Genomic DNA, 121896 nt, shown 5'->3' with positions numbered 1-121896 from the left:
GGGCTTCCCTGGTGGCACAGTGGTTGAGAGTCCGTCTGCCGATGCAAGGCACACGGGTTCGTGCCCCGGTCCGGGAAGATCCCACATGCCGCGGAGCGGCTGGGCCCGTGAGCCTTGGCCGCTGAGCCTGCGCGTCCGGAGCCTCTGCTCCGCAACGGGAGAGGCCACAACAGTGAGAGGCCCGCGTACAGCAAAAAAACAAACAAAAAAAACACAGGGACCTGCCACTGTCAGTTGAAGAAGACAGTGACTATGGAAAAGTTGGAGAGCATTTGTCTTGTGGCTTTTTCTGCACAAACTGCAAAATAACCAAATGAGGCTTGTGGACCCCTATGAATAGGAACAGGAGGCAGGAAGCTGACCTGAGTATTTTTGTTTTATTCCATCGAATAAACATTTTATTTATATAAAAGACAAACAATGCATAGAATGAAAATAAGTGCTTGACACAGTTGATATAAAACGAGTATATAGCATTCACATTCCTATTTTAATAAATGAGTACTGGTGAAGTGTTCCATAAAAGAATAAAACTTTCCCTTTATGTAGAGTAGTGAAAAAAGTCAGTATTTTTAGGAACTACAGAATGATATTCCTTGGTCTTTTTCTTGAATAAGGGAAACAAACATAAAACAAGCCACAGTATCATCTGACACTACATTCCAGTTTATGCTGATGACCACCCAGAAGTGATAAAGCTCTTTTGACTCTTGGAAGATCCCATAATGGACTAGTATTCTAGAAATTCACCACTAGAGGTCAATGAGCAACAGCTATTGGGACGGCCTCACCAGCCCTAAAGTGCAGGGGATTTCTGGGCACTTCCGCAGCATTGCGGGTCAAACTACCTTAAGTCTCTCAGCCCACCCCCCCGAGCAGGGTTCCTAAAAGTTCCACCTAATCCCAAACTTCAGCATATCTGCTAAAACCCCAATGAGATGAGACCTTCCAAAACCCAAGTAGAGCTGGTCACTGCCAGTCCCTCTCCAATAATCCTATTTGGCTGAAAATAAGCTTCAAAAACATTTTTAAAAAATTGTTATTTGCAGCATTAACACTTGTTTGTGGATTAACGAGTTTCCTATGGAGTAGTAAAGCACATTCTTTGTTCTTGTCCATGTGGACACAGATTTCCTAACTGTACGTGGGACTCCTGTGTCCCACATTCAAATTCTGCAAAGGTTGGGAAGGCAGGTGTGACTGAGACGAGTAACAATGACAACAGTTTCTTGGAGTAAAGAGCACCCTCTGAAAGCAGAGGGGGAAGCTCTTAAAATACAAGCAAAATAGATTTGGGTTAACAGGGAACACCCAGAGGAGGTCCCCGTTAGTCCAAAAGAAGGCCAGCTTCAAATCTTAACCCCAGGAAGGGAATCAAAATCATACTCTATAGCCAGAGAAGGAGTGCGTGGACGCACATTTCTCACAGGGGCCCTTGGTTGGAAGCAGGTTTAATTCCCAGACTGGGGTGGGGGTGGGTGGAAAACACAAACGTTCATGGCCGAAGTGAGCAGCTTTCTAAGAGTGTCCACACCTGCGTCTGTGAATGATGTGGACCAGAGAGAACTGGAAACCATTTGCTCTCTAGTCTTACTTGAGGATCCAAATTTTTTTTTTTTTTTTTTTGCAAAATCTCCAAGTATTTAAAAAGTGCCTCGATTTTGTTAAACACCGTGCTGGCCAAGCAAGACACACGTTCAGAGTGCCTGAGGAGACTCCTGATGTGGCAGTGCTGTGCTGCTCAAATACTTTCCCCTTGGCCAAAATGTGCTCTAGTCCCCTGAAGCCCAGAGCATAGAACCTACTAGTGTTGCATAGAAAGCTGGAGACTGAAACCAAGAGTGATAAAAAAACTAAACATAAAGAACCTGGAAGGGAGACCTATTCCCTTTTAGGAAACAGGGAACAGTAACATAGGTATGGGGGGGGGAATTTTTTAAAAAATAACAATTTCTCATTAGTAGAACATGTGGCAATTTCACGGGTGGGGAAATGTGTCCTGATTTTTCTGTAGCCTGTGAAGGTAAAACATGGGGCTTAAAACATTTAAGCAATTAGAAATGGAGCAAAGTTTCTGAACTAGCTGAGGAAGGAGGTTCACAAACCAGAGGTGGGTTGTGAAGCTCCGGTGACAAGTCCAGGAGAGATGATGGCACACGGGGACCCCAGGGTCTGGTCCCCAAACAGTGCGACTCCAATCAGCTCCATGGCCAGAACAGGACCCAGTACAGGGAATTATTACTTTGCAAAAGCAAGTGCAACTTGGCCACAGCAGGCTCTGAGACCTGGAGTCTCTCTCTGAAGGCAAAGACCGCACCCCCCCCCCCACCCCCCCCCCAACCCCTGTGTGCTCAGAGGCCCAGCACACGAGTGACTGCCAAGTGCTGAGGCTGCCCCAGAGCCCTTCCTTCTGTGCTCAGTGCCAAGCTCGCCCATCCAACCCATTTCTTGGGCATATTTGATCTTTTTCCTCACCTCTTTCTAGAGTATGGCCGTATAGATAGATATAAACATATATAGATATATATAAAACATAGCTATTCCATATTTATATACAGGCATTAATAAAGTGCAAATGTTATTGGCTATTGTAAAAATCAATCTCATTTCCTGAGGAAGTGCTAACACAGCTTATCCTATGACAAAGTCAAAGACATAGGACGCTTCCTGTCACCCCCTCCCCAGCTCGGGGGGGAGGGAGCGGCCCCGGGGTTCCAGGAAGCATCGTTCAGGGGCAGCTTCCTGCTGCCTCTGTTCTTTGGCCACAGGGGCAGCCACACTTGGCCAGCCGCTGGAAGAGCTATTTGGTAGTGTTCAGGGAGCTGTCTTCGGGAATCTTCTCCTCTGAACTGCTCCTGCCCGAGAGTCTGTCCAGATGCTCCAGCTCACTGAAGCGCTCGGCCACACACTGTGCCGTGAGCCGGGCCTCGGGGTCGTGGTCCCAGCACTCGGCCAGCGTCTCACACACCATCTGGATGCCCTGCAGGGGGAGAGGGTCCACAGGCCTCTGAGAGGGGATGGCGGCTCCTGGAGGCAAGGCAGCCCCCGCCTTGTCTCTGCCGCCATCGCTCTGTCCCCGCCTGCAGGCCAGTCCCCAGCACCACCTAACTGCAGCTGCAGGCGGCCAGCGTTCCGGGGCCATCTGATCATAGGAAGTGGGGAAATGAAGACACAGCACAAGGCCCCCCAGTAGGCTCCTGGGGCACAGCAGCATCCCCAATCCTGAAAATTCCCGTGAAGTGGGCTTCTAATGCCATTTCACACCTTTCTGTTTGGGGGGGAGGGGCATAGCTTTAGGCTTTACTGTTGAGGGCAGTTTTAGGTTCATAGCAAAATCAAGTGGAAATTACAGAGTTTCCATATACGCCCTCCACCCTCGCGGACAACCTCCCCCGCCATCAACACCTTGCATCTGTGTGTGCATTTGTTAAAATCGGTGAACCAACACTGACACGTCACTATCAACCAAAGTCAACCAGAACACGGTTCACAGTAATGTACAGGACGTGGATTCTGGCAGATGTGTCCATCATCACAGTATCCACAGAAGGCCACTGCCCTAAACAGCCTCTGTGCTCCACCTGTCACCCCTCCTTCCTCCCCCCTCAGCCCTGACCACCACTGATCTGCTTATTGTCTTAATGGTTTTGCCTTCTCCAGAGAGTCTTAAGAGCTGGAATCATGTACACATTCCTATGTAAACAGGACTGAATATCTGAGTGAAGTCCAGGCATTGGTCTGGTTGCATTTTCTGGGTTCAAGTCCCATCTTCCAGCAGCTGCTGGGGAGACCCTCTGCTAGGCCCCTCCTCTCCTGCATCAGGCTGGGCCCTGTCTGTCTTTGTAGGTCCTGCAGACTGTTTCAGAGAGTTCAACCTAACCCCATAAAGGCCCCATTCAAAAGGCCCATCCAGAAAATGCTGCCCACAATGTGTGACAAGGGTCTTCTTTCATGGCTTTAATTTTTATTTTGCATTGCAAATATTTTTGTTATTTCAAGTCATTTTTTTGGAAATAAAGCAGGCACGGATTAACTAGATAGCCCAATAGGTGGAAACAGACTGTGCTCTTGCCAATCAGAGGCCCAACCCTATCACTGGTGTCCCCTCACACGAGTGGCCAGGTGGAATGGATCAATCCCAACTCTGCCCTGAGAATGGCACTCTCCTGTCTGCAGTCTAACCAGCAACTTTCCCCACACACCTAGGAACCTGACCCTCCCTTCCCGCCCTGTGAGTGAGTTCATGATGTTGAATTAATTGTGTAATTCACCTAATTGGCGGTATTGATTGATGGCCCTGTTAAGAGTGGAGTGTTATTGTTGGTACACAAGTAACATTTATTTTATTCTGGCACTGTAATTACAGGCAGTAAATTAAATTAAATATTAAGCATTAACTTGAAATAAATAGGGCAACAAATCTCATTAAGAGAAAAAATGTATTATGCAAATTCTTTCCAGAATTTTATCATCATGAATAATGGCTTCATTAGAAGAACTGTACAGCAGAGGAGGCAACAAGAGTTTGAAAGAAACAATACTAGTGCCTTCTGATTTCAGAGTCAACACAAAATAGTCGTGCATTTTCAAAGCCAAAGAGGCTTTCCTGAAACCCAGGGAGAAGCCCTAGGCCACGTCCTGGTCCACGCTCTCCCCCGGCTTTATCAGGGTCTGTCCGCTGAAGCGGCTCTTGGCGAGGGCTAGGCGGCCATAAATGGTTTACGTCAATGGAAAGGACAGTCTTGTCAGTGAGCTATGGGCACAAGGCCCCTCTCCCTCATTCACGGCTCTTCCCTGCTGTGACTGGCAGTCCCCAGCTCTCACAACCTATGCCTCCTTCTTTTCCTCTGATTGGGGGCATTTTGATGAGGGGAATTTGGATAGGTCTCCCTGTATGTCAGAACCACTGCCCTGCTATGGATGGATGGCCTTACCTACCATTGCTTAAAAAGAAAAAAAAAAAGAAGCCATTAGGAAGTTCTGGAAAGACAGATTTCCTATTTGTTCCCTTGCCCTTTGCTCTTCTGTGCTTTCCTTTATCCCAGCCTCCTTCTCGACACACCTGCCGCAGCCTGAGTGCACAGCAGCCCCTTGCAGGCCAGCTGGCTGCCAAACACCCCTTCTTTCTCACTAAGTATTTCCTGCCAGAGCTGAAGATTCCCAGAAGAAAACAGTTGGAACCCAGAAGGGAACAAAACATAAACTCCCTATAAGAGGTGAGTGGCACAGGCTGCAAACAAAACATTTTAACTCAGAAGCAAGACGGCTTGGACAATATGACAAATGCCCGTCAAATGATTCTGTGTGAGCCCTTTCTGAATGGTGGGTAGAACATGCAATAACAAGGTCATCCCACTTTACTGAAACTTCTTTATAAAGAAAAGTGAACAGGGTCATGGAAAACAAAGGGACCTGCCTCAGATTGATGCCCAATAGCCAGGAATTCTCTCCTACCTAAGATATTACTCCGGATGAACTTCACTTGCCGTTCGCAACAGTCACTCCTTACCTGGTGGTTGAGCCAGGAGCTTGGGATTTCGGGTCGTCCTCGATCTCTCAACACGTTGTCCTTCATGCTTTCGACACAGGGATGCTCCCGCACCTTGGAACCGAATGGAGGCTCATAATCCTTCACTTCTGTTGGAGAGAGCAGGCAAACACAGGGCCCTTGAGAAGGGTGTGCACAGCTAAGACACTGAGTGTGATGTACCTGTGATTACGCTAGGGGCAATTTTTAATTCTTGTGGGTTCAAATATAAGGAGAGGTTGTGGAAGGAGCTTGAGAAGTATTCAACACATGACTGTTGAGTGCCCACGATGTCCTAACAGCTGGGGACAGAGCAGAGAACAAGACCAACAAGGTCAGGGGATTCAGGTTTTAATGCAGACATCTCAATGGGGCAATCCTGGTCCTTGGGAGGTAGAAAAATCTTACATATTACAATGGTTTGTGGCCCTACAAAGGTCCACAGTACATAAATAGATTTAATATGTGGTATTAAATTTCTTGGGGAGATTCAGCCATAAAAAAAAGAAATGAAATTCTGATAGATGCTACAATACAGATTATGCTTAGTGAAATAAGCCAGACACGAAAGGACAAATATTGTATGATTCCCCTTATATGAGGTACCTGGGACAGGCTAATTCACAGAGACAGAGAGCAGAATAGTGGTTGCCAGGGGATGGGGGTAGAAGAGGTAGAGAGATATTGTTTAATAGGTACAGGGTTTCAGTTGGGGAGGATGAAAAAGTTCTGGAAATGGATAATGGTGATAATTACACAACACTGTGAATGTACTTAATGCTATCAAACTGTACCACTTAAGTTGTGAATTGTAACCACTTAAAAATGGCTAAACTGGTGAACTTTATATCATGTATAATTTTCCCACAGGGAGAAAAATCATGGGGAGTAGTGATTAAGAAAAAAATGTCTACAAAGGCTCCTTGCAATAGTAATAATGAAAAAGAAGTTCAGAAATGCTGTTTTAGATGACAGAGGAGAGCGACTGATAACACCAACAAACAAATTTAAAAAGGTAACTTTCCTTCAGTGATACTTGCTAAAAAGAAAATACAGAAGGATGATGTAAACACTTCATTAGGACTTCAGGTTTCAACTAAGGACAAAATCTTTTCTTCTTTTTTTAAGGGAAATTCAGGTTGCTGATTTTCTTCTAATTTCTCTTATTGAAGTATAGTTAGTTGACTTACCATGTTATATCAGTTTCAGGTATACAACATAGTAACTCAATATTTTTATGGATTATATTCCATGTAAAGTTATTATAAAAAACTGGCTATATTTCCTGTGCTGTACATTACATCCTTGTAATTTATCTATTTTATACCTAGTAGTTTGTACCTCTTAATCTCCCTCACCCCTAACCCTTTTGGCAAGAAACCATAGTTTGTTCTCTGTATCTGTGAGTCTGTTTGTTTTGCTTGTTTTATTTTGTAGATCCCACATGTAAGTGAAATCAAGCAGTATTTGTCTTTCTCTGTCTGTCTGACTTATTTTACTAAGCATAATACCCTCCAGGACCATCCATGTTGTTGCAAGTGGCAAAATGTCATTCTTTTTTATGGCTAATATTCCATTTTGCGTGTTGTGTATACACACGTATACATTTTACTTTTGTATGTAGTATCACATTTAACTGTCCAGTTTTCTCAGTACCACTTATTGAAGGGACTGTCTTTTCCCCATTGTATATTCTTGCCTTCTTTGTTGTAGATTAATTGACCAAAAGTGTGTGGGTTTATTTCTGGGCTCACTATTCTGTTCCACTGAGGTGTGTTATATGTCTGTTTTTGTGCCAGTACCATACTGTTTTGATTACTGCTGCTTTGTAGTATAATCTGAAGTCAGGGAGTGTGATCCCTCCAATTTTGTTCTTTTTTCTCAAGATTGCTTTGGCTATTCAGGGTCTTCTGTGGCTCCATACACATGTTAGGATTATTTGTTCTAGTTCTGTGAAAAATGTCATGGGTATTTTGATAGGGATTGCTTTAAACCTGTAGATTGCTTTAAAGAGTATGGACATTTTAACAATATTAATTCTTTTATTCCATGAATATGGGATATCTATTTATCTGTATCATCTTCAATTTCCTTCTTCAATGTCTTATAGTATTTAGAGTACAGGTCTTTTACCTCCTTGGTTAAATTTATCCCTAGGTATTTTAATCTTTTTGATTTGATTATAAATGGGATTGTTTTCTTAACTTCTCTTTCTGATAGTTCATCATTAGTGTACAGAAATGCAACAGATTTCTGTATATTAATCTTGTATCCTGCAACTTAACTGAATTCATTTATTACTCCCAATAGTTTTTTGATGGTGTCTTTAGGGTTTTCTACATATGGTTTCATGTCATCTGCAAACAGTGACAGTTTTACTTCTTCCCTTCTAATTTGGATGTCTTTTTGTATCTTTTTCTTGTTTGACTGCTCTAAGACTTCCAATAGTATGTTAAATAGAAGTGACAACCGTGGGCATACTTGTCTTGTTCCTAATCTTAGACAAAAACCTTTCAGCTTTTCACCATTAAGTATAATGTTATTTAGCTGTGGCTTTATCATAATGGTCTTTATTAAGTTGAAGTGTGTTTTCTCTATACCATCTTGTTGAGAGTTTTTATCATGAATGGATGTTGAATTTTGTCAAATGCTTTTTCTACATCGATTGAGATGATCATATGACTATTCTTTCATTTTGTTAATGTACTGTAAAACACCGATTGATTGGCAGATACTGAACATCCATAATCCCTGGAATAAATCCCACATGATCACGATGTATGAGACTTTTTATGTACTATTGAATTCAGTTTGCTGATATTTTGTTGAAGATCTATGTTCATCAGGGATAACGGCCTGTAATTTTCTTTTTTTTTTTATAATGCCTTTGTCTGGTTTTTGTGTCAGGGTAATGGTGACCTCTTAGAATTTGTAAATTGTAAATCTGACCTCGTAGTTTAGAAGTGTTCCCTCCACTTCAATTTTTTTGCAATAGTTTTTGAAATAAAGGCATTAACTCTTCTTTATATGTTTGGTAGAATTCACCTGTGAAGGCATCCAGCCCTGGACATCCAGACCTGTTTGCTGGGAGTTTTTTAATTACAAATTCAATTTCACTTCTAGTGATTGGTCTCTTCAAATTTTCTGTTTCTTCTTGATTTAATCTTGGTAGGTTGTATGTTTCTAGAAATTTGTCCATTTATTCCATGTAGTCCAATTTGTTGGCATAACTGTTAATAGTATTATCTTACGATTTTTTTCTATCTCTGTGATATCAGTTGTTACTTCTCCACCTTAATATCTTATTTTGTTTATTTGGGTCCTCTCTCTTTTCTTCTTGGTGAACCTGGCTAAAGGTTTATCCATTTTGTTTCTCTTTTCAAAAAGCCAGTTCTTGGTTTCATTAATCTTTTCTATTGTTTTCTTGATCTCTATTTTGTTTCCTCTCTGATCTTTATTATTTCCTTCCTTCTGCTGACTTTGGGCTTTGTTTGTTCTTTTTCTAACTCTTTTAGGTAGAAAGTTAGGTTGTTTGAGATTTTTGTTTCTTGAAGTAGGCCTGTATCACTATAAACTTTCCTCTTGGAACTGCTTTTGCTATGTCCCACAGATTTTTGAAAAGTTGTGGTTTTTTTTTTTTTTTTTTTTTTTTTGCGGTACGCGAGCCTCTCACTGCTGTGGCCTCTCCCCCTGCGGAGCACAGGCTCCGGACGCGCAGGCCCAGCGGCCATGGCTCACGGGCCCAGCCGCTCCGCGGCATGTGGGATCCTCCCAGACCGGGGCACGAACCCGTGTCCCCTGCACCGGCAGGCGGACTCCCAACCACTGCGCCACCAGGGAAGCCCTGAAAAGTTGTGTTTTTATTTTCATTTGTATCAAGGTATTTTTATTACTATTGCTTTGAATTCTTTATATCAGGTAAATTATTTATCTGTGTTTCAGTAGGGGTTTATCTTGTTTCTTCATTTGAAATAGAGTCCTCTGTCTTCTCACTTTGACTAGTTCTGTTTGTCTCTCTTAAATTAAGTGAAAAAGTTATCTATCCTGATCTTGAAGGCATATCCTTGTGTGCATCCCTATGCAGTCTGCATGTGCCCTTTGTGGCTTTGGTGGGAGAGCTGGATCTGAAGTGAGCACGGACCATGTCTTTTCCTGGGGTGCTGCCTCTGCTCTGGGGCAGGGAGCAAGCAAATTTGTCTGTGTGCTCTTCAAGAGTGGGGTCTTGGTTTCTTACAGTCCTCTGGTAAGCCCCACTGGTTTTCCAACCAGCCGAGGGGGCTCAACTTCCAGTGCCAGACCCCAGGGCTGGGGTGCTTAATATGGGGCTCGAACCTCCTGCTTCCCAGGGAGGATCCTGGAGCTTGTGATACTCCCTCCTCTTCTGGGTCATGCAGTAGGGGTGTGGGTCTGGACGAGATCACTTTTCCTTGCCTCCTACCTGACTTTGAGTGGTTCTTTCTTTATAGCCTTTGTTATAGAAGAGCTGATCTGCTAATCTTCAGGTCATTCTCAGAGAGATCTGCTTTATATGTAGTGGTACTTTGGCATGTTCATGGGGGGAGGTTAGCTCGGGGTCTTCCTACTCTGCCATCTTGATCCCCCTTCATGTTCTAGGGTCGATATCTTTATAGAAGCTTCCTTGAATATCCCCAGAGCGATTCTTTATTAGACGTCTGGGGCAGAGCTCTATTTTAGGGTGTACAGCCACTGCTCATCTGTCTCACTCGACCAGATGGTGAGCGTCTGCAGGCAGGTTCAGAGCCCCTTTCTCATGCTTGTATTCCTGGCACCCATGGCAGGGCCTCCCATACAACAGGCTCTCAATAAATGCTTTGTTGAGCGAATGAATGAATTACTCTTAGATCCTGTCCAAAGTGGCCAATGCGTAAACTCTGGGTGAATATTAGAACATCTATTAATTTAAGTGGGTGGGACAATACCCATGTCAGTGCATCACAGGACAATTTAGAAAATAAAATCACTCCAGTACTGAAACATGCCTGAGCCAAAAGGGAAGAGTGGGCTGGATTCGCCATTTTCCTCCAAAATAAATAGGACCTTTGGCCTTTACTTCAAAATAACCCTGTTTAATGAGTGAAACTTTCAATAATTTGCCCATCCAGGCTGAGAATTGAAGAAGCATTTAAGGCGAAATGACATTTTGGAAAGAGATGGCTTGTTCTCGTTTACTTGATTCTCCCCCTCTCCCAGAGCCTCACTTGCATATTTACCTTTTTCCGCCTCACCCAGCTAGAAGAGCTGCAGGGTATTTTCCTTTTCCTTAGTTGGGATGAAGCCCTCCCCTCCTCCACCACTTTGAGACAAGCACAAACCATCCTTCTGTGTGCCTGCATTTGCCTTCAAGTGCCCATAGCACTTCATCTGTACTGCTCTTGGGGTGAGATCTGAACTTCGATTTGCATGGTATTTATACACCTTATTTCTTTCTTCTAGTCCCTTATCTTTTACCGGACTGTAAACTCCTAAGGCCTGAGGCAGAGGCTGAGTTTTGTGTCTGCTGAAATTGTGCCTTATACACAGTAGGCTTTCAATAAATATGAGCTGGCTTGAATTCAAGCAAGAGATAAGTTCCCAGTAAGGGTTTACTCTGACCTAAATCTTCTTTTCTATAAAATGAATGGGCTGAACTAGATGACCTCCATGTCCCCCTCCAGAACTATCCTGTAATTCAATCTAATCAAATAATGATGCTCTCTTAGTGCCATGCCCTGAGGTTTGTATAATATAATATAATATAATATAATATAATATAATATAATATAATATAATATAATATAATATAATGTAATATGATTTGCATATGACATAAACTGCTCCTTAGACAATGTATCAGTCCACTGATTCTCCATTTCCAACTCTTTTGGCTGCCATGGCAGATGTGGTTGGCAGCCTGCCTAGACCCCCTTTACCAAGCCAAGAACACCACAGCCCCGAGGTGCTGCAAACGCTGAGTTGTAAGGGCTCACAATTTCTCCCTTCTATGGAGAATTACCCTTGGATGATGGGAGCTTCCTGGCCTGGAGGGCAGTCTGTAGCCAATGACGAAGTAACATGGGAGTTTTTTTTTTTTTAATTGGTATAATTGCTTTACAATGTTGTGTTAGTTTCTACTGTATAACAAAGTGAATCAGCTATACATATACATATACCCCCTCTTTTTTGGATTTTCTTCCCATTTAGGTCACCACAGAGCACTGAGTAGACTTCCCTGTGCTATACAGCAGGTTCTCATTAGTAATCTATTTTATACATAGTAGTGGATATATGTCAATCCCAATCTCCCAAATCATCCCCCCCACTTCCCCCTTGGTATCCATATATTTGTTCTCTACATCTGTGTCTCTATTTCTGCTTTGTAAATAAGATCGTATACACCAATTTGTTCAGATTCCACATATATGCGTTAATATACGGTATTTGTTTTTCTCTTTCTGACTTACTTCACTCTGTATGACAGTTTCTAGATCCATCCACGTCTCTACAAATGACCCAATTTTACTCTTTTTTATGGCTGAGTAGTATTCCATTGCATATAGGTACCACATCTTCTTTATCTGTTCCTCTGTTGATGGACATTTAGGTTGCTTCCATGTCCTGACTATTGTAAATAGTGCTGCAATGAATATTGGGGTGCATGTGTCCTTTTGAATTATGGTTTTCTCTGGGTATATGCCCGGTAATGGTATTGCTGGGTCAACACGGGAGTTCTAACAGTCTGTCTTGCCCCTAGAGGAGATGACTACTGTGCAATTCATGCTCCAGAGCTCCCCCTGGGATAAGGCTGATGGTGGTGCAGATGGAGAAAAATGAGACTGTTGCATTTTTCTTTTTGTGCCTTTGATCAAATAATGTGAAGAACTGCAGAGAAAGCAAGTCAAAAGGTGAGTGGGGTTAGCTCAGAGAGTGCCATCTTTTAAAATAAATACCATCAAAAAATTAAAAATAAAAATAAATAAAATAAAATAAATACCATCTTTTAAAAATTTTGGAAATGCCTCTAAGAAAAAAAGCAAACAGCTTAGAGAGTAAGATCGAGTTTAGCACTTTAAAAAAAAAGTGCTAACGGTATGCATCATAAGTAGGGGTATTATTCGTTGTGTTTACCCCAGACCCATCATAAACTAGAGATGAGGACTTGGAAAAGAGACATCAACTCTTTGTGCCTCAGCTTCTGTATCCACGAAACAAGAGAAAGCGCAAGTGCTGACCATCATTAACACAGTCCTCCCTCCGTACTCGTGGAGCGTTGGTTCCAGGACCAAAAGCAGATACCAGCATCTGCAGATGCACAAGCCCCATATCTGCCCCTCTGTATATGCGAGCTTTGCATCCACGATTCAAGCAACCGTGGACTGTAAACACAGTACAAGATCCGTGAGTGGCTGGATCCGCGGATGCCGAACCGTGGATGCCGGCCGAGGGCACGCTTACTACCCTAGGACGCTGGCCACAGCGCTCAGCACTCACCCTGTGCACCCACGCTGGCTCAAGTCCAAGAGGGTCAGGCCGGCGACTGGGGTCCACCCTCCCAACGTGCCCCAAGGGCAGCCCTCAATCAGCAGCAGATGGGGGTTGGAAGATAAACCGGGCTTCCTTGAGCCGGGGGTGTGATGCTGAGGTGCACGTGGGCTCTGTGCACTGCCAGGGTCCCCAGTGGGATCATGCTCTGGTTGTCCCCATGGTGACCTGCCTGCTAGCACAGGGCTCATCAGCTCCCTCCCCTTCCTGACTCACTGCCTGTTCCTTCTCTCCATGGCTTTTCCTGCCCTCTTTTTCCTACAGAATGTCAGCTCAGGCTCCTGTTCCAGGGCCCGAGGCACCCAACCCAAGGCAGATACCCTGCTCACCACGGCAGGACCACCTGCTGGGACCAGGCTCCCTCTCGCGCCTCAGCTGCCTGCCTCCCTATAGGCGCAATGGGGACCTTGGGATTTCCTTGAGGGCTTCACATAGCCTCTGTTCTAAGAAAGTTTTAGATCTCTCTGCTCTTCTTCCCACCCCCAACCCATCCTCCCCACCGCAGTCCTTTCACTGAGGGCCACCGCCCCACCCTGGCCCCACAGCATCTCTTTGTCTGGCTGGAGGCTCTCAGGAGAAAGTCTGCAGTCTCCGGCTCCAGAGCTCAGAGGGGACCCAGGCAGCGGAGATGCTCACTCCCTGAAAGTCAGCATCTGGTCTGCAGCTGCTGTTTTGATCGTGGTTCCAACTTCATAGAGCCGTGAAGTTGTTGGCAGTTCTTCCCTGAGCACAACCCTGACTTTTATATCTGCCTTCCTTCCAAATTATCCTGCCTAGAAATGCAGGAAGATGAAGGCTGCGATCCCAGGCTCTCTTCACTCCTCTCCCACCCCTCTTTTTTTTCTTCCCTCCTTTCCTTTTGATTCTTTTGCATGTTTTGTCTGCCTCACAGGCTGCAGCAAGCTGGGGTTGTGTTTCTCCTCTTGTGAAAATACTTGCTCAGCTGGCTGCTGTGTGTCAGCTGCTATTCAAAGGCCGACATGGCCAGGGATTTGGAAGTCAGCCAGCCTGGGGGCCCGGTTGGCTCGGGTGACGTGAATATTGTGCCTGCTGTGCTCCCAGAGGGGGCCCTGAAGGACCCACCTTCCTCCGCTTCCCACACACCACACACGGTGCAAACACTTGCATGGACACCAGACAAGCCGAAAGCCAGGACAGAGACTTCTTTGTAGAAGAGAACAACTCTCCTGATTTGTCCTGGAGGGATGGTGAGTTCATGGCTTTCCTCCTTCTTTATAAAACAGTAACACACTGGCCACCTCCTTCCATTTGTTCCCTCCTCAAGCAACTCTGAAAAACCTGTTTTCTTGGTTTCTCTTTTCTATACTTTCAGATGACCCAAGTGCCTGAACTCTGTTATTAGCTATCCCCTAACTCTATTTTGTTTTTCTTTCTGCAATCATCATACACACCCCCAGCCCTTAAGTTATGATTTTATATCTATTCATGCAGTACTTGTCTTTCTAGCATAGTAGCTCTTCATTAGACACCCAGTCCCTTGAGGACAGGGTCTCTTTTTTTTCCACTGCTGCATCCTTCGCATTTTCTTTTAATTTTTATTTTAAATTGGACTACAGTTGATTTACAATTTGTGTTAGTTGCAGGCATATAGCAAAGTGATTCAGTTATACATATACATATATCTATTCTTTTTCAGATTCTTTTCCTTTACAGGTTATTACAGAATACTAAGCAGAGTTCCCTGTGCTTAGTATTTTTTTTTCCTTTGAGGTCATACTGTACATTTCTCAGGTATTATTATTTTTTTTTAATTAATTAATTTATTTTTGGCTGCATTGGGTCTTTGTTGCTGCTGCACATGGGCTTTCTCTAGTTGCAGCAAGCAGGGGCTACACTTTGTTGTGGTGCACAGCCTTCTCATTGCTGTGGCTTCTCTTGTTGCGGAGCATGGGCTCTAGGTGTGTGGGCTTCAGTAGTTGTGGCACGCGAGCTCAGCAGTTGTGGCTCGCAGGCTCTAGAGCACAGGCTCAGTAGTTGTGGCGCATGGGCTTAGTTGCTCTGCAGCATGTAGGATCTTCCCGGACCAGGGCTCGAACCCGTGTCTCCTGCATTGGCAGATTCTTAACCATTGAGCCCCCAGCAGGTCCTTGTTGATTATCTATTTAAAATATAGTAGTGTGTATATGTCAATCCCAAACTCCCAATTTATCACCCCTTGCCGGCCAACCTTGCTCCTTTGGTAACTATAAGTGTGTTTTCTAAGTCTGTTTCTGTTTTGTAAATAAGTTCATTTGTATCATTTTTTTTTAGAATCCACATATAAGCAATATCATATGATATTTGTCTTTCTCTGTCTTACTTCATTTACTATGATAAGCTCCAGGTCCACCCATGTTGCTGCAAATGGCATTATTTCATTCTTTTTAATGGCTGAGTAATATTCCATTGTATATACATACCACATCTTCTTTACCCACTCATCTGTTGATGGACATTTAGGTTACTTCTGTGTCTTGACTATTATAAACAGCGCTACAATGAACATTGGGGTACACATATCCTTTTGACCCATGGTTTTCTCTGGATATATGCCCAGGAGTGGGATTGCTGGATCATATGATAGCTCTATTTTTAGTTTTGTAAGGAAACTCCATACTGGTCTCCATAGTGGCTGCACCAATTTACATTCCCACCAGCAGTGCAAGAGGGTTCCCTTTTCTCCACACCCTCTCCAACATTTATTGTTTGTAGACTTTTTGGTGATGGCCATTCTGACTGGTGTGAAGTGATATCTCATTGTAGTTTTGATTTGCATTTCTCTAATGATTCGTAATGCTCAATATCTTTTCATGTGCCTCTTCACCATCTGTATGTCTTCTTTGGAGAAATGTCTATTTAGGATCTTTTGCCCATTTTTTGATTGGGTTTTTTTGTGTGTGTGTGACATTGAGCTGCATTAGCTGCTTGTATATTTTGGAGATGACTCCCTTGTCGTTCGCATCGTTTGCAAATATTTTCTCCCATTCTGTGGGTTGTCTTTTCATTTTGTTTATGTTTTCCTCTGCTGTGCGAAAGCTTTTGAGTTTAATTAGGTCCCATTTGTTTATTTTTGTTTTTATTTCCATTACTCTAGGAGACGGATCAAAAAAGATATTGCTGCAATTTATGTCAGAGACTGTTCTTCCTATGTTTTCCTCTAAGAGTTTTATAGTGTACAGTCTTACATTTAAGTTTTTAATCCATTTTGAGTTTATTTTTGGTGTTAAAGAATGTTCTAATTTCATTCTTTTTTTTTTTTTTTTTGCACGGTACGCGGGCCTCTCACTGTTGTGGCCTCTCCCGTTGCAGAGCACAGGCTCCAGACGCGCAGGATCAGCGGCCATGGCTCACGGGGCCTAGTCACTCTGTGGCATGTGGGATCCTCCCGGACCAGGGCACGAACCCGTGTCCCCTGCATCGGCAGGCGGACTCTCAACCACTGTGCCACCAGGGAAGCCCTAATTTCATTCTTTTACATGTAGTGTTCCAGTTTACCCAGCACCACTTATTGAAGAGACTCACTTTTCTCCATAGTGTAGTCTTGCCTCGTTTGTTGTACATTAATTGACCACAGGTGCGTGGTTTCATTTCTGGGCTTTCTATCCTGTTCCATTGACCTGTATTTCTGGTTTTGTGCTAGTACCATACTGTTTTGATGACTGTAGCTTTATAGTATAGTCTGAAGTCAGGGAGCCTGATTCCTCTGCTCTGTTTTTCTTTTCCAAGATTGCTTTGGCTATTCAGGGCCTTTTGTGTCTCCATACAAATTTTAAGATTTTTTGTTCCAGTTCTGTGAAAAATGCCATTGGTAATTTGATAGGGACTGCATTGAATCTGTAGATTGCCTTGGGTAGTACAGTCATTTTGACAATATTGATTCTTCCAATCCAAGAACACAGTATATCTTTCCATCTGTATGTGTCATCTTTGATTTATTTCATCACCATCTTATAGTTACTTGAGTACAGGTCTTTTGCCTCCTTAGGTAAGTTTATTCCTAGGTATTTTATTATTTTTGATGCGATGGTAAATGGGATTGTTTCCTTAATTTCTCTTTCTGATCTTTTGTTGTTAGTGTATGCAACAGATTTCTGTGTATTAATTTTGTATCCTGCAACTTTACCAAATATATTGATGAGCTCTAGTAGTCTTTTGGTAACATCTTTAGGATTTTCTATGTATAGTATCATGTTATTTGCAAACAGTGATAGTTTTCCTTCTTTTCTAATGTGAATTCTTTTTATTTCTTTTTCAGCTCTGATTGCCATGGCTAGAACTTCCAAACTATGGTGAATAAAAGTGGTGAGTGGACATCCTTGTCTTTTTCCTTATCTTAACAGTGAAAAGCTGAAAGCATTTCATCAGAGCATGATATTAGCTGTAGGTTTGTCATATACAGCCTTTAATTATGCTGACGTGTGTTTCCTCTATGCCCACCTTCTGGAGAGTTTTCATCATAAATTGGTGTTGAATTTTGTCAAAAACTTTTCTACATCTACTGAGATGATCATATGGTTTTTATTCTTTAAATTATTATTGTGGTGTACCATACTGATTGATTTGCAGATACTGAAAAATCCTTGCATCCCTGAGATAAATCGCACTTGACTGTGGTGTATGAAAATTCTTTTTCGGGTAGATTGCTTATCTTCACTTCACTTAGTTGTTCTCCTGGGGCATCTCGTTCCTTCATCTGGGACATATTCATCTTCCATCTCTTTGTGTAACTTTCTGTGATTGTGGTTTCTGTTCCACAGGCTGCAGGGTTTTATTTCTTCTTGCTTCTGCTGTCTGCCCCCTGGTGGATAAGGCTGGCTCAATGGGCTTGTGCCAGTTTCCTGGTGGGAGGGACTGGTACCTGCCCACTGGTGGCTGGAGCTGGTTCTTGTCCCTCTGGTGGGCAGGGCTGTGTCAAGGGGTGTGTTTAGCAGGAAGCTATGGGCTCAGGAAGATTTTAGACAGCTTTTCTGCTGATGGGTGGGGCTGTGTCCCCACCCTGTTGTTTGTTTGTCCTGAGGCGTCCCAGCATTGGAGCCTACAGGCTGTTGGGTGGGGCCAGGTCTTGGTGAGAAAATGGTGGCCTCCAGGAGGGCTCACGCCAATGAGTACTCACCAGAACTACCGCCACCAGTGTCTTTGTCCCCGCAGTGAGCCAGAGCCACACCCTACCTGCACAGGAGACCCTCTAATAAACAGCAGGTAGGTCAGGCCCAGGCTCTTAAGAGGTCACTTCTTTTTCCCCTGGGTCCTGGTGTGCACGAAACCTTGTGTGCACCCTCCAAGACTGGAGTTTCTGTTTTCCCCAGTCCTGTGGAATTCCTGCAATCAAACCCCACTGGCCTTCAGAGCAGATGCTCTGGGGGCTCCTGATGCCAGACCCCCAGGCTGGGGAGCCTGATGTGGTGCTCAGAACTTTCACTCGTGTGGGAGAACTTCTGCCATATAGTTATTTTCTAGTTTGTGTGTTGCCCACCCGATGGGTATGGGATTTGATTTTATCACGATTGCATCCCTCCTACCATCTTGTTGTAGCTTCTTCTTTGTCTTTGGATGTAGTATATCTTTTTTGATAGCTTCCAGCATTTTTTTATCGATAGTTGTTCAGCAGTTAGTTGTGATTTTGGTGTTTTTGTGAGAGGGATGAGCTCACATCCTTCTACTCTGCCATCTCCTGAGAGTCTCTGTACCCTGAGCACTTTGAGTAATGCCTTCCATGCAGTAGGTACTCAATAAATATTGGTTTAGTGAATGAAAGAATGAATAGGTATATCTTCAGAGAAATAAGGATAAGGAAGTTATCTCAGACTTTAAGGCACTGAGGCTGTAACACACTACAGCATTTAATAGCTTTGGGATTCTTTTAACAGAGACTCACCCAGAGATGAGACGAAAGTCAAGTCAACCACTGGAAACGTTCAGAAGTGAGGCCATCACTGAATGTTCCCCAAGTGTGTGACTGTCTTGCCAGATGCTTCCAGAAAGGCTTCAAGTCAAAGGTCACAATACACAGAGTAGCACTGACTACCCAGTTCTGTAAAAATAATAATGGTAGTTCTAGCTGCCATGGGCTATACATGCTCTCCATGGGTCAGGCCAACACTGTACTAGGAAGGTTAGGGCCTGTGGGCCAGAGCCAGACAACAGGGCTCTGATGCTTGTCTCCACAACTTTCCCACCTCCTAAAACCTCAGTTTTCCCATCTGTAAAATGGTAACAGCACACCCTTCAAAGAGTCCTTGGTAGATGGAATGAGTTGTTCCATGAAGCAATTGCTTATGTAATGGTAGTTATTGTTTCTCCGTGGCCTTCTTCATCTGGACCAAACCTACTTCTACCAGAAAGTCTTTCCCTTTTGACGACTCTCTTCAATTATGACAACCCATCTCTTGAGCTCCTAGGTGGAATCTTGTGGTAAGGGAGCTGGACCAGCTGGCTTCCAAAGAGTGCTATTACCACCTCTGCATTTTCTCACCTGAGAAGAGTGCGGCTTCTCCAGTGTTGTGTTGTCTCTTGTTCGTGTTTCCTCTGTACTTCTTGCACAGAGAGGACACTTCTGAGCCTCATTGTTCCTTTGAGAGCTGACCTAACCCTCCTTGCCTGACCCTACTGTTGAACTCCCTTTAGCCAATCTGGGCACTCAGTTCCTTGTCCCCTGCCTCGCCTGTAAATAAGTCTCCTTCGGTGTTCTATGCCCAGTAAATAGTACGAGACAAAGCCTAGCACTAAGACCTGTGATAAATGCAGAGAGAAGCAGGCGAGGCCTGCTGGGCATCCATGCCAAGAGTTTGGGCTCAGCCCTGAGAACAGAACAGAGTCACTCGAGTCAGGAAAGCTGGGATTTCCCCTTCTCCTGCAAGGCCATCCTTTGATGCCTAGTCTCCTGCTTCATTCAGTTAGACATCCTGCTACTCAGAATAAACGGGAGAGAATATCAGTGGATCTATATTGTGAAATAAAATATCAATCTATAACTCATCACACTGAGGTAAGCATTTTCCACATTTCCTTTTCTGAAATGAGACTGTCCATGAAAAATAGTAATTACATATGCTGTATTTTCAAGTCACAGAAAGAAGTTTAAGCTTCAGGAAAGCCCTTTTATATCCTGCCCTCTCTCTGTATAAATTAAGGCGTAATATCAACTAGAGGAATATTATCTCTTTTATGTGTAAGGTAAGAAATGTGTCTGAATGTGCAAAGTTTTTAAAAGTAAAGGAGAAAAAAAAAGTCTGTTTCATCAGTAGACAGCAAGCTTCTTCATGGAAATACTTGTCCTTCCATCTGTGTTTGTACAACAGGTTAGAGGGAACACACCCTAACTTCCCTTAGAAGGTACTAACTTTAATGTACCCTCTAAGGGGCTCTTTAAATATAAAAGAAAAGTCTCTGTAATTAAGACTAGGCTGAAAATCTGCCTTCACGGTTTTTGAAGCACAGACACAAAAAAACAGAAAACAAAAAAAACCCAGAAAAAAACAGTACTTTTAAAAGAAGGCAAAAGAAAGGGTTTAATACATGAGTTCACGCACTTAATCAAGTGAAGGGCTGTCTGCTGGACAAAAGTGAGGATAGACAAAGAACTTTGATTTTTGCAGCCTGAGCGGAGATGGGAGGAACAGTACTGTGGGCTTAAGATCAAACAAAATGAAAACCGGGATGGCCTCTTTCCGGTTCCCTAAAGCTGTCTGTTCTTATCCTAAAGGTTATGAAAGGTTTTTTGAGGCTTGCTAAACAAATGGGACCCTGTTCCTTCCTTGGGAAAACTTATTTATACTGTATCCGTTTTTAGACCTTGTAAAAGCTGGTGAACTCGGTTCTTCCCCATTAGCCTGAATTCTTCCACACTCAGCAAATATCAACAGGAAAGGGTGTCAGTCATTGATAACCGAGGAAGCAGGGAGCTCACATCAGGCCTTAAGCTGGCGGCACTGCCAGAGGGGAAGACAGGGACACAGTCTCCAGCTCACGTTTATAGAATGACGGGCTTGAAAGGATAAGAGAGATACCAAAAACGAGGTAAATTTATTCTGAGACGATGACAACAGCATCATCATCTCTTCTGACACAACTCACACTGGTCTGGTCTAAGGATTCATTTTCAAGCTGTCAAAGCTTTCAAGTAGAAAATGATTCTCAGTGGCTAAAACTTGATTAAACAAATTTCACTGTGCAAGAAAAAACTGTTACTTTTGGAAGTGCTATGGGGGAAGACATCTCAGGCAGGAAACCAGAAAATAACAGGGTCAACCAGACAGGAAGTGCCATCCCCATGCAGGCACCCAGGGAAACAGGTGATGGGACAGCAAGGCTCCCAGCAGGACCCATCCTAGAGAGTCAGCTAAGAAAGTTCTCAAAAGGAGGAATTATCAGAGCAGGAAATGGTGCCAACCAGATCCACCCGGAGCAAAATGCTAGGTAGTTTGGCCCAGTGACCAAAGCTGTTATGATCTAAGCGACAAAATAAATATTGATAATATTAAATACCCATAAAATAAGATAAATATCCACAACTTCATACTCATATAAATACATAGTAAAACGAATAAATAAAAGAGGCTGGTGAGAGAAAGGACAGATATTTCGTAAGCAGAATATCTATGAATAAATGTAGAAGGGATAAGAAAAACAGAAAATCACCATTAGGCAAACATTACAGTAATAACTGTAGCTGGCAAGAACTACTGATGGACCCTAGAATTAGCAGGTAAAATAATGGTAAAAAACAGGTCTAGTCTCCTTACTAAACAGGTGTTTAGTAGAAACAGGTCAAAGTGCCTTACCACAAGATTTGTATTAATTACAAGTGGAAAAGGTAGTATCTTTACAGGGAGAAATGTGGAGACACCTTCAGCACATGATGAGATTGGACAGCACACTGGCATCTCCACCCGCATGTGACACCCTGAGTAGGGCTCAACATCATTTCTGTGGTATTCTTGCCTAAAAATGCACAACCTCAATCTAATCATGAGAAAACATTAGAGAAACCCAAAGTGAGAGACAGTCTATAAAATACCTGGTCTGAATTATTCCCTAGTGTCAAGGTCACGAAAGAAACAGACTGAGCAACCATCACACATCAAAGGAGACTGAGGTGGCCTGGACGCTAAGGTAACGTGGAATCCTGGAGTGGATCCTGTGCCCCATTACTAGGGGCTTGGAAATACAAGCTAGTCCTATAGATTAATTAAAGACATGGTACCAATGTCAATGTCCAATCTTCTGCAGCTGTGCTTGGTTTAGGTAAGGTGTTAGCACAAGGGGAAGCTGGGTGAAGAGCATATGGGAACTCCCTGTGCTACTCACGCAGTGATTCTGTGTGTCTAACATTATTACAAAACAAAGGGTTAAAATTGGTGTTAGCTTGGCTTGACTTAGCATCTAGCCAGGACCACGTTGGGATACATCAATTTTCTAAGGTGAGACCTAAGACCCTGACGGAAACCACTGAGAGAAGGGTCAGAAAAGGATAAAGTGATGTAGACATTAGCCAATCCCATCTCCAAGAAGATCAGGGGACAATGCTCTCTAAAACGATGACATCCCCCTGTACCCCTGAAGAATACTGCATTCCTCAATAACCTCTCTTCATTAGATTTTTCAAAACCTAAACAAATATGTCAAACCATTTTGCTTGTTTTGTTCAACAAAGGAAAGTTATGTCCATAAAAGTAAATTTTGAGTCAAATCCAGTTCCTGTACCATATAATTCTGAAAAACCTTAAAATACAAAAAGAAACAAAAGTCAGATACTTTTCTGAATCATGGTACCCATTTGATAAGAAATAATTCTTATATTACTAGTGTTCATCTCTTGCCAGATATGTAAATATCTGTGGCGCGATGCGTCAAGAGAAAAGTAATTATAAACTTCAGGAAAGGAGATAAAATGCTTTGTGCTCCAAACCTGGCTTTCAGCTATAAAACCTAGGCTTTTTAGCACCATTCCGGATCGTTCTGGAATAGCTGTGTCCTACCAGATCTCAATGAGCGCTCTGTATCCCTGGAACCATGTTGAAGCAAAGAGCACAACATCGCGCTCGAAGGCGCGTGAGGCACCACTGCACCGCGACGGTGTCCATGCCTACCTCCCACTGCGCTGCAGCGAGACGTCATCTCCCAGAGCACCAGGGCCATGGAGTAGACATCTGTCTGCTTGAAGGACTCGACATTCTCCAGGTTCATCCTGGACTCTAGGACCTCTGGAGCCATGTATCTCGCCGTTCCCACCTAAAGCAGAAAAAGACATTGAGGTCCGTCACTGAATTGCAGCTGCGTACCGTACCTATTTTCAAAATATAGCTGATGTTTGTCCCTACACGGGTAGTGGACCTTTAAAAAGCACAATGCTTTTTAAAGTAACGAGACCTGCACAGAAATGTACAGCTTATGTAATTATTTTTTTGAATAAATGAATAAATAAATGAATTAAAAAAAAATTTTTTAATGAATATAAAGAAAAAAATGCCACAATAAGGAAATGCCAAACCCCAGAGCTGCTTTGTTTAGCCCCGTGACATATGTCATCATATCATGTATACAATAACATCCTTGCAGAGAACCTGAGCGACCACATCAGTGATACTTTTGATGTTGATTTTTGTTTTTGCAAATTAAATATTTTTTCACCCTTGTAACTCCAAGATTTGTGGTGAAATAATAATTGCCATTAATTTTTTGTCACTTGAGAATTGTCTTAATCTTCTTTGTTTACCCCATGGCACATTCTAGTGTGCCGAGCATGTCATATAATTACATAAAATCTCTGCTAAATTGAATTGTATGAAAGTATTTCCATTAAGAGCCCAAACCTGGTCATTTTATAATTTTAATTTTTTCTTTTTTTTTTTTTTTGCGGTACGCGGGCCTCTCACTGTTGTGGCCTCTCCCATCGCAGAGCACAGGCTCCGGACACACAGGCTCAGCGGCCATGGCTCACGGGCCTAGCCGCTCCACGGCATGTGGGATCTTCCCGGACCGGGGCACGAACCCGTGTCCCCTGCATCGGCAGGCGGGCTCTCAACCACTGCGCCACCAGGGAAGCCCTCATTTTATAATTTTGATGGGCATGCTATGCAGTTTTATTTGAACGATGACTGGTAGTATGAAAACACTGCGATACATAGGAACATATAAGAAATGCTTCTGGGGGAAAAAAATCACTTGAATGTTTGATAATGCAGCTTGTATAGACTGACTAAATAACAATGAAATCCTACCTTCCCAAGGATCCAGGGAATGTCAAGTGAGTTGATAATATCACCCCAAATAACGCTTCTTACTGGCATGCATTAGAAGAAATTTTTCTTTTTAATAGGTCATTGCATGACTTGTTACCCTGGCACAGTAATCTGTCCGTGTTTCAACATGTTTATCTCTACACTTGATGTGTGGCCATGGACCCGGAGAGCTGCCTGAGCAAGTGACTAGATGCTTCAAAAGCACTCCCCTCAGCCTGGTGAGAGGAAACAGTGGTGCTCTCAACACTTCACTCTAACCCACAGCCAAGCTTCCGGTGTGTGAAACATAAAGAATGATGGTAATGTTAGTATCTAATAGCTCCTTAACCAAAAAGGTTTCAATTTTAATCAGTGAGGTGCTTCAAAAGAGGAACTCTTCCTTCACCCAGTCCGTCACTCACTCTACAAATACTTATTGGTCACTTTCCCTGTTCAAGGCCTTGTGATGGATGTGACCAAATAGATGTGGATTTGGACTTCAAGGAGACTGCCTTCTAAAATGGTAAAAAAAAAAAAAAAACCCAAAAAAACCAAAACCAAAATAAAAACAATATAAGGACCAAGAATACAGAGTAGCAAGGACTGAGTACAACCCCAAGACAGGGAAAAGATAGAAATACAGTACTAGCAGTGTTCGAAGCAAAGGAAAATAATGTCCAAATGGAAGAGAAATGAGAACTGACTCAGGGAGAAATGCCTGTCCTAGGCTGGTAAGGATCTGGAGAACCAGGGAGAGAAATGCTGCTGGTTGGCAGAGGTACCCCGGCACGAGAGCGGGGTGCAGTCAGGATTAACTGGATTCCCTGGACCAGTGTCAGAGTGCAGGGCTGATGGAAATGAGAGGGAGGGGTGCCAGTAGCAAGGGGAGGGGCCCAAGGGGGCCGGGGCTGCCCTACCTGCCCGCTGTTGGCCAGGTCATCCACAGACAGAGTGGGGTCCAGCCGCAGGGAGAGGCCGAAGTCACAGAGGCAGCAGGTGAGGTCTCCCTTGACCAGGATGTTGGAGCTCTTGAGGTCCCTGTGCACGATGGGCATCTTGGGTCGGCCGCACAGCGTGTGGTCGCTGTGTAGGTGTGCAATGCCACGGGCCAGCGAGCCGCCCAGCCTGCGCAGGTCCTCCCAGCTGATGACGTGGCGCGTCAGGTACTCCTGCAGGTTGCCCTTGGCGTGGAAGGCGGTGATCAACCAGTACTGCTTGCCCAGCTCCGTCTTGCGCTCCTCAGCTGTCAGGAACTGCAGGATGTTCTCGTGCTTGAGGTTGATGTCCGAGAAGATGTCCTTCTCCGTCTTCCAGGAGGCATATTCTTCATAGGGGAAGATCTTGACGGCCACGGTCTCAAACTGCTCAGACGTGTTCTGCCTCAGCTTGGCCTTGTAGACCTCGGCGAAGCGCCCTTTGCCCACCAGGGTGTCCAGCTCAATGGGCAGCAACTCCGTGTTGTGATTGATGTTGTTGGCGCAGGTGGAGCTGATGTCAGAGCGGTCATCCTCCAGGATGATGGCCAGGTGCTCACTGAACTCCATCAGCTTGCGCGGCTTGCCCGAGTCCCAGGCCGGGCTCAGCTTCTGCTGCCGGTGGACGCGGTAGCAGTAGAAGGTGACAATGACAGCAATGGCGATGCCCAGCGGCGGCAGGAGGCTGACACCTGTCACTTGGAAGATGACCAACAGCAAGTCGGGGTTGTTGGTGGCGTATTCTAAGGTGGAAACAAAGGAGAGAAGGAGCTGGGTCAGCAGGTGTGCACTGGAAGGAAGTGGTCCACACCCCAAGCATCGTAGGTTTTACCTTCAGCATAGTTTCTGTGGACAGCATATGGTGAGTTTTTATTACAGGCATGGATGCTAGTGTGCATTTGTCCAGTCTTGCCTGCCTCTGGCCATCTAGTCAATATCTCCTACTCTTCCCTCAAAACTCATCTTAGAAATCAAAACTCAACATTGACCAATCAGAGAATTGTGCATGAGCTAATCACATACCCTGGGATGCCCCTCCCACGCCTGGTCTTTAAAAATGGTTTGCTGGCATTATTCACAATAGCCAGGACATAAAAACAACCTAAATGTCCATCGACAGAGGAATGGATAAAGAAGATGTGGTACATATATACAATGGAATATTACTCAGCCATAAAAAAAGAATGAAATAATGCCATTTGCAGCAACATGGATGGACCTAGACATGATCATACTAAGTGAAGTAAATCAGAAAGATAAAGATAAGAACCATATGATATCATTTACATGTGGAATCTAAAATATGGCACAAATGAACTTACCTATAAAACAGAAACAGACTCACAGACACAGAGAACAGGCTTGTGGTTGCCAAGGGGTAGGGGAGGTGGGAGAGGGATGGATTGGGAGTTTGGGGTTGGCAGATGCAAACCATTACATATAAAATAAACAACAAGTTCCTACTGTATAGCACAGGGAACTACATGCAATCTCCTGGGATAAACCATAATGGAAAAGAATATTAAAAAAAGGATGTACCTATATATATAACTGAATCACTTTGCTGGACAGCAGAAATTAGCACAACATTGTAAGTCAACTATACTTCAATTTTAAAAATGCTTCACTGAAACCCTTCGGGAGATTTGGGGTTTTGGCGGGGGTGGTGGGCATGAGCTACCTGTTCTCCTTGCATGGCCCTGCAATAAATCTTTCTCTGCTAAAAAAAAAAAAAAAAAAAAAACACAAAAAACGCCCACAAAGCTCAGCTTAAACGTCACTCCCTAAAGGAAATTGAGGGAAACACTCTATTTTATATATTCTCATAGCATGCCACATTTTTCCTGTGCAAGAAGTGAGCACAATTTGAGTTAAATAACTATGACTCCATTTATTGGTTTCATATCTGCCTTTCCCTACTTTCCCCACCCCAGCAGACTGAGAGCTCTATGCTGCCAGGGACGATGCCTTTCTTCTCCATGACTGTAACCAGCACTTAGCACACATGAGGGCCTTAATAAGTGTTGAATAAATGGATGAAGCATTTACTGAGTATTCACTAAGCTCCAAGCACTGCAGGAGGTTTTGGGAATACAGAAAATGACAACTCCTGCCTCCAGAGTGCTCACGTATATGGTATCTGGTGAAAACAAAGAGACAGCCACAGTCCTGCCGCAGTCTGTGCTCTTTTGTAAACTCTAACTTGTCCTGTTCTGCTCAACACCCAGGCTACCGTGAAACATCAGCTTTGGGCCTACTGGTCTGTGGTAAGGGTCTCTTTGGAAGTCAGTTACCTTATATCCCCGTAATGTTTCTCTTTTCAGTGTCATGTGATTTATAGCTTCATAGAACAGGGATATTTAGTAGCAATAATGGAAACATTAGTGAGAGAAGTTATAGAAGGGAAGTGCAGGCCAGTTTCCTGACTGGGACCAGTGAGGCAGGCTCTGTGGGGGAATGGAGAAGAGCCCTTATCACCAGCTAAGTAACTACAATGTCTTGTTCCTCAAACTTTGATTCATGAGCTGGCCTTGGTTGGCTCTGGTTAAATAGTTTTCTTCTTGGGAAGAAGAACGCGGTTGGAGATGCTCAGTGGGCAAGAGTCAGGGAAACATAGTTATAGTTCAGGGAGAGCTTTGTGCTAGCCTGTCTCCACTGGAAACGGATGCCAGAATTCTATTACTTTATCAGTCATTCATTTTCTCTCAAAGGTGCCCACTAAGGAGCAGTCCTCATGTTCAGAAGCTAGATTCATTCATTAAACACAGAACTACTGAGGTCCTACCAGGGGATGGGACAGCCCTCAAAGTGGGGATGACCCAGCAGATAAGTTAGGATGTGTCTACACCTGCCCGGCAACATCCAGCAGTCTGGGATGGAAGCTAATGCATGCCCCCATCTATGCTGGAGTGTGGGAAAGACAGAAAGACAGGGATGGCACAGTGGTAAGGACTGTGAGCTGGCCAGTGAAGGATGGGAAGCAGTCAATGATGGCAGAAGGAATGTTATGTGGAGAAGTAAGAATACAGGATCTGCCTGAGGAAGAGCAGGAGTCCCAAACTGACAACTGTGCACAAAGGAATAGAGAGGAAAGTTTGGGTAGGTGGTTTGGGACCAGACATCATGTCCAAGGACGGATTCATAATTATATAACTGGCAGTATTCACCTACTGGCAGTGATTTTAAAAAGTGATGAGAATACAGTCCAGGTGGAACAGAGATAATCTCTCAAAGGGAACCCATTACCTAAATGGTATTTGATGCCTTCACTTAATGAAGCACAGAGAGAAATGAAACTAAGACAATGTCAAGTGGCACTATGATTAACTACCTATTCTTTTTTTGTTTGTTTTTGTTTTTGTTTTTGCGGTACACGGGCCTCTCACTGCTGGGCCTCTCACTGCTGTGGCCTCTCCCGTTGTGGAGCACAGGCTCCGGATGCACGGGCTCAGCGGCCATGGCTCACGAGCCTAGCCGCTCCGCGGCATGTGGGATCCTCCCAGACCGAGGCATGAACCCGTGTCCCCCGCATCGGCAGGCGGACTCTCAACCACTGCGCCACCAGGGAAGCCCACTACCTATTCTTAAGAGAAGTTCTAAGTGGAAATGCCAACTTCCACTGACTATTCTAGATGAAAGCCTTAGGTCTTACATCTATTTGATGCCACTAAAAACATGAAAAGTACCCCCAAACATCAGGATTTCAGCAACCAAAAGGGAAAAAAAAAAATCACTATTTTTGAGGAAGATACATGAATGTATTAAAAAGAATAGACAAATTCGACAAGGTAGCAGGATACAAGATTAACATACAGAAATTGGTTGCATTTCTTTATACTAACAGTGAAATATCAGAAGGTGAATGTAAATAAACAATCCTTTTAAAAAGCACATCAAAAAAAATAAATAAACTTCACCACAGAGGTGAAAGACTTAATATGCTGAGAACTACAAAACATTAATAAAAGAAATTAAAGATGATTCAAAGAAATGGAAGATATCTCATGCTCTTGGATTGGAAGAATTAATACTATTAAAATGGCAGTACTACCCAAAGCAATCTACAGATTTAATGTGATCCCCATCAAATTACCCCTGACATTTTCAAAGAACTAGAACAAAAAATCCTAAAATTTATATGGAACCATAAAAGACCAAGCCAAAGCAAACCTTAGGAAAACAAAGCAGGAGGCATAACCTTTCCAGACTTCAGACAATACTACAAAGCTACAGTAATCAAAACAGCATGGTATTGGCACAAAAAGAGACATACAGATCAATGGAACAGAATAGAGTGCCCAGAAGAAAACTCACACACCTACAGTCAATTAATCTTCAACAAAGGAGGCAAGAATATAAAACGGGAAAAAGATAGTCTCTTCAGCAAGTGGTGCTGAGAATGTTAGACAGCTGCATGTACATCAATGAAATTAGAACACACCCTCACACCATACACAGAAATAAACTCAAAGTGGCTTAAAGACTGAAACATAAGACATGACACCATAAAACTCCTAGAAGAGATCATAGGCAAAACATTCTTTGACATAAATTGTACCAATGTTTTCTTAGGTCAATCTCCCAAGGCAATAGAAATAAAAACAAAAATAAACAAATGGGACCTAATCAAACTTACAAGCTTTTGCACAACAAAGGAAACCATAAACAAAACAAAAAGAAAACCTATAGAATGGGAGAAAATATCTGCAAAGATGTGACTGACAAGAGCTTAATTTCCAAAATATACAAACAGCTCATACAACTCAACAACAACAACAAAAAAACCCAATCAAAAAATGGGCACAAGACCTAAATAGACATTTCTCCAGAGAAGACATACAGATGGCCAACTGGCACATGAAAAGATGCTCAACACTGCTAATTTTTAGAGAAATGCAAATTAAAACTACAGTGAGGTACCACCTCATACCAGTCAGAATGCCCATCATTAAAAAGTCTACAATTAACAAATGCTGGAGAGGGTGCAGAAAAAAGGGAACCCTGTTACACTGTTGGTGGGAATGTAAATTGGTGCAGCCACTATGGAAAACAGTATGGAGATTCCTCAAAAAACTAAAACTAGAGTCACCATATGATCCAACAATCCCACTCCTGGGAATATACTCTAACAAAAGTATAATTCAAAAAGATATATGCACCCCTATGTACATAGCATCACTATTTACAATAGCCAAGACATGGAAACAACCTAAATGTCCATCAACAGATGAATGGATAAAGATGATGTAGTGTGTGTCTCACACACAATGGAATATTAGCCATCAAAAAGAATAAAATAATGCCATTTTTCAGCAACATGGATGGACCTAGAGATTATCACACTAAGTGAAGTAAGTCAGACACAGAAAGACAAATACCATATGATATCACTTATATGTGGAATCTAAAATACGATACAAATCTACGAAACAAAAACAGACTCACAGATATAGACAACAGACTTGCCAAGGTGGGGAGGGGCAGGAAGGAATGGGAGTTTGGGATTAGCAGAGGCAAACTATTATATATAGGATGGATAAACAACAAGGTCCTACTATATAGCACAAGGAACTATATATTCAATATCCTGTGTCAAACTATAATGGAAAAGAATATATATGTCTGTATAACTGAGTCACTTTGCTGTACAGAAGAAATTAGCACAACATTGTAAATCAACTATACTTCAATAAAATTTTAAAGAATAGGAAGAAGGAAACAATTTGGTGATTGAATCTTGAAAACCTAAGTTCTTACACTGTCAGGCTTGAGTGGGACCCAAGGCAGGTGGGACTAGAGGCTTCAGTGTGGTGGGACAAAGTGATTACAAGAAAGATTGGAACTACAAGTGAAACAGAAGGTCTTGTGCAGAAGTATGGATGGTCTCTCTTGTCCAACAAAGAATGAACCTGGAGATCAAGATTGAGGGGACAGATGAAATGATATTGAGATGCAGCAGAAAGTAAGGTTCCCCTCCTATAACTCCACCTCTACTATCTGGACTATCCAATGGGCGTGTTTTCTTCAGGTGGACACTTGTCTTTAACAACATAAAATGTCTTATAAATAAATGGGTTTGATTCTCTGATTGCTTGTTCCTCCCATGAAAAAGTAAGCTCTACAAGGGTAAATCCACACGTATTGATCACCAGGCTCTACCCAGCAGCTGACTCAGGGCGGGGCACTTAGGTACTCAGCAAATGTTTCCTGTAGAAGCTGAATGAATGATTACTTATGTGGGACAATATCCCTCCCATTCTTGGATAAAGAAGATGTGGTACATATATACAATGATGGAATACTACTCAGCCATAAAAAGAATGAAATAATGCCATTTGCAGAAACATGGATGGACCTAGAGATGATCATACTAAGTGAAGTCAGAAAGAGATAGACAAATACCATGTGATATCACTTACATGTGGTATCCAAAATATGACACAAATGAACCTATCTGTGAAACAGAAACAGAATCACGGACATAGAGGACATTGCCAAGGGGGGAGGGATGGAGTGGGAGGCTGGGGTTAGCAGATGTAAGCTTTTATATATAGAATGGATAAACAACAGGGTCTCTACAGCACAGAGAACTATATTCAATATCCTGTGATAAACTATAATGGAAAAGAATATGAAAAAAAATGTGTGTGTGTGTGTGTATATATATATATATATATGTATAACAATCACTTTTCTGTATAGCAGAAATTAACACAACATTGTACATCAACTATACTTCAATTAAAAAAAAAATCCCTTCCTTTCTTTATGCTCTACAGCAGGGGTTGGCAAACTATGGCCCCAGGGCCCACAGGCTGCTCCTGTACAGCCTCAAGAGCTGTGAATTTTTCATTTTTAAAGGGTCGTTTAAATACAAAAAGAAACTAAGTAGGTCATACAACAGAGATCATATCTGGCCCAGAAAGCCTAAAATATTTACTACCTGGCCCTCTACAGAAAAAGTTTACTAGCCCCTCTTCTATTGGTGTTATTTTAACAACCTGCAATGCATTGGCAGAATTTGGAGAGGCTTCATTCTGGCCCAATGTGAATATTCTTTTACATATGAGAAAACAACACAACGAAAAAACTTTAAATATTAACTGCATAATTACTCAGCTATGTCTCCAATTCATTAAAGGGTGTAAAACATCCAAATGAACTGTTCATGTATCCCTGATAATTTTATTCTCTAATTCCTGTCCATATATGTAAAAGGGTCTTCCTTGCTGACTTCTAGTCTTCTTCAGGCTAAGGGAAACACAAAAACAGAAATCTCCTTTAATTTATTAATTGAAGAAGACTCTAGAAATCCCCCCTTCAATGTCAGAAACCAAAGTGTTACTTTCCCCTCAAATTCCCTTTGATTTCTTTTTGAAAACCTACAGGTAAAAATGTGGTGAGGCAGGAATTATCTATTATCATCTGTCAATCTTGAAACTTCAAAGCGGTGGTGAAAAACCCTAACAAGAGCAAATCGCGCTGAAAGGAAGCTTTGGGATGTGGCTTTATCTAAACCGAAGCCACCCACACGCTCTCAGAGTTAACCCTTGAGCTGCTCCTAGAAAAACCAACAGCTATAGCTACAGTAGGTACAAGCTAGCTTCTCCTTTACTCAGAGACCAGCAGGAAGTATTTCTTTTTGCCAGCCCCCAGTGACACAGAAACTCATAATTATCGAATACAAATTATGTACTTCTCTGTGTGCCAAGAGTTTTATATAATATTTATATTTAATTGAAAGAAAAACCCTATGAGGTAGATACTGCTATTATTATAAACCCAATTTTTCAGATAGGGAAGCTAAGGGTCAGACACTTTAAATAATTTCTCAAGCTCTGTTTGATTAGAGACCCCCGCTCTTAACCCCGTGCCATACTGTCTCTAAACTTCACATCAGTGGGAGCTGATTAAGAATGACTTCATACAAGCTCTCAATTTGATAAAGTGGTTTTCTTCACTGGGGGCTGGACTAAGTGATTTCACGGCCGTCCACTAAGGTTTAACGCTGAACTATGGGCAGTTCTCAGACAACGTGTCGGGTGTGCAGACTGTTCCCCTTGGCTCTTAACTAAGAACCAGAGTGGACTAGTGTTCTTGCAAATATGCATCTTTTCCCTGCCTGGGAAGGAAAAGTCTTACACAAGGAAGAACCCTAAAATCTTTCGCAGGACCTAGAATGTAGGGCACTCAAGATGTGGAACCCTCCATGAACTGTTTCTTGGGCACACAGGTAACCAGTGCCCAAAAGGTGATGTTCACATGGCACTCCCTTGTTATGTAACACTGAGCCACACAGAGTTCTGGGGGGCATTACAAACGAGGGGAACTTTTCCAGGGTTCATACACATGCAGCTCTCCACTGTTAACAGCAGACTTTCTTAGCCTGGGCTCCAGAGATAGACTTCTGCGAGTCTGTAAATTTAAACGGGCAAAATGGCATCTTTTTATTTTCTCTAACCTTTAACTAAAATTTCACATTTCCCAGCATTAGCGACACCTATGACTTTGTCACCAAGAGAAACCACTGATATTTTCATGCCGCTTTACATGTGTTGCAGAGGCCTTGGTGAATCCTTTATATTCATCACTTAGCCATTTCAATTTGTTCGATCTGATGCTAGATCTTGTTATTTAAACCATTACTATAGAAGTAAATATTACTATATCACAAATTTATATTTTTAAATATTTGATAATTGTATTACACTATGTGTGATCTTCTTTGAACTCCTGTGTATACTATTTTATGCATTTGAAGACATCACTGTGAAGAGATCCACAGGCTTCACCAAACGTCCCAGAAGTACAGGGCACACACATAAAACCAGAGAGCCCTGGGCAGAGTGAAGGCATCAAGCCCTAGCCTCTCTGCCAGGATTTCCTAGAGCAGAGATTTCCAGACTCATCTGTTTCTCTGGGAAGTTAGTAAGGAAGGATACGGGTGCCAATGACGGACCCTCCATCATTGGTGGACAGGGGTGGATTCTATCATGTGTGAGGTGAGCTCTGCAGTGGAAAAGGATGGGAAATTCTCCTCTGAACTCTCTTAAGGACACCAGAGATAACTCCCCTATCATGGGCTTCATCGAACTGGGGAAAGATCATTCACTGTATCAGCAGCATCTCACTTTATTTCTTCAACAGCCAAGTCAGGTTCTGTTCATTGCCCTGGTTTATAGAGGAGGCTACTGAGGAAGGAAGGGAGGGATGAAGGGAGGCGGGGAGGGAAGGAGAGGGGCGGGGAGGGAGGGAGAGAGGGAGGGAGGGAGGAAGGGAAAGGGAGAGAGAGAGAGAGGCGAAGTGGGGGGGGGGGGGATGAGAGGCAGAAGGGGGAGTGTGAGAGAGAGAGAGAGGGAAGGGAAGGGAAGAAAGAGGGGAAAAAAGAAAGAAAGAAACTGAGAGGAGCCTGTTTCCCACAGGTCTGAGTGGCTCCAGAGCCCTTGTTCCTTCCACGCCACCAAGGTGTCTCCCTAGCAATGAACCAAAGGCCCGTTTAATAATTCCAAAATTTTCCAACCAAATGTGTCCCACATAGAGGAGCCAAACTGACTTGCAAATAAGGAGCCATTTGCAAATGTCAGAATCTTGATAAATAAATAGTTTTTAAGGACAAATGTCAAAGAGAAATGTTAGTACACCATTAAAAAAAAACAAAACACAAACTGGCAGAAAACCTCAAGGGGAAATTCCTTGGTATAGGTTCCTCCAGAATGACTTAAAAGTAAATAAGGAAAAAAAAAAAAGTAAAGAAGTTGCCTAATCACACACACACAGGTGGGCACATACATGCAACACAATGGAAACATGCAGCTCCCAGGCTCTTTCAAGTCCTCTGTGAGGCCCAAATCCAACACTGATTACCAAAAGGAACTTAAAACTGAAACTCTATAATTCTTTTTTTTTTTTTTCAAAAAATCACATAGTAAAAAGGACATTAAATTAAGTCCAAGAGTAAAAATGCCTATGTGGGTTGGTTAATGCATCTTGATAAAAACCAAAGTAACAGAGCTGAATTTGACAGATGGGATCCTACTTTAATATTTGAATTAGTTCTGCAATTCCTCCACTCAATGAAGAGTTTGGGCAAAAATTTACGAAGATAGTAATTTATCCAAGACACAGAAAGGGATACAGATGCTCATTTTCTGTACACCTCAGTGCGTTGGTGAACACTGCAAGACAACCACAGAGATGCTTGAAGTTGGCAGTGACACACTAACCACAGAGATTTTCACACGCCAACATGTTCATCTAAAGCAACAGGCTGAGATCCAAAGAAGGAAACTGTGCTCAAGAGAGATACGCTGGTGGGAAAGGAGAATTTCCTGTCTCAAGTCATTAAGTCAAGTTAATTGTAATATTTAAAAGCACAGCATTCATTTATTGAGAACCTACTAAATGCCAAACACTGGGTTTCACGTGGATTATTCTGAACCCCTGCAGCCACACTGCTAGATCTGAATCAGGTCCCATTTCCTAGACGTGCAGATGGAAGCCTGTGTGTACAGCGAGCTGCGGTCCTTGCAGAGGAGGCTGGTGTGGCAGTTAGTGGCGAGTTGGAGGGGCAGTGTCATTCAAGAGGGATGCTGACGGCAGCTCCCAGGATCTTTGGCCAACAGAGGCTTCAATATGAGCATTTAGAAAACGGACAAGATTACACAACCAAAGAAAACAGAAGGAAAGAGAAAGTAAAGATAAAAGTTGAAATCAGTGGAATAGAAAACAAAGTTACAAGAGGGAGAATCAACAACACGCTGAATGGGTTGTATCATGATCAACACAACACGTAAACCTCGGTGAGACTGATATATAGCCAAGGGCAAAGGCCCGGAGGAGACAGAATCATGGGCACAGCCAAGACTCAAGGGATCTGAAAAACTTTTCCAGTAAGTTTGAAAACTTAAAACAATATTGGTCAAAGTCCTAAAAGTTTATATGTGTAACTTACTAAAACTGACCCAAGAAAAACCTGAATAATCTTACAAACATTAAAGAAATTGAGTAGTTAAAAATCTTCCACAGTATAACCCTAAGTTTTTTATCTTTAAGCCTTTTACTGTCAAATTTCTTAGTATCAGTGACTGAATACACGTGTCAAAATTTGATTTTTGTGGAACTGTCAACCCCCTAAAAAAACTTCCTACAGTAAAAATGCCAGTGGAAATCTTACAAAAATGTTTAATCATAGTCTAAACAAGTGGGAACCATCAGATAAATCCAGAATGTGCCGCTATAAAATTAATGGCCCACCTGTTTCAAGTCAGAGTCACACAAAAAAAGAAACACACTGAAGAGGCAAAATAACCAAATGCCATGCGTGGTCCTTGACTGGAACAGCAGAAACCCCACTGCTTTGGGGAAATTTGAATGTGGACTGTAATACACCCACCCCCAGTGCCTCCCCACACACACAGAAATGAGAAGGTGGTAAAATGTTAACACATGGTAAATAGATAGAAAGGAAAAGGGTATATAGGGGCTCACTGTTCCATTCTTTCAACTTTTCAGAAAGGTTAATTTTTTTCCAGTAAAAATTGAGGGAAAAAGTCTCCAAAAACATTTGAGCAACAGTGTTCCCCTCGAAGCCCCAAACACACACCTGTCCTAGATGAAGCTTAGAGCCACCGAACTTTCAAGAAGTAGGTTACTTCAATGTCACACAAACTCAGTGAATAGGAAAAGCGTTCTCTGAAAACAGGACAACCAAAAGCAGACAAAAAGAATATAAGAAAATTACAGAACAATCTCACTCATGTACCATGATTGAAAAAAACGAGGGCTTCCCTAGTGGCGCAGTGGTTGAGAGTCCGCCTGCCAATGCAGGGGACGCGGGTTCGTGCCCTGGCCCAGGAGGATCCCGCGTGCCGCGGAGCGGCTGGGCCCGTGAGCCACGGCCGCTGAGCCTGCGCGTCCGGAGCCTGTGCTCCGCAACGGGAGAGGCCACAACAGTGAGAGGCCCGCGTACCGCAAAAAAAAAAAAAAAAACGAATAATAAATAAAAATGGCAGCAACCCAAATCCAGTCAAGGATGTAAAATAAAAAGTATTATTTTAAATTAAAAACAAATATGCAAAGAAAACAACAATCGTTGACCACATTAATAATTTAAATGAGAAAAAACTGTATGATCAATTCAGTAGATATAGAGAAAGTATGTGACAAAGCTAAAGGCCTCCGTAAGGAATATATATACCAACGATCCTCAGCAAACCTTACTGTAATGGGGATATTTTAAATGCATTCCTTTGAAAAACAGTTCAGGCACTGAGGCCAACTATAGCTATTTCTAGTCAACATGAATTACAGATCCCAACCAAACAGCACAGTAAGGCAAAAGGGGGGAACCTGCCCTACCAGATAAAAAAGCTCTATACATCGACAGCCTCATCTTGCCTGGTCCTTTACACCTGTTCAGTGTTTCTTAGTCTCCAGATGCCACTGTGCTCGCTCATCTACTGTACAAACAGATCCACTGACAGGTGGCTGCTTTTCTGACGATATAATTTATACTTAAAGAATGATTTGATATTGGGAAGACAGGAAATTCACAATATTAAAAGCACTCTTACATTCAGTCCCAAAACCCTATTATTTCCAAAGAGACTACACAAAGTACATTTTTTAAAATAAATTTTATTTATTTATTTTTGGCTGCATTGGGTCTTTGTTGCTGCATGCAGGCTTTCTCTAGTTGTGGTGAGTGGGGGCTACTCTTCGCTGTGGTGCATGGGCTTCTCATTGCAATGGCTTCTCTTGTTGCGGAGCACGGGCTCTACGCATGTGGGCTTCAGTAGCTGTGGCACGCAGGCTCAGTAGTTGTGTCTCGTGGACTCTAGAGTGCAGGTTCAGTAGTTACGGCGCACGGGCTTAGTTGCTCCGCGGCATGTGGAATCTTCCCAGACCAGGGATCGAACCCGTGTCCCCTGCACTGGCAGGTGGATTCTTAACCACTACACCACCAGGGAAGCCCACAGAGTACATTTTGTTAAAAAAGCTTATTTGAGGATTTTCATCCCAAGTCTCCTGTATATCCCCAAATCATCTCTCTTTGCCACGCTGTGTTTGCTGCCGGGGGTTTAAAGTCACATTTTGTGCAGGATATTACACAACAGAGACTGCATTTCAAATCCTGAAGTCCCTGCAGCTCTTGGAAGAGGACTTCTCTTGAGCTTTCCAAGTCTATAATCTAACTGATATACTTTCACGTTACTTCTTTGCCTCTAAACCATGATATGTCCAGACACCACACTGAGCTAAGATTCGATTTCATGATTTTCTCAATGCACACAGAGAAGTTGCCTTTTTTGACAATTTGAAGAAAAAAAAATAGTTCTAGACTCAAACAAGTAATATTTTATCAGGCAATTTGGAAAGCCCTAAGAATAAAGCAGATTCTGCAATTCAAAAATTGACCAATACCGGGAATTCCCTGGTGGTCCAATGGTTAGGACTCCGTGCTTTTACTCCCGAGGGCCTGGGTTCCATCCCTGGTTAGGGAACTAAGATCCCACAAGCCATGCGGTGTGGCCGGAAAAAAAAAAAAAATTTACAGACACTATTCTGTATACTTAGAGGTAGTATAAGTTGGTTTTTAAGAACTTGGGACTCTGAAGCTTTTGCACAGCAAAGGAAACCATAAACAAAACGAAAAGACAACCCACAGAATGGGAGAAAACATCTGCAAACGAAGCAACTGACAAGGAATTAATCACCAAAACATGCAAACAGCTCATACAGCTCAATATCAAAAAAACAAACAACCCAATTAAAAAAGGGGTGGAAGATCTAAATAGACATTTCTCCAAAGAAGACATAAAGATGGCCAAAAAGCACATGGAAAGATGCTCGACACTGCTAGTTATCAGAGAAATGCAAATCAAAACTACAATAAGGTATCACCTCACACTGGTCAGAATGGCCATCATCAAAAAGTCTACAAACAATAAATGCTGGAGAGAGTGTGGAGAAAAGGGAACTCTCCTACACTGTTGGTGGGAATGTAAATTGGTACAACCATTATGGAGAACAGTATGAAGGTTCCTTACAAAACTAAAAATAGAGCTACCGTATGATCCAGCAATCCCACTCCTGGGCATATATCCAGAGAAAACCGTACTTTGAAAAGATGTATGCACCCCAATGTTCACTGCAGCAACTATTTACAATACCCAGGACATGGAAGCAAACTAAATGTCCATCGACAGAGGAATGGGTAAAGAAGATGTGGTACATTTATAACGGAATATTACTCAGCCATAAAAAAGAATGGAATAGGGCTTCCCTGGTGGTGCAGTGGTTGAGAGTCCACCTGCCGATGTAGGGGACACGGGTTCATGCCCCGGTCCGGGAAGATCCCACATGCCGCAGAGCGGCTGCGCCCGTGAGCCATGGCCGCTGAGTCTGCGCGTCCAGAGCCCGTGCTCCGCAACGGGGGAGGCCACAACAGTGAGAGGCCCGCGTACCGAAAAAAAAAAAAAGAAAAAAAAATAGAACGGAATAATGCCATTTGCAGCAACATGGATGGACCTGGAGATTATCATACTATGTGAAGTCAGTCAGGTAGAGAAAGACAAATATCGTATGACATCACTTACATGTAGAATCTAAAAAAATGATACAAATGAACTTATTTACAAAACAGAAACAGACTCGCAGACTTTGAAAAGAAACTTATGGTTACCAAAGGGGAAAGTGCGGGAGAGGGGATAAATTAGGAGTATGGGATTAACAGATGCAAACTACTGTATATAAATAGATAAACAATAAGGACCTACTGTAGAGCACAGGGAACTATATTCAGTATCTTCTGGTAACCTATAATGGAAAAGAATCTGAAAAAGAATATATATGTATATATGTATAACTGAATCACTTTGCTATACACCTTAAAGTAACACAACACTGTACATCAACCATACTTCAATTTTTTAAAAAAAGCAGGTAGAAGGCCTTGGAGGGAGTCAGTCTGGCTGCGCTGAGAGAAGGGAAGGCAGATGCTTTTTGGCTGTCTGGTTTGGATTCTGTTTTCCCAGAGACAAAATTCAGTTTTATCACGTCTAGTGAAGTGGGACCCAGTTATAATAAAGAAAATGATGAAAGTGAACAAAAGATACAGATATCCGCTAGACGTTTACTGGCTATGTTCCAAGTATGTTCATTTGACAGACAAAGGGAGCATTACTGAGTCACAGCCCTGGCCAGGCACAGACACATGGGGATCCCTAGAGGCAGAGATACAGGATTTCTTAAGGAGCAAAGCAAATTGCCTCCTTATTCTGTGACACTCCACATCCTATCAGCTTTCCTGTTACTGCCCCATCTCTCAGTCACACACACCCCCCAATCCATCACACTGTATACATACTTTCTAACTCAGGAGTTCCAATATTTTGCATATTTTCTGGTGGCACGGTACAAAAAGGATCTCTTGGTACCTCCAGGCCAGCAGTATCAGCAGGCAGCACCTGGGAACTTACTGGAAACGCAGAATCTCAGCCCTGTCTTACACTGCCGACTGCAGAATCTGCATTTTATAAGGTTTTCTAGGAGATTCCTTTACACAGTAAAGTTTGAGAAGCACTGCTTTAGCAAACATCCCTTGGGATTCTGCCACAGAGTTGTTTCCCTCTTACAGAGAAAATTGACAGTGGACTTGCTTGCAAAGCCCTAGGGCAATTGTATGCAGTGCTAGCCAATGAGAAAATGGTCCATGAGAATGTTCTAGTCAAATGAACTTCAAGAGGAGTGTAGAATGAGATGTAATTCCCCATCCATCATCTCAAGAAAAAGTAAACAATTAAATTCAGGCAAACAATAAAAAATCATTTTAATTAAACAACAGGACAGTAGCTCACTGGGCATGCAGGGCTTAATTTAACTTCCAGCATATGGACAGCACTGTTTGACATTCTAGACAAACTTTGAGAATACATTTTCCCCAAATGATGGAAGAATTCTTCTTTCCAGTCCATTTGATTGTTTTATTCCAATTGTACATATTTCAAAGCTAAGCTGTTGCCTCACCTCACATCCCATTGCAGAGTCTCCTTTAGGTTATTTCCTCCCTACCTCTCTCCCCAACAAAAGGGTCTTACATGTAGTCTAATCCAGTATGACAACCTCTTCCAGAATATTCCTGGAAGGTACAGAGGAAACCTCTGTCGTAAGTGTTACGACAGAGGGACTCCACTCCTCTATAAATCATCCCATAATCTAACCCCAATAGACCTATTAGGAGAAAGTCTCAACATTGGGATATTTTTAAATATATTCTTTATAATCAAACATGGCCTTCCCGTAAGTCCACTTACTGGCTTTCGTGCTATTCTCTAAAGCAAAAGGCAATGCAGTGACTCCTTCTTCTATGGGACGGCAGCTCTCAAACTGCTGTTAGGCATTTAACGCATTTCCCTAAATCATCTCATTTTCAAGCTGAACATCTCTGCCTCCTTCAATCACTCCTGAAAAGACCTATTTATCAGACCCTAAAGTCTGGCACGTTTATCAGACTCCCGCCTGCCAGCATGGAGCAGGCACCCCATACATGCCGGGTCTAAGTATAAAGTGATCTGGTCTCTGAAATCATTCTTGCTTCTCAAGATTCTCTGTGATGTTTCACCAGACCCAGCTCCAATACGTGGGACGTAATCCGTGTAGACAGGTAACAGTAGGACTCTCACCGTTCTTACCAATGAGCACAGACTACTGCTGGTTTGTGTGCTCTCGTTTCCTTTTGATTCTCTCCACCAGGTCACCCCAATTTCAGAATGACCTTAACTCCCCTCTAACCCCCTGGGTCTTTATCGCCTGAGCAGATGCCAAGCCAGCTTTCTGATAAGCTGCTCCTTTGCCATCAACTGTGTGGACAGACAGGCCTGGCTTGACGTGTATCTGTTCAGTTTCGTATCTCGGTCATTTCAAGCAGTTAGAACCCCGATCCTGTCCCTGCCGTTAGCATTCCTTCCCCTTTGCTGATCATCCTTCCTATGTGAAGAGAGAGCCTGAAACGTGCCAGGCTTTGCCCACAACACAATGACACGTTCTATGAATATCTATCCTCCACGGGCTGACCTGTGCTCTCTGCAGCAGGATTGTTTCATTTCCCTCTCTGCGTTAGAGTCCTCTGACCGCTAACTTAGCTTGGGCTTTGTTAAGATCCCCCAGCTGCCCCGATTCTCTCATTCTTTTCCTGGCTGCCTGTCTGGATCATATCTTCCACCCTGTCTAGGGGCCCTTCATGTTTTCAGGAAACCTGAAAACAGAGAAAGAGAGCTTGAGTTACCCCACTATCCTCTCCATCAGGGAGACCCCCCGGCTTTAGAAAAGCACATCAATTATGCACATGATCAATACCTGTCACGTCACCGAAACACCTCCTGCCTCCTCTCTGGCTTCACCTGAACCACAGTGTGGTTGGGTTTCGGCACCCAGAGCCTGCCATCCACACCTTCAGGTTGCAAATGTGCCTGCCCTGAATTTCACCAGTTCTAAAACCTCAGATGCCCACCCAGTGAGGCCCGCGGCCTCGTTCTGAGGTACTCGCTTGTAAAGTGTGGCAAGCACAGTGACATCCTGTATTAAGGAATCCTATTATTCCCCAGGGAGGGGGTGAACCAGGTGTGAGTTTGCTTGTTTTTCTTCTCCTCTAACCTGGAGGGCTGAATTTAGCTACTTCCTGTGGTGGTTACTGCTCTCTAATTGTTACCATCCTCTTTCAAGTTATATGTGGAACATGATGAAAAATACAAAAAGATGTGGCAGAACAAGCTGCCTTGAATTCAGTGGTTCCCAACACTGGCGGCATATTAGAATGTCTCGGTGGGTTGTTGTTTTTTTATTCCTGACACCAGGCCCCAGATCAATTAAATCTGAAACTGCAGAGCTAAGACCCAGTTAATGAGTCATTTTTAAAGCTTCTCAGGTGGTTCCAATGTGCAGCCAAGGCCGAGAACAACGACTTCGGCCTGACAGGAGACTGGGATGGAACCTGGGAAAAAAGAGAAGGCGTGGAAGGAATCTTAATCACTAAATTTAGGATCCATTGTTCCTGACACTGGAGACAGTGGCATGAGGTGTATGTATTTTTTTAAAGTAAAGAAGCAAATATGAATTGTTTCTTTAAAAGTTAATATTAGTTTTTATAAGGCATAATTATTGCTGGGAACACTGAGATTTTACATAATTAGCAACGTGTAAGAGTTATTTGAGGATCAGAAAAGGTTTTCCAAGAGCCAGTCGGCCGGATGTCCAGCTGGAGGTAAATACAGCCTCTGGAGTTCAGGACGGGCGGACATGAGGGTGAGTTTCCCAGTGGTTAGCGAGCTCCAGTGTTTTTCCACTGGTGGGACACTGAGGTACTTGGAAAGTAGCAAACAATCTCCCGGACCCTTTTTGCCATCACCCATCTGTGTGTTGTTTACAGAACACGAGAAGGCCACTGTGAGAGGAGAGACTGCAGACGTTTCACCACAGCTTCGCAGCAACGCCAGCCTTACTGGCTCAACTGCTCTATTGGTCACTCACATCTAGGGGATGGGGTTCGAGACAGACTGTGTCCTTAACGGATTCCACTCGGCTGTGATTCACGTCAGGATGAGGTTCCAGGGTAGAAATATTCACAGCTGGCAACCACATCTGGCCTCAGAGCATCTTTGTTTACTTTGCTGCTTAGGGGGAAAAAAAAAAAAACCCTACAGAAGCCAGTTGCTTTGCCTGAAGACACTTCAAATACATGCTAAGCCTCACTGGACTGAGTCACAGTGCCCTCTGGCATGTCCAATCTTTATAATTTCCTTGGCCAGACGTGGGGCTGGATTCAGGGATTCAGAGGATGCTTCTAACTCATTCACAACCCAAGTCTCCTTCAGCACTGAATCATCACCTCAAATAACTCATTTCTCTTCCCCAGAATGAGACGAGTGACTTGAATCCAGAATTTTCTTCCTCTTCTAACAACTTTTCTCCACCAAATTTCCACACTTAGGTTTCTTTTCCTTTTGCATTGAGACCAGAAAGTAAATCTGGTTTGTTTCTCTTGAAACAAAAAAGCACAGCTGGCGAGCCAGCTATTTTGAGTCGTGAGGGCGCAGTTCAAAGGCAGCAGCACACCCAGAGCCCAGAGCTGCCAGAGCACATATCATTCTGCTGGTTTCTTGCACGCAGGAACTCAGAGCTTCCCCCAAGAAGCCAGCTGCCGCATGCTGGAGCAGAACGAACACAAAATGAGGTCGGCAGCACGTCCAAGCCCTCCCCGACGCAGAACCCAAGATGAGTCCATACAGTACGCCAGGCACGTGATCCACACCCGGAGTGGGTCTGCTGGATGGCGGGAAGCAACGTTATTAAGGTCACAACAGGTCCAGGGGGACCCAGCTGGCTGAGATGATCTGCTAGCAAGTTAAACAGAGACAGGAAACCGCGTGTCTGATATTGTAAAAAAAAATCATTTGTCTTCCTGCCAGCTTTAGGCCTGCAAACCAAAGAGGCTGTTTTCATTTAAAAGAAACTCGACAACAATGAAAAAGGAAAGAAGGAGCGTTTGTGGCTACCAGGAGTCCCTGTCTCCTCGTCTCCTTGCTCTCTGCCTCTCCAGGTCCTGTGGGGCCTGCAGGCAGCTTGTGGGTCAGCCAGGAGCATTTTACCACAGCAGGTGAACTCTGAGTCAGAGTGGTTTCTAGAGTCCTGGTTCCTAAGTTAACTAGATATAACTGACGTATTTACTGATAGTTCCATCCTGTTAAAAAAAAAAAAAAAAAAAAACTCTCATGCAACCTAGAGATAGACACAGTAGTGGGGGGAAGACCAAAAAAAAGTAAACATGGGAGCTGGGATCAAGACAAATGGAAGGTAAATGTAGGAAGACAGGCAAGCAGGGGTGATGTCAGTATGCAAAGTACACGCCCACATATTTGCTAGAAGCATGACTGAAGCTTTTCTGGTAGTACTGTAGGGAGAAATACAACAAAACATGGTCATGTATATCAGGGGGTGGCCTGAAGCCTTGTTCTGTAAATAAAGTTTTACTGGAACATGGTCGCATCCATTTGTTTACATACTGTCTGTGGCTGCAACAGGGGCTCTCTGGCCTGCAAAGCCCAAAATATTCATGAACTGGTCCTTTACCAAAGAAGCTTGCTGATCCCTGCTCTACTTGAAGCTCTATATGCTTCAAAGTGTCCTTAAGGTCAGAAGCAAGTATGTCCTCATGAGGGGAATAATCTTTCCAAAGCAGAGAGCTGAGAGAAATTTCTCCTGGCTTCCTCAGCGAGGTGACAATACAATGCAGAGAACAGCTTCCTCAACAGCGTTCTTTACAGTGAACCTGTCCCTCTGATTCACAGGACTGTTGCTGAAGATAGATGTTACTTACAGACGAGTCAGCAGAAGGAATTTTCAGGAAGGAGAATGCAACACGACATTGGTACAAAGTGCCTCACTCATCTGGCTAAATCCAAAGACAAGACATTTGAATCTAGGGGAACAATGGTAACTCTTTACAGCCAAAATTTATTGCATAGGTGTTCTGTGCCAGGTACTATTCTAAGTTCCCTACATGAATAAAGACATTTATCCTCACAAAAATCCTATTCAAAGTGAGCACTATTTCCATCCCCATTTTTCAGAGGGGAAAACTGACGTAAATTGGTTCACCCAAGGACAAACAACTCATAAATGGCTTAGCTGAGATTTGAACCCAGAAAATCTCACTGGGGAGAGCACGATCTTCTCCTGCTGGGCGTCATTTATAAAGCTCGTTCCTAACAAGCCCGTGAATGGTATAGCCTCTGGTTGTGCTGCTTGCCCAGCACTGGCTGAATGGGGAGTCTGGGCACAGATTAGCAACCAGGCTTGTGTCCACATGGGGGTAAGACTGCTGTTAACAAGCACCCCACACACAGCTGAACGTGGAGGGTTGATGGTACTCCCTGAAAAAAAGAGACAAGATTCTCCAACTCTCCTGTGGACAAATGGTGGAGAGCCAACTGCGAAATCTTGGGAAATCAGATCACCAACTGCGAAATCTTGGGAAATCAGATCACCAAGGACACTGTTACAACACTGATACTGACCATTTCTTTGTCAGTAAAATGAAAAGTTTGGACGAGCTAACTGCATGGGCTTCATTTCAGCATAAAAAAAGTTACGACTCCAAAAAGACTAAGATGACAAGTCTTGGCAAGGATGTGGAGAAAAGGGAACCCCTTTGCACTGTTGGTGGGAATGTAAATTGATACAGCTTCTATGGAGAACAGTATGGAGATTCCTTAAAAAACTAAAAATAGAACTACCATATGACCCAGCAATCCCACTCCTGGGTATTTATCCAAAGAAATGAAAACAGGATCTCAAAGAGCCATCTGTACTCCCATGTTCACTGCAGCATCGTTCATAACTGGCAAGACATGGAAGCGACCTAAATGTCCACCAAGGGATGAATGGATAAAGAAGGTGTGGTGTATATTCAATAGAATAGTATTCAGCCATGAGGAAGAGGGAAATCCTTCCATTTGTAACATCATGGATAGACTTTGAGGACATTATGCTAAATGAAATAAGACAGAGACAGACAAATACCTCATGGTATAATTCATATGTGGAATCTAAAAACAAAAAGCAAACTCACAGAAACGGTAAAACGGTGGTTGCCGTGGGTTGGGGGGTGGGGGAAATAGGGAGAGGTTGGTAAAAAGGTATAAACTTTCAGCTCTAAGATGAATGAGTGATGAGAATCTAGTGTAAAACATGGTGACTATAGTTGATAACACTGTCTTGTACAGTTGAAATTTGCTAAGAGAGTAGAACTTAAATGTTCTCACACAAAAAGAAAAATATGTGAGGTGATGGATGTGTGAACTGCCTAGATGGAGGGAATCCTTTCACAAAGTATGTGTATATTAAGTCACCATGATGTACACTTTAAATATCTACAACTTTATTTCTTAATTATACCTCAGTAAATCTGAAAAAATGCTAGAACATGACGTCAAAAAAAAGTTATGACTCTAGGAAACAAGGCAACACACCTGAAAGCAGTTAGCACAGGTGGACCAACCACAGCAGGCTCTCACCCCAGGGCAGAGACCATCACTACTATTGTTCTAGGGATGTCCATAGTCTGGGCCTTGGGCATGGTGCCAGCTCCCCTGCACTTCAGCTAAGGAAGGGGGTGGGACTCTGGCCTTGAAACCAAACTTTTCAGAGTCCAGGCTTGAGTTTAATGCTAATTCCCTTTCCCTCATGGCCATGGAGACTTGCCATTTCCAGAAGAAGCAGTTCAGCTCTAAGTCAGGAGGAAAGGTGGGATGGCCAGGGATCCAGCCATCTGGGAGCTGGGAGCAGTCCAGAAGCACACCTCCTTCAATCTGCCAAATTACCATCCTAACCCAGCAGATGATGATAACAAACGACTGAAGAGCAAACTGATTCAGGCGAACTCCTTTTAATGCCTCCCTATTCCTTGTCCAGGGCTCCCCCAGGCTACCAAACAACTCCCTCGTATCAACAGATCCAGTTCAGAACAACATCTTGTGAAATGCTTCTTGAAGGTATTCCTACATGTCTTCTTGCTTTGGGAAATAGTAGAGTATGATCCCATAGATAAAGTATGTGAACATTATCACGGAAACCAAAGAAGTGTTCCTGAAAAGGCACCTCATCTTCTCCACGTGGAGCTCCATGCCAGCACAAAGTTTGTAACGCATACAAAAAGTGACTTCACTATCGCTATGGAAAAACACCCCCATTTCAGTGGGGAGTTCTGTTACATGAAAGGACAGAGTAAAGCATATTTAGCTCCTTTGCAAATGACCAGGTTTAAGACCAAATGTATTCCTCTTGGGCTGAATGATCAGCTGGGCAAGTTACCAGCAGGAAGCTAACAAGACCCATCTTTGGTTCTCTGGTTCCATTCCTAGCTGGGTGAGTTCACACCAGCATTTTCACACTTCAGTGTGAGAACAGATCACCAAGGACACTGTTACAACACTGATACTGATGCAGTGGGTCCAGGAGGGCCCTGAGGTTCTGTTCTTCTACCCAGCTGCCCGGCAATGCTGCAGCTGGTCTGTGGACACTTGGAGTAGCGAGGGTTCCCCATTCAGAGGAGGGGTTCTCCTCAGCAGAGAGTGCGCTCCTTATCTGGAGGAATGAGGGAGAACGGAGGCACCTGCTGTGTACCAGCTGCCACGCTGGCCCTCTCAAGCTTCACCTCCTTCAATCCCCCCAGCATCCTGAGGCCATAGGTATCACTATCAGCACTAAGTGGTCAACAGCGGCACAGCCATTCAATGAGGCGGCCACGTGGCCCAAAGCAGCGTTCTGCTGAGAAAAGGAAGACGGAGTGAAGCCCTTTGGCAAGAACAGAAGTGCGATCGCCCCAGCACTGACCTGCACGGCACAGTGAGCCCTCCCATTTGTATTTAGCCACCTGCTACTGTGATTCTGCGTCACAATAGGAACAACGCGCCTAATGTGTGATATTATCCGACGATGGAGGGATGTGGTTAGCTTTGATTACAAAGTGTGGACTCGGTATGCTTCCCCTACCTCTGTGAAGGCACGTGGAGAAGAAAGAAGCTGCTCGAGGCACGAGTTAAAGCAACCCAAACCCCTCCCAAACTCTTGCAGCGCCACACATAGGAGGTCTGAGTGGCCTGCTGCACACTGTGGTCAAGTCTCCACCACAGACCTCAGTGCTGGAACACACCAGAGGGCCGGACGGGCCTGGCTTCACATCTCAGGGTGAGCAAAAGTCCGCATCGGATATAAACCCCCAAATAATACCAGCAGCTAACAGATGGGGCGCTGTCGTAAGCACTGCATGTAACAATCTAGCCGCACCCCACCCACCCCCCGTTTTAGTTCCATTTTACAGACTAGGAGAGGTCAGGTAACTGGCCCAATGTGGCAAAGCGAACAAGTGGTAGAATGGGCCTTAAAATTCCAGAAACCCACCACAGACCCATCTTAACCATTACACTGGACTGTTTATTTCGTACCTAAAACAAGCAGAAATCATCTCCTTGCCTGGCACTCTGCAAATGAAGCATCTTTACTGCACTTGGAAACCATTTATGAAATGAATAAAACTGAGTGGTGTTTTGGATTCTTCAAGGCTTAATGAGCGATCCTACCCACATCATGATTTTGCAAAGTGGACATGTCATCTGCAAGTGAACAGGGAGCCGTTAGCTTGGGGTCCCCACCCCCATCCTGGGCTCACTTTGGTCCAGGAGCCTGACAGGGCTTGTTTGAGTGACAGCTGTCACCAGGACATCAATAAGGACCCAGACAAACGCCCTCTCTTCTAACCGGAATCATAGGGCTTGGTGAGCCCAGGGGGAGATAATGACTTCCTCAGAATTCTACACATCTTTCACCAAGCAGGAATCATCAGACAGGACAGGGAGACCTGACTTTCGGAGAGCAGATGGAAGAGCAGACCCCGGCCTCATTCTAATTGATCTACTTTAGGGAAGCAGGGAGCCACCGGGCATAGCACAAGGCCCCACTGGGGGGTTTTGGGGGAAAAGATAGGTACCTGGTTCAAAAAGAAAGACAGCAAGGTCTCTTTAATTCCTTTGTTTTGGAACACTGGTTTCAAACTCGTGAAAGCTGGCAACGCCCTTCTGTGATTCACATCTTCTGCTGAAGCTTGGTACACATGGCAGGTAAAGGAGAGCTGATTTACTCCCTTCTCCCTCAGTTCCTCAGAGCAGCCCCTGATGCCCCTCGGAATACAGACTTCAAACCCTGTACTAGAGACACAGACCTTGGTGAGAGTCTGCAGACCAAACCTGTAGCCCAGCTCTGCCACTAACTAGCTGAGTAACTACAGGCAAGTCACCTAACTTCTATGTTCCTGGCTCTCTGCCATCATCACCAGGGGACAGTAATCTAATCATCTTTCTGGGCCTTAAGACAATTATCTCAACGAATCTTCAATATCTTCAATACATTCTCTGCACATTTCTCAGGTATAGAACGTAAAGGTGCTTCGACAAGGTGAACAAGACCAGAGGCATACAAGCCGTCACTACACACCAACCTCTGGGAACCTGAAAGGAGTGAAGATGGGAGGACTGGTGGCTTGTGTAGAGGCCCATCCTCCCCCAAACCATCTGCCAGGCTTCAGGCTTTATGCCAGGCGTACAGACAAGCAACATGGAGCAGGAGAGAAAATCAGTGCTAAATAATACCTCCCCCTTTTTTTTTTTTTTGGTAGAATAGGCCTGGGTGCCTATAGAGGCAAAGGAACACAGTGGTATCTTGTTGTCTGAGGCTGGGCTGTCCCACCTGTCCATTCTTTGGAGGACTGAGGTCATGGCCTCGGTTAAGTAAACGGAAATCACCAAATACAGGAAGAAAGCAACCAAATTTCTAAAATGAGGATAAAAATCCCAATGATGATGGAAAAAGGGAATAAGGGAATTTACTGGGAGTCACAAAAATGTTCTGTATCTTGATTGTGGTAGTAGTTACACAGCTATATATATTAGTCACAATTCAGTGAAAATAGTATCTTCAAACGGTGGATTTTATTTTATGTAAATTATACATCAATGAATCTGACTTTTAAAAAAAATCTCAATGATATGATTTACCAAGTTTAGGATTTCCATGCAGAGTTCATGCAGAAAAATCTCTCTGGATGATCACAGACCAAGAGGAGGCTTTCTTTTCACTGTATCCAGTTTATCGAATTTGAATTTTTTAATATGTACATATGTTATCTGTTTAGAAAGACAGAGACAGAGAGAGTGCAAGAAAGAAGGACATAAAAAGAGAAGGAAGGGGGAAAAACCCTCACAGAAGTTGTATTTTATCCACAGCCCATTATGAATCCTAGCTATGCCACCACTAGTCATGGGATCCTGGACAAGGTGTTACAGTTCTCTGAGCTTGGTTTTCTCATCTATAAGATGGGGATACTAGCAGTGCCTACCTCATGGGGTGGCTATGAGATTAACTGAGGCCAGGCCATCACAGGGGCTTAGCAACAAACACAGCAACTACATTCCCTCTGAATGTCAGCTATCATTCATAGTAACATTGAAAATAAAGATCTACTTTAAAGAGTAAATCTTGTGGCTCAACTTTTTTTTCCCTCACATATTTAAGAAAAATGTAAGATGTAAGTAATCATTATCCATTGTTTGTAGATCAGAAAGCAACAGGAACAGAGTGCTATCCTAATAAAAATACTACACAGAACACTCCAGAGAGCTTTTGTGTTCCCCATCTTATTTGACTTGGAGTAGAAAAATAAAAATTGCTTCAAGAGTTTTCCCACCTTATAAACCTGATCAAGGAGGTGAAAGACTGAGAACTATACTGAGAACTGAGAACTATATGCTAAGAACTATAAAACATTAATAAATGAAACTGAAGATGATTCAAAGAAATGGAAAGATATGTGCTCACTTCGGCAGCACAAAAACTAAAATTGGAACAATACAGAAATGGAAAGATAACCCATGCTCTTGGATTGGAAAAATTAATATTGTTAAAATGGCAATACTACTCAAAGCAATCTACATATTTAATGTAATCCCTATCAAATTACCCATGACATTTTTCACAGAACTAAAACAAATAATCCTAAAATCCATATGGAACCATAAAAGACCCAGAATTGCCAAAGCAATCCTGAAGAAAAAGAACAAAGCAGGAGGCATAACCCTCCCAGACTTCAGACAATGCTACAAAGCTACAATAATCAAAACAGCATGGTACTGGCACAAAAAGAGACATACAGATCAATGGAACAGAATAGAGAGCCTAGGAAAAAAAACCCACACACCTACAGTCAATTAATCTTTGACAAAGAAGGCCAGAATATAAAATGGGAAAAAGTCTCTTCAGCAAGTGGTGCTGAGAGAGTTAGACAGTTGCATGTAAATCAATGAAGTTAGAACACACACTCTCACCATACACAAAAATAAAATCAAAATGGTTTAAAGACTGAAACATAAGACATGACACCATAAAACTAGAAGAGATCATAGGCAAAAAATTCTTTGACATAAATTGTCCCAGTGTTTTCTTAGGTCAGTCTCCCAAGGCAATAGAAATAAAAACAAAAATAAACAAATGGGACCTAATCAAACTTACAAGCTTTTGCACAGCAAAGGAAACCATAAACAAAACGAAAAGACAACCTACAGAATGGGAGAAAATATTTGCAAATGATGCGACTGACAAGGGCTTAATTTGCAAAATATACAAATAGCTCATACAACTCAACAACAAAAAAAACCACCCAATCGAAAAATGGGCAGAAGACCTAAATAGACATTTCTCCAAAGAAGACATACAGATGGCCAACAGGCACACGAAAAGATGCTCAACACTGCTAATTATTAGAGAACTGCAAGTCAAAACTACAATGAGGTACTACCTCACACCAGTCAGAATGCCCATCATTAAAAAGTCTACAAATAACAAATGCTGGAGAGAGTGTGGAGAAAAGGGAACCCTCCCACACCGTTGGTGGGAATGTAAATTGGTGCAGTGTAGAAAACAGTATGGAGCTTCCTCAGAAAACTAAAAATAGAATTACCATGTGATATAGCAATCCCACTCCTGGGCATATATCCAGATAAAACTATAATTCAAAAAAGATACATGCACCCTTATGTTCACAGCAGCACTATTCACAATAGCCAAGACATGGAAACAACCTAAATGTCCATCAACAGATGAATGGATAAAGAAGATGTGGTACGTATATACAATGGACTACTACTCAGCCAGAAAAAAGAATGAAATAACACCATTTGCAGCAACATGGATGGACCTAGAGATGATCATACTAAGCGAAGTAAGTCAGAAAAAGAAAGACAAATACCATATGATATCACTTATATGTGGAATCTAAAATATGACACAAATGAACCTATCTATGAAACAGAAACAGAATCACAGACATAGAGAACAGACTGGTGGTTGCCAAGAGGGAGGGAGTTGGGGGAGGGATCGACTGGGAGGTTGGAATTAGCAGATGTAAGCTTTTATATATAGAATGCATAAACAACAAAGTCCTACTATATAGCACAGAGAACTATATTCAATATCCTATGAGACCCAGCAATCTCACTACTGGGCATATACCCAGAGAAAACTATAACTCAAAAAGACATTTGCACTCCAATGTTCATTGCAGCACTATTTATAATAGCCAGGTCATAGAAGCAACCTAAATGCCCATCAACAGATGAATGGATAAAGAAGATGTGGTAGATATATACAATGGAATATTAGCCATAAAAAGGAATGAAATTGGGTCACTTGTAGAGATGTGGATGGACCTAGGGACTGTCATACAGAGTGAAGTAAGTCAGAAAGAGAAAAACAAATATCGTATATTAACACATATATGTGGAATCTAGAAAAATGGTACAGATGAACCTGTCTGCAAGGCAGAAATAGAGACACAGAAGTAGAGAAAAAACATATGGACACCAAGGGGGGAAAGTGGGGGTGGGATGAATTGGAAGATTGGGATTGACATATATTGACATATATATACTAACTAATATGTATAAAATAGATAAGTGATGAGAACCTGCTGTATAGCACAGGGAACTCCACTTCGCTGTACAGTAGAAACTAACACAACATTGTAAAAGAACTATACCCCAATTTTTTAAAAATCCCATGATAAACCACAATGGAAAAGAATATATTAAAAAATGTGTATGTATGTATATATATATATATATATATATATATATATATATATATACACACATACACACACACATATGTACATAACTGAGTCACTTTGTTGTACATCAGTAATTAACACAACATTGTAAGTCAATTATACTTCAATTAAAAAAAAAGTTTTCACTCCTTAATATAAAGAAGAGATGGTGGCAATAAGAGAAATGGACCCCAAAGTGTTCTTCCTAATACCTGATGTTGTAGGGGATGAAAATATCCCCCTACAACAAATAGAGAGAAGAGAGATGGTTATTTTTAAGCATACTCCCTGGAGCATTTTAGAAGACTCTGAAATCACTCAAATATCTGAGTCATCAGCTGTGCTGGATTTCTTGAGTTGTACAATGAGAAACCACCTTTATGCTGATTATCTCACCTCATAAAGAAACAAACAGTCTGATAATGAATAAGAGGGAAAACATGAATGTGGGCCCATGATTATCACATGAGTTGAAAATACGCTGAAAACTGAAGTCATAAATACCTTAAGAGCTTATAGTAATATACATATATATAAAATATATCCAACTTGCAAGCCATTTATCAACTTTTGTCCCCTTTGAATGAAATAAATTCTTCCATTGTGGATAAGCCAGTATGCAAAAGGAGAGAAAAGTTTCATAGATGGTAATAAACATGTCTGGATATTCCACTATTAGGGATTAATTCCTTTGGCTTAGCCTGGGCCTTGTTTTTAAAGGTGAAGTACTTGGGGAAGGTTAACACGGTAAACCAGGATATCAAGGTTACCATGTTTTAGTGTGATTTAATCTAGTTACAATGTCCCTCCTAACTCAAATTACATAAGGAAAATGAGAGACATGGAGTGCCTGTAGGACGAAAAAACAGGAGAGGGGAGTGATTTTGGAAAGTGTTGCGCTGACAAGATGTACATGCCTGCCTTTGTACACTGAGAAATTGGCACAGGTGGGGTGTAGAACAGGAAGGGAGGGAAACTGGCTGAAGGACACACGGAGAGCAAGAGGTGGGTCTGCAATGCCCATGAGCACCATACACAAAGCATGAGACTCATCACTTTCCATATTTGGGACACACACAGTAGCAGGGATAGTGTGTCGACCCAGCACTTGTGTTCCAAAAGGAGTTTTTATTGAATTGGACCTATTTGGGGCTAAAATAACCTTTCCCCATGCTGAATTTATATTCCTAAAATCAAGAGAATATTATTTGCATCATCAGCCTGGAAAAATTAAAAGGCTTATAATCTCCAGTGCTGGAGAAAGTAGATGGAATTCATATGCTTATATATCTTCTGGGGGAGGAGAACAATTTAATAGTGGCTATCCAAATTTAAAATGTGCATACCTCTGATCCAGAAATTTCATTTCTAGAAATCTATCTTGCAGAAATACTAGCACAAATGTATAAGATGTTTTTACAAAGATAGTCAATGTAGCATTAAGTGGAAAACTGGAGACACCTAAAATAAGCTACCAACTTATTTGGGAATAAGTTAAGAATGGTTAAGTCACTCATAGAAGATATGCCATATTATGCAATTCTGGACAACAATTAAAAGGTGTACAATATATCTACATATATTGTCTTGTTTAGAAGAGAAGTAAAAGTGGGTGGGTGAAAAAAAATATTGCCAGGTAATATTTATAGTATGATCAACTGTTTGCATGGAAAGATGGATGAGTGGGTACAATGAATGGTTGGACAGATGGACAGATAGATGGACAGACAGATGTACAGATGGATGGTGGATGGATGGACAGATGGATTGGTGTTTGAGTGGATGGACAGATGGACAGGTGTTTGGATGGATGGACAGATGGACAGATACATGGATAGATGAACAGAGAGATGGATGGACAGATGGACAGATAGATGAATGGATACATAGACAGATGGAGAGATGGATGGGCAGATGGAGAGATGGAAAAGTGGGTGGATGGATGGATGGGCAGATGGATGGATGGGCAGATGGAAGATGGGAGGGAAGGTAGGAGGGAGAGAGGGAGGGAGTAGAGAAAGAGGGGAGGGAAGGAGGGATAATATTGGGTTGGGCAAAAAGTTCATTTGGCTTTATGTGGAAGATGTTACAGAACCCAAACGAACTTTTTGGCCAACACAATATGCATGATGGATAGAGACAAGTGTGCATCCAACAGGCTGTCATTACTGAGGTTAATGTACTTTCCCCTTTAGACAAATCCTAGGAGTATGTACACACAACAACTTGAGTTAAAGTCTCCCTCCTGAATCATACAGCCTCCTCCCAACACTGGACCAGTCGTTCTCAAACTTGAGCTGCCTGAGAATCACCCTGGGCCCGCACCCAGAGTTTCTGGTTCCACAGTCAGGGGTGGCACCCTGGAATCTGCATTTCTAACAAGTTCTCAGGTGATGCCACTGCTGCTGTTCCAGGCACTGCGCTTTGAGAACCACTGCTCTGGGTGACACAAACTATTTCTCAGTGACAAATCATAATGTGGGCCCCGGGAGCCAGATTTGATACAGACCAGAGCCAACCCTGCTACCCCTTAAGCCCCTCTTTCCAACAGGTGAAGGGGGCCTGATCCCCAGTGTGAGCCTACCATCCAGCACCAGCCAGGAAGGGATGTGCCCTGAGCCTGCAGACCATCCCGAGAAGAACACTCACCTTCGGAGAAGATGATGTGGTCGTTGCACTCTTCGGAGCTGCAGGAACACATGAAGAAAGTCTCTCCAGACCCCTTTTTTTCCTTCATAATGCACTCTGAAGAAGCAGCGTCGTCAAGGACAAATCCATGGTAGGCGATCTTGGGGTCATGGCAGACCGTCTCCAGTGTGATGTTCTCATCATTCTTTCTCCTGGGGTACAGAGAAGGAGGGGGTGAGTATGGCCCCACAGGGAAGCAGTCTGGGCTGTATCTCCATCAGGACATTGTTTCCAACAGCAGCGCTGCCTCCTGTTCTCCATCACTTACAGGTTGTCCCGTCATGTCCTGTGCTTTTCCACGCACTTCAGTCTTTCCTTTGCTTATCTCAGAACCCACTTAGGATCATAACGTGAGGGCTTTCCTTGGAGACAAACCTGTCAGAGAACTTTACACGTTATGCCTTAATTAAATCATTAAAGGGAGGGCGTGGGGGAACAGGAGATCGCTAGGTCCTTGGGGTGACTCCAAACCTTCCATCCTGATCGCACTGTGAGGCTAGCATTGCATCTCTAGTTTGCTGGACAGAATCTAGCTAAATATTACTCAGTCATAAAAAGAACGAAATTTTGCCATTTGCAGCAACATGGATGGACTTGGGGGGCATTACGCTAAGTTAAATACGTCAGACAGAGAAAGACAAATACTATACGATATCACTTATATGTGGGATCTAAAAAGTACAACTAGTGAATGTAACGAAACAGAAACAGACTCACAGATACAGAGAACAAACTAGTGGTTACCAGTGGGGAGGTGGGGAGAGTGGGAGGGTATAAGACAGGCTCAAGGATGGGAATATAGCCAATATTTTGTAATAACTGCAAATGGAGCATAATCTTTAAAGACTGTATAAAAAATTAAAAAGTAATAAATTTTGAAAAAAAAACTAAAAAAAACCCCAAAACCCCTACCTATCCTTAACCCCCAAGCTACTGGAAAGTCTTGGCAAAAACAGTGGCCATGAAACAAAAGCACCTCCCTCCCTGCCCCCATAGTTGTGTGCCCACCTGTGTAGGTGGGGGTTTGTGTTTGGTTTTGGTAACAAGATGAAGCCGTGCTGAGTCCTCCGGGATCCCAGGGAAAAGCATGGTGTCCCTGCCTTGTGAAGCCTCCAGAGGCCCCGGGATGGGACAAGGAAGAAACTGTGAGCCACGAAGGAAAGCTGCTCTGCAGCCCTGGGCAGCTCATTCAGAGCCCCGACTTCCACCCCCCGCTGCCTATAGAACTAGAATCAAAGGGAGGAAACTCAGCCACAGCACTTGAGGCTCCATAAGGTCCTCAACTGCTTCCTCCACTCAGTGCTGTAACGGTGTCTCCTGGACAGGCAGGGCCCACTGTGCAAAACATCTGTGGGTACACTGGAGCACAGAAAAGGAGGATACAGTGAAATAAATACAGACTTCTTTGTCCTGCTACTGAAGAGGTTGTCAATATCTGCGACAAAAGAACCACAGTTATGAAATTAATTTTGGTTCTAAAATATGTCTATCCTTGAAAAGGACTTAAGCATTTCACATGGTAAGAGTGCACAACTGGCATTAGTTCAATAAATGAATGAGGGCTTCCCTGGTGGCTCAGTGGTTGAGCATCCACCTGCCGATGCAGGGGACAGGGGTTCGTGCCCCGGTCCGGGAAGGTCCCACGTGCCACGGAGCCGCTAGGCCCGTGAGCCATGGCCACTGAGCCTGCGCGTCCAGAGCCTGTGCTCCGCAACGGGAGAGGCCACAACAGTGAGAGGCCTGCGTACCACAAAAAATAAATAAATGAATGAATCAGCGAGTGAATGAAAAGAACACTAAAACTGATCGTGGGAGAGTACCACCACAGAGAGCAGAGTCTTTTATTCCCCCACTGGGCTATTCCTAAGATAGCCAATGTCCGAGTGTGTGTGCCCTGGACACAGACTCTGAGGCTGTGAGATCTCTGGATCTCTGTGCAGGAGCTCTAGGGAGATTCCCCTGCAGGGGCCAAAGGCAGCAATGCTGCACAGAGCAGGGAGGGGGGTCGCGATGAGGCCTCTGCTGACCTCTGGGCAGCTGGGGGCTGGGATGGCCCATCAGAGCTGTCCCAAGCTGAGGCAAAGTGGTCAGGCGTTTCGGCCACTGCACCAACCAGTCCTGGGATGCTGGCTGCTGGTACAGAGAGGCTGAACCTGCCGGACTCCAATGAAGCAGCTCAGGGAGCAGACAAGAGGAGCACCCCTGGAGGGCTTGGGGTGATCCCTCAGCCCAGGGTGAGCACCTCAGTGCTGCATGGGCGGGGGTGCAGGACAGCATCCCTGGCACCTCCCTCTCTCCACATCCAAATGTGTCTTTGCCCAGAAAGGTAAAAATAACGTTCAGTGTATTTAATCTTTAGGGCTGAGACACAGAGGGCACAGAGAGCTTCCCCACAGGCCCGCATCTTCTGAGACAGCAAAGCTTCAACGCCAGGGATGTGTGATTCACACTCCACCCCTTGGACTTGTACTGGGGTAGGGAAACTACCTTTAATGAAAAGAGCCTGTTTGGGTGCAGAAGTATGTTCTCACCTCCAGTGGATATTTAAGTAAAGACAGCAGAAAACAGGAATGAAGAGGAGCCTGGGGTCAGCTGGTCTGGGGTCTGAGGCTTCCTGCCCCAAACCTGACAAGTGGTCCTCCATCCTCTCGAACTTGGTCTGACCCTTCCAGAGAAGGAAGCCTGGCCCACTGGCAGGAAACCACGACTGAGAAAATGTTTCAACTGATCCTGAGTACAAGTCTGTCTGTCCCCTTGTAAATGCTGTGGGTCTCCTGTCCTGCAGAGTTCTGCACGACAAGCTGACTATATTTTCCACTTGAGAGCCCTTCAGATCTCAACAGAGCCCCGTCCTCTTTACTGGACCAGCCATGGCTAACTGCCCCCACCAGCCCTCAGATGGCATGCTTCTGAACCTCTGATCACACTCGTGCCTCTGCTCTGAACACCATCTCTGTCAAAATCCCTTTTTCAAAACCACCACTCAGAGCTGGACACAAGTGCAGCTGGCAGGTATGGCAAGCTGCCGTGACAGATCTTTGCTGTTAACATTCCTTTAGTTCTTAAGAACCTAATTCATGTCCTGGTACGTAGGGAAATGTGCCAGGGTTTCAGATTTATCATCAAGGCTGAGTATACACGGTCCAGAGAAAGTCTCAAAAGGCTCCTTCCAAAAGGAGCGGGCAAGATATCTGGGTTTACATGCTCATTTGCAAATGGCCAGGAGACACAGAGGTTACTTTAAAAAAATAGCTGATAAATTGAAACCATCAGAATAAGGCTTCAAAATGTTATATTTCATTAATGAATGTGTAGTTTTTTATAAAATAAGGACTCTCTTAATGATCTCTATTTTTTTTTAATCTCTGGCTTATACTCCCAATTCATAACTATGAGTTAATCAAATGATTCATGAGCACCCACTGTGTGTGTGTGTGTGTGTGTGTGTGCGCGCACGCACGCGCGCACGCATGCATGCCTGGCAAGACGGGAGGATGAGGGAGGGAGGGAGGGAGGGAGGGAGGGAGGGGAAAAGGGAGGGGGGAGGGGAGGGGAGGGGAGGGAGGGGTGGACAGAGCGAGGGAGAGAAGGGGATCTGCTCCAAGAGGAACATGTGGTCCTGCTCCCAGAGGAAGACACAGGGTTTGGCCCAGCAGTGGTGTGAGGCACTGGCCAAGGCTTCTGACTAAGGAATAGGTTGTCTCCTGATGCCAAGTCACTTCCCCCATTTTTGACAAGTGCGTCCCTCTTGCAACAGCCCACCTTTCATCTCCACGAAACAGGACTGAGTTTGTGTCAGAAGAACAAAGCTCCTGGCGTCACTACGGGCATCCCAAGGGGTCTCAATTAAATGACTAGTAAGTGGCAAATCCCTCTCCTTGACACAAGGAATGGTTTCCGGACTTATAAATAGTAAAGCTGCGTGTGTGTATTTGAAAATGTATAGAGTGTCTCTAGAAATTACACTGAACGACTGAAAAAGAGATGGTCTAAAGGGAAGGGAATGGGACAGATGTCGAAGTTTCGGGCATGGAGACACATGACTACATACCACGAACGCACACTGCTTATAAAAGGGGAAAGAAAGGTGTTACAGGTCAACCTTACCAGACAGCCACGCAGACCTCTTGCGGCTTCTCACAGATGGCCGTGATGCTGCAGTTGCTCCAGCAGGACTTCTGGCTGTCACAGGTGGACAATCTCACATCACAGAATTTACACAACTGCGGCAACTTGACGGCACCATTGTCGTCAGTGACCATCATGTCACTGTTAACTGGGAGGGAAAAGAGATGCATTACATGATTAACCAATGTAATCAGCTGCTAGTGGATTCCTGATACGATGCAATTTCAAATGGACCTGGTGTCAGAAGAATGAATGCGGAGAAAGGCCACATAAGGCCTCCACATCAGATGAGAGTTTGGTAATGAAAGCCAGGGCAGCATGGAGATGGTTGGGATGGAGGAGGTTTGGTAACTTCTTGCCTTTGTCAGTGAGCGTCATAAGGCACTCTTTCTACAAAACCCTCCTCATTCAATCCAGAGACAGAGCTTGCGTCGCCCCACTGCATGGTGCGGGGTGCTGGTGAGCGTACCCTTAAGGAAATTATAGTTTAGCTGGTGGATGGACACGAAAACAGACCAGGGCAGGGCAACCCAAAATAAAGAGAGGCACGGAAGACGTGGGAGCCAGACGAGAGTCCCCACCTCATGGGCAGAGAGGGGTCCCGAGGAGCAGAGCTGTGACGTGGGGAAAGGGGGTCGGCCAGCTCGGAGGAGACCCTGGGGGTGAGGTGGGACTTTGCCATCGCTTTCCTGACCTACACCCAACAGAGCTATCCGGGCCTTCTTTGCAAGAGCCTGGCTCTGCCTGCTTCCTGTTGCCTTGAGCCAACTCGGTTGATAAAGTGTGTCTCCTAGACACACACACACAAGTGAGGCCTGGAGTCCCACAGGTGAATGCCAGCAACCTCTCTGACCTCATCCCTCCCACCACCACCAGCCGCCCTCTTATTCTTCACTCGCTACCTTTTAAGACACACGGGCCTTTCCTGGAAGAAGCCAAGCTGCTGCCTTCCTCAGGCCCTTCCCTTGCTGTGCCCTTTGCCTGCCTTCTTGTCACCTTCCTGATCTCTGGTTAAATGTCACCTCTTCATCCTAAAGCAGCCCACAAGGAACCAACATAGGGTTTTGTTTGATCTTCTGCACAGTCTCCATCACTCACTGGCTTCTGCTCCATCCACCAAAATGCAAGCTCCATGAGGCCTTCTCTGTCTTGTTTCCACACTGCTTCTCCAGGGCCAAGAAGAGGGGCTGTCACATAGAAGACATCCGAACAAGCGTACCGAATCAATGGTGACTAGCTAATACACGGAGGAATGAACACAAGAAGTTCATATCTGGCCTTGGCGCCAGGTGGGAAGGGACAGAGAGCTTCCTCCCTCCCCTTGGGGGAGTGTGATGATACCCCCAATATTCACTCACATTCACCAGTAACACACTGAAGACAAACTGTCCTTGGCAACACATATCTGCATGCTGAGAGGTGCCAAAAAGGTATAACACCCGTTCCCTCTTTTTTCCCTCAATGAGACCCTTTTCCATTGGCAATGGTGGTAACTAAAGGCATGAGTTTGGAGAGTGAGACCAGGCTATTGTCAACAAACGTGAACTCAGACACCTCTTTGCTAGACTAGGAAAGATTAAGCACTCAGACAGCAGGGGGCACTAGACCAGACTCCATCAGGAAGCGGGAGGGTGCTTCTCCCAGGGTCACCATTGGAAAGGCCTGAGCAAATCCTCCTCGTCCTCTCCTGTGTTAAGGACACTCCAGCCTAAGTCCCAATGCACAGCTTCCAAGACCTCCCATGGCCGCTCCCTGCCCGTGAAATCTAGTTTCTGTCACCGACACTTTGCCACGCAGACGTCTTTGTTGCTTGGGCACAGCACCTGTTTCCTGGGTCTCTAAAAATATAAACCTATATAAATTTAAGATTTGCTTTCTTGTGGTACATTAAATATAGAAGCAAAAAAATAAACCCATTCATCCCTCTCAGGCCTCAAGTTCATTTCAGGAAGTGTATTTTTAGGTGACAATCTATTTTGAAATTCTCAATGTCTCCCAAACCAAGAGCTCTAACTAAGCTTAGCTAAAAATACAGGCCACAATGCTCTCTGAATCTTGTGTTCCGTTTGGGACTAAGACAACAATGAATATATATATATTTTCTACAATGGTTAGATTTGGATCCATTTGTGAAACAGCTAATTTAACACTTCAGGCTTCCCTACAAGACACAGGCAAGGCAAAACAAACAAACAAAAAGCTAGGCCATGTTCTGTTTATTTGATTTTTTAAATAGTTTCAGACAAGCATCTCTTTGCTGGTTAGAAAGTTGCTGTTTTTAAATATAAAATCAAGCCTCCAAGACTTGGAATTCAGCCTTCCAGCATTTTAGGATTTTAGCCTCTATTAGTGGTTATCAACTTTGGGGCCATGTTGGAATCCATCACTTAGAGCGCTTAAAAAACTCATGAAGCAGCCCCACCCCCTCGGACGTGCTGATTTAATTATTCTGGAGAGTGGCCTGGGCACCAGGTCTTTTAGAAGCTGCTCAGACAATTCTCGATTCTCGCGTGCAACCGAGGCTGAGACCCTGACCTGGAATTAGTTGGAAACGACATAACTGGCACAAAACAAACCAGCACAAAAATACCCTCCCTGCCCCCAACACACAAACACATATATAATGTATGTGACAGTGGTGGGGTAGCCCCTCAATAAAGCTGGAAGATGTTTCCTTGTGGAAAACACACCCCTAAAGCCACGTGATTAGCACTTTGACACACTGCTGATGGAAAGGAGTCCTTCCCTGGGCTGGCAGATCCTTTTCTAACAGAAGCTAAGAAGTGTGACAAAAGTGGCAGAGTCAGGAGTGATGGGAGAGAAAAAAGCCAGATGTGACTGGTGCTGGGAGCTGCAGTGGCAACCACAGATGTGTTGACGAGTGTAAGTGCTTTAGATCTGATGCCTGCAAAACACAAATCCACAGGGAAGAGACAAAAAAAGGTCATCAAAAAAAAGAAAGAAGAAAGAGGGGCCAGTAGGCTGCAGGGCTCAGGGGGCTGGGAGACAAGCAGATGCACAGCCCTGCTGCCAGATGGAGAGGCCAAAAAAGAGAAATCTCACGGCTGAATTCTGGGGAAAAGGCAAAAGGACAACTTGACGCACACTTGGAGGCACAGGCATGTGGAGGGAGGGGGAGGTATGCAACAGAACGTGTCCATATTAAGCACCTACTACGTGCTAGTCAAGGTGCTAAGTTATCACATAGAGCCTCCTGAGTACCAAAGAGGGGGCCCCATTTTTCCCTTTGTTACGGTAAAAGCTACCACTGCTAAGGTGAGCAGACTTTTTAGCTTGACCAGCTTTTCTTTTTTAATTGGAAAAGTTCGAAAGCCTTGACACAGGGCAGTCACTGCCATGCCCCCACCCCCACCAGGCACTCCATACTAGCGGACCCAGGAGGCTCCTGATCCGGATGATTCCACCAGCAAATAGAGTCCAGGCTCCACTTAAGGCCAGTGTTGTCCTTTGTGAACAGGTGCAGTGGTGGGATAGAGAGCATGGCTCCCTTCACCTTTACTGGGGGTCAGCTAATCTTGATAAAGGCTTTAAGTGCTCACTTTGGGGCGAGGGGACAGCGAGAAATGCATACAAGCTTTTGCTCATGGTTTCAGAGGCTGGTCCACAGATTCCTTGAAAGCCCATAGCCCCAGGTGAAGAATCTGAGGCCCACCCTGGAGTCCTCGCAGGTCACTGAGAACATGCTGGATAGTTCAAGGCTAGTCAGAGTGGGGGGCAGAGCCAGTGGGGCAGAACGTGGGAGGGATGGTGATTCACTCCACTTACAACTGCCTCTTGTGCATTCCAGTCCACAGAAAAAGCTACTGTCCTAGCAAACAACATCGTATGCTTAATATATAATTTTTGTGAAGCCAAAGAATGAAGAGTTAATGCATGCACCTAAGTAGCCAGGGACAAAGATATTTCTGTAAACAACAGCATAGCAAACACCACCTAATGAACCCTATAGCCAACCCCAAACAACTTCAAAATTCCTTCCAACACAGGTTGGAAAATTACTCTCTTAAGTGTCTTCAGTTAAGATGATCTCATATTAAGGTGTATTTTCCTGCCTAGGGACGCTCTGTGAGCAACTGACCATCCTCAGTGAATTTTCTACCTGTAACAGGCAAATGAGCTCTTCGTAACGTTCTCCAGAACGAGAAGATCTCTTACCTGGAAAGCCAGCCAGTAAAGGAAGTGAATGAGGACGGCCTCCTCCAGCATATGACAGTATCACATGGCCCATCACATGTCACTTCTCTTCAAACAGACCCATGAGTAACAGCAAGACCTTCAGTCTAGATCACACTGCCTTCCTCATTTTAGAGCACATTTTCCCCAAACTCACTACCTAGAGACAGAGGTTCCGAGTCTTGAGAATAAGAACGAAGTAAATGCTTAGCTACGTCTATTTCTGGAATAGTACTACTGTCTTTGAAGGTCATAGATGGGCAGCCTAATAAAGGTTAGATTATCCCAGATAAATATTAGGAATTTTGCATACAAATTGTTACTCCGTAACTTTGGAATGGTGTCTACTATTAGCTGAGCTATTAGGTGAAGTCTCAAAATTCCACATATAATCCCAAACACTTTGGCAGAAATGCATTCACGTATCTTTGAATTCCTGCATTTGAATTTCTACTGTTGTTTTATGGTATGTTTTGGGGGCATTTAGGAATTCATTTATTCCACAAACACCTGTGGATGTCTTGCTTTGTGCTATAAATTTCATAGCAGGATCATTAAAATTGATATAACCAAGTGCAGCATCTCAAAGAATAATCCACGGCAACTGGCAAACAAAACTCACTATGACTCAGAGCAGTGCTCCTCAGATATTAACAAGCACACAGATCCCTTGGGAATATGTTAAACCCACTGGGGTATGTGTATGGAGTGTACTGGCTCATGCAATGGTGGGGCTGGCAAGTCTGGAATCTCTAGTGCAGGCCGGCAAGCTGGAAACTCAGGCAGGAATCAGTGCTGCAGTTTCAAGGCAGCATTCCTTCTCCAGGAAACCTCAGTTCTTGCCTGTAAGACCTTCCAACTGACTGGAGGAGGCCCATTCACATTACTGAGGATAATCTACTTTCTAGAAAGCCAATTGATTGTAGCTGTCAATCATCTACCTTCACAGCAACCCCCAGATTCGTGTTTGATGAAAGAACAGGGCGCTGGAGCCTCTCCAGGCACTCGCAGGTACCATCCAGGGTAGGACAGCGACTCTGTCCTCAGCTGATGCCGATGCTGCCTGTCCATACTTTGGGCAGGAAGTTTGCGGAGAACCCAGTTTGTGGCTGCCCATGATGTCCCTTTCTCCACTCATTCTGGATCTAGCAAATCGAATACCGATTCCTCCTCACCATTTTTCTAGGCATGGTCTCCTCTTATAGTTCTTTCCATCTGCTCTTCTCTTGCTCCTGGCCTTGTAAACGATCGTGGACCCAGAGGCTCTGATCACCATAGGGGCCACAATGGAAACACTTGTTCTCAGCAAGAAGGTTTTTAAGTGCAGTTGGCATTTCAGAGTCAGACACAGAGGCAACCATCTGGCAGCCAGCCGCCATGGTCTGCGATGCTGGCAACAGACACCCATGGCCCCCGAGACCCGGTGGGACCAGTCTACTGGCCTGTCACCCGTGCCATCCCACCCAGAACAAAGCATCCAGTCAAACAACTCACAGGACCCTTCATGACTCGTCATGAAAGAAAGCCATTCCCCAGCGAGTCAAATAAATTGGCCAACTGCTAAATAAAAACAAACAAATAAAAAATAAAAAAACCCTCGTAATTAAGTCAAAGATAGTTTAGGAAGATTTCCCTTCTCTGAACTTCTATTGCATACTTGGAACTTCTAATACAAAGCAATACCTTATTAGTTTTTAAATTGTATTTTAACCCTCATCCCTTAATTATAAGTATATTGAAAGCAGGAAAGGAGGGGCTTTTCTCCAATGACAGTCCCCCAAAGTCTCTGGGAACCAGGATCAGTACTGGAGAAACCACCACTAAGGTAACTGGGAGGCCAGGGTCTGGTTTTGAGAGGCACAAGAGGACAGAAAGGCATTTGATTGGGAACAGAGCACAGACCAGGAGAGGTTGAGCAGAATGGGGGATCTAAACAATCTAGGGGCAGGATCTCTGAAGACAGCGAATTATTCAACAAACATGCATCCTCTGTTTTACAGATGGACAGAAGGTGAGGTACACGATGTCTGAGGTGTGTACGCAGGTCATAGCATGGCTTGGCCAAAGCTGGATTTAGAACAGGCAAGAAGATAGATGAGGCATAAAAAATGTCCCAGCAGGAGCACAACAGGCAAGAACAGAGTCCAATTTTGTCTATCTAATCTCATAATAGGACTATTCCCTTCTAAAAATGAACTGAAGAAACTCAATGTCTGGTTTAAAAACTTAAAAGTCAAGGGCTGGTGAATAAACCACTGAATCTGGACAGTTGTAGATCCTCTTAATAAAACTCCAGCCTAAATTCACTGTTATGTAGATAACTGTGAATGACCTGGAAAGGAGGCAGAGGTGTGTGTGTGAGTGTGAGCGTGTGTGTGTGCATTTATGCGTATAATTCCCCACCCTCTGTGACTTGTTCAACTGAGGGAACTTAGCTTTGAGGGTTTCTTTTTTTTAGCCTTTTTGGCTCATAAGTTTAACAGTTCACTATGGATGGTTTTAAGAAGAACTGTATAAACATAAATTTGTAGCAAATTAAGGAATTAAGGGATGTTTCAAAGGGATTAATTCAATACAGTACTTTAAATGGAAAACTTGATTGTTCCTTTTTTTAAATTTTATTTATTTATTTTTATTTTTGACCGTATTGGGTCTTCATTGCTGCACACAGGCTTTCTCTAGTTGCGGCGAGCGGGGGCTACTCTTCGTTGCAGTGTGCGGGCTTCTCATTGCAGCGGCTTCTCTTGTTGCAGAGCACGGGCTCTAGGCACGCGGGCTTCAGCAGTTGTGGCGTGTGGGCTCAGTAGTTGTGGCTTGCGGGCTCTTGAGTACAGGCTCAGTAGTTGTGGCACACGGGCTTAGTTGCTCTGCGGCATGTGGGATCTTCCCAGACCAGGGCTCGAACCCATGTTCCCTGCATTGGCAGGCAGATTCTTAAGCACTGCGCCACCAGGGAAGTCCCTTGATTGTGCCTTTGAACTAGGATTTTTAAATTTTGATTTACAAGGAAATGTTAAAGGAGTTATATATAGTATAAAACAAGCTGTAACTGAATGGAAAAATAATTGCTTTTTCCAGTGACAAACATAAAATAACTGAGCAGGAGTTTCACCTGCACCTTCCCTATTTAACACTCCCGGCCCCTCTAATTCCAAATAGCTCCCAAATAGGCATGCTCTGTTTTCTTACTTATCCCTGAATTCCTTGGATCACTAAGGAATGAAATGCAGTTTGAGTTCTCAAACAAGTTGTTGAATTTGCTTTTTTTTTTTTTTTTTGATATATGTCCCAGAATCAGGTCATATATCAGGTAACAAAACCCAAACATTTAAAATGATTCTTGCAGATGGAAATATCTACATTGTTGCCAGAGGCAGTATTTCAGAATACAGGCACTTCTGCCCTGTTCAAAGAGTTGAAACACTTTTAGCACTCTCAGCTTTAATAGAGATCCTTCATCTTTAACAGGGATCTCATGGATAAAACACCCTTCTGAGAGCTGGACAGAGGTGAGCAGTCTGCAACAAATACCACCACCCATACTTGCCAATTTTAGTTTATCACTGAGAAAGCTGATTTTAACAGTGCATTTACCTGGCAAATCCTAACTGTAGAGTTTCTGAAATGAGCCAAAACCCAAGAGCATGCAGGGCTGGGGCTGAGGAAAAGAGGAAACAAGTTGAAAAAATGAAGCCGTATCATTGCACATAGGATAGTTTAGCAAGTGAAGATTAGACTGTGGTGCTAATTCATAGTCTGTCAAAACCATAACTTTCCTGCTGGGAAGGGCTTTCAAATTGGCCCTTTACATTTAGTAATAGTAACTGAGAAAACAATTCTCCCTCAGTTGATATGACTTGGATGGTGGACGGCAGCAACAAGGAAAATAACCCAGAGATGATTGAAAATAAAAGATGATTAACTAACTCTCTTAGTGACAGTCAAAACAACATTGGTAAATAGTCCGATAGAGGCAAGGTAATGAGCACAAGATTTATGGAGCACTATCGCATTCCAATCCAGCTAAAATCATTTGTTACTTACCAAAAATATTAGCCAACATACACAAACATGCATCATTTATCTGCTCTGGAAGAGCCTTCAAATTAACCCTTTATGGAAAGGTTGGACAGAATAGGGCATGGTTCTTTTTTCAAGATGCTTATGATCCTACAGTAAATAAAAAAACTTGCACAAAAATGATTTTTAGCAAAAGAACTTTGGAAACGGTTTACCCAAAGATATGCTTTTCCATTAAGTTATTTATTTAGGAATTAAACAGTACTTTAACTCAAAATGCTGAGGCAGCTGAATGCAAAATGCCAGAACTAATACAAAATCCGATAAGAAGGGATTTTTTAAAAGGTAGCAACTGTTTGAGAATCAGAAAAATAGGCATCTGGGTTGAGCCGTTTGCTTCAACCGAGCAAGGAATTTGGTCGGAATATCAATCTCCTGTGAGATCCAGCTTTTACATTTCTAAATTTCTGTGGTGGTTTTTCCCTACCTCTCTTCCAAAATGGGCTGCAGTGTCCTGATGCAGGCCCGGTGCCGGAAAGGTTTTTCAATTACAGTTTTATGAAGTATGTGAAAATATCAGTCAAAGCAGATGATTCCCATATTTGTGATTTGGAAAAGGGCTGAAACACTACTGCACTTGGGAGAGATACTCCTTCAGATGGTGAGTCTCAGAGGCTTGGTTTCTGGCAACGAAGCAGCCTGGGGCTGGACCAGGCTGGGAGATGCTGCAGCCCAGCCAGGATCGCTATGCGGGGGTTGTGGGTGCGGACAGCTCCCAGATGTATTGTTTGGCTTAACTTCTCTTCTTTTTCAAATGTGAACCAAGTTTGAAAATGAGGCGATGTCACATGAAAAGCTGGATTTCCAACTCCACTTAAGAAAATAAAAAGACTGGGCAACAGTAGGCAACATCATCCCATGACAACCATATCTGGCGGGGAGGGGTGGTGGCCCCTCCTTAAGTCGGCCTCATCCCCGCCGCTCCTGTGTCTCCTACCCCCTGCCCCTTTGGCCACCTGAGCGTACCATTAATGAGTATTTAACATGTCCATTCAATTCTCTCTTCCCATATTAGAGGTTTCACAGGAATGTAAAAATTCATGATTAACTCTCTAATATGGATATTTTCCAATATGCATTTTATTCTCTAATGTGGATACTCACATTTCAGTTCAAGGAAAAGGAAAATTTTCTCCTTTAGAAATCAGATCTGTGTGGGATAAATGATAATAACAACAACATGATAATTTCTATTATCACCATTTATTGGATGCAAACCAAATGCTTAGTCCAGTGCTAAGTGCTGTAATGATTAGTTCATTTACTCATCACAAAGGCCATGTAATTTTGTCATCATCATTTTATAGATGATTAAGGGTCAAAGAGGTGAAATAACTTACGGAACGTCAATGAGAGACAGCCAAGGAGAGACAAAGCCACAGGTCATATGTAAGCCCTCATCCCTCCTGATATGAACAAGAAAATAGAGATTCCCCTAGAGGTTTAAGAGCAGAGCTGTACACTCATTCCAGCTGAAGGCAAAGACTGAGTGTGGCCAGCTGGAGCTGAGGGGAGCAGGTAAGGGTGGGGGAGCAGTATGTTTCTTAGAAGACAGCTTTGGTTCTCTGCAATTACTTCACTTATTTTATTTTAGGATACGTCTATAATAAGGGCAGGTTAGTAAAGTCCAAGAGTTCTCAAGTCAAAGACTTGAGTGTGAGTTCAGGTTTGGGGGCCAGCCACTTAACTTCTTGGAACCTCCGTTTCTCGATCTATGAAATGGTACTTTTTAGGGTCAAGACAAAGAGAAAACATGCTTGACGTACATGTGAAAACTGTCTAGACGGTAAAAAGTGCCACACAAGCACTCCCTGGAGAGAAAAGGAACAGGGCAGGCAATGCTCTCTCTCCCAAAAGAAAATTACAGGGAAGGCATGACAAGACAATTAAGAGTCTGGTAAATCTATTCCCACTTAGCAATAGAATGCAGCAGTTTGATGACTTCTAAGAAATCTTTCAGGACATTTGAGTAAACAGACAAACTGAAATATAATAACTTTTGTTACTGCGATGATCCAGAGCTTTCAAAGAGATAGAATGAAGTCAGTCATTGTTACTGTAAAGTTCCCAGGAGTGCTTAGGGTCTTTAAACAACCCTTCTAGAACCAAATAACCTGGTTTTACAATATTGTTCATAACCAGCTTAGGTCTCACAAATAGGCAGTAAGTTGAAGATCAAGTTCAGTTCTCCAATCCTCTGCTGACCCTTGCACAACATGCAACAGGCCAGAGCTGATCTGCTTTGGCTTTGCGACACCTAGTGTGTTACCTGACAACGTGCTGATAAAATTAGTGAGTTTTGACACTCAGAGACGGGGAGGCAAGGAGGCGCCTTAAGACTCTGGAATTCTAACATGTTGAAATAAGCTTATGATTGGCTTTCTTTGAGAAAGAAAGGAAACAAAACCCAGACACTTAGATTCACAGCTGACCAGAAAACTGGAGGACACTGGCAGCAACTTTACTATATTTTTAAGTGTCTAGTTAAGAAGGAATGCCATTCAGATGTATGGAAAGCAACAGTCCTTAATCTCTTCTCCTTGAGGCCATTTAGTCTCCTAAAAATTAATGAGGGGCTACTGCTCTCCGAGTCATACTGGAGAACTGTCCAGGCTGGGAGTGGAGAAAGCTCCAGATGACAGTCAGCTGGCTCCAGGCTCCAGGGCATTCAGCCCCTCCTCTGCCAGTCAAATACTGGGTCGAACACGATGATTTTTAAGGTCCTTTTCATTTTGGAAAGTATTCACAATTCCACCCCCAAAGTCATGAAAGCTGAGTAATTCAAACGTGTCCCAGCACTGACCTGGCACCCCTACTTAAATAGCATGAGATGCCATGATTCCGTTTATATAAGAAAAATGGCTTCAAGACTATCGTTGTTTTGTTTTCTCTGCTAATGAAGAAATCAACTGTGCCACTTCTCAGCACGCTGATGAAGGACCACATCCCCGCTTCATGTGCACAGACTTAAACCTGATCAGGGCAGCTGACCCGTCTTCCAAGAACAAAACTACAGTGTCATTCGTGCATCATAAGGTTGGAGGGAAGGAAAATGCTGTCAGGTGACAGAGAATCACTTTCCATTCAGCCCCTATAGGCATCTCCTCTACCTTTACAGGGGATGTGGAGGAAATTCTGATTTAGAACAGACACTTTAACTGTAAAGTTTCAAACAACAACCTTCAGCATTAGAAACATCTATGGTTACCCTGGATCCATTCTCTGGGATCAGCTTGAATGATAACCATTAATAACAGGTATGGTTATACAAAAACAGCCTTTTGCTTGCTCAATGCCTTGATTACGTGTGACAGTTAATGAAAGATTGGTATGACTGTTCCCATTTACAGAACAGGGAAGTGTTTAAATAACTAGCTGAGGCTGGCAGCTTCATGAGGGCAGGACTGTCACCTCTCTTGTTCCGGGACAGACAGCCTCAGCCCAGGTGGGCCACATACTGGGGGGTCCATAAATGTTGGCTGAGTTAAAAGGCCAAAATTCAAAATCAAGCTCCTGCCACGATGCCATCTATTTAAGGCTGATTCTCCCCAAAATGCAAATGAAGGAAAAGAAATACAGTCAATTTTAAGGAAATGAAAGTAAAAAGCACTCCTAGTCTCAGCATTATGTTAACAGGGACCCAATTCTAGAACTTGTGTGTAGGGGGTACTTTGAATGGATTAGCGCAGCCGAACGACCCTTGACTCGCTGGCATAAGAAGAGCAAAAAGCACGCGGAGATTCAGTTTGGTTTCTAAGATAACACGGCCCACTTTTAAACCTCCCCCTACATGTTGTTCAAGCAGAGGAAGTAAAACGAAAAAGAAACAAGTTTCAAGCATTGTTAAGCCTTCAAGAAAGGACAACAAAGTGTAGGAAATCTGAAACAAAATCTGAGAATCTGCCCTTAAACTGGGCAACTTGGCTTGTTTTCTCACAGTGCAGCTGGATGAGAAAAGTGAGGTGGTCTCTGCCCTTCCTGGGCATCACGTGTGGCTGTCATGACCTGCCTGTTATTTGCAGTAAACAGTGTGAAGGGCTCTGGGGAGGTAAGTAGCTGCGATCTGTACGATGCTATCTTCCAATGAGTGAGAAGTCAATAGCCCTCCCAGCCCTGACAGTCCCACTCAGGCTGTTGAGAAGAGAAAGCAGCATTTACATGATGATGTTTGATTGTCAATAGGCTGCAGGAGGGCCAAGATAGATCCCAGCACTCATTTTATTTTATTTCACTTTTTAAATTTATTTTAACCAAGTCTATTTGATTTACAATGTTGCATTCATTTCTGCTGTATGGCAAAGTGATTCAGTTATATATATATAAATTTTTTTAAATATTGTTTTCCATGATGGTTTACCACAGGACACTGAATATAGTTCCCTGTGCTATACAGTGGGACCTTGTTGTTTATCCATATTATATATAATAGTTTGCATCTGCTCATCCTCAACTCCCCCCCCCACCTTGGCAACCAAAGTCTGTTCTCTATGTCTATGAGTCTGTTTCTGTTTTGTACATAAGTTCATCTGTGCCGTATTTTAGATTCTACATATAAATGATATCATATGGTATTTGTCTTTCTCTTTCTGACTTACTTCACTTAGTATAATAATCTCTAGTTGCATCCTTGTTGCTGCAAATGGCATTATTTCATTCTGTTTATGGCTGAGTAGTATTCCACTGTATATATGTACCACATCTTCTTTATTCATCCAGCAGTCATTTTAATATGGAAAAATGAGAACCACAAAGCCCTGGAAGTGCATCTTCTCACTTGGTACTGGAATCCAATGGGCTGCTCCCAGCTATGGGCGATGGCCACCTTTACATACTGAAATACCATTCAGTACGAGGGCTAAGGGTGGAGTACACAACTTCAACTATGACATGTTGTAAATCACCTTTGATTAGGAAGTCAAACTAATACTTTCTCGTTCTTCAGAAGACTTTTTAAGCAAGCTCTTGTGTGCAGCTAACTTTGGCATCTTTGATTTGCAGTCAAATAATCTCATTCATTAAACCTACCCAGTGCTGGAGTGAAGGCCAAGATGTGTAAAGAGCTACATAGCTCCAGAGGTAACCGAGAAAGTACCTTCTGACTCCACTTCACAGTCTCTTACCCATCTTAGTCCTATCTTTTTACCAACACCAATGGAGCTGCAGTCTGGCTCCATTTCTTGTGGAGTCCACTATAAAAACGTGTGTCTATAAATGTAAAAAGAGAGAAGTAAAGATGAGAGATGGTGGGCGTGGGGAGGTGACAAGCGGCCTCTAGTTTTAGGGCATTTGAACTTGCTGTTCCCTCCAACCAGAACGTTCTTGCCCCAGACATCTGCCTTTTTCCGACAGGGGTGTGACAACCATCACTCTCTACTCACTTGTACACACAGACTTCATGCTCCAGAATCGTGAACACTGCCTGGCACGTGGTAGTTGGTCCTCCATAAACACTTACTGTTTCCAGTTTTCTGTTTCCCTTAGCCTTCTAAAGTCAAGTTTCATATCCCTTCCTTAGGTTCCAAGAGAAACCTTCTACCCTCCTGATAAATTCCTCTCATTTGTAAAAAATTAATACATATTTGCTGGAATAGGAATAAAAATATGCTCACAGAGGAAACAGGGGAAAAAGATGTATTGGACCCAGGCATGGAGGGTATAAATAGTCATGGCAGAGTTTAAAGAAAATGAAAACCACGAGGACTGGTTAGTCAACATTAGCTGTATAAAGAAGTCAGTTCAGAAGTCAAAGAGTGATAAACAACAAGGTCCTACTGTACAGAATGGGGAACTATATTCAACATCCTGTGATAAACCATAATGGAAAAGAATATGAAAAAATGTATATGTATAACTGAATCACTTTGCTGTACAGAAATAACACAACATTGTAAATCAACTATACTTGAATAAATTTTTTTTTAAATTATTTTTGGCTGCATTGGGTCTCCGTTGCTGTGCGTGGGCTTTCTCTAGTTGCGGCGAGCAGGGGCTACTCTTTGTTGCAATACATGGGCTTCTCATTGCGGTGGCTTCTCTTGTTGCAGAGCACGGGTTCTAGGTACGCGGGCTTCAGTAGCTGTGCCACGCAGGCTCAGTAGTTGTGGCGCACGGGCTCTAGAGCACAGGCTCAGTAGTTGTGGCACGTGGGTTTAGTTGCTCTGCAGCTCGTGGGATCTTCCCAGACCAGGGCTCGAACCTGTGTTCCCTACATTGGCAGGCAGATTCTTGACCATTGTGCCACAGGGAAGTCCCTTCAATAACATTTTTTAAAAAGAAGTCAAAGAGAGTTTCTTTCCCAGGAAGAGCTGGCTCACAAAGGTGGAGGACCAGGGGCAGCTATGAGAAGGTGCTTCTTTCCGACGCACTGTTCTGAAGTTCAAGGACATTATACGGGGCTGTACTGTGTAACCTGGTGCCAGGAGCACACACGGCTGCTGACATTTTGATTTAAATTAACTAAAGTTAAATAAAATCACACCTCCAGTTTCAAGCAGCACTAGCCATTTTCAAAGGCTTAGTAGTCGCATGTGGCCAGACTAGATTTAGAACATTTTTCATCACAGCAGCAAGGTCAACTGGACAACACTGATCTAAAGAAATCCAAAAAGACCTGGGTTCCTTGGAAAAGGAGCTCTGAAATCAAAGGCTCCAAGGGATATGGAAGGAGAAGCAGGGCAGAACCAGAAAAGAAGCCCCCCAGGAGAGATGTGCATACTGGCTAAGATGTCCTTGGAAATTAAAGCTCGATCCTGACTATCCTGATTTCATAAGGAATGTGTTTTATATTAAATGATTGGCCATCTGCAGTATTACAGCTGAGGAAGGGACAGAAGACAGTCAGGGATAGGGACTAGAGTTCCAGAGTAAACCCATAAGCTGTGAGTGGCAGTTGAGAAGGTTCCAGAAGTGAGAAAAAAATGGACCAAACTAGGTTTGCAACAAGCTGGCACCTGGGAGGGCTCAAGTCAGCTGGCGCCACCTCTCAAGATGCAAATCCCTCTACCCAAGACAATACACTGCTCACAAAATAAGGCCCATCTGACTCCTAAGTTCTTATTAAACCCCATTTCAATGGCTGGAACCAAATGCAGAGCGAGGCACACAGATCATGTTTCCATTCAAAGCCCACATAAGCCTACAGCAAGGAAATGAACATTTCAGGAAAAATACTGGTCTTTTTTTTTTCAAGGTTTTTGGGAGGGTGTAAGTCACAGCACGCCAAATAAGGGTGAGTTCCCAGAAGAACACAGCAGAGAGGTGACCAAGCGGGGAGAATTTATTCACAGGGGAAAAATCCCAGTGCCCTCTGGGAAGCCACTTCCACTGGACGCTTTTGAAGGAAGCTGAACCCAATGAAAAGCATTCCTTCAGAGCAAGTTTTCTCCCTGAGATTTCTACCTGCCTCTTTAACTTCTCTACCTCGTTTTCCAGCAGGAATGGTTTATAATCCCTACCTCTCCAGGGGCAGAGACCTTAAGCGTATTTTCCTCCTGCAAGACAACACTATTTGTCCAGCCCTTTAAAGATTAAAACTAAAAACACAGATAATAAAAGAGGGTATTATAATTAGAGTGTATTGAAAAGAGGGTATTATAATTAGAGTGTATTGCTATTGAGTATTTCCATAAACATTAGGATATCATGGATCCAGGACAGAGACAGTCTCTAATTCCAAAGGACAGGAATGGAAAGGTACAAATAATTCAATCTGTTCCCCTAAGAAATGACCTGATTATCCTCACTGGAAGACTTGAGGAGAATGGGAATTTCAAGGATATGACTGTCCTGTCCATTATGGTAGCCAACAGCCCCATGTGGCTATTTACATTTAAGTTAATTGAAATAAAATAACATAATTCAGTTCCTTAGTTGCACCTACCACATTTCAAGCCATATGTGGCTAATGGTACCCACGGTGGGCAGTGCAGATATAAGATACGGTCACCACTGCAGAAGGTTCTACCAAACAGTGCTGCTCACCAAGACAGCTAAATAATTCGTCCCAGTAACATCATGGAGATTATGAAGGAAAAAGCTCCCCGAATACGTTTCTGGGCTATTGGCATCCTTCTCTAGTGAATTCCTTGCAGAGGTTTATGTATATTGTACAATCAAACAAACCAACCTCCCCGGGCTCAGGCCCATTCAAATGGCATCAGATATGATAAAAGGATTCTGTTGAGGCTCTCCTCAATTGAAACTCTAAATTCTTTAGATTTCTAAAAGTATGAAGTGTATGTTTGAGTTACCCGTGGTGCGGACATGCCAGGAAAATATCTATGAGTGAGACTTGGTAAAAGAAAGTGCTCCCTTGGAATTAATGAATCTGTGCCCTTGTTTGTTTTTTCACACCATATTTCAGAGGAGTCAGCAGGCTGTGCGTGGAGTAAGGTCTAGATGGAACCTAAGGATATGTGGGGATACCAAAGGTTCTGGGACTTTTAAGAGCTTCCCTATATATCTTTTGAGGTGCAATGAAGGAACTATTGTTTTAAAAAATCATGAAGTGTTTGGGGAAGGGAAGGATTGGGAGTTTGGAGTTAGTAGAGGCAAACAATTACATATAGAATGGATAGACAACAACGTCCTACTGTATAGCACAGGGAACTATATTCAATACCCTGTGATAAACCATAATGAAAAAGAATATAAAAAATAATATGTACATGATAACTGAATCGCTCTGCTGTGTAGCAGAAATTACACAACACTGTATATCAACTATACTTCAATAAAATTTTTTAAAATATATATTTTTTAAAAATCATGAAATGCTACTGCTGGTGGAACCCTATCCCCACCATGGGGTCAGAAATAAGGGTCCAGGAGCTGACTTGATGCGTAGGGAGGTTGTGACGGGCTCCCCTGCCTTTTGCTTATTGCAGAAGCCTGATGGGAAAAGAAGAAAGGGGTCCACTGCCTGAACATCACACACTCCTGGCCTTGCAATGGTTTTAGGATGACATGCCCCTACTTATGATTTGCTAGTGACTGGAGAATTAAGCCTAAACAACATGGCCTGGCATTGAAGGCCCCCATAATCTGATTATCTTTCTGCTAAAAAACCCATTATCAGAAACCCTTTGATATGTTAACGCCTTCTGCCTTCCTCACCCCTGGCATTTCTACCTTCTCCCAAGATCTACTTGTGCAAGGCCAAGGGATCACCCCCAAGGTGCCTGCCCAGGCCCTGGAAAGAGTTCAGTGCCTCTGCCAGCAGCTGTGAGCTTGGCTGTGACCAGGAGAATGGCTTCTCCAAGGAGGCCTGGTGTCCACAACAGGCTGACGCCCACTTTGGCTGCCGTCGGGGAGCTGGAGGACGGCCTCTGTGTGTTCGGTGGGCACACATCACAGGCAGGCGTCTTCCCAGCTTCCCCTGTTTCCTTGCAGCAAACGCAGAAGCGTGACCCTGGTTAACAAATGGACAGTGGTGCCACTGAGTGGTACTCAGCCCTTCAGATGCAGCTCAACCATTTCCCCCTTTGGAAGGTCATCAATCTCCAACCCAACCCAGAGAGTTCTGCCTCCTTTGGCCTTGACTTTTAACCACCTTTATGGTGAGGTAGGCCTGTATTTACCACACTCTGCAGGTGAGTTTCCAGAAGTAAAGGGATTTTGATTCTCCTACAGCTCTATAACAAAACCTTGCTCCTGTTATACAGGATTTAAAGGCAGAAGACGTGAGCTTTTGAACCTAAAAAATGGTACTTCTTTGCTAGGAGACATCAAGTAAGTCTCTTGATCAAGTTCTCCATTTGTAACCTAGCTGAGTGGGTTCCACATGAGAATCATCTGGGGATCTTTTGAAACAATGCTGATGCCAGGGCCCGACCCCAGGGCAAATGAATTGGAACTTTTAGGGGTTTGGCTCAGGCATCTAAAAGCTCCTTAGATGATTCTAATGTGCAGCCAGAATTAAAAAAATAAATACCGTTCAGGGAGGATTTATTCTATATGGAGTGAAGAACTCACTGGGGACAAACTTAGGGCGTAGAGACGGAGGCATGGCAGTACCAGATAGAGGTGCCAGGCCTACCAGCCATGTTTCCCCACTTGGCCTGCTGTTAGGAAAATCACAGACTGCATTAATACTGGACCTTATTATAAATGTATACAGGTAGGGTCAAGTCCAACCCAAGCAATCTTATGTGACTCATAAAAAATCTTTTTGGGATGAGGCACGAATCATAAACACAATGGCCCCAAGGCATTCGTTTGCTATTGTACAAATTCCTTCCAGGAAGATCATTTTTAGATTAATTTTTAAGCACAGATTTTACAATTTACTATCATTTAAAGGGTGGAAATCCTCTGCCAATCACCAAGGGGACAATAAGCTTAAAGGAAGGTCTGTTTGAAAGATCTGAGGAGGAGGCTTCCTGAGAAAGCTGAATTTCTCAAGTGTTCTGACCCCAGGAGGCAAAATGAATAGCGAGTTCAAGGAGACGAACGTGAGAAAGTTTATCTCCCTTTAGAGAAACTAGCAAAGAAGTTAATAAGATACACAGTTCCTTAGATCAGAGTTAACAGTTGTAGATAAGCTTTTCCTTCAGAAAATCACAAAGCTAAGTAGATAAAACACACAAAAAAGATAAGTTTTAAGTCAACATGTTCCTGCAATGTAATTTCTCTTCCTGGTCTGTGATGTTTTTCTTTTTCATTCTATTTAAACAAACATATATTGAGAAGCATCTATATGATAGGTCTAAAGAAGGATCATTTCTGAAATGTTCAAAATGTGAGTATTTTCCTTAGTACAATTACATTTGCATTCACAGGAATCAGTATGTAAAAACAATAATTTTTAAAAAGGATTATATAAAAGATATTATTCCAGAGGATTTACTACAAAATCCCTTTAAAAAAGAAAGTGCATAAAAGGTAACACTGAAATATGTCTTATAGTTTGAAGACAATCTCTCCAATTTTAATATAAATTCATGAACCCAGTCATTATGTAAAGAAGCTCATCTGTTCTAGGAAACATTCACTGAGGAGGAAGGATCAGAATGATCTGTGGTCCTGAGTCCAGGAAGTCATCCTGATGGATCTGGTGGGGGAGAAAAAGAGGTCCACGTGACAGACGCGGCTGCTTTAATGCGTTTCCTTAACCGAAATTAATTAAAACAACAACACAACCCAACTTCTTTTTCTATGTTGTGGGGAAAATAACGTTTATATAGAGCACAGTGCAGGAAGCAGGAATCTAAATTAGCTTTGCGTGCTGGCAGCCTGAATAATGCTTCTGCCAAGAGGTCATTTTTTTTTTACCAAATCCTTTCAAAATGTCACAGTCACAGGCACAGTCTTCGCTACTCCTCAAGGTATAACTTCTTTAATATCAAAGCAATTTGACTAAACATTACATGTCTAATGTCACTCGTGTTCTGCCAGTCTACACAATCCTGTTGTCCCCTCCATCTTTTTCAGACATCCATCTTTAAGAAGATCTGTGAAGGAACCCCAGACAGTCCTTGACCTCTGGGCCTTCCTACGTAAAGACCCCCATATCCCTGACCATGTCATGCACCTCGAAGCTCTGGGGAAGAGCAAACCTACAGGACTGGGGCAATGGCCACAGGTTTTTATAAATGGCAACATCTGCCTCCTGACAATGGTGACATGACCCTCAGAAAGCAGACCGCATGGTGTTTAAAAGAGAAACTGTCCCCACAAGAAAAGGGGAAAAAGAAAATGACTCACGACACAGTCTGAACTCCAGTAAGACTGGTGGACAAAACCCTCAAAGAAATGTCTGGCAGAAGGTAATGCTCCAGTCCTAAATGCGGCTTCTCAGGTTCAAGGCAAAACAACGAGGCTTCTGATGCCAACCCTTCCATCCCCTCTTTTGCAATTCAGTTACGGAAACATAAAAACACAATGGGACCAGAGTTTTGATCTTATATTTACTTAGATATTAAGCGGCGAGGGAATACAATGACTAAAAACAGTAAAATGATGAAAAGACAAATGATACTTTATGATGCCTCGGGTGGTTTCACCTTTCTGGGCCTCCGTTTCCATGTATGTCAAATGGGATTACTAGACTCATCTCAGAGGGTTGTTTCCAAGGTTACAGGTGACAGGCAAGGGAAAGTGTTTTACAGGTAACAAAGCACTCTATGAACGTATGGGATTATTAAAAAACTATTATCATCAGACATGGTCAATATGTTTTCTTCAAAGTTATCTGACTAGATTTTTTCCACTGGTGTTCTTTCCCCCATCAGTCTCAATTATAGTAAAGTTATTCAAATCACTTCTCTTTTCTGGTTCCCTGGCACTAGTTTTCCATCTGCCTGGACAAGTAAGTAAATGACTAGTTTTACAACATTTGTTGTGCTTTTAATTTTCATTTAACGGCTATTTTAACAATGAAAGACACAGTATACATTCCCAAGAGATAAGCACCAGAGGGTGGTTGGCAGAAATGTTCGCAGAAATAGGGTCCTTCCACTGCAGCCCTGGTCACTGCTGATAAAAGGCACGCAAGCCCATAGTGTCCTGAGGTTTATGCGGCTGCTTTCAACCAGCACAGTCCTCAACTATCCACCCTCACTCATCTCTTGGTTTTCTTATAACTTCAAGACTCTTCAACTGAGAAAGCATGATGGCCATGTCTGCTTCCATGGGCTTCTTGTGTAACCTGGGAAGATGATTTAAGAGAAGTGCCAAGACTTTTCAGGGGCTTGCTCCAAAAACTCTCCTGAACATACATTATTTTAGAGTATGGGTCATCATCAAAACAGACCATTGTATCAGAGGTCAGGTATTGTCTGGGGCTTCATTTTCCAGAACCTAAAGCTAAATGTATAAATAAAGACATACAGAGAAGAACAAAACTGCTTTGACTGGCAGAACACAAGTAACACAGACACCTAACATTCAGTCCATTGCTTTTACACAAAAGAAAAGCAAAGCCAATAGGCTTAGAGCAGAGGGGGTTCAAGTTCGTTGGAGCTCCAACAGTTATTCAAGAAGTAACCACTGAACTGTTAAGAAACCAGATTCCCTCCTGGGCCCTGAAGACACAAGACACATTTCATTCACAAACTGGTAACAGGAAACACTCTGAGTTTGACAAACTGCTTTGCAAAGTGCTGAATAAATGTAAGTGATTCTATAATTGCCACAAACATCCCCACCAACACCACCATCAAAATCTTGGAAGATTCATGTTTTCAACAGTTTTGAGAGCTCACCAACAGTACATCAAATTAAAAGTATTGTCTGCCGACACAGATGTAGAGAACAAACGTATAGACACGAAGCGGGCAAAGTGGTAGGGTAGGGGTGGTGGTGGGATGAATTGGGAGATTGGGACTGACATGTATACACCGATGTGTGTAAAATAGATAACTAAAAAGAACCTGCTGCATAAAAAAATTAATAAAATAAAATTCAGAAACAACGTATTCTCTGCCTAGTCAGTGCCACAGAAATATTAAGACACAAATTTCTTATTTCGCCTCCTTTTCCCCCATGGATAAAGCAGAGAGGGCATTGCTAATGCATGTCTACATAATTTTATGAAGTCTGCCCCAGAATTTCCACGGAGGAGGGTTCAGGGGTGATGACTCAGCTGGAAAGGAGGGGAGACGTGTCTGGAAGCCGTGCTGACCCAGGAAGCACACTAGCGATGGAGTCTAGACAGCAGGGGGCTGTGGAGACCACAGGGATGGAGGTGCTGAGACCTTCCAGGCCTTCTTTGGAGACCCATCCGTATTAAGCGCCCATCTAAGGCAGCCTTCCTACCTAAGTCTCCTGAGCACGCGCTGTTTTACCAGGGCTTTCCCAAAAGTGCAACCAGGAGTCCCCCTGTATATGGGATGTTTTGCATCAGGCAGGTGGAAAGATGTCTTCAGCCGCTCTCCACTGCCCCAATACCCCTCTATTCAACGGCCCCTTCTCCAGCCATCCCAACACAGGAGATAACCTACGAGTCAGAAAATGAAAGGCAGGACTGGCAATAAAAACCCAAAAAACAAAACAAAACAAAAAAACCCGTCCCAAGTCAGGTGGTATGATTTGCTTTCTGACTTTTCCTGGCCTCTGTGGTCATAACACGTTGAGCCCTCTAAAAGATGCACACAAGAACATAAATGAATCAAAGGCAGGCTGTGATGGATGGAAAAACAGCAGCCCTCCACACCCCCAGACTGCAGCTCCCCTGAATTCACAGAAAATAAAGGCTGAACACACAGAAAACCTCCACTGTAAAGAACAACTTACACAAATCAGAACGTTCGAGATTTCCCACAAGCCCATGGTTCTCTCACACACCACCACACGTGGCTATAAATAACAAAGCCCTTGACGACACACTTGGGGGAAAGGCAGGCAGTCTAGTAAAAATAAAAAAAATAAAAAAAATCTTGTCACCGCCATGTTGGATTTATAAGCACTGTCCCTGGCCTTTAAAAGCAACGAATTCCAAACAGCAACAATCTTTTAGTGACAATGCATGCTGAGCGCCAGGGAAGAATCAGACAGACTGTTCTCCCTCAAAGAGCTTTCCTTCTAGGAAGGGAGTTAAAACACACACACGTCCAGCCACAGGGAGCTTCCCACCAGGGCCGCCCGAGAGGAAGCCAGGCCTGATGGAGAGGCTGTGAAGGGGAGAAATAGGACAAATCCAACTGCAGACCTGACAGAAGAAGTGGGGTTCGGCCAAGCGTTGGTTCAAAGGAACAAAGGTGCTGTAGGGCATGAAGAGAGAATGGGAAAATCGTGGGGAGCAGAAGGGTCACAGGTTAGAAAAGCTGAGTAAAACCAGGGCCTGAGGATGCACGAGGTCAGAAAGGGGGCTGGGGGAGAGGCTGGCACCATCCAGGCCTCCCGTGATCTAACTTATGCTGGGGTCCTTCTCTGTGTCCTAGGAGCCAGGGGTGCAGCCCTGACCTCAAAAAGGAAACAAGGGCCACGCAATCACCTAGGATCCATGGAGAGGATCCACAGAAGGCTTCCCGCAGGTCACCTATTCAACATGACACCTGAGGGGCAGAGTTAACTGATGGCGACGTATTGTGTATTGAAGAGATGAAGGGTGTCCGTGGGCAGAAACCAACGAGGAGATCCTTACAGATGACAGAAAACAGGAGTTCAGACTTGCACTGTGGTAGCATAATTTAAGAGCAAAAATGCATTTCCTGTAACTGTGTTCCTGTTGTAAATAATGTCTGATTAAGAGACTCTAGGTATTAAAATTTGAAAGTTATTCTGATAAATAAGTTGAGATCTGATGGAACAGGAAGCAACATGAGACCAGGTTGCAATGGGAAGTGTTTTCTGTCTTTGTTTTTTGCCAAGTAAGATGTCAAAAGAAAAAAAAAAGTCAGAAAATAAAATTATTTGGAAAAATCAGAAAGTAGTTGTGAGAACCGGTTGTTGCAACTGACAGGGACCCATAATTCTTGAAGACAAAAGTAACTGAGGGGCAAACATGGCCTTATGTTGAGTAAAATACAGAAGCTCATCAGTGAGAAAGCCAGCTGTGGGGCTCTCAGAACAGTCTAAAATTAATGTTGAAAGATTCAAGAAAAATTGAGTCCTCACTGAGCACTGACCAAATAACTTTCTCAAGACAAAAGAAGATTTTTTTTTTTAATGTTGAAAAGTAGAACCACTTCCTGAAAAACGTGACATTAATTCAGTAATTTATTGGAGACATCATTTGTATACGAGGGAGTGCGACATATTTTAAGCAATGCCGAGGTGTAATAGCTCCAAACGGATTTAAGGCCTACAGGTGTCAAGGTGGTCTGTGATTAAACACCTAAGGAGTAAACATGATGAATGGTGTGAGTTCAGCAGAGAAAAGGATTCCTGGGAGCTACACTTGGTGGTCAAGGCACAGTCAGTGGAGGAAGCAGCCAAGAAGGATGCTTTGGGAAGAGAGACGGGTTAAAACCCACTCATTAACTGACTTGCCCTCAGCAAATCTCTCTCCTGCTAGCCTTAAAGCATTACTTACCCCCAGTTAAAATGGGCCCTGTAGCTGAGGAGGAATCGAAGCACCTTCATAAAATGGGCAGCTATCCTCTTCCTCAGTGACAGAAACAAGTCTGATCTGACACACTGAAATCTCTGCACTTGACACCCCTGTGGAAAGGTTTTCATGCTGTTACAACAGTGCTTCTCAAACTTCAATGCACACACGAATCACTTGGGGGTCTTGTTAAAATGCAGATTCAGTGCAGTAGGTCTGGGGAGGGGCCCAACATTCTGCATTTCCCATAACCCTCAGTGATGCTGATCCTGCTGGCGGCTGGACCACCCTTTGAGTAGTAAAGTACTGGAGCATCTTTAGTTGCTGTTATCAGGGCATGGTAGAAAGGCATCATTTTTGAGCTCAAGATTCGGGCCTCAAGCCATACTATAAGTCATAAAAAGTAGATGTGAAAAGGAGAGTGAGGCTCCTGGAGAGTGAGAAAGTAGAGCCAGCAGGGCTGCAAGGGGAGGCGATGGAAAACAGAAGAGGGCAACAGAGGAAAAGGCTGGTTGGCCCGCTGCTGATTAGAATAAATAAGAGGTGACAAGAAAGAAATTATAAGAATGAAAGTAAGAGTGCCCAGGGTGTGTTGAGAGTGTTAGAAAGTATTTTACGAACAATGAACTTCAAGGGATTCCAGAATAGTGAATACAAAATGTTACTTTTGGGTGTTTTTGTCCCTTTTCACATATGGTCTTTCTCTTTTTTTTTTTTCTTTTTGCCTAATACTATGGGTTTTAGAGAATAAAACATAAACGTGAGCTGTAACAACAAGACCGTCATTCAAAGCAATAGTTAGAAGATTCCTCCACTGCTGACTATACAGAAATGCGACTATAGGACTCACAGCTACTCCCCTGCCTAAAACAGCAGTCTGAAAACTGCCAATCTGGAGCAAATTCTGTCTTTTCTGAAAATATTTTAAGAAAAGAGGTGGAGAAATATTTGAAAGGCAAGACAAGACTATACTCAGACAAGTTTCCTTTCTTTTCCCAAAAAAACATAGAAGCTCCTTTAGGGCTTTCTCTCTTTTCCTAGACATAGCAAAGCATTTCATAATTCTCTAACTTAGGAAAACGCTTCACAGACATTCTCACCAGCTCAAAGAAAGGAGAGGATGCAAACACTGCAATTAACCAGAGAGAAATGGTATTCCCACCCAAACCAAGACAGCCTTTCTTCAGCAAGGAGAAAGTGGGAGCTGCAGTAAACATGCTCTTTAGTGAGGATGTCTGCTCAGGCACCTGCACTAGGGACATTTCAAAATAAACGTGGCTTCTGTTTCTTTTTTAAACAGCAGTTGTCTCCAACAAACTCCAATTGGATGTTTGTGGTATTTGTTAGTTCCAACCTGTGATGACGTTCGATAGTTTTCTATTTTTGATTAGCTAAGGATTATGCTTTCTAAGCCAACAACAATGATTTGCTTTACTAACATCCAGAATGAAACATTTTGGAACATAAAAAGCTAAAAATCTCATCTAGTTCAGTGCTTGTCACTATACACAGAAGAAAAATGAGACCCAGGGAGACCAAAGGAGGTAACCAGGTCCCCCAGACACCTTGACTGCCAGTATGACAGGGTTTAATCTTCACCAGCTGTCTCCGAGGCAGATTCTTAATCTCAAACTAAGGGTCAGAGCTGGATTAGATCATTCAAGATCAAGGTTTTGCGATAATTACATAGCTGCAACTTCTCTTCTGTTTGGTATGGGGCCTCTAAACTAGGAAAATGATGAAGAGACTAGGAAAAAAAACGCTTTGGTTTGGTGATGTAACAATGCAGACTCCAGAGTATTTGGATGGGGTTGGGGGTGAGGAGGACTTTGAATTTATTTTCTAAGCCAACCAGCAAATCCCGCCATTAGGCATGTAGTCAGGTCTTGTGGAAGTCGAAGCTTATAAATTTCAGGGGCACTCATTAAGAAAAAGAATATAAAAATTAAGAATAGAAATTTAGGTATGAAAGAGAATATTTAGAGTGGCATCTTACACATTACAAATTTTAAGAAGCTGCAGATACCACAAATATAAAAGTTAAAAGAAAAATATTTTTATTAATTAACTGCCTGATACACCTCTGAAATACTATTGCTACATTTTTTGGTTACATTCTCTTTGATCACCTCTACCAATGATATTTCATGATATTCTCTTTAGAGAAAATTTAAAATAATTCAATCTTTCCTCTAGAACTGTTGATCAGAATTTGTAAATTTATTCTTGAGATAACTTGGAAGTTTTTTCCAGCTTCATAACTCACTATAAGTAATGTCATATAAATGTTTTGGGTTGCCTCTAAATTTGGGAAAACCCCTATGAAGTTGCTTTTACAGGTGAGCTGTAATATTCAGGGCATCGCAAGATATCTTAAATATTCTCTACCTTGATAACACTCATTAACCACATTGCCAGGGCCCCTCCCAGAGCCAGAAGGGGGGCCTGCAGCAGGAAGAAGCCTTGAGGTTCCATCCACATCATGGTAAATCCACATTGGCACACCATATATAACCCCCACCTACTTATGCATCCTTGAATTCCCCCAATTCTTCCGAATAAAGTGCCTGTTCTATTCAGAATACCTACTAAATTCCTTGATGGCATAACTATGGCATGATTCAGCCAGGACTGTATCACCTGATGTGTATACTTCATTTTTCCATCAAGATCACAAGACAGGCCTAACATTTGACCACCTGGTGTATGCATCAAATGTTACTTTATTTACCTAAAGAAATTACATGGGATAACATATGAAAAACACCAAAGCCTTAGAAAAATGTTGGATCTCACCATTATTTCTCTTAACCCCTAGAGTCTCCCAGCACCCACGCTATAATGGAGAAGTGGTTTGTATCAATCGAGGCGGCCTGGTCCAGTAGAGCCTAGCACTTAGGGTCTAGGTCCCCAAACCAGACCATCTCGGGTTCAACCCCAGCCTAATCATTTGCTAATTGAGTGGCCTTAATTTCCCTGATCTCTAGAGGACTTACAATAAGCATCATAAAGCCGACCTTGTAGAGTTGTTTGGAGGTTAAATAATACACGTGAAGCGCTCAACATGGTCCAGGCAGCAGCAGTTAGTGTAGCTACAATCATTACTATGCATTATCAGGAAATCTGCCCACAAAATCTCTGGAGTGAAGCTTCCTCGAGATATTAACACCATTCAGAGCGGCATGAGCCACTGTCGTCTCCTTCCATAGGCAAGTTCTGCAGAGTTTTAGGATCACCAGCAGGCATCCACAGAGCAGCAGAGTGAATTTCCTGCCACAGCCAATAAATCCTCCATGACGATTTACAACTTTAACAGATAAAGTGGCAAATATTGAAAATACGAACCTGACTCTGTATTTTCCTTCAAAGACACTCATGGCTGTTCTGCCAAGCCCCCAGCTCCCTGCAACGCAGTTTTCACAATCCTATACCTTGTATAGTATCTTAACAGCTTTTTACTTCTTTATCTGTTCTGATATTCTTGTTTCCTTAAAAAGGCTTGAGAAGGCCTTAAGAAGGCTTGAGAAGGCCTCATGTTCCCAATACCCAGAGGAAATGCAACCAAGGCACTGGGAAATCTTAAAGAAACTGTGTAAGTGAAATCCTGGATAGAACAAGTCAAATGAATATAGCTGAAGTTTCCTGCAGGAAAAGACAAGCCATGAAAAACTGAATTTCCCCAAGGAAATACACCACTATGATTACAGCCAAACTCTTAGCTTTTTCATTAATGAGCAATTTCTCTACTCCAGGGAAAATATGATATAATCAACAATAACTAATTTTGTACCTAACACCTCTGCAAAGGTGTGTTGTTGGTGCAGATCAATCTCCAGTGTTGGAAGACCCAGGGCGGGGGGACAAATGGTGGCCCACAGACCACAGGTCAGAATACTGAAAGTTATAAATCACACTGACAAACCGTTCGATAAAGTAGGTTTTAGCCTTCTACCTTGATTGACAAATGCACCTCCATAACATCTTAGAAAAGACCAAGTTCAACTTCAAACTCTTGACCTGCTCAGAGACCAGCCCTGGAACTGGGGAAACACTGTCCCAAACCCGGCCAACAATCTACCTTCCTCTTTCCACTGGCTGCTTCATCTGGCACCAAGAGGGACCTTGTGACATGTAAAACACCCCAGTTTTAACACTCACACCCCCCCACACCCCACACATACACGGCTGTCCCTTCGCCACCCCTCAGGCCCATAGACCAGTGGCTACAAAGGCCCTCAGGAAGATGGGTCCAAAGGTCCATGTAGGCTGCAAAAGTGGGTCCACAGCCATCCGAACAGCATATTTTGGGTTTCCAGGTACCTGAAACTGATCTATAAAGGGGAGACTCTGGACTCAGAGGCCCAGGAGTCTCCTCACCCCATAACAGGGGCTGAACAGAGAACAATAAAAGCAGTGCCCTCTAAATCCCAGGGCAGAGGCTCCGTTTGCTCATACACTAGGCCTATATTTTAACTGAGCAGAAAAATTGGGGGGGGGGTGGATATCTCATCAGAAAAGAGCAAAAATAAAAAACAGCCGCTTATCTTGAGAGCAGGCAGCCTTCCCCAGATACAATCTCACCCATCACATGCAGTTGCCCTGAGCTAAGTCCATTCTAATGATCTACAGCTTCAGCCCTGCGAACAAAACACAGACGCTAGGAAACCCTAAAGAGGCCAAGCAGGAGATCCTAAATGGACCACAGGCAAGGAGGCAGTTGCTCCATGTTGAGTGCCAAGACCTAAAAAGCTGATTATGGCAAATAAAAGACAGATCCTTTTGGGAGGAGAAGAATATTAACCACCTACAAGTTTTCTAAAAGTCAAATCATCCCCCTTTGTGATACTGGATAAATTCTACTCTTCAACATCATCCCCCTTGTGATACTAGATAAATTCTACTCTTCCCACCCTCCCCAGCAGCTGTTCGAGGTCTGTACACAGACGCTGGTCCTACATGCCTGGAATCTGGGGTTGCCAGTATATATCTCTGAAAACAGCGCGTGTCCAGCTGCTGTCAATGGTCAAGGTACAGGTCACCGGCAGTGGGTCCCACCACCAAGACGCAATTATCAGACTAGGAACAGCAGAGTTTTCTTGGTCAAAGAGACTCTACCCTATCCTGATTTTCGGTAGGACAATGACAATCAGGAAGGAGGTAGATCATGCAAGCAAAGCAAATCGTGACCTCAGGGGCATTGAATGGATATTAGATGGTAAGTTCCCCTTTCTTGAATACGATATCCCTTTACTCACTCCCTAACTTCCATCCCAACACACATACACACAGATATACCAGGGAAAAGGGCCGAGCAGAACACAAGGAAGACAAGGTTAGAAAACACACACACACACACACACACACACACACACACACACACACACAGGCAAACATCAAGTTGCTTTGTGCAGACTCTATCTTCTCCATTTATAAAATAAAGGTAATGAAAATTATCTTGTCGGTTTCTCCTGAGGATTAAATTAGATAATAATGTCAGGTGGCTGGCTCAGAACAGGTTCTCAAATGTTACTTCTCCCTTCTCCCCACTTGTCCTTGAGAGGAGCCAACTTACCCTGCTTGGCTTCCCAACCCTCATGACATGCCAGGCAAGAAGGAGAATCATCGTTATCCCACCTTGGTCAGAAGCCACAAGTAGGTAGGAAGCAACATATTACAAGGGAAAGAAGGAGTGCAAAACAAATGGTGAGCATTCTTGCTGCTAATACCTATCTGCTAAATCATTTCTACTGAAAATCATGAGTTAATCTGCTGAAGCTGTACAGAAGGCCCCCGAGGGCAGAAGCCAACAAGGTGACGGAGTGATGCTTTTCTGTGGAAATTGGCTAAATAATGCCATGCTGTAGCCAGGAAGGACTTTTCCTCCACACCCTATTTTAAACTGTTTCGGTGGTTTGCATCAGACCTAAATAATAGCCACACTGCTCTTCTGCAGATAGCAGCTGCCCCAGGGCTGCACTCCCCTTAGACCAACTCACTTCACTGCTCATAAACCAAAACAGAAGACCCTGATGAAAAAAGAAACTTCAAAGCTAAGTTTAGATTTTGGCACTTCATTTTTAATGAAAGTCTCATTTCAACAACCTTCTAGAAAAAAAAAGAGAGAGAGAGAAGATTCAGTATTCACTGGCAAATGTCTTTGGTAAGACTGAAAAAGTTTTGCAATGGCTTTGAATGCCCTACATGAATTCAAGTGTACAACTAAAGAGGTTGGATGAAAACTTCTAGCAGCTTTCCATCATGTCTGTCAGAAGCTGACACGTTTGTCATCTTTTTCCATAGGTCATCAGAATAAAAGATCCAACAACACAGTATAAAACAGCCAAATTGCCGATTGAGATCAAAGCCAAACTATTCTCGATAAAGATTTTACCATTCAGACCAAACACCCAATAAATAGTGACTGCCTGGTTGTGGAAATGCTCGACTGACTTGCAGTGCCTCTAGGAGGATGAATGGAGGTTCAGCTCAGCATTTCCTGGGTGCTAAGTGATATACCAGGCACTGCCACAGACCCTGGAGACAGAGAAATGAGTGGGACAAAGCCAGTGCCTTTGAGAGAATGGGTAAGGGAGTCTCATCAAGAGCTAATTCTGCCTTACTATTGTTAGCAGCGAAAAGAGAGGCCTGTCCCCGGGAGGAGGGAACCTATAGCTCCACCCAGGGCGTTGAAAGCAGGTTTGTTTAAGAATGACACTTAAGTCAAGTCTTAAAAGATGAATCTAAATTATCCAGGGTAGCAGGAGTTCCAGACAGACAGCACCTTGAACAAAAGTGAGGTGGCCCAACTGGGGGCCCGGAATAAGGCAGGCACAGGAAACAATAGATCAATGAAAAACACATTCAGAGGGACAGTGGAGGGAATGGAAGGAAACACAACACCCAACAGAGTGGGCTTTTGACAAAGGGGTCTAGAGTCAATAATGCTTCCAAGTACACAGGGTTAAAATATACATCCTTCTCTGGGCCTCAACACAACCCCCATATGTTAGACTCAATGGAGGCAAAGACCAGACCTGTCTTATTCACTCAGAATACTGTTTCCAGGTCTGAGCCTCCTGCCTGGCAAAAAGTGACATTCTATAGATACTGTTGAGAAGAAAGAATGGGTAATGGTCACTTTCTGCAATGGCACCAATGAAGTGTCATTCTTAATTGGAAAAATATGGTTAAAAAAAAGAAAATTTTTTGAAGTTGTGTTGAAAACTGAAATGCAGACCATGTAGCAGGTATGCTGGCTCCACAGACAGCAATGAGGACTCATCATTTCAAGGTGGGGTGCTACCTTGAAAAAAAGGCAAGGAGGGACTTCCCTGGTGGCACAGTGGTTAAGAATCCGCCTGCCAATGCAGGGGACATGGGTTCAAGCCCTGGTCCAGGAAGATCCCACGTGCCGCGGAGCAACTAAGCCCGTGTGCCACAACTACTGAGCCCGCGTGCCACAACTACTGAAGCCCGCCCGCCTAGAGCCTGTGCTCCACAAGAGAAGCCACCGCAATGAGAAGCCTGCACACCACAACAGAGAGTAGCCCCCGCACTTGCCGCAACTAGAGAAAGCCCACGCGCAGCAACGAAGACCCAATGTGGCCAAAAATAAATAAATAAAGGCAAGGAATCCAAAATGTGATGAGTATCTTATAGAAACCATAACTAGTTAAAAATAAATGGCCTAGAGGTGAAACATGTGCTTTCTGGGAACAAAAGCAAATAGACCAAAGATCAAATTCTGGACCTAGCAGTTTCCAGAACCCTGACAAAATCAGCAGTGATTTGGGGAAAGAAATTTATCTCTACAACACTTTTACCAACATTGAGTCCTCAACAAGGATCTCCTGTTAGGTATTTGAAAAGTAAAAGTTATATTTTTCAGATCTGAAGAGTTTTCAAACATTTAAAATTTTCCCCCAAAGAGCAATTACTTAATTTCAGGCATTTAGGAAGAGTGAATCTACTAAGTCAAAAACAAAAACTAAAATACCTTTAAGTATGTACCTTAGTGAAGTTTGCTCTTATACTGAAGTCCTTGGCTCACTTGTCAATATACTAAATATAAGATGGATTTTTTAAGTAACCAAAGAGAAGGCTGTGAACAATCTCATTTCCTCTTATCTTACCATGCATTAAGATATTTTGAAAAATGTAGTGACAGATTACCAATTACGTTAGGAAAATCCTGAAACCATTTACTTCCATAGAAAATTAAATGCAAGTGGAATTAGGTTTCCCACCTCCATTATAGCTACCTTTGACCTTCAACTATCTTCAAAATGTAATTTCACATGAATACCAATCCAAAATGATTCCTTAGTTCAACCATTTTGTGGCTTTAATTTCATAAAAATATGAAATCTGTGGGTTTTGTAATACTGTCTAAAAGCCCAAATAAAAAGCCAGTTGGCTTTTAAGCTAATTGTTTAAAAGTGTGTATATAGATGAACTGAGACTGACTCATGAACTACTGAGTCTGGAATTTGCAAATCATAAATCTTATCCTCCTAAGCAAAGACTAACAGAATCAGGGCCCACTAATTTCCTTCTTTCGTAATCTGAAACAAAGTTTTAACGATTTTTAAGATACACTGAAAATTAAGGGTGCCGTTTAAAATATTAGCAAAATATAACTCAGTTCTTAAGAGTTTGGTGTATAATCAGAGAGTCGAACATTCTGGTACTGCAAAGTAAGAAAGCATCCAAGGATGAAACAGTGGAACTTTATTAAACTGTAGAACTCAAATCTGTGTCGGATTTTTTTGTTTACAATAGTCTTTCCTCATTATCTTAAAAACTCCCATCTCCATGCCACCTTCAGTAAAAAAAAATATAACTTTTAAAAATTTTCAATCCACTTCAAGAACTGTGAAATGTCCCATGTAGAAACTGGTCCATATTTCTTTTAGACAAGACCAAAGGTTAAGTCTGCCCCTGGCCCTTGGTAAACAGAATATGTGCCTCAGAGTGACGGGGACTGTCAGATCCTCCACATTTCATCCCAAATCCACACAGGGCATCTCCAAGTTACCAAAAAGGAGTAGAGAGACAAAAGATGCTAAAGATGAAGGGAATGTAAAATGATCCAAATCTAACCATGTCCTTTCACAGATGAGGAGACTGAGGCCCAGAAAGGTCCCAAAACTCCAAAGACTCCATTACCAGAACCCAGATGCAGGTTCTCAGTTCTGTAGCAAAGAGCTAACAAAATTTCTAACTTTTAAGGTCTCAGGGATTCGGTACTTTCCATAACAAATACTTAAGAGTTCAATTCCTGCATTTTTCTCCCCTCAAAACCTCCTAGACACCAAGATCAGGTGGGCAGGGGGATTTACGATTTTAACCCTTCCGTTTCATTTCCACCAAACAACTGCACAGAACCTTCAAGTCCGCAAGACGGGGCTGTCCTGCTCCAGGCAACATCTCCAGCACCTAGCGCCTAGCAGGCACTCAGTAAATACTCCGCCTTCCACCTGACAAGCCCCACTCCCTGCCGCATCCACGCCAGCCTGCAGTGGAGCGAGACAAGTTTCCTTTGGCAATCGCCTTTCTCCTTGAAACTTTGCTACAGCAACTCCGGGCCAAAAAGCCGGTCCGCGGGCATGTGGCCCTGGGCAAGAGCTGAGGATGGGGGCCCTGCCCTTTCGGGGCACTGGGCGATCCCGGGCCGGGGACCAGGTGTGCCCGCCGCTCGCTCGGAGGCCGCCCGGGCCGCGTCCTGCCTCCGCCGATCACCAACTTCTCAAACTTCCCTTTCCGGGGGTGGGGGCGGCCCGGGACGCAGCGCCCTTCCTGCCCGCACAAAGGGGGCCGGGCGCGCCCCGCACCCCCGCCGAGACCACTTTCCTGGTCTTTGGAAAGAAAAACGTACCCGTCCCAGCGCAGGGTGCTGGGGCGCGGGCACCGGGGCCACGTCCCGGCTTCCGCCCGCCTCCCGGGCCGACTGTCAAGCGCAGCCCTGCGGGGCCCCGGGGACCCAGGCGCCAAGCCCGGGCGGGGGCCACTCACCCGACTTGGGAACGTGAGGCGGGATCGTGCTGGCGATGCGTGTCCACAGGACGATGTGCAGCGGCCACAGGCCCCCAAGCAGCCCCCGGCCCATGGCAGCCCCCGCCGCTCCGCATAGACCGGCCCGAGCGCGCACGCCGCGCCTCCGCGCCGCGCCCTGCGGACCCGCGCGGAGCAGCGGTGCGGCCAGATGTGGCGCCGCAGAGGGTGGCGGTGGGCGAGGCGCGGGGGGCCCGGCGGCCGAGGGGAGCTGCGCGGGAGGCCGGCCCGGCCGGCGGGTGCGCGCGCGGAGTGTCGTCGGGCCGGGCGCGCGAGTGACTCACGACTTCGCCCGGGCGCCGCGGGGGAAACAGGAAACTCCTCGCCAACAGCTGGGCAGGACCTCTCGCCGCCCCGAGCCTGCTCCCCGTCTCGGCTCCCGGTCCTCGCCCTCCCTCGCAGCTGCCAATCACGTCCCCGGGACCGGCCCCTCCGGGGCTTTGGCAAACTTTCAGCGGCCTCGCGCGTTCCCGCTCCGAAGACTGACTACGGAGCACTAAGTGCACACGTTCCAGAAAATCACTGAACGCAGAGTGTGTCTGCGCTCTCCAAAGCACCCCCACCAGCATCCTCCCCTTCCCCACAACCCTCTTCGGGTTGTTCCTAAGTGCTTCAGAGCTGGTTTTCAAACTCCAAGTGGCGACTCAAGAGTGGATGCTGAAATCTGAGTTGTGAGCACTTTTTTTTTTCCAAGTAAAACAGTAAAAGTATTTCCTCATTAAACTTTGTTTCAGTTGTGTATGCCTAAACCATCACATTGTAAAATGTTTATTTTACTGTAGGTGGAAGTCCAGAAGTCTGTTCTCAAACTTTAATGTGCTCATGGACCCCCTGAAAATATTGTTAAAATGCAGATTCTGCTTCAGTACATCTAAGAGGCAGCATTTCTGATAAGCTCTTGGGTGATGCCTCCCATTTTGAGCTGCCTCTTTCTTCCTGGGGGGTGACTCAGTGAGCAATTATAAACAATAAGCCATCACAGAGTGATAATGGTAATGGGAAATATTATCTTCAGAATGTATCAGGTATGGCAGAAAGTGTGAAAGTAAAAGTGGCCTGGGAGTCAGCTAAGTGCCAGAGTTTGCCTTCCAACACTGCCTGTGAAGGGACAGAACTCTGAGCCCCTCCCCTGCAAAAGGGGACATCGGTGGGAGCAAAGGACGAACTTTCAACTTTCCCTTCTTGCTAAGGTGACCAGGTTTGCCCCCAAACTATCCTAGCGTACATCTGTTTCAAAGTTGAATTATTAACAGAACCCCCCGTCTCTTTCCCATGTGTCTTGGCTGGATATTGACTCATATGCTCATCCTACTTCCAGCCCCCTCAAAGAGTTAGATTCAGTACAGCCCTCTCTCTGGTCAGGAGATCTTCCAGCAGGTTACACAATAGACTCCTTTATCTGAGACAAAGCTTGTTTGCAGAGGCAGGTGGCCAGGCTTACTGGGAGTAAAGGCAAACTAGCTCTCCCTGGAAACCCAACCCCTGAAATCTTCCCTGTCAATCTGAGAGTTCTTTTGCTTGATCCTGGAAGTTAAGTCTTGTCACCATTGTTCCACCCAGCACAGAAGCTGACTTTTAGGAAAAGACCACTTCCCAGCTCTTGAATTTAGGATGCAGGAAGTGGGGTGAAATCATCAGGGTTGGGCATCTTCCTTCCCACCAACCTCCTTGCCAAAGCCACTTGAGCAAAGGAGGAAAGTTGAGTTCAAAATGTTTCTCTCCATTTCCTCCACAGGCCCTGCCCATGCCACCGCCACCCCTTGAGCAGGAGTCTCCCAGCCACTCACCCCCAATCAGGGCCATTCTGGGCCTTTTCACTCAATTTCTCAAAACCTAGCGAAAGTCAAATTTTCAAAAGGCAAACCTGATTATACCAACCCTTCTATTAAAATCATTTGATGGCTTCCCACTGCTCTTGAGACAGAGGATAGAAATGAGATCCTTGAAGGTGCCTTGAGCCCCTCCTCTCTTGTAACCTTGGGTTTCTCCTCTCCCAATGAGAGGATCTCCACATTCCTAGAATGCACCCCTGTGTTTCTCCCACACAGAGCCTCCCCCCTTTCCCCGGGGCACACTTCCCTTCCACTGTCCTTCCTTCTACCCAGCCCTCTCCTGGTCTTCCTTGGGTGAATCATGACTTCCTTGATGGGCAAGCTTTCCCTGACCTCCCTGAATAGACTTTTTAAAAAAAATAAATTTATTTATGTACTTATTTATTTATTTTTGGCTGTGTTGAGTCTTCATTGCTGCCCGCGGGCTCTCTCTAGTTGCGGCGAGTGGGGGCTACTCTTTGTTGCAGTGCACGTGTTTCTCATTGCAGTGGCTTCACCTGTTGCAGAGCACGGGCTTTAGGCACACGGGCTCAGTAGTTGTGGCTCTCGGGCTCTAGAGCACAGGCTTAGTAGTTGTGGTGCATGGGCTTAGTTGCTCCGCGGCATGTGGGATCTTCCTGGACCAGGGCTCGAACCCATGTCTCCTGCATTGGCAGGCGGATTCTTAACCACTGCGCCACCAGCGAAGTCCCTGAATAGACATTTTATTCTGGGTTCACTTGGCACCATATGCCTCTCCTTTTTAGCACTTACTACACCTCCTTTCCCTTCTCCCAAATCAAGTCCAAATTTCTTGAGGACAGGAATTATATCTTTTCCTCCATTCACTATTGTATTCCCAGGACCTGGCACAGAATAGGTGTTTAATAGACATATGTTGGATGAATGAATGAATGAGGTAATCAAGATTCAGAAGAAAATTGTACTTAATCATCCTAATTATTTTATAACTCGGGAAAAGGCATTCTATTACCTAACAAACTGAGATATAAACAGGCTAGATTTTAGTCGAGGATGATGTCATACTACTTCCTTTTCTTAAAAATGGAGAAGTCTGTGGTTTGGTTTTGTTTTTCGTTTTTTCTAAATTCATCCAAGTTCCTCTGGACAGTATACATACACTTCCTTGCTCCCAGAAACACTGAGGCAAATAAATGCCCAATTGATCCCGAAGGCCTTCTTTTCTATATTTATTGCAAAGAACAGATATTTTACATTGTTAGAGGCCAGGTTCGAGGTATTTGATTCTGTCATCATATATGACTCTGTCATCATATATGACTAATGTTGATTTTAATTTTGCTTGCCTTTAATATTTCCAATTTCATCTTCAATCTCCTGTGAAACTGAGAGTCTGACTTCGGCATTGCCAAGTACAAACTCACCTTTCAAAAAGCACTGAAGTGCAATCAGAGACACGTAAACTCGTGTATACTGCAATTTGACAATCTTACAAATTTGTCAATATGAACTTCCTTTAGGAATTCTCACTGAAAGAGCAGTCTGACACCCTTAAGCCATGGTCTTCACATATAATTGTATATTTAACGTAATATAATTTTCTGTGTATTCACATAGGCAGTTAAGATACAATCACAAAAACTGGGCCTTTTGCAGATGGAAACAAAAAGATAAAAGTGTGACTCAGGGTTTGAAAAACAAGGAAGGTAATTTTTAAGTTCTCATCAAATTGAAAAACAATAAAAACCAACTGGAATGAAAGTTAAACAGCTTGAATATCTTCGTTTTTCCAGTTTTACAAACTCTGAACACACACACAGAAAACAACTGGACTGGATCAAAATGTGGTTATTGTAAGCCCTGAATCTCCCGGTTGTGATGAGGCAAGAATTTTTGACTCCCCTGTACTTTCTGACATATGGCTGTTGAGGTTACTGGCAACTAAAGCAGTGGACAGGGAGATTCCTCTCCATGTGAACTGGTCGTTCTGCATCCTTATCTCTGGGCCAATTTTCCTTCCACTGCAAAGCAGACCGATAGCACTGAGACAACAGTGAATTTGCGAGGGAACCCCCTCCACACACACACACCTTTCAGGTCATCCGGGATGCTACCTCTTCCAGGAAACATTTTGTGATTCCTCCAGCCTAATGGCATCCCTCCTCCCCCAGGGAGAACCCCAGAAGCATTTAGTTTATTTAACCTATTTTTTAATGTTTGTCCTGTTCTGGCATGGAGTGCATTACCGTTACTCATTTATTTGGGGGAATTCTACCTCACTAACTGTAAAGTCCTTGAAAGCACAGATTGTTTACTCAACTGTGAACCCCATTCTGTGCCCTGCAGTACTCAACGTATGTTTCTTGTCTTCACTAGAGGGAAAAATGAGAGTCTTTCTCTAATCCATTTCCTTGTTTGCAATTCATCACAGATAGTCATAGAAACTGCAATTCTGCCACACGTTTACAGAAAGCATGAATGGTTTCTTCTGGAGAAAACATAACTTTTTTAAATTACAAAAGTAATGTATGTTAACTTTAGGTAGAAAAAATCTGAAATACAGATAAGCCGAAGGCAGAAAATAAAAAGGATCCTTAACCCTATCACCCAAAGACAATCCCTTAACATTTTGGAGCACGTCCTCACAATACTACTCTACTCTTCACCTGGCAGCTAAGAAACTGAGGTTTAGAGAGATTAAGTATTTGGCCAAGGTCACAGGGCTAGTAAGGACCAGAGCCAGGGTGTGAATGAGGCCTGTCCAGCTCCGGAGTCTCCACTCTAGGATAAATTGATCAGGTGGTTGATGGGCCTGGTCACCCTAGTATTTTGAGATGACTCTGGAATGATCAGGCCACCCTTTCCTATTGCTTCCTCATCTCTTACTCATTAATCAGCCACTGCAGCCCCTTGTCCAGTGGGAAGTCCTTTTGTTTAGCTCACACCTTATCTGAAACCAGCAAAACTCATGGGCACATTTCAATCAGAAGCTTCCTTGTGTAGTGCCTTGGATACTAGCATGTCACCTCCTTCCTTTGACTGCCATGTTGCTATTGTATCCCCATGGTATGGACTGAACTGTATCCCCCAACATGCACAGGTTGAAGCCCTACCCAACATGACTATACTTGAAGGTAAGACCCTGACCCAATGTGACTAATGTCCTTATAAGGAGAGGAAGAGACACCAGGGATGCTGCTGTGAATACACAGAGAAAAAGCCATGTGAACTCACAGCAAGGAGGCCACCTACAAACCAAGAGGAGAGGCCTCCAGAGAAACCAAACCTGCCAATACCCTGACTTTAGACTTCCAGCCTCTAGAACTGTGAGAAGTAGATTTCTGTTGTTTAAGCCACTGAGTCCGTGGTATTTTGCAATGGCAGCCCTAGCAAACTAGTCCACCCCATTTCCTACATGCTTATCCAGCTGTTCCTTCTCAGTATCTTTATAGGTTTGTTTTCTTCCACTCATTGGTCAGTGCTAGTTCTTATCAAGTTTGTCCTCTGCCCCTTCTCTCATTCCTCCTGGGAAACACAGCTATTTATATGGCTCCACTAATCTATGATCATTTCCAAATCTAACTATCAAGCTCTGATTTCTCACCTAAGCTACCATTATTCCAATTGCCTACTCAACTCTCTTCATGGATGTTCCACGGGTACCACATGCTCATTATTCCAAAATTGGATTCCAGAATACCCGCCCCTTGGTACATTCCTGACATCAGGAAAAGGCTCTATCTCCAACGGGTAACCCAAGGCAGAAACATAAAAATCAGCTAAGAGTTTGCCTCTATTTTACCCTCCAGAACGAACTGGGAATTAGGATCTATCTCTTTACTTTCTAAATATCGCTTGAGTCTGCTCTGTTCTCATCCTCAACACTGACATTATTTTAGTTCCATCTCTTGTTATTTCATATAGCCTTACGTCAGTTTCCTGATCTTCTTGCCTCTCTAGTCTCACCCCTTCTACTACATCCTTCACTGCTACCAAAATATTCCCCTCCAAAAATACAAAAATAACAATCACATTTAAAATTATCCAGTGGCTTCCCATTGCCTTCAGGATAGACTGTCAAGCTACTGTCCATCCATTTATTTAGTCAACCAGCATTTGATTCTCTACTGTGACCCAAATACTCTTTAAGTGCTGAAGATACGAGGACTCAGAAAATGTACTCCTAGCCTTAATTGCAGGGCATTAGGCTGTCCTTATGATCTAATGTGAAACATATATAAGTAGACAAATAATATTAACAAATCTGATAATATGATTATCACAGTAGTGATGAGCTCAGAGTACCACGGGAGAAGGCAGGCAACAGAGGCCATTAACCCAGCCTGAGAATAAGAGAAGGCCCAGGGGAAAAAATGCCTTTTGAGCTGAATCTTGAAGGATGGTCAGGTGAAGGCATGAGGAAGGATGCTACAGGTACCCAAATCAGCAGTTTAAAGACAAGACGTGCGAGCTTGGAGTGGGTAAGGAAATGCAAAGGTTTCAGAATGCCTGGAGTATAAATTTGAGGGGATTTTAGATGGAATGTTTTGGCCCCAATTCTGCACCCCTCCCTGAATTCACACTCTTTGCCTCATGTCTATGTAGTTTCTCCCACTAGAGGCAAAGGGTTCTCATAGTCAAACACTAGCATGGGGTTTGTTATGCGGACAGTAGAAGGTAAATATCTAATTTGGATATTTCAGTGTTATCTGAAATTATATACAATTATATAATTGTTCTACAATTTTGGTTATATATGCAGTTACAGAACATGGCCAGCATCATTGCTTGCTTGCACAAAATCTATTCTCCCCTTTCCGTATTGCTCTCAGAAGTCCAATTTGGTTTGGGATGTAAATTTAACTACATCTTAGGGAAAGGACCCATCCTTTTGGATCGTAGATATACGATCCAATTCTGCACAAAGAAATATAAGAAGAAATCTGATCGCGGCTTGTGAGAAAGATTTTCTTCTCTACGTGGTTAGAAAGAAGCGACCAAGGAAAGCCACTGTGCCCCTCACTACTTCTGTTTCCTACCCTTGAACATGATTAGGGGAGGCTGAAACAGAGGAGATACAATAAACTTTCAACAATGAGAGGGAAGCCAAAAGTATCAGAGTCGACCCACTGAATCAATACAGTAACTACCTCCATGCGGATGTTATCTGGGGTAGAAAGTCCTCAAAGATGGCTGTGAGCCCTTCCTCCCCTCACCGTACTCACACGTTGCTTCCCGCATCCAGAGGTGGGATGGGATCTATTTTCTATTTTCCCTCTCCTTGAACGGGCTGGCTTTGTAACTTACTTTCACCAATAGAATATGATGGAAATGACACAGTGCCAGTTCTAGGACTAGTCTCAGAGTGACTTCCTCTCTCAGCAACCAGTTACCAGGTAAGAAGTCTGCCTACCCTGAGATCTTCATGCTGTGAGGGAGCCCAAGCTAGCCACATGAAACCACATGGAGAAAGAGACAGCTGGTCGGCCACCAGATACCCCAGCCCCCCAACTGAAGCACCAAACATGTGAGTAACAAAGCTATCTTGGACGTTCCAGCCCCAGCGAATGCAGAGGGAATACACTCAGCAAGATGAGTCCAATCCAGATGGCAGAATCATGAGACGTAATAAACTGATACTGCACAACTCATTAGTTCCAGTCAAAAATCATTTCTAACTAATACAAAGAAGTTCACCGATCATATGGAAAGAGGAAGGTGCTCCAGTCACCATATGGCTGTCAACCTGTGTACCAAATATGAACCACATCAACTATGAATTAAGATCTGTAAGGTTTCTCCAATTATCTTGTGAATTACACAATTGTATGTTTATGTATTTGTTGTCATAAATAAATACATACTCATTTGTATTTGCTTATTATATGTTGCAAACATGTAAATGTACCAAAGTTTTGAGACGTTATTTTAGCAGTTCTCCATTTTTACACATTAATAAGGCATCTCAAAAATCAAGAGGGACCCAGGATAACTTGAGTTCTGGGAGGCCCTGTTTTTCATGTCAGACTGAAGAGTCTGTATTTTATACTCAAGATGATGACAGACATTGAAGGAGATTTTGATCAGGGGAGGGAGATGATCAGAGATAATCATATAAGATTTTCAAATTAGTGACTGGGAAGTCTGAAAGATACATCTGAGGGTATAAGACTCTGTCAGGAAAAGAAGTGTGAAATAACAACTCTTACCAGAGTCATGACCAGGAATGAAGGGAAATCCTAGATAAGAAAGGCAACGAGAGTTCAGTTTGGAAGGAATTGGTGTCTGAATTGACTTGGATGAACCACAGGGACTCTTACGGAAGCAGATCCCCAAGTACCCTACACTTAATAATAATTGTAGCCAACACGAGTTGTCCACACATTCATTACTATGTGACAGATCCTGTTCTGAGTCTTTAATATGAATAACTGCCTTTAGTCCTGACAACAGCCCTATGCAGTTGATAGTATTATCGTACCCATTTTACAGGTGGGAATACTGAACCCCAGGGAGGTTAAGTCATGACAGAGCCAGAATTCCAGCCCAGCAAGAGGGCTGCAGAGCCCAGGCTCTCAGCAACTTTGTCATCTACTGCCATCACACCAGCTACCTCCCGGTCTCCCCACTAGACTGTGACATTCTTGAGGCAGGGACTGTGTTTCTCATAACTTTAGCTTCCCGTGCCTGATCCATATTTGTTGCTTAATAAATACCTGTGAATGAGAGGATGATTCATTGAATAAACTCCATAATATGTAATATTCAAGAACTGAGAGTCTGCAGATTGTGAATTTGGGAAATAAAATCTGTGGTGCCCTCAATGCCTGATGACCAAATGAGGCTAGAGGTGCTTGTCAAGGGATCTAAACACCAGCATAAACTTCCCCTTAATGCTGAAAAATGCTTCCCAAAGTAAAAATGGTACAAATGACGATAGATTTCACCCAGGAGAAAGGATTTATGTGTTTGACAATTATGTTAATCAGTTTTATCCTAGTAAAACGTCCGTTTCTAATTCTTAAGTTTTTAAGAAGGTAAAATTAAAACAAAACAGCTTTAAATCTTTTTCTCGAACAATACCGTTGTCTTTGGTATCCACAGGGGATTGGTTCCAGGACCCCCTCAGATACAAAATCCTCAGATGCTCTAAGTCCCTTATACAATATGGCTTAATATTTGCTTATAACCTGTGCACAACATCCCTTATACTTTAAATCATATTTAGATTACTTATAATACCTAATACAATGTAAATGCTATGTAAATAGTTGCCGGCAGCTCAGGAAAATTCAAGTTTTGCTTTTTAGAACTTTCAGGAATTTTTTTTCGAGTCTTTTCATCTGTGGTTGGTTGAAATCTGTAGATTTGGAACCTGTGGATACAGAAGGCTGACTATACTTGCTTCCTAAGAAATGCTAGACAACTTCCCTATCATTTTGACATTATTTTCCAATCTTCAAAATCATTCAACTGAATAGTTATTAACTAAAATATATTAAAAGACTTGAAAGTTGGAAACTTAATCAAATAAAAGTTATTACTTTACAACAAACTGTTCTAACTGTTCATTTCACAAAAGTACAAAATCACTTAACAGTACAGGTTCAATGACTTAAAAAATATAAGTATCTTAAGGTGGATTTATTTAGCTGGTGTCAGAAAAATGATTAGTAACCATTTTAAGAGCTACATTTAATTTGTACTTCAAATTCATGCTATTTCACAGCTCACAGCATAAAACATGCATGTGTGCTAATTAGATTCAATGACTATTTGAGATTTTCTGGTAAAAATTTTGTACCCTAGTTAAAGATAAGTATTTGAAGGGTAATGGTAGCTTTTAGGAAGCCCTTATCAAAAGACTGTACCCCCTAAGCAGCTTCTGCCATTATTTAAGCCATCTTTATCTTTTTTTTTTTTTTTTTTTGCTGCACCACGTGGCTTGTGGGATCTTAGTACCCAGGCCCCCGGCAATGGAAGCACAGGGTCCTAACCACTGGATGGCCAGGGAATTCCCAAGCCATCTTTATCTCTGATTAACTCCAGAGGGTTTGTCAATTGACAGAAGATCAGAAGTGAATTTTCATTGGTGAAATAATTGGTGCTCAGGATATGGAGATTGGCTTAAAGGAGTGGTGCCCTAGACCTCACCCAGTATCCTGTGTTCAGCCACTGTTGGGAGAGTCTGACCCCTGATCTCAGATTAACTGAATTCCACTGCTAGAAAATGGTCACATTTTCCTGGAGTGACCATTTCCTGCAAAATACTTTCAGAATATATGAAAGGACTGAGAGCAGAGTCTTTGTTTTCCCACAGAGGAAGCCAATGCTGGTTTGCTGACAAATATTTGTACACGCATCAGAATTCAGTCTGAGACCCACTTTTATCGTGAAGCGTTACCTGGTAGTGAGGACGTGGCAAGACCTGGAGTTCTGATCCATTTCCAACTTCTCTCATCAACCAAAGGTAACCAAATATTGGTCAATGACAAATTGGTCCGTTCACAGCAGTTCTACAAACACAGAAACTTTAGATTAATGGCTAAGAATGATTGCAGAGAGTATGTGGTAACAAAACACTCGGCCCGAGTGTATCAGGGGTGAAGAATTCATAGTGGGATGCAGTGCTCTTGTGTAATCATTTGCACAAGTTTCAGATGTTATTAATTATTAACCTGCTGAATCATTGGGAAAGCATGGGTCACTTGCGCTGCAGGCATTTCAAAGGGCTGCCTCCTTCCTGAAGCTGACAGTAGACTCACTGGTTCTTGTTTAGAGTTGCCAAGGCATATGCTTATCTCCAAGTCATAATGACATTCAACCATCTGCTCTGTGTCCTCATTCCTCACCTAGAGGCTATCAGAATGCTACCAGTTCTGTAGGATTTCAGAGGAAGTCGTTCAGAGAGGCTGCCTTTGAAATGTGTCGTTATCATTTTGCCTGCACACACAACAAACTCCTGAAAGACAATTAGAACACTGAGCTCTTTTTCCAACACTTAATGTTTTACTTGACTGATTTTATAGACACCTTTTATTATGCTTGCCTTTTTTCCATCTCAGCCAATCGCTCCAATGAAACATACTGCTTCTCTTATAGGGAACACCCATAAGACATTTTTCTCTAACTAGAGAAAATGAGATTATCGTTTTACCACAGAACTTTTTTAAGTTTTCAAATCATATCTTCTACATGAATATTTCACAGAAAAATAACAATTCTGTACATAAAATTCTACTTCTGGGCGAAGTGTACAATCTTTAGTCAGACCTCAAAATAAAATTGGGGTAGCATTTGCCAATTTGCAAAGAGTCTCTACACATGTGATCTTATTTCTCATCAAAATCACATGATGCTGGGGGGAGGGATAAATCAGGAGTTTGGGATTAACATATACACACTACGATATATAAAATAATCAACAAGGACCTACTGTATGGCACAGGAAACTATACTCAATATCTTGTAATAACCTAAATGAGAAAAAAATTTTAAAAAGAACATAAATATATATGCATAACTGAATCACTCTGCTGTACACCTGAAACTAACACAACGTTGTAAATCAACTATACGCCAATATAAGATAAAAATTAGCAAACAAAAAAAAACAAAAAATAAACCCACGTGAGGCAGCATTTCCTTCCTGCTGCTGCCAGGATGGCGATGCCCCTGTTGCGGTGCATTTCCTGGGGCCGGTGGTTTGGGAGCCCAGGTCGGTCAGGAGTCTTACCCCGGGGCTGTGTAAAGCCCACTTGGGCACCCAGGGGTTGCTGGCGGTGCAGAAGGCTCGGGGTCTGTTCAAGGAATTCTCCCCAGAGAGAGGAACGAAGACAGAGCTCCCCCAGCTCTTTGACCGTGGCCCGGCAAGCAGTTTTCCTCAGGTCATCCACCGCGGCTTCGACCCCACGGCGAACTGGCTTCCGGTGGGGCACCCGCTGGCGCTTTGGGGCCTCACTTCCAGCGAGCGCGCCACAACGTGACCACGCTGGTGGGAGAAGCCATGGCGCCGGCGAGACCAAAGCTGCAGCACCGCAGAGCACTAGGCGCTGGAGGCGGAGCCTGTGTGAAGAGGCGTGTGCGCCTGCTCCAAGGGCTCGAGGCTCATCACCGGCGGCTGTTCACTAATGGGCCGACTTGGGGCAGCTTCCCGCCTGGTACCGGAAGCAGCACCTGGTGGACTTCCTAGCGGCAGTGGTCGGCCACTTCCGCATGGGCACGCAGCTGAACCTCAAGAGCCTCGAAGGCAGGAGTTTGGCAGAGTTGTTATACCTGGTGCTCCAGGCCTCTGATTTCTACTACATGTTCCATCGTTATGGATGCCGGGTCCAGCTGGGTGGATCTGAACAGCTAGACAATATCATGTCCGAATCTGAGTTCATCCACAAGTTGACTGGAGAAGATGTATTATATTTGGAATCTCTGTTCCTCTAATTACAGCTGGAGCAAAACTGGGAAAGTCTGCTGGCAATGCTGTTTGGCTTATGGTATCGATTTTTTGTCAGGCAGCAAGATGATTGGGTAGAAAGGTCCCTGAATCTCTTCACTTTTCTGCCCCTTGCAGAGATTGACCACATAATGTAGCTACATGTCAAAGAGCCAGAAAAGCGGGGTCTTCGGAAACGACTTGCTGCATTTGTCACAAAGCTTGTTGAGGAACAAGAAGGGCTGGACTCTGTTAAAAGTTTCACACAAGCCCTTTAGCAGCATAGATGCACTGGAGGTCATGTGTGATCAAGGGTTATAAGAGTTGTCAAAAGAAGCTTCATTTCTGAATTAGTTCTTGACCCTGGAACAAGCGTCCTAGATTTGCTGCAAAGTAAATGCCATTCCAGATGGTCCCTGAGGGTATCAGATGATCACAGAAGGCAGAGTCAGTATAAATCACAGACAAGTAACGAATCCTGAGAGTGTGTTAGGTGTCGGACCACATATTCTTAAGAATGGCCTTTCGTTACATAAAATAGGAAAAAGGAATTTCTACGTGATAAAATGGCTTCAGCTGTGAGGAAAAACACTTCTGATGGTTCAAACTTATTCATCATTCATTCCCAAGACATACGAACTTATACCTTCGCTTTTGCAAATCCAAATCGGAGAATGGAGTATACTCTCGACCTCACAGTGTGAGTAATTTCATTATTTATATAGGTTGATTATGTTTGTGGAGTAGTGGGCTATTTTATTTTCTGATCCGTAAACATTAAGGACTACCATAGAAAAGCATGATTTCCAGGATTAATCTCTTTTAATAATTATACTTCATGAAAAACGAAATGCTGTCTTTCCTATCCTGTCCTTGCTCTTTTGGAGATGAGTAGGAACACTGAAAAAGAGGTACTATAAGGACTTGTGGATACTTTTATATCAGGTGTGTATCTCACTGGATTTTTTTGTTGTTTGGGAAGCAAATACAGTTCTCCGTAAAAAAGGAGAAAAGTTAGAGGAAGTCATAGTTGGCATGAGAAATTGCAGTAGAAATAGTTTCTTTTTTAAAATTTTATTTATTTATTGGCTGTGTTGGGTCTTCCTTGCTGCGGGCGGGCTTTCTCTATTTGCGGCAAGCGGGCGCTACTCTTCGTTGTGGTGCACGGGCTTCTCATTGTGGTGGCTTCTCTTGTTGCGGAGCATGGGCTCTAGGCGCGCCAGCTTCAGTAGTCGTGGCACATGGGCTCAGTAATTGTGGCTTGCGGACTCTAGAGCGCAGGCTCAGTAGCTGTGGCACACGGCATGTGGGATCTTCCCGGAGCAGGGCTCGAACCCGTGTTCCCTGCATTGTCAGGCGGATTCTTAACCACTGCGCCACCAGGGAAGTCCCCAAAATAGTTTCTTTTCAAGGAAAAGAAAAATCAGTACTTGACTTTTCAGAAAGTTTCTAATCAATTTTCCAGTCCCTTGCCTTGTGTTTCCATATAATTAAATTTACTCATAGCCTTGTTTTTATATTCAGTAAAAAGGTAGCAATGTCTTAAAAGTGATTTAAAAGTTGGTAAATATACAAGTTTCAACTTCTGTCCCCAATCAGATTGCAACTTGAGATGAACCAAAAAGTTAAGTAACCAACAAAATGAAATAGAGGCAAATATTATACTAAATATCCAACCATATGAGAATACCAAAAGATATTCCAGTAAGGGAAGTTTTCAGGTCAAATTTAAAGGATTTGGAATCAAGACAGTTCAATTAAGCTCTGCATTCATCAGGCAAGTTGATTCTCCAGAACTATTTCCAACATCTGAAAAATCAAAGTATTAACACCCTTATTTCCCCTGAGGATCAAGTAAAACACAAACATACACACAAAATAGTCTACAATCAGATTTGTTCTAGAAAAATCTTACAGGCAGTAAAGCATGGCTTTAACAGTTCAAATCCTAGCCATTTACTACCTGCGTTACTTGGAGCAAGTCATTTATCTTCATATGCAAAAATGGAGATGTAATACTTCAGTCAATTTCAAAAATCTAAAAGGAAAAAAGTCATAAGACTTTCATACAGTATAAGCTGTATTGCTATGTTCCAAAGTAGATTTATATGTTAAAAAGCTATAGCTTATCTAAACTTCCTTCTGGGAGTAAAGTTAGGAAGAATTCATTTACTAACAAACTTTAATGTCACTTCATACCGGCAACTTTATTTACGTAGTAAGAACATAGAGGTATCCATTAGAAATGTCAGAGATCATCTCTACATTTCAAAACTTCACTCAGCCTAAGGGCCAACAAAAGGAGGTTTTCATCTGTTGAAAGTCATCTGTGTTATTTCCAGTTTGGGGCTTATTATGAGTCAACCTATACATTCTTGTTCATGTTTCGATGTGAACAAGTATCTTCATTTTTCTGGGATAAATGTCTAGGAGTTGAATTGGTCAGTTATATGATAGTTGTATGTTTAGTTATTTAACAAACTGCCAAACTTTTCTAAAGTGGCCACATCATTTTATATTTTTACCGGTAACATATGAGTGACCCAATTTCTCAATGTCATCACCAGGATTTGGTGTTGTCATTATTTTTTATTTTAACCCCACTCACAGGTATGCAGTGATATCTCTTTGTGGCTTTGCTTTAATTCTCCAATGAACATTGATGTTGTACATCTTTTATGTGCTTATTTGCCACCCGTATAGCTTCCTTCATGAAACATCTTCTCATGTTGTTGGCCCATGTCCTAACTGCTTTGTACGTTGAATTCTGTGAATTCTCTATGTGATCTAGACACTAGTTCTTTATCAGATATGTGGATTGCAAATATTTTTACTCACCTGTAGCTTGTCTTTTCATCTTCTTAAAGTGTCTTTCACAGAGCAAAGATTTTAATTTTGGTGAAGTCTAATTTATCAATTTTTTTCTTCTGTTGACTTTCTTAAGACTAAGAACTCTAATCTACAGCTAGATCCCAAAGATTTCTCCTCCTAGGTTTACTTTTCTAAAATCCTTGTAGTTTTACTTTCTACATTTAAGTTTGTGATCCATTTTGAGTTAATTTTCTTATAAAATAAGAGAATTAGGTCAAAGTTTTGTTTTGTTTTTGTTTTTTGCATGTGGAAGTCCAAATGCTTTTGCACCATTTGTTGGAAAGGCTATGTTCCCTGTGTCTGGGAGCCTCTGTGCTTTATCTCAATTTATTTAGTGCATCGTTATCAAGATGTGTCCTCAGGTAGTCACTTCTTTGCTTCACACCATTTCAGCTTATGAAGGTTTCATAGGAATGCTCTACTTTCGGAGAACGGGAAAGCTGTCAATAACATTCCTAAAACGACAAAAGTATTAAAATGGAGAACAGATTAGTGGTTGCCAGGTGTTAAGGAGGATGAAAGGCAGTAGGGAATGGGTGTGGCTATAGAAGAAGGCAACATGAATGTCAATGTCATGGTTGAAATATTGTACTATAGTTTTGCAATATTACCGCTAATGGAAAAGTGGGTTTGGAGTACATGGAATCTCTCAGCTTTATTTCTTGTATCTGTATGTGGATCTATAATTACCATAAAACCAGAGTTTAATTAAAAATCATGTATAACTATATTTCCTTGAGAATCAAACGTGATCGTGTCTATGAAAGCTCTTTATGACATATATATATACGTGTGTATCGGTGTGTGTATATATATATATATAATTTATTATCAAAGTAGCATCAATATTAAGTGTTTCTTTGCAGGCATATGAGTGGTATTTCGTCAGTGTATTGCACTCAGTGCATTTTCAAGCATTTAACTTTCAGGTTCTTGAGTGTATATGAAATGAGAAATAGTTAATGAGCATGCAGGTCAGATTCTAATGATAATTAGAGATAGATAACCTCACTCCTGACTTTGCACGCACATGTCTCTCTAGCGGTTGAGGATGCTGCTGCCAATGGTGTATTTAACAACCAGTGATGTACCAGTGATCCTGGGGAACTGATTCAACTTCTCTGGATATTATTTCCGATATATGAAAAGATATTTCTCCTGCTTAGGTAGGGATAATGTAACATAATGAATCAATGGATATAAAAGTGCCTTATGAAGTATATGCTCACATATTTTATGATTTATTTATTATAGTATGATTACAACAGGGAATTGATTTGGGGGATTCTGATCTACAGCATTTCTGGAGATTAATATTCCAGGTGTGAGGCTGATGCTTTTAAATATAGCGTGTTTTAAGTACCGTACCTATGTGTCCTCCCCTTGAGTCTGAGAGAGCAGGGCATGTTCCAACCCACAGAGCTCAGTGAAAATAACACTGCGTGATTTCCAAGGCTAGGTCCTAAAAGACCATCCAGCTTCCACCTTGTTTGCTGGAACACTTGCTATTGGAATTCTGAGCTGCCGTGTGGGAAATCTGACCATCCTAAGGTCGCCATGGTGATAAGGCCTTTTGGAGAAATCACTTGGAGAGGCCCTAGTGCTACACTGAGAGAGATCAGGTGAGCCCCAGCCATCCATATCATCTCAGCTCAGGCACCAGACATGCAAGGGAACAAGTCTTAGGTAATCTCAGGCCTCATCTGCTCGAGTCAACCCCAGCCATTTGAGTCTCCCCAGCCAAGTTTCCAGGCAGAACAGTGCAGACAAGCCACATTGGCTATTCTCTGTCCAAATTCCTGAGCCACAAAGTTCATAAGCAAAATAACATGGTCATTGATATAACACTAAATTCTGGAGTGGCATATTATACAGTAATAAATAATCAGAACAGTTTGTTAATCAGTTTCCACAAAACCTTGCATAATCCCCATTTTTATAAGATGGAAACTGAGAGTCAGAGAACTTAAGCTACTTGCGGATCTACCTTAGATAATGGCAGATCTAGGATTGGAACCCAGGTCTGCCTGAAGGCAGATTCTTTGTTCTTCTTCCCACAGTCAGGCTGACCTCCGAGGGCACATGTATGACCAGCTTGCTAAGTCCAAAGGATGAATGGGCAGAAGGAGAAACATGTATTCTTGCTCTGGTGCTTGTTTGTTTCTGGGATGTCTGCAGGGTGATCATTTGTGGAGCCAAGTCCTTCATATTTGTTATTATCTGCCTCAGACATCTTAATTAAATGCTTTGCAGGCCAGTACTATACAATCAAAACTCGAAGCACTTTTCTCTCTCAGGGAAAAAAAAATGTAAACTAAAATTTCTGTTCACTGTTCAGATTCCAGCTATTGATTTCTGCTCTTGTTTTTAATCTATTTTCTCTCTGAGAGTGCAAGTCCCCCAACACGATAAGAATAAATAAAAGCAAGTTGGTGTCATTTGGGTGCAAGTTGGTGTCATTTGGGTGAAAGGTGTGGGGGGCTGTGGGGGGGGTGGTCAGACACCTGATAAGGGCTTGGGCTGGTGGTTCAATAGCAGAAGGGTTAAGGGAGCTTCAGTTAAAACTTGTTTGAACTTGAAAAATCCTTTCCTGAAACCCCAGTACAAGATCTTTTCACTTTTATAGTCACATTCACTCTACATGTGCTCTCACAATGAGAATAAGAAAAAGGCAAACCAAGAAAGCAAAGGGATGGTGTATCAAACAGTGAACATTTCACCAACTAATGTTTTACATGGAAAAAGAATTCACTCCCTCAGTTTTATTAGATAAAGAGCCCAAGGTCTGGAGGGCCCACAAGTAGTTTCCGAGGTGGCAGAGAAACATGGAAGCCGTGTCTGGTGGAGAATTCTCCATTCTCCACTCTTGCTCCCTGAGAGCTGTCCATATTTATTTTTATATTGTTCATATTTATTTTTATTTGACGCAGTTGCTATGACTGATGCTTGTTTTGCATAAAATTGGGCATGTTGGTTTTATGAGGCTGTATTTAGCATAAGAATGGTCAACAGATTTTTAGAGAGAGTGAGAAGTGCAGAAAGAAAGAATAGGGTTTGTTTAAAAAGTGAAACATCAACACCATTGTAGCAGCTGACTGAGCACCTAAATAATCTATGGAAGGCTCCTACTGGGAGATCTGCATATGTTTTTCATTTAATTGTCATAATTCTGTGAGGTTAGTTTCCTTACTCCGTATGTATGTGAGGAATTGCCTTTTAATGACATTAAGTTACCTTGGAAATGATAAAGCTATGTCTTGAACACCCATTCACCTTATCCCAAAGCCTATGTTCATTCCGCTGTGCTGGTATCTAGATCTTAGTTCTAAGGTGGACTGGATATGTTTCAATATTTATGTGCTTATTTAAGAGTGCATTAAAAAAATAACATGAGGCACATAAAGCTGAAATATACATGGGTATTATTTCTTATAACAGAATTAAGGTATTAAGATAAGTTTTACAAAAGCAAAAAGCAGAACTAAACAGAAATATTTACTAAATAATCACATAAAATAGTTTGGGCAAAAAGATGAAGTAGTATGCAATAAAGTTGACGTTTGAGAAACTGCGCTATGTTAGGCTGCCATATCATTGATTGGCTATTGGCTTTTAAGGATTTCAAAGAATTTGTTCAGATTTACTGATACTTTACGCAAGTGAGGTGTAGTTTTAAAGTGATATCAGTGATATTAGGGTTAGCGTATGCTCTTAAAGAAAAAGTATCACTCCTTTCAAAAGTATCTGTTTAATTTAGTAGGAATGTAAATCTCATATATTTGCAAAGTGTTGTTCTTCAATGAGATACTACTCATCTATCCATCTATCCATCCGTCCTTCCATCCATGCATGCATGCATCCTTCCATCCATCCATCTGTCCGTCCATCCATCCATCCATCCTTCCTTCCATCCATCCATCCATCCATCCATCCATCCATCCTTCTGTCCATCGATCCATTCATCTGTCTACTCATTCAGTGGAGTTTATTAGGTACCTGAAATGTCATAGAAATAGTATCATTAATGCACGTTCCCTATGTTATAAGAGCTCATGTCTGCTGGGGGAGATGGTCATTTACACATTTATTCATGACATATATATTTGTGAGCAAAGTGCTGTGGAATCAACCGAGGAGTAAACTGCTCTCCAAGTCTCCAAACCTCTGAGAAAATTTCACATTGCAGCGAATTCTATTGTAGATAATAAGCTGGCACTAAATCCAGCCCACATGCAGGACAGGTGAAAACCTGCTACCTACATCTGAGAAGTCATGGGAGTCTAGTTTGGGGTAAAGGTGGAACATGGCACTTCAAAATGTGAAAACTCTGCCATAGTCATGACCCAGAGTTCATGCTATTTGAACACTACCCTTCTTTATTAGATAAAATTATGATCAGTAATAATACTCATAATAATGGTCAGAAAAGAAACACAGAGTAATGGTTTAAAACTTTTAATTACATTAGTGTATTCTTTGAACAAAGGGGAAGATGTAAGCCATCATATTGTTCACTCATAGTAATGAATAATAACATTACAGTTGGCTTTTGAGGCTTCATTTCTAACAATTTGTTGATAACCTCATCAAAATTAATCTTAACACATTCCTTAAAAAAAGAAGATAGCTAGATTTTTTAAATCAGTTTCACTCACAGTTGATCAGAGAACATGTTTTATTCATTTTAATTTCAAAATGTTTCACATTAAGCAACGTATACAAAAATAGTTATGCAAAATCTTAAACATGAGGATAAATTTGGCAGAGATTATAAAAATTCCATTTTATGATGAATCTCCCCAAACACAACAACCCATGTATTTGTTTCTTCAAGATAGTGTGATTGATTGTAGGGGCTTTAAATAAAGGTTTTTGCAGTTAAAGGATTGTAAACACAAATTAAAACACCATACAATGACAGAATTCATTACTCAAGTTCTGTTTCTTGTCTCTGCAATCACTGTGCCATCATTGTTTATTTCCAAGCTACTGTTTAAACACAGGAAGATGTAGCACAGCAGGGGTTAGAAACAGGAACTTAGCCTGAAGTCAGCTCAGAGGATTTCAAACTGTCACAAAACTTACTGTCAAAGTGAATTCACATATTTGGGTCTAGGTGTTCTGGGGCAGGATGTCTGAGGATTTTATGAGTTTCATGTAGAAATAACATGCTAATTTTCTGCTCTGTATTTTTAAAAATTCAATTACAACCACAGCAATTGCTTAGGACTTAACAACATACTTTTTTAGAGAGGAATATCTCAGTATCACTGGCATCATTCAGATTTGCTAGCATGTGCTATTAATAAAAAGTAGGCTGACTTTCAGTCAGTTTTATTACTGTTTTAGCATTGTCTACATGCACTACTTCCCTGTCTTACTGACTGCAGCGGGGGCCAGCCACTCCTGGGCTTCCCTTAGTATGCCCTGGGTCTTGGGCAATCTTTGCTAGATGGTAGAACTAAATCATGTCTAATCAGGTCCCAGGAATTGGGCCTCGCCTTTCCAGCAAGGTTAATGTTGTTAGTAACAGTAACAATAAACCTCTGATCCCTGGTATGAGACTCTAAGTTTACTGGGAGAAAGCAGAAGCATATCCAGGTGTAAGGAATGCTGCCCACACACCTGCCCTCTGGGATTCCCACTCACTGGTATCTGGAATGACACTCCATCACCTGCTCAGCACAGGGGAATTTGACTCACTGTGCTCTGCTCCTCTTAACCTCACTGAGGGATAAGCTGGCGTCAACTGTGAACTTGCAACTTCAGTTAAGGCTTTCAATTCTTATGATCGTGTCTCCTCACCTGGAAAAGTGCAGATACTGAGCTGAATCAGGAGACTCAAATTCAGATGTCAGTAGAGGCCAGGCAGGCAGTAGCTGTGGGTGAACTGGACAGGCCATGGGCAAGAGGTGGGGGTGGAGACTGAAAACTGGAAGGAGGGCACCCCTTCTGTCCAAAGGGAGTAGCATCTACGTTGTTCTTGCCAATCACTGCCACACACAGGCTTGGTGCTGCCAGATATCTTAGTTTTTCAAAAAATACCAATTATCTTGCTTTTCTGTGTTAAATCTCATGTTTTTAAATGCTGGCGATGAATTTAAAATATTAAAAACCTATATGAGCCAAACAACATATATCTGCAGGCCAGTTGATGGTCTCCAAACTTGGTGAGCTTTCCGATCCTTGGGTTTCCTTAATGATTCCACCTTGCCGGAGAAGAAGGGGAGTGGCTGTGTTCCCTGGGTAGGGCATCCAAAGAATGGTTTCTGGTGTGATACCTAGGTCACAGCTTGGACTTTCATAAATCAGGGAGTGCATTGTTGGTTTGGTCCAAATCTGTTTAATCTATCCAGATCTCATCCACCAGGCTGGGAGCAAAGGGGATTACCTTTTATCAGTGATCTCCATTCTACATCATGGCTGTGAGCTCCATTTGGGATCCGGTTGACTTTTGCTATTAAGACATAAATAGAAATAGAAATGGAAATGAAGCAAATGGAAACTCCCAAAGTAGACAGAATGGAGGGACAGAATCATTTCATGCTAATAAGCCTCTTTATTTTCATGATGAAAGGTAGGGTCATACCCTTTTTAAAAGGGCACATTAAGTAAGAACTGTCTTTACTCTTTGCTTTTAATATACTTGTGTGTGTGCGCGGGCTTTTGTGTTTGCGCATTGTGTGTGAGCGCGCTTGTGTGTGTGCACATTGTGTGAGCTAACGTTTCCAACTTGAGCAGTCAATTATCAGGGACCCTTTTTTGAACTTGCGATTTACTGCAGCTCACTCTCCCTGCGCATTTCAGTTTTCCTTCTTCTCTTATTGCCTTGGTATTTTTCTAAAATATACAAAATATAATTTTGAAGAAACCCTACAAAGAACTCTTAAAGATGAACAAGAGATGAGTAGTCACTGAAATTAAGAAGGGGAAAAGGGAAGCAGGGGATCAGAGGCAAAGGCAAGGAAATAAAGCCTGGACAGAATTATTACTCATTTTGGTCATTAATCAAAGCTGTCACTCTTTATTACTGTGCTGGGTCCTGGTGTGCTTGCCTTTGCGACACAAACCTGTGCTCTCTCTCCTTCTTTGGGTCCATGTTTCCATTGTGATGGAAATATATTCAAATTTTTCAAATAGAATGCCATTTCTGGAGAGATTAGAAAAACATATTGAAAGTCAACATGTGAGAATTCTCTTATCCCCCATTTTCCATGCTGTAAAGGACATTTTCATTTGCATTGTTGGGAACAATTAAAGTGGAGGAGAGAGCATGCTCAATTGTAAATTAAACCTTTTCAGAAGAGGATTAAAAATGATCCTATAAACAGGCTTTTAAGTGTGAAAGCATAAGCTTAACTCAATTGAAAACCAGTACCATACAGAAACTGAAGCAAGAGCATTTAATTAATCTACAGTTGATCCTCTCATACTGGGATAAACAAAAAGAAACTAATTTTCTTAGGACCTTTCAGTTTGATTTTTAGGAACAATTGCATTAACTGAGAAGGGTAATTATTAGTGCAAAGGAATGTCTGTGGACGCTTTGCAATCGCAAGAACAATATTGGAAGTCTCCACGCTTGACAATTAATCTGTCTCTTGCTGCTGTGATGTAATGAAAGGGTACCTGAATTTCAGCCATTCACAAAGCACTGCTTGCATTTGTCTGTACTTGCCTGTTTTTATTTAACTCCTGTAAAAGAAAAAGTCTGCATTTAAAACAATTACTCTGAAATATTGCCTCATTGACGAAATGAACAAAGTATTCCTGGCAGGAGCCAAAAAGTGACTTATATATAACACTTCCAATGAGTATTTAACTTTTTAATTTACATACATAGACACAAGCCAAGAGAAACCAGGAATGTAATTTCAGAATCTGTATGAGAATTTCAAGGCTGAATGTCAAACACAAGAATTTAGGAAAGAAGAAAAAAAAATCAACTTCAAAGACAAGGGGATAATCATCTTTGTAACTTAATCTTTGCTCACATCCCTAATTATTGAAATAGGGTCTTTTTAGGGCATTATTGGTTATAGGGAATCTCGGTGGGTTTCCAACTTTAGATTTTGCTTGAAATACAGAAACTTTGTCCCTGCCCCAAATCAGTGAATCAGAATATCTAATTTATGGGCCTGGAATAGGATCTGGGAAACTGAATTTTAGACAAGCAGGCCAAGGGGATTCTGATGCAGACCACATTTTGGGAAACCCTACTCTACAGCTGCAACAAATTACCCGTGTTTATCAGACATTTTGTGAGCCTCTAAATGCTTTTTAAACTCTGTGTAGAAAGATAACAAATACAGAGCTGCTCTGACAAAGGCAGGTGGTCATTCTAAGAACGGGCAGCCTTGACCTGCCCGGCAACCTCCAGAGGTGACCCAGGAAGCATCCCCGGGGCTGCTGACAACCAGCTTACCTCTCTCCTCAAGCTTGATTCCAGAAAAGCCCTTCTAGCTCTTCCCTGGGAAGAACTACACAGTTAACATGAACATTCTTGTGAAAATTTCGCTAATGTTTTGGGGGACTTGTATCTAATCGAGACTAATATGTAAAGGGCAGCCCCATTTCAGTCTAACCTGCTGTTCAAGGCCACCTCTGTTCTGATCACTCATTGCCCAAGGCCATCCCCTTTAGTAAATGTTCTATATAATCAGTGTTTTTTATTGAATTCTTGTGGCAGACAGCAATATTTGGCTTCTTAACGACTGTTCCCAGCCCCATTTCTGCTTTCTTGCTTTCCACTTTGAAGGATGGAAAAGTCCACATTGCCTTTCCCAGCTTCCTTCGCAGCTGAGAATGCCCACGTCAGACAGTTTTGAACAAGGAGATGGAAGAGGCCGTCTTCTGGAGTCCTTCTAAGAAGCGTTGCTCCTCCGTGATGAAAACAGGAGGGTATCCAAGAAGAGGTTTCTTGCCATCTTGGCTTGCCCTGGGAAGCAGTCACACGAGGAAGTGATGTACCAAGTGACAGAAGCCACCTTACCATCTCAGGGCAGGGTCCGAGAGAACATCTGATACCAGTCCCCCACGCATTCATGGAGGAGCTGATGAAATGACTCTGGAAGGGCTGCTCCAGACTTCTTGGTAAATAAAAGTCAATGGGCTTCAACTTTGTGTCTCCTTGTAGTTTAGGATTTTCGTTTCGTTTACCTGAGAGCATTCTAACTGATGTCTGCAGCAAACCTCTTTCTTCTTCTCTGGCCCAGAACTTTTTTTTTTAGTAATATTCCAGAGTTTCTAACTGGGCGACGTATGGTATAATTTACACACACACACACACACACAGACACACATACACACACACACACAGACACACTTCAGATTCAAGATGAAAATATCAGAGCATCCTAAGTTAAATTCTGTAACTTACACAAGTACTCAAAACTTTCTCACCCATCATTTTATTAATGGATTGATATCTATCTTGTCTTACTCTAAAATGTGCTTAGAAAAACTTACAAGCATTCACAAATTGCAGACACATGAAATAAAAAGAATTAGGACGAAATCTAAACAGAAACAAATGTTAGGGCATCCAACAGAGCCTGGAGAGAGGAAGAGAGAAAATGCATAACCTGAGATCCTCTATTGTCGGGACGTATATTTGTGTTTAAACCAAGTAGTCGTCATTCAAAGCCAACCAATTGTTCAGAACAATTGTAGCTATTCCTGATCCTAATGTCAGGAAGAATATTGTTCTCAAGGATCTTTGTAAATGGAGCATTGTAATGGAGTCAGGCTGTTCGCAGAGGCTCCCTTTGACAGTGGCCATCGCACCAGCCTGCCCAGTCCTTCCTGGAGCTGGTCAGCTTGGCCCAAAGCAAAGTAGAGGGGAACAGATGGTCTGCCTACACAGACCACCTAAAAAGGATTTAGGGCGTACATTCCCATAGTCCTTGCTTAGCTCAAATAAATGGAATCTAATTTTTAAAAAAGAAGTGTTGTGATTTTAGTATAAATGTTAAGAGCACAAACTCTGAAGCCAGGCTGCCTGGCTTTGAACCCTAGCCTTGCTGCTATTAGCAGAGTAACCACGGACAAGTTCTGTAATCCTTCTGTGCCTCAGTTTCCTCGTAGGGATGATAACACTTAGTTCATAAGGTTTTTTGAGAACGGCACGTATTACAGGGCCAGGCACATAGTATTATGTAAATGTCATTATCCTATGTAGGGCTTTGAACTAAACCATCTAAAATGTTCTACACCCAATTCCAATGTAGATGAGTAGGGGGGAGGTGTTTCCCACCTTAAGCAGTTGTCCTACAGCAGCCAGGTGTCCTAAAATTCACCTCAATTCTGACACTACCTGGAGATAATGTCAGATCCCACAGGTGAAGGGCTCAGTCCTCCAAGACTGCCCTCAGCATCAGATGCCAACTGCAAGTCCAGGTTGTCACCTGTGCTTCTGACTATTGGCGATAGATCAGAGGTTCCCATGACCCCCTCCTCGGGTTCAATTAATTTGATAGTGGCTCAGAGAACTCAAAGGAACATTTTACTTACTGGATCACCAGGTTATTATGAAAAAGATAGGACTCAGGAACAGCCAGATGGAAGAGATGCATAGGGCACAGTATGGGAAAGAGCTTGGAGCTTCCCTGCCCTCTGCAAGTCGCTCTCCCAGAATCTCCGTGTGTTCACCAACCTGGAAGTCCTCCAAACCCTGTCCTTTTGGGTTTTTGTGGAGGCCTCATTACATAGGCATGGCTGATTAAATCACTGGCCATTGATAATTTATTCAACCTCCAACCCCCATTCCCCTCCTCAGAGATCAGGGGATTTCAACCCTCTCCTCATTGTTCGTTCCCCTGGAAACCAGCCCCCATCCTCAGGTGCTTTCCTAGGGTCACCTCATTAGCATAAACCCAGTCTTCATGGAAAGGGCTTGTTATGAATAATAAGATACCCACTTTGCCTTTATGGCTGTGAAAAGATTTCAGGAACTAAGGACAAGACACCAAATATTATAATGAAAGATGTTCCCATAGCTCTCATTGGTAAGGAAATTGCAAGGGTGTGGGGAACTCTGATCCAGGAAACATGGATGAAGACCCAATATATGAGAAATATATTTGGTCGTCTAAATGATCAAATATATTTCTTATCAATTACAATATCACACCATGGTACATATTGTTTTAGGGTTCAGTTTATTCCTCATAAAAAAATTCACCCAAAACTTAGTGACTTTAAAAAGCAAACATTTTAAGTTGGGAGGTTGGGATCGACATATCTACAGTATTGATACTATGTATAAAATAGATAACTAGTGAGAACCTACTATATAGCACAGGGAACTCTATTCGATGCTCTGTGGTGACCTAAATGGGAAGGAAATCCAAAAAAGGGGATATATGTATACGTATAGCTGATTCACTTTTCAGTACAGTAGAAACTAACAACATTGTAAAGCAACTATACTCCAATAAAAAATTTTTTTAAATCATTTTATTACATCTCACAATTATATAGGACAGGAGTTTTGTAGGGCTCACATGGGTAAATTCTCTGCTGCTCTATCTAGGCATTGACTGAGATCACTCAGTGGGACTCAACTGGTGGCTGAGCTAAGTTGACCAAGGGCCCAGGATGGCTTTATTCACATGTTTTGCACCTGGGAGTAGTGACTGGAAGTCTGGGACTGTCCTGCAGAGAGCTTACACATGATTTATCCAAATTAGCAGCCCCTGTACAAT

General features: G+C 43.0%; 1 protein-coding gene and 1 pseudogene across 3 annotated transcripts; one reads left to right on the top strand and one right to left on the bottom strand.

Moving 5' to 3' along the window:
• Window positions 1-358: 358 nt before the first annotated feature.
• TGFBR2 (transforming growth factor beta receptor 2) lies at window positions 359-95645 on the bottom strand. Of its 3 annotated transcripts, none has more exons than XM_027088349.1 (7): window positions 95060-95630; window positions 60763-60931; window positions 56617-56807; window positions 25203-26002; window positions 23155-23296; window positions 5510-5637; window positions 359-2980 (listed from the first exon to the last, which is right to left on the bottom strand). In XM_027088349.1, the coding sequence occupies exons 1-7, from the start codon at window positions 95151-95153 to the stop codon at window positions 2801-2803; spliced, it is 1704 nt and encodes a 567-aa protein (XP_026944150.1). In that variant the 5' UTR covers window positions 95154-95630; the 3' UTR covers window positions 359-2800. The 3 variants fall into 3 exon arrangements, with proteins under 3 accessions (XP_026944150.1, XP_026944151.1, XP_026944152.1); XM_027088350.1 differs by lacking the exon at window positions 95060-95630 and adding an exon at window positions 74178-74262; XM_027088351.1 differs by lacking the exons at window positions 359-2980; window positions 5510-5637 and adding an exon at window positions 12121-12406 and having other exon boundaries at window positions 95060-95645.
• Window positions 95646-106554: 10909 nt separating this feature from the next.
• LOC113610239 (tyrosine--tRNA ligase, mitochondrial pseudogene) lies at window positions 106555-107902 on the top strand (annotated as a pseudogene).
• Window positions 107903-121896: the final 13994 nt, after the last annotated feature.

Source organism: Aethalodelphis obliquidens, unplaced genomic scaffold (assembly GCF_003676395.1).
Source record: "Aethalodelphis obliquidens isolate GAN/ISIS:26980383/991018 unplaced genomic scaffold, ASM367639v1 scaffold62, whole genome shotgun sequence".
NCBI classification, from domain to species: Eukaryota; Metazoa; Chordata; class Mammalia; order Artiodactyla; family Delphinidae; genus Aethalodelphis; species Aethalodelphis obliquidens.
Note: the sequence above shows the minus strand (reverse complement) of the source record. Positions and strands in the feature narration are given on the sequence as shown.

Coding starts and splice junctions, on each gene's coding strand:
- TGFBR2 (XM_027088349.1), bottom strand. CDS start 95,153: ATGGGCCGGGGGCTGCTTGGGGGCCTGTGGCCGCTGCACATCGTCCTG. Junction 26,003..56,616: donor CCACATCATCTTCTCCGAAG/GTGAGTGTTCTT, acceptor TTTCCACCTTAG/AATACGCCACCAACAACCCC. Junction 5,638..23,154: donor TCGCTGCAGCGCAGTGGGAG/GTAGGCATGGAC, acceptor TCTCTCCAACAG/AAGTGAAGGATTATGAGCCT.